This window comes from Salvelinus fontinalis, chromosome 3, assembly GCF_029448725.1.
Source record: "Salvelinus fontinalis isolate EN_2023a chromosome 3, ASM2944872v1, whole genome shotgun sequence".
In the NCBI taxonomy this organism is placed as follows: domain Eukaryota; kingdom Metazoa; phylum Chordata; class Actinopteri; order Salmoniformes; family Salmonidae; genus Salvelinus; species Salvelinus fontinalis.
In genome coordinates this window covers 32,262,405-32,394,119 of record NC_074667.1, presented here as the reverse complement: position 1 = coordinate 32,394,119, position 131,715 = coordinate 32,262,405, and the positions used below count along the sequence as shown (strand labels likewise).

General features: G+C 42.4%; 8 protein-coding genes and 1 long non-coding RNA gene across 36 annotated transcripts in view; 4 read left to right on the top strand and 5 right to left on the bottom strand.

The window, feature by feature from the left end:
• Positions 1–21,828: 21,828 nt before the first annotated feature.
• On the bottom strand, positions 21,829–39,332 carry frs3 (fibroblast growth factor receptor substrate 3). The gene is made up of 7 exons (XM_055912582.1): positions 39,071–39,332; positions 36,167–36,291; positions 35,931–36,019; positions 35,064–35,250; positions 34,576–34,737; positions 32,379–32,503; positions 21,829–32,177 (listed from the first exon to the last, which is right to left on the bottom strand). The coding sequence occupies exons 3-7, from the start codon at positions 35,994–35,996 to the stop codon at positions 30,783–30,785; spliced, it is 1,935 nt and encodes a 644-aa protein (XP_055768557.1). The 5' UTR covers positions 35,997–36,019; positions 36,167–36,291; positions 39,071–39,332; the 3' UTR covers positions 21,829–30,782.
• Positions 39,333–45,914: 6,582 nt separating this feature from the next.
• tspo (translocator protein) lies at positions 45,915–51,152 on the top strand. 5 transcript variants are annotated; one of them, XM_055912637.1, is made up of 4 exons: positions 45,915–46,162; positions 49,693–49,870; positions 50,256–50,394; positions 50,612–51,152. In XM_055912637.1, exons 2-4 carry the CDS (start codon positions 49,695–49,697, stop codon positions 50,789–50,791), a joined length of 495 nt encoding a protein of 164 aa, XP_055768612.1. In that variant the 5' UTR covers positions 45,915–46,162; positions 49,693–49,694; the 3' UTR covers positions 50,792–51,152. The 5 variants fall into 5 exon arrangements, with proteins under 5 accessions (XP_055768612.1, XP_055768611.1, XP_055768613.1 ...); XM_055912636.1 differs by having other exon boundaries at positions 45,915–46,170; XM_055912638.1 differs by lacking the exon at positions 45,915–46,162 and adding an exon at positions 47,145–47,265.
• Positions 51,153–51,217: 65 nt separating this feature from the next.
• LOC129844357 (ubiquinol-cytochrome-c reductase complex assembly factor 2) lies at positions 51,218–53,106 on the bottom strand. The gene is made up of 4 exons (XM_055912677.1): positions 52,885–53,106; positions 52,248–52,322; positions 51,956–52,025; positions 51,218–51,391 (listed from the first exon to the last, which is right to left on the bottom strand). The coding sequence occupies exons 1-4, from the start codon at positions 53,020–53,022 to the stop codon at positions 51,279–51,281; spliced, it is 396 nt and encodes a 131-aa protein (XP_055768652.1). The 5' UTR covers positions 53,023–53,106; the 3' UTR covers positions 51,218–51,278.
• A 26-nt stretch (positions 53,107–53,132) lies between these two features.
• Positions 53,133–54,158, top strand: tomm6 (translocase of outer mitochondrial membrane 6 homolog (yeast)). Its single transcript, XM_055912694.1, has 3 exons — positions 53,133–53,321; positions 53,670–53,792; positions 53,901–54,158. Exons 1-2 carry the CDS (start codon positions 53,218–53,220, stop codon positions 53,764–53,766), a joined length of 201 nt encoding a protein of 66 aa, XP_055768669.1. The 5' UTR covers positions 53,133–53,217; the 3' UTR covers positions 53,767–53,792; positions 53,901–54,158.
• A 4,695-nt stretch (positions 54,159–58,853) lies between these two features.
• sirt4 (sirtuin 4) lies at positions 58,854–70,056 on the bottom strand. The gene is made up of 4 exons (XM_055912631.1): positions 69,414–70,056; positions 63,812–64,302; positions 63,388–63,682; positions 58,854–63,152 (listed from the first exon to the last, which is right to left on the bottom strand). The coding sequence occupies exons 1-4, from the start codon at positions 69,576–69,578 to the stop codon at positions 63,000–63,002; spliced, it is 1,104 nt and encodes a 367-aa protein (XP_055768606.1). The 5' UTR covers positions 69,579–70,056; the 3' UTR covers positions 58,854–62,999.
• A 92-nt stretch (positions 70,057–70,148) lies between these two features.
• On the bottom strand, positions 70,149–95,912 carry sxph (saxiphilin). 19 transcript variants are annotated; one of them, XM_055912537.1, is made up of 34 exons: positions 94,886–95,903; positions 94,216–94,286; positions 93,933–94,022; positions 93,561–93,698; positions 93,229–93,290; positions 92,390–92,980; positions 92,020–92,110; positions 90,581–90,903; positions 89,143–89,231; positions 88,859–88,940; positions 88,572–88,726; positions 88,420–88,475; positions 86,745–86,819; positions 86,189–86,346; positions 86,038–86,101; positions 80,946–81,208; positions 78,014–80,788; positions 76,735–77,766; positions 76,230–76,393; positions 75,981–76,080; positions 75,385–75,561; positions 74,645–74,807; positions 74,501–74,565; positions 74,203–74,360; positions 73,761–73,947; positions 73,494–73,642; positions 73,291–73,381; positions 73,127–73,186; positions 72,865–73,047; positions 71,397–71,544; positions 71,153–71,235; positions 70,779–70,963; positions 70,467–70,653; positions 70,149–70,358 (listed from the first exon to the last, which is right to left on the bottom strand). In XM_055912537.1, exons 18-34 carry the CDS (start codon positions 76,787–76,789, stop codon positions 70,315–70,317), a joined length of 2,199 nt encoding a protein of 732 aa, XP_055768512.1. In that variant the 5' UTR covers positions 76,790–77,766; positions 78,014–80,788; positions 80,946–81,208; positions 86,038–86,101; positions 86,189–86,346; positions 86,745–86,819; positions 88,420–88,475; positions 88,572–88,726; positions 88,859–88,940; positions 89,143–89,231; positions 90,581–90,903; positions 92,020–92,110; positions 92,390–92,980; positions 93,229–93,290; positions 93,561–93,698; positions 93,933–94,022; positions 94,216–94,286; positions 94,886–95,903; the 3' UTR covers positions 70,149–70,314. The 19 variants fall into 19 exon arrangements, with proteins under 19 accessions (XP_055768512.1, XP_055768519.1, XP_055768407.1 ...); XM_055912544.1 differs by having other exon boundaries at positions 78,600–80,788; XM_055912432.1 differs by having other exon boundaries at positions 76,735–78,758; positions 80,659–80,788.
• A 761-nt stretch (positions 95,913–96,673) lies between these two features.
• LOC129844028 (eukaryotic translation initiation factor 4E transporter-like) lies at positions 96,674–111,589 on the top strand. Its single transcript, XM_055912404.1, has 19 exons — positions 96,674–96,983; positions 97,844–98,021; positions 98,100–98,173; positions 98,304–98,431; positions 98,651–98,910; positions 101,252–101,444; positions 102,277–102,476; positions 103,375–103,513; positions 104,308–104,487; positions 104,715–105,040; positions 105,917–105,997; positions 106,198–106,381; positions 107,943–108,040; positions 108,424–108,563; positions 108,790–108,862; positions 109,195–109,309; positions 109,492–109,767; positions 110,013–110,168; positions 110,341–111,589. The coding sequence occupies exons 2-19, from the start codon at positions 97,896–97,898 to the stop codon at positions 110,538–110,540; spliced, it is 2,949 nt and encodes a 982-aa protein (XP_055768379.1). The 5' UTR covers positions 96,674–96,983; positions 97,844–97,895; the 3' UTR covers positions 110,541–111,589.
• A 979-nt stretch (positions 111,590–112,568) lies between these two features.
• patz1 (POZ/BTB and AT hook containing zinc finger 1) lies at positions 112,569–130,274 on the top strand. Of its 3 annotated transcripts, XM_055912416.1 has the most exons (6): positions 112,569–114,113; positions 114,294–114,357; positions 115,461–115,632; positions 117,487–117,639; positions 121,688–121,885; positions 126,634–130,274. In XM_055912416.1, the coding sequence occupies exons 1-6, from the start codon at positions 112,900–112,902 to the stop codon at positions 127,152–127,154; spliced, it is 2,322 nt and encodes a 773-aa protein (XP_055768391.1). In that variant the 5' UTR covers positions 112,569–112,899; the 3' UTR covers positions 127,155–130,274. The 3 variants fall into 3 exon arrangements, with proteins under 3 accessions (XP_055768391.1, XP_055768399.1, XP_055768406.1); XM_055912424.1 differs by lacking the exon at positions 121,688–121,885 and having other exon boundaries at positions 112,572–114,113; XM_055912431.1 differs by lacking the exons at positions 117,487–117,639; positions 121,688–121,885 and having other exon boundaries at positions 112,576–114,113.
• A 1,256-nt stretch (positions 130,275–131,530) lies between these two features.
• The window catches only part of LOC129844396 (uncharacterized), a 6,621-nt gene continuing 6,436 nt past the window's right edge, over positions 131,531–131,715 (bottom strand). For all 4 annotated transcript variants that reach the window (XR_008757948.1, XR_008757947.1, XR_008757950.1 and 1 more), the window contains one exon: positions 131,531–131,715. This exon is cut by the window's right edge and continues 438 nt beyond it. This is a non-coding gene — a long non-coding RNA (uncharacterized LOC129844396).

Sequence of the window (131,715 nt, the reverse complement as noted above, 5' to 3'; positions counted from 1 at the left end):
CCCCCCCCCCACAACGCTTTGTTCCCACTCTCAAAAAATGAATTTCTCAGTTTTACTTACCCTCAAACCTTGGAATCAAAGAGACCAGGTTGTAACGATCTTCTTCGTCTGATGAACAGGAAGGATCAGAGCAAAACGCAGCGTGGTAAGTGTTCATGCTTTATATAAACTGAACACTAAATACAAAATAACAAAGTGAATAAACGAAAATCGAAACAGTCCTTTAAGGTGCTACAACACAAAACAGGAAACAACTACCCACAAACCACAGGTGGGAAAAGGATACCTAAGTATGGTTCTCAATCAGAGACAACGATAGACAGCTGCCTCTGATTGAGAACCACACCAGGCCAAACACACAGAAATAGAAAACAGAACACAAAACACAGAATGCCCACCCCAACTCACGCCCTGACCAAACAAAATAGAGACATAAAAAAGGAACTAAGGTCAGGGCATGACACAGGTTCCACTCATTCAGCATATCTTTACAAAGCTCATTGATTGTCATTAACCTCTGTATTTATGTACAGAATTAAATAAATGTTAGAACCATAGCTAGCTAGCTAAACTAACTTGGCTACATCTCATTTAAGGTCAACTCTAACGTTAACTAGCTAATAGAATTTGCATCCATCCATCCTCAATCCATCCTCCTCCTCGACTAAAGCTGCCACTATCAGAAGTCATGGAAAACCAGTACAGTAGCTCTAGCTAACTCAATCAATCCCCATGCAAGCATGAGATAAGCCTGCCAAATAGCTTGGTTAAATTAACCCAGATGGAGAATTAATTAATTCATCATTTAAAGAATGATTCATCTAACTTTTGATGTGGTTGAACCTTTGATGTCTCACCTGCTTGTCAAGACCAAGCAAGATGAACATGACAAAGAAATATATGTACCACAGCTGAGGTAAAGGCATCATGGCAACCGCATGAGGATAGGCTATGAACTCCAGGCCAGAACCTGTAGCAATGTGGAAACATGCACTTCCTCATTTTCATACATACATAAATAACCATCAATTATGGAAGTATTGTTACATATGTAAGTTAGTGGTGGCCTGGTCCCAGATCTGTTTGTGTTGTCTTGCCAACCCCTATGGTCATTGTCACGGGAAGTTGGCAAGACAGCACAAACTGATCTGGCACCAGACAAGGAAGTTAGTGGTACTCTTACCAGATGCTGTAACTTCAGAAATGAGCAGCCCCTGTTCATATGACATGAAGCCCAACACAGAGAAGATAGCAAACCCAGCAACAAAGAGAGAACCATACAACCATTTGAACGTTCTGAGAACATCACTTAAATCACACAATTTTTGAGAATGTTCCCAGAATGTAGTAAACATATTACATTAAATATAACCACATGGGAATTTGTTTGGAATGTTCTGTGGAAGTACTGAAATTCCCACACAAGAACATTGTTTCTTAATGTTCTCGGAACAATATGCAAACATTACTTTAAATATAACCATGAAAAAACCTGTAGGAAACGTTATGCTGAAGTACTGAAATTCCCACCGTAGAACGTTCTGAGAAACATATGGTTCTCAGAACGTTATGCGCTAGCTGGGTTACATCTGTCTCATCCTGCCAAAGGACATCTGCTGTTTTATCACCACATACCAGACACACCTCATTACCTCTCCTTAGACTTACCGATTGACTCAGCAGGACATGAAGAGAGGAAAATACTTAAATGATCAATTTCACACCTGGGTTGGCCTGGATCAATGTTAACGCTGTCACCCAATATTATGCCTTTTTATTTTTCTTGCCTAGGCATACAAGATAAGCTTGGTTATTATGTATGGCTTAGTGTTGTAATAAAACAGCAATAAATAAGTTAAATAAATGGTCTTTCACAAAAGGTAAAGTTTAAAGTTTAGATAAAAGCATCTGCCAAGAGGCAAATATTATTCTAATGATATAACAATTGGTGTGAGTGAAGATGATCTTCAACACACATTTCTGATTGCTGCTCTGGGTAGACACGCAAAGGATTTGGTTTTATATCTGGCTTCAGTGACATCTCAACAGGACACAGTGACATGGACTTCAGACAGCCGAGACAAACTTTCTCAAGCAAGATACTATGTATCAGAATTGTAACCCTGACCAAGGGATGGGGCGCCAAAACAAATCAATTGGACAAGCATTTGATTTCCATAGGGGGCACGTTTTCTTTTCCATGGGACCTGCTACACATTTTTTTCATGGGTTTTAAAATAAAGACGTAATTTAACTGTAAAAATGTTGTAGAAATTACCACCAGGGACACCTGAGGTCAATACTAAATGAATCATTATTTATTAACAGCAAGCTGGAAAGGTCACAGTCAAACAGATGCATCAAATACCAGTCTGTAGTGAGCTCCACCGGGGCAGTCCTGTTAGTTCTCTTATATACTGCTTACACTGACAAGTTATATTTGCATGATTTAGCTTATTCATTATTCATCATTAATTCATCATTAACGTTTGTTTCATGTATGTGATTGACTAATACCGCACGAGGCTTCTTCTCTCCAAGCTGAGACCTTGAAACTGAGATATTCCCACGGTACTGCTGCCCTTCCATGCACCAGTTCCGGAGGTCTACGTCACCGGCCTCCAGGCATCACTGAACTGTCTCATTACACACACCTGATTCCAATTCCCCTGATTAGTAATTGTATATAGTTGAAGTCGGAAGTTTACGTACACCTTAGCCAAATATATTTAAATTCAGTTTTTCACAATTCCTGACATTTAATCCTAGTAAAAATTCCCTGTCTTAGGTCAGTTAGGATCACCACTTTTTTTTAAGAATGTGAAATGTCAGAATAATAGTAGAGAGTGATTTATTTCAGCTTTTATTTCTTTCATCACATTCCCAGTGGGTCAGAAGTTTACATGCACTCAATTAGTATTTGGTAGCATTGCCTTTAAATTGTTTAACTTGGGTCAAATGTTTCGGGTAGCCTTCCACAAGCTTCCCACAATAAGTTGGGTGAATTCTGGCCCATTCCTCCCGACAGAGCTGGTGTAACTGAGTCAGGTTTCTAAGCCTCCTTGCTCGCACACACTTTTTCAGTTCTGCCCAAAAATGTTCGATGGGATTGAGGTCAGGGATGGCCACTCCAATACCTTGACTTTGTTGTCCTTCAGCCATTTTGCCATGATATTGGAAGTATGCTTAGGGTCATTGTCCATTTTCCTGCCTCACGATGCCATCTATTTTGTGATAGTGATAGACCCTCCTGCAGCAAAGCACCCCACAACATGATGCTGCCACCCCTGTGCTTCAAGGTTGGGATGGTGTACTTTGGCTTGCAAGCCTCTCCCTTTTTCCTCCAAACATAACGATGGTCATTATGGCCAAACAGTTCTATTTTTGTTTCATCAGACCAGTGGACTATGATCTTTGTCCCCATGTGCAGTTGCAAACCGCTTTTTTTATGGCCGTTTTGGAGTGGCTTCTTCCTTGCTGAGCGGCCTTTCAGGTTATGTCGATATAGGACTCGTTTTACTGTGGACATAGATACTTTGTACCTGTTTCCTCCAGCATCTTCACAGGGTCCTTTGCTGTTGTTCTTGGATTGATTTGCACGTTTCACACCAAAGTACGTTCACCTCTAGGAGACAGAACACGTCTCCTTCCTGAGCGGTATGACATCTGCGTTGTCCCATGGTGTTTATACTTGCATACTATTGATTGTAAAGATGAAGGTGGTACCTTCAGGCGTTTGGAAATTGCTCTCAAGGATGAACCAGACTTCTGGAGGTCTTGGCTGATTTACAATTTTCTTCTGAGGTCTTGGCTGATTTATTATGATTTTCCCAGGATGTCAAGCAAAGAGGCACTGAGTTTGAAGGTAGGCCTTGAAATACATCCACAGGTACACCTCCAATTAAGTCAAATTATGTCAATTAGCCTATCAGAAGCTTCTAAAGCCATGACATAATTTTCTGGAATTTTCCAAGCTGTTTAAAGGCACAGTCAACTTACTGTATGTAAACTTCTGACCCACTGGAATTGTGATACAGTGAAATAATCTGTCTGTAAACAATTGTTGGAAAAATGACTTGTGTCATGCACAAAGTAAATGTCCTAACCAACTTGCCAAAACTATAGTTTGTTAACAAGAAATGTATGGAGTGGTTGAAAAACAAGTTTTAATGACTCCAACCTAAGTGTATGTAAACTTCCGACTTCAATTGTATGTGCCCTCTGTTCACCATTGTCTGGTCAGTTATTGTTCCCATGTCCGTTGGTCTTGTGAGTACCTGTGCTTGTGGTTTCGGTTTTCGTGCTGCGTATATTGTGAACTCGTTATTACGGATCTCGTCCCTTGAATTGTTGTGCACTTGTTATTACGGGTCTCGTCCCGTGTATTTATTAGAGGTTGAACCTCGCTCTTTTGTTTGGTCTTCGTCCCCGTGCCTTTCATGGTATGTTGTATTTTTGGGTAGAGTATTAAAAGCCCCTATTACGTATTCCTGCGCCTGTCTCCAATCATTTATACGTGACAGAATAACCAACCCTAAATGGAGACAGCGGGAATGGCCCGTCCGACGCCGCTGCAACTTCGGCAGTTGCAACTGGCACGTCCGACGCCGCAACTGGTCCGTCTGACGCCTCCACTACTTTGGTAGCTGCAACTGGCCCTGACCGACCCGCACCACATCCCTGTGGTCCTCCTCAAGGCCGGTGTCGTCCCGCTGCTAGTGCAGCGCGTCAGGGGGAGGGGGGTACTGTCACAGATTCCCCCGGTACCCCTCCTCAATCCGTGCACCACCTCCAGAGGTCTACGTCACCGGCCTCTAGGCGTCACTGAACTGTCTCATTACGCACACCTGATTCCCTTGCCCCTGATTAGTAATTGTATATATGTGCCCCCTGTGCACCATTGTTTTGTCGCTTATTGTTCCCATGTCCGTTTAGCTCTGTGAGTACCTGTGCTTTGTTATTTCGGCTTTCGTGCTGCATGTATGGTGCACTTGTTATTACAGGTCTCGTCCCGTGTATTGTTGTGCATTTGTTATTAAAGGTCTCGCCCCGTGTAGTGTATTGCGGGTTTCATCCTGTGTATATATTAGAGGTTTTACCTCGCTCTTTTGTTCGGGTTACATCCCTGTGTTTTTGTATATGTGTTTGTTTTGGGCTTCTTCCCGTGCTTTTTCATGGTATGTGGTATATTTTGGGTGGAGTATTAAACCCCCCCATTTACAAATTCCTGCAACTGTCTCCAATCATTTATACAAAGTGACAGATATCCCTTTCCGTTCCCAAAACAATGTTCTGGGCGTACTGCCAAATTGCAGAATCTGATAACGAGGATTCCTCCCAGACACAATCAATCAGTCACTTGCATGAACCCAGTCGAATTGGTTATTAGAAAAGCACAAACATAACATTTTCCTGAAGTTACAGCCAGTAATGATGTTTTCATCTGATTGTCAAGCAAATCACTTTAAAAAGTAGGTTAACTTCAAACAATCGTCCAAAATAATTCCAGCAGTTGAACAGTGCATCGTGTGAACCCACCAACCATGTTTAAAAACCATGTTGTTTTAATTCCGTTTTTTCTGGTGTTGCTGCAGCATCCTGAGCACCCCTACTTCCCGCGGCTATGGCACCAACTCTCCTTCAATTTGGAATGGGCTGAAACTATCTCACCGGAGAGAGCGCCCCCCTCTGTCTTACTATATGTATGACATGCCTTACTCTTTTTGGCCAGACAGCATCAGATACATGGACTACACATACTGAGACAGAGGGGCACTGTTTCACTCGCTCGGATGCTTTATTGTTTTATGTGCGCATCTCAGTTAAATAAATGATCAATGGGCAAGGAGGTACGGTAGGGCATGCCAGGTCTAGGGGTGACCACATGTCCCTGATTGTGTGGGACAGTCCCGCATTTTGTCCCTTTTTTCCCACAACCAAACATTCATGTACCGCACTTTATCAACAAATTCAAACACCAAAACAATATTGATTTGTCCTGTATTTCAGTCAGACATTCCAACCGGTCTCTTGCAGTCAGGTTGCACTTATGAAAATATATATATCATAAGGATGTGGTAGCTAAGCCTACTGGTCATATTAAACACTTCTCCAATTGTTGTTGAGATCTGATATTCTGCGCAGAGCAGAGAAAGACCAATTTCATAGGCAATTGTCAACCAATCCTATTTCTCAAATAATTTAGGGCTAAATTCCAGCTAAACTTGAAAAGGACAGTAGGCCTAACTACTTACAAAAAGCGCGCTTCTGATGAAGAGCTACAAAAGTAAATGGGTGTATTATACTGAAGGAGAGCCTATAAGGTAATTTCATCAAATGTGAGGCTTTCCATGCTCATTAGTGGCTCATTCAACATACAGTATTTGCTGCTACCTCATTCAATCTCATTTTAAAAGTCTCCCTAACTGATTTACATTCCCTGAGACCAACCAGAAATGTTTCATTGGCCAAATATTTTCATAAGGCCACACATGTGGTCTCTCATTTCTACATCCCCAAATTTTGCACAAGGCAAAAGAGTAGGCTATAGGTGCGCTTCAATTGCTTGTTTGTTCAATGTTCAATGGACAACAGCGGTGTATTGCTGCCAGAGCCACCCATTCCTCACAATGGTGCTTGTTTAGTAGGCCTAAAGTTACATCAAAGCTGAATCAATGTCTTGGAAGATCACATAATGATTCATTTGATTTCTACATAACATAATAAAATATAATAGCATAGTATAACTTCACTGTTGTTACACTAAAAACACCACCTAATTTCTCATGAGATGTTAGCTAAATAGTAAAAAAAAAATGAATGGGCCAAAACTTAACAGAGTGTGCCAGTGGTGTGCATGTAAGTGCACAACACAGCTGTGTTCTAGAATATTGGACAGTTGGCTTTCATACATTTTGAATTCTCAACGCAGCTCAAGCAATTTCTCCAAGTGTCAACACATTCAAATGACTAGAGGATGAGTACCAGAGCCGCGTTGGTTGGGAATTTGGGCTGTGTGTCACCTGCAGATTGTGGTCTCAGAGCCGCATAGCTACGTCAACAGCATCCGTGGACTATGGTTTACACTTCAGGCCTGTCCATAACGCTGGCCCTGACCATGACTAATGTATAATTGGCTCCAGAGGCTTTACCTTCAAAATGTGTTGGTATAAGCCAGGGGTGTCAAACTCATTCCACGGAGGGCCTAGTGTCTGCAGGTTTTTGGTTTTTCCTTTCAATAAAGCCCTAGACAACCAGGTGTGGGGAGTCCCTAACTAATTAGTGATGTTAATTCATCAATCAAGTACAAGGGAGGAGCGAAAACCCGCAGACACTCGGCCCTCCGTGGAATGAGTTTGACACCTGTGGTATAAGCCTTAGACCAATTTGTGTCTTGTTCTGGAATAATCGAGCATTCTTATCTCTACTTGATTGATTAAATAAAACATCTTTAATTAAATAAATCCTTTGGATATTGACTTAGCTGTAACTCTCCAAGATGGTCTAAATCAAACACTAATCCCTGAGAACAGCCTTCAGGACTAGGGTTGAGTTGGACAACCTGCCTTCCTCAACACTTTTTTACAGACAGACATATTGAGATGTTTTAGATATCATATTATAAAGAGAGAATACTGTAGTTGTCCAGTTCAGTGATAAAGTGCAGTTCCACGAGGCCCCGCATGGTCCAAGCAAGGGGGCAGAGATAAAAATGTGCGGTTTTATAGATAAACTAATGCTATTTTACCTTTTTTGCCGTGAGGCTAGGTTAAAATGTTGTCAGGACCAGCAAGGGGAGTGGGCCCGATTCTTTCCTTGGGCTGAATACGCCCAGAATTCATTGCGACACTCCTCCACCGGGCTGACTCCTTTCCAGTGTGTTCTGGGTTATCAGCCAGCCCTGGATCCGTGGACTCCGAGACAGACCTAAGCTCCTGCGGTGGACGAGTGGTTCAGGCACGGTATGGAACGATGCCTACGTGAAACTCCAGCGCGCCGTCAGAAAGAGCAGCCGGATCGCCACCTTAGTGAGGCTCCTGTGTTCCATCCTGGTGACCGCGTCTGGTTCTCTACCAGGAACCTCCCGCTCAGCCTGCCCTGTAAGAAGCTGAGTCCCCAGTTTGTGGGGCCATTCAAGGTCTTCCGAAGGGTCAACAAAGTAACTTACAGATTACAACTCCCCACTAACTACCGGATCTCTCATGTTTCCCTCCTCAGGCCGGTGGTTCCTGGTCCTTTGGCTAATGCCGTCCCCCACGACACCCCTCCACCTCTCTTGGACATCAAGGGGAGCCCCGCCTATGCCGTCAGATCACTCCTGGACTCCCGACGTCGTGGGGGTCGGCTCCAAAACCTGGTGGACTGGGAGGGGTACGGTCCAGAGGAGAGGTGCTGAGTTCCGGTAGACGACATTCTAGATCCCACATCATCTGAGAATTTCACCTTTGCCATCCGGACCAGCCCGCTCCTCGCCCTCGGGGCCATCCTCCTGGCCGGCATCATCCTGCGACTGGAGCCACGTGTCTGGTGGGGGGGGGGGGTGTACTGTCACGTCAACTCCTGCTCCGGCGCTTGACGTCGCAGGTCTACTAACCACCGGTCCTTGCAACCCATCATTATGCACACCTGCACCCTATCATGAGACACACCTGAACTCCATCACTACCCTGATTATTCCCCCTTTATCTAGCACTCCCTTGCATCACTCTTTAAGCAGTATTGATTCAGTTTTCATGTCTAGACGCATCTCTTGTTTTGTGAATTTCCATGTTCGTTATTATTAAACTCACCATCTGCACCTACTTCCTGACTCCCGGTGTCTGTCACAATAGAGCAAACATTATCCCTCAGGTCTAGCACAGCAAATACTTAAATTGTTCAAGCATATGTTGCAGAACAGTGAGTTGACAAGCCACTGACAGAGTTGACAACAGATAGTCTACTCAAAACAGACATATTTTGGCCTCTAAAAATCGAATTTCATTAGGCCTACAAATGTTTATAGAATATGGAAAATGATTCATTTGAAAATCCCTAATAGAAACATAATCATTCTATCATCTTTTTCAGCACTCTGACAGAGTTGACGTTAGACAAAAATCTGATGGAGTTGGGGCTTTATAGAGTTGACTTATTTATTTGAATTTTTTAAAGTGGTACACAGTAGCAAAACAAAATCTCAGTTGCTTTATGGCTCTACAACCTAATAAAATCAAAATGTATGGTGATTCCAATATTGTTTGATTAAATCTATGAAAAGTAGAGAACTTTACAGATCATGTGTTATGCTGATGAAGGAGGACCCAAAAGCGACGTAATAGAAACAGAGTCTTTATTCCAGTCTTAAACAAACAATGATGTTCCTGGATATTATCCAAAGGTAATCCAAAACAGGAAACTGAAAACCTCTTGTCAGTAGAGAGGAACGACTGGAGACGCGACCACCGACTGCAGGTCGCTTCAGGAAGGCACAGACCGTAGCTGACATAGACACCTGCTCACACGCAACTTCTGACAAATGCAAAAACACTACAGGGCGGAACAAGGACACAGAGCAGCTAACCTCAAACAAGAATCCGACAAAGACAGAAGCAGAAAACAGAGGGAGAAATAGGGACTCAAATCAGAGGGCAAAATAGGGGACAGGTGTGAAAGAGTAAATAAGGTCGTTAGGAGAATGAGAACCAGCTGGGAGCAAGAACGGAACGATAGAGAGAGAGAGCGGGAGAGGGAAAAAGGGAGGAGGAGAAAGAGGAATAGAAAGAGGGAAAGAACCTAATAAGACCAGCAGAGGGAAGCACAGGGACAAGACATGAAGATCAAAGACAAAACATGACATCATGAGTGGGCTTGTTGCACTACAATGCGACATGAATAATGGGACCTTATGGTATAATTGACGATGCTCATTCCTGAAGAAGTTTGGATTTTAGACAAATCTCCGGACACGTATTTTAGGAATAACAGTTTTGAGAGAGATATTATTTAAAGTCACAGAGGGCTATTGCAAGAAACTACATAAGATAATTGTTCAGTTAATATCCATTATTACTTTTTTGGAGAGTTTGAAATTGGGATCCTTTGCTTTGGACAAGGGCATTTCCAGGCATAGAGTCTATTGGAAATTAATAATATTTAAGTATTTAGAAAATTCCAAAAACAAACAGAAAAAAATGAAAAAAACCTTTTCTCTGCAGGACAAGGATTGTCCCCGACTTTCGAGAAAACCTGAGCTAATTTTCTGCTATTCTACACGTTTTGCCATGAGGCAGAGAGAAAATGTTGCAGTTTTAACACACATTTCCTGGCTTATGACATGCTCATATGCTATCTGGGGTGCCCAACCTCCAGTCTCTGCGTGGGTCCACAACGCCAGTGGTCCAATTCCTAGACCTTTTCTGTCAGACACTAACTGTATGATAACTTCTGCACTCAAGACTCTTATCTTCAATTAGCAGCTGCAAAAACTCCCAAATGAAAGTGAATACAGCTGTTAGGATTGAGTCCTATTGATTTGCCCTGATGATGATGAAGTATTATGTTGAACACATTGACAATAGGTTTAACTGCTATGAGACTTGTGTGCTATTAGGTTGAATTTGTTTAGAAGGATGTGTGTTGACATACTAGTTGGCAAAAGGAGAGCAATAGTCACTGTACAGATGTAGGGTCTTAATTTGATCACCCTGTTGCATGAGAACTTTCCTGCAACGCAGGAAGAATGAATCGCAAGTAGAATGAATGCTACAACTTCTGCAAAGGCCATATCAACGTAAATGCTGCACAGCCAATGCAGACGCCAGATTGACCATGCAGCACCTTTTACTCCCAGAATTCCATCTCAGATGAAGTTGCATTCACAGGGACTATCCAATTAGCTGTCAGATTCCTCTTGTCCATTTCTACAAAATATACCGTGGGAGAAATTGCCTACATTTAATAAAAAATTCTAAAGACAAGTTTAATATTTCAAGACAAGTAATGTGCATAGAAGATGTTTATTGTTCTTGCAAAGACCGGAACCATAGTTTGTTTTGTCAATAGACACCCCACGGTTTTAAACCAGCCATACAAAATGGTCAGACAAAATTACTTCCAAAACTAGTAGTTAAAATCTATCATGTTACATGACAGTTGAATAAGTAAGCTATACCTCTGTGTCAATTCCCAGCAGCTAAACCGGGTACCCCAAGCACCACAGCACTACAGGGGTGCAATCTAAACATAATATAGGCTGGAAATTAAAACCTTAGTTTGGACTTCGGAATTCAAACTTGGCTTGAAAATACATGCCAAAAAAATACTGCGCACTTAGATAAATTGGGAAAATATTTAAGATTAGGTCTACAGTTGAAGTCGGAAGTTTACATACACCTTAGCCAAATACATTTAAACTCACTTTTTCACAATTCCTGACATTTAATCCTAGTAAAAAATTCCTAGTATTTGGTAGCATTGCCTTTAACTTGTTTAACTTGGGTCAAACGTTTCGGGTAGCCTTCCACAAGCTTCCCACAATAAGTTGGGTGAATTTTGGCCCATTCCTCCTGACAAAGCTGGTGTAACTGAGTCAGGTTTGTAGGCCTCCTTGCTCGCACACACTTTTCAGTTCTGCCCACAAATTTTCTACAGAATTGAGGTCAGGGCTTTGTGATGGCCCCTCCAATACATTGACTTTGTTGTCCTTCAGCCATTTTGCCACAACTTTGGAAGTATGCTTGGGGTCATTGTCCATTTTGAAGACCCATTTGTGACCAAGCTTTAACTTCCTGACTGATGTCTTGAGATGCTGCTTCAATATATCAACATAATTTTCCTCCCTCATGATGCCATCTATTTTGTGACGTGCACCAATCCCTCCTGCAGAAAAGCACCCCCACAACATGATGCTGCCACCCCCGTGCTTCACGGTTGGGATGGTGTTCACCGGCTTGCAAGCCTCCCCCTTTTTCCTCCAAACATAACGATGGTCATTATGGCCAAACAGTTCTATTTTTGTTTAATCAGACCAGAGGACATTTATCCAAAAAGTACGATCTTTGTCCCCATGTGCAGTTGCAAACCGTAGTCTGGCATTTTTATGGTGGTTTTGGAGCAGTGGCTTCTTCCTTGCTGAGTGGCCTTTCAGGTTATGTTGAAACAGGACTTTTTTTTACTGTGGATATAGATACTTTTGTACCTGTTTCCTCCAGCATCTTCACAAGGTCATTTGCTGTTGTTCTTGGATTGATTTGCACTTTTCGCACCAAAGTACGTTCATCTCTAGGAGACAGAACGCATCTCCTTCCTGAGCGCTATGATGGCTGCGTGGTCCCATGGTGTTTATACTTGCGTACTATTGTTTGTACATATGAACGTGGTACCTTCAGGCATTTGAAAATTGCTCCCAAGAATGAATCAGATGTGTGGAGTTCTACAATAAGTTTGAAGGTAGGCCTTGAAATACATCCACAGGTACACTTCCAATTGACTCAAATGATGTCAATTAGCCTATCAGAAGCTTCTAAAGCCATGATCATCTTCTGGAATTTTCCTAGCTGTTTAAAGGCACAGTCAACTTAGTGTATGTAAACACTAAGCCGCTAATGTGTTGCGGCCATGGCATAGCCCATACTTTTTACTAAACGATACAATCTAAATAGTATAGTATGCAGCATAGTATGCAGTTTAAGTATGTAGTCCATTAGTATGGGTATTCACACAATACAAAAAATAATTGCAGTTTTGAAACTGCAATCAAAGTGCAGTAACTGCAGTCGACTGTTGTATTTTGGACGCAGTAATTGCAGATAACTGCAGTGTACTGCCGCTATAATGCACTGTAATTGCAGTTACACTGCAAAAGTACTGCAGTAAAAAAAACATTTATTTTGGATGCAGTATTTCTAGCATAGTGCAGTTTTACTGCAGTGTACTGCAGTTATACTGCACTCTGACTGCAATCTTTTTGAATAAGGGAGGATACGGCCACTATCTTGCTTAAACATTGCATACTCTGTTAAAGCTCCCCAAAGCACACACATACATGGGTCGCTCCTCTTTTCAGTTCACTGCAGCTAGCGACTAGAACGAGCTGCAAAAAAACCTCAAACTACATTCTAAGACTCAATCATGGACACTCTTACTGACACTTGTGGCTGCTTTGTGTGATGTATTGTTGTCTCTACCTTTTTTCCCTTTGTGCTGTTGTCTGTGCCCATTAATGTTTGTACCATGTTTGTGCTGCTACCATGTTATGCTGCTGCCATGTTGTGTTGCTACCATGCTGTGTTGTCATGTGTTACTGCCATGCTGTGTTGTTGTCTTAGATCTCTCTTTATGTAGCGTTGTGGTGTCTCTCTTGTCATGATGTATGTTTTCTCCTACATTTTTATTCTTAATCCCAGCCCCTGTCGCCGCAGGAGGCCTTTTGCCTCTTGGCAGGCCATAATTGTGAATAATAATTTGTTCTTGACTGACTTGGCTAGTTAAATAAAGGTTAAATTAAAAAAGAGTTAAATATATAGATACAGTACCAGTCAAAAGTTTGAACACCCCTACACATTCAAGGGCTTTTCTTTATTTTTACTATTTTCTACATTGTATAATAATAGTGAAGACATCAAAACTATGAAATAACACATATGGAATAATATAGTAACCAAAAAAGTGTTTAACAAATCTAAATATATTTTATATTTGAGATTCTTCAAAGTAGTCACCCTTTGCCTTGATGACAGCTTTGCACACTCTTGGCATTCTCTCAACCAGCTTAATGAGGAATGCTTTTCCAACAATCTTGAAGGAGTTCCCACATATGCTGAGCACGTGTGGGCTGCTTTTCCTTGACTTCAACTCATTCTAAACCATCTCAATTGGGTTGAGGTCAGGTGATGGCCAGATCATCTGATGCAGCACTCCATCACTCTCCTTCTTGGTCAAATAGCCCTTACACAGCCTGAAGTTGTGTGCTGGGTTATTGTCCTGTTAAAAAACAAATGATACTCCCACTAAGCGCAAACCAGATGGATTTGTGTTTGCCCCACCAAGATGTACATGCTAAAATCACCATTGCACACCACACATAACAACAATAATTGTGCATCAAATAAAATGTCTGTCCCATGTCGGTGAATGGTTGAATTGCTCCTTATCATTCAGGTATCCAATAGCATTGAGAGAGTGTTTACATACAGACGCTTACAACACGGCTGTTGTACATTTCTGTCTGACTTGTACAGACGTAGCCTATATTATCACACATGTCCTGTAAGACACGTCCTGTAGTGTCATCTAGTGGAGTCAGTGGGTCAGGATAACCAAAAGACATGCTAAATTACAAACCTCCTCCCCCACCCTTTTATTTTACCTGATACTTACTACTTACTTATAAATTAAATGGTAACCTAATAATGATACTAACCTAATAATTACACGATCAAAACATAATGTTTTCTGGGCATCAATTAAAACAAGCACTAGATAATTGCTATTTGTCTATTCGGAAGTAAGTACCGGAAATAATGTATTGTAACCATCTAATACCCTTGTAAACATTAGTTCAACAACTGAAAGAGGACTGTAAAATAAAGAAGTGCAACAACCACATCTCTAGTATATTTTTCATATTCAAATCATATTCAAATTAATTGTTCATGCCCCTGACAAATACACTGAGATTTGAATGGACATTTGCTTACTGTTCATGTAGAATGGCTGTGAGACAAAAAGTTTTTAATTTTATTCAGAAAGTGCGCTCTACCCACAACATCAGGATAAGCCTATTACAAGTAGATAGGCCTACATGCTTGGCAGTAGGTGTTGTTGTCTTTACATCCTGTAGGTATGATATCTGATTGGAGGTTAACTTTACAGTAATGCTATTGGTCAACAACTCAGATGTTATAAAGGGGTCTCACTTTCATTGGCTGTCTCTTCTCTGTTCCAGACCTGCTGTGGTGAGAGACACTGTTTTTCTCTCGCCCTCTCTCATGCGCTATGGGTCATTTCTCTCTCTCCCTCTCTGATCATGCTTAGATACTTCATGTTTTGTGAATGTCAGTATTACCTTGTAACTTAAGCTTCATGCCTTGTATAATGTTTAGTTCATTTTACAATTATATTAAATCTATTTGCCTTTGATATAGACAATTCTCAGACCTTTCTTGCTAAATCAGCTTTATGGAGTCCGATAAACATTTTAATAGACTTTGTCATATTAAATTGCAAAGTATTATTATGGGTCGATTGTGCAATATATATTATATAGTTATTCATCAAATATTACTCCACTACAGTGTTATTAACTATAACTACCTTTTATTACATGTGTTATTAACTTGTATTATCCGTGTTAACTGTTATAACCTGTTATTAACTGTTATTCATATATTATTAACTCTAAAAGTGTCAACTGGGGGTACATTTTTACCCTACGGGCCGGTGCCAAAAATCCTATTTTAGGACTTTGTAATCAAACTACTTACCAACAAAAACAATTTGCTATGATTTCTGTGTTAATATGGAGGAATGTAAAATAATCTCTCTTTTGTATAGTACTATGCTGAAAAATTTACTTTGAGATAAAATAGCCAAATTTAGCATAGAGGTAGATGTACACTGGTACAAAAGTATGTGGACACCTGCACATCGAACATCTCATTCCAAAATCATGGGCATTCATATGGAGTTGGTCCCTCCTTTGCTGCTATAACAGCCTCCACTCTTCTGGGAAAGCTTTCCACTAGATGTTGGAACATTGCTGCAGGGACTTGCTTCCATTCAGCCACAAGAGCATTAGTGAGGTTGGGCACTGATGTTGGGATATTAGGCTTGGCTCTTAGTCGGCGTTCCAATTCATCCCAAAGGTGTTCGATGGGGTTGTGGTTAGAGCTCTGTGCAGGCCAGTCAAGTTCTTCCACACCGATCTCGGCAAACCATTTCTGTATGGACCTCGCTTTGTGCACGAGGGCATTGTCATGCTGAAACAGGAAAGGGCCTTCCCCAAACTGTTGCCACAAAGTTGGAAGCACAGAATCGACTACAATATCATTGTATGCTGTTGCGTTGACTTCCCTTCACTGGAACTAAGTGGCCTAGTCCAAACCATGAAGAACAGCCCGAGACCATTATTCCTCCTCCACCAAAATGTACAGTTAGCACTATGCATTCGAGCAGGTAGCATTCTCCTGGCATCCGCCAAACCAAGATTTGTCAGTCAGACTGCCAGATGGTGATGCGTGATTCATCATTTCAGAGAACGTGTTTCCACTGCTACAGAGTCCAATGGCGGCGAGCTTTACACCACTCCAGCCGATGCTTGGCATTGCGCATGGGGATCTTAGGCTTATGGCAGCTGCTCGGCCATGGAAACCCATTTCATGAAGCTCCCGACGAACAGTCCTTGTGTTGACGTTGCTTCTAGAGGCAGTTTGGAACTCGGTAGTGAGTGTTGCAACTGAGGACAGACCATTTTTACACCCTACGCGCTTCAGCACTCGGCGGTCACGTTCTGTGAGCTTGTGTGGCCTACCACTTCGTGGCTGAGCCATTGTTGCTCCTAGACGTTTCCACTTCACAATAACAGCACTTACAGTTGACCGGGGAAGCTCTAGCAGGGCAGAAATTTTACGAACTGACTTGTTAGAAAGGTGGCATCCTATGACGGTGCCACGTTGAAAGTCACTGAGCTCTTTAGTACGTGCCATTCCACTACCAATGTTTGTCAATGGAGATTGCATGGCTGTGTGCTCGATTTTTACAACTGTAAGCAACGGCTGTGGCTGAAATAGCCGAATCCACTAATTTAAAGGGTTGTCCACATACCCTACATGGCCAAAATAATGTACCCTAAAAAGTAATATATATATATAGATATTTTTTTACGACAGTAACAGTGTTTTACAATTCAGGAAGACTGTTTTGAGATAAACGCTCCATATCTCTCACAGAGCAAGATTTACGGAGAGAAAGAGAGAGTGAAATCTAGCTATACAGTAAATCTGACTATACAGCTCGATTTTGTACACTGTCATAGCCCACTTGTCATTCCATTCAATATCCCTCAGGCACCAACAGTCCTCTTAACACCCCCTTCTGGTGATTTCTATGTACTAGAGGTCCCACTAAATCCCAGGAGGATATACTGTATCTACCATGTAAATGTCTCAAGAGATACCTGGATTCTAATACTTCAATTTGTGCAATATATTGGGCACTTTCTTGGACAAATTGCAATTGTACAGTTACTGTAATTCAAAAAATATAAATACATACAGTATTTAGCCTCCAGTCAATGTCTCCATACCAAGTTGAGAATCTTATCTTTCAGATGAAATTGGAACTGAGTTAATAGACCATAGCATTGTAAAATCAGAGCTGAAAATCTAATATGGAGCCCATATCTCCCATAGTGGTGGCCATCTTGTCAGATTAGTTAAATGGGTCATTCTATGAAAAAGGTGGCTTTTTCAACAGCGATTTCGATTTTTTTAAATCGAAACTTAGTTAGACAATAGTTAACCACTTAACATTATAAATCAACATAAATGACAGCTTAAGATTTTTACATTTTTACTACATTACATTTTAAAAATGCTTGTGCTGCCATTTTGTCACTGGTGTTACCTATATTTTAGATGACAATTCAAGATTTCTAGAATGTAATTTCAGTCTTTAATTTGCACATATAATCAAAGACAGAAAAGGTTCATGGTAATACTAAGAAATTGTTTGGATTAGTAATAATTGACTTTAAACATGCGTGTGTAAAGTTATATTGTCTGCCATTTTTCCATTTATACTATTGTTTTTTTTGTTGTAACCTAAGAAATAATTGAGGTTGAGTCATCAAAAGTGAATGATCGTATCCTGAAAATGTTTACTTATGAATGTAGCAACAGTCAGGTTGATACAAAAACCATATTCAATTAAATTGGCCAACTCTAATGCCAGAACACCAGCATGCCGTACAGTAACACCAGTGACACAATGTGAAACCAATGACAAACATAAGATTATTTCAAACAAATTTGATCAATTTATTAGTAATATTTTTTAATTACAAATCATTTCAGATTTCAAAAAATGGGTTGATTAAATATGAACAATAAAATGAGGGTTATTGGTCGAAGATTAAGACCAAAAGATGAAGCCTTTTGACTAAAATGTGTCTTTCAAAACACAACATTGTCATACAAACATATAAAACATGTCCACTAGAACATTAGAAACACTAACATTGAACATCAACTAAAACTGTTTTCCTAACCACACTGATACAAACATTTTGTATGCAGTAAAACATGTTCATGGAATTTTTCCAGTATTGTTCTTCACTTTTACTTCAGATATGTTTGTCTTTGCCATGTTATTGTGTCACATCCATCTCTTATCATCTCTGAGCCAATCTCCATTGCTTTATAGCTACTGATGGCTTCTTTACTAGTAGCCAGTTCACATCTGCCACTTTCACACAGTCAGGTGCTCCTCCAAGTACTTCCAGATACTGTGGCAAATTTGAACTGATCTTTTGTTCACTGGCAGCGGCTCTGGCATCAGACAAACAATCTGGTCATCCCCATACCAGTTGATATCATCTCTTGGGCTTGGCCAGTAGAACTTGTTGACACCATTCCTGTGCATGCACTTTACTCTGACACGATGTTCTTCAACCTCCAGTTTAATGCCAGGGTATAGTCGTTCATCGTAGTTCACGATACGCTACTGTCCACTGTGGTGACTCGATGACATCCGGGCGAAGTGGAGGTGAGGTATCCAGGTCGATGACATCTGGTTGATGTGGAGGTGAGAGATCACGGCCATTAGCCGGGAGGGTGACTTCTTGGAGTCCATTTTTATTTATTTGACCAGGTAAGTTGACTGAGAACACATTCTCATTTACAGCAATGAACTGGGGAATAGTTACATGGGAGAGGAGGGGGATGAACGAGCCAAATGTAAGCTGGGGATGATTAGGTGACCGTGATGGTATGAGGGACAGCTTGGGAATTTAGCCAGGAATCTGGGGTTAACACCCCTAATTTTACAATAAGTGCCATGGGATCTTTAATGACCTCAGAGACAGAACACCAGTTTAACATCCCATCAGAAAGACGGCACCCTACACAGGGCAGTGTCCCCAATTACTGCCCTGTGAAATTGGGATATTTTTTAGACCAGAGGAAAGAGTGCCTCCTGCTGGCCCTCCAACACCACTTCCAGCAGCATCTGGACTCCCATCCAGAGACTGACCAGGACCAACCCTGCTTAGCTTCAGAAGCAAGCCAGCAGTGGGATGCAAGGTGGTATGCTGCTGGCTGTTCATAACATGAGCAACCCCAAACGCCTTCCGCTGCTTGACAGAGACAACTTACATCTCTAAATTTTAGGGTTCCAGGTGTGGTACTTACAACCTGGTGCATTCGCATGGTTCCTTTCACGGTAACCAGAGATACCTCAGACATCTTCTGTGCCTTTCTTTCCACCTCTTGCTCGCTGACATAATGCAACTGTATTTGACTGCAAGAGTCCCTCAACTCCTGGTAGAAAGACATTGCATCCGTTCTGTCTCTCCCGTGGCGGACCAAGAGGTCGGCTGACCTCTTTAATGAACAACCCACTCCATCTGGAGCACCTTTTACGTGACTTTACGTGACACGTAATCCCCTGGAAGCCCTTCTTGTAAGGTTCTGTGCAAACCATGTAAAAGTTGCCCTTCTATTTATATCGTGTGGCAGGGCCATCATTGAAGAAATGAAGGTGTTGCACGGCAGGGTACTGGTGTTTTATCATGTACAGGATGCGGTCCAGGTGAACCCATATGGCTGCTGGATCATGCCTTCTGCTGGGTGATATGGTGCAAAAGGAGATGGGGGGCTCCTCTGCCACATAGAGGACACCAGTGTGGAGCGTTACTTGCTTGTGTGACCCCCCCAAAGTGAACTGACTGGATCTCTGAAGCATACTTGCAAGTGATGTGTGATTACAATATTGAAACAGTAATAAAATGCTAATAAGTATTTTTTAATATAATTGTTGAGGTTTTTATAAAACATTACGTTGAGAAAAAAGTTTGGGGTGTTATTGATTGTCACTGGCGTTATCGTCATGTCACTGGTGTTATCAGCAAGAACAGTAACACCAGTGACGATAACACCAGTGACAAATCTGCAGACAAGATGGCATATCGAAGATGGTGGCCACTGTAGCTCAAACCGCACTTCTTAAATTGTAAATAAATCACTTAATCATGGAATTTTATCAATAATTTTAATCCATTTTCCTTTCCACTTACCATAAACTGTATAACACCAGTGACACATTTTAAGTCCTCACATGAAATAACCAAGTTAATCATCAAATTGTTAACATATGAAAAGAGAGTGCACACACCATGTGCTTTTCAAAACAGTCCCGTCTCCAATTAACCTTTGACTTAGGAAGAATTTGGCAAGGATGTTGCATTTTTTCAAAGTGGTGGTTTTTATCCATTTTAACACCAGTGACATGAAATTGAGAGACAGCTATTACTTGTAAATTATTTTTAACATTTATTTGATATTTTAGTTTTTTTAAGTAGTTCACTAAATAACTATAATACTTTCCTTTGTATTATGACATTTAAAGAGGGAGATATTTTTTTTTTTAACTCAAAATATGTCACTAAACCATGACTCCTGACCAGAGGGACAAGACAATTTCATGGTACTGACCATGCTCTACAATATATAACAAAACATGTTTGCAATATAACTGTCTTACATCTGTTTTATTAATAATAAAATACTTCAATTAAAACAAAATAAAATATTTGTGTCATTATCTCACATTTTTTGGTGTTTTTCCTGATGAATAAGGCCGGGTTAGAAAGCCACCATTTTCGTAGAATGACCCAAATCAGAAATGTATCTCTTAGTATAAGAGAAAACACTTTGAATGTATAACAGAAACATTTTCATGACAAGTTATGGATGACATTGTTAAAATAACACAGAAACTTCTATTTTAGGGTGACTTTCTGAGATGTGCAGTGTAAAATAAAATATTAAAGTCATTTTAAATAAATAATGACTGCAGTTGAAGTGTCCAGGTGTAATGTTGTCACGCAGTACTTATTTTTTGCCTAAAATCTTCTGAAATGTCATTCATTCAGAGAATGTTATGGTGCAGGTGTAAACTTTTCACTAGGTTACTGGGCCTGGTTACATATCCACCATAGTAGCAGGAACCGTGCAGAAAAGGACACTGTGAAAAGAAAATATACAAGCCAGCATAGTATTGTTCAGGACAGCCCTAGTGTGAATATGTTTACCAGCTTGTGTCATTAACATTTAACCCACTGGTTTGGAAACAAACTGGTTGGGTTTCTAAGATGATATCCTACTCTGGGATTAACAGAGAACCATTAAAGGTAAACATAATTATCATAGATAATGTAGTTCAAAGATACCCATAGAAATGCGATGAGACCTCATTCTAGTTCTGTTAAGGTACCATTATCTACAGGAGTGTTTCTCAACCTGTTTTGTATCAGGGACTGGCAAGCTAGTGTTTGATCTTCTACAATCTTTCCTTCTTCGGGGGACTGATTACTGTACTTTCAAACTAGCACTGTAGAAGTGACCAAACTATTGTCAGGTAACCATTTCAGGTGCCGCTCATTGTCAGGAACCAGAGGTTGAGAAACATTGGCCTATAGGATGTCAATGCTCAAAAGCATAACATTCACAACGTGATCTGTTACACTGCATGGGTTCTGCTGTTAACACTATAAACATTAATTATTGATCTCAAATTAATATTGGTTGGGATCTTTCCTCAAGCGTCTTATATTACCGACACCAAACGGAGTAAAAACAATAAAAGCTCTGCTTTATTTTTGACACAATGGTTCATTAGCCATGAAACAAGACAGACAGCACGACAACTATATAAGTAATATATATTTACAGCTGGATCAAAATCTCTAGTACTTACTACAAAACCATGCTCTCTGTACAGAACATCACAGAACGTGTTACACAGGCAGACACCAAGTGCATGCTCAAAGTAAAGTTGCAAACAATATTTCACTTGCCTAAAGCAGTCTCAAAATGAATATCATGTAGAATTTCAGGCTCTTCGTAAAACAAAGGTAAAACAGGATAATTCAGTAATAACTTATTAAAATGTAAATTCTTCACTCTTACTGAGGGAGTCATTTCATTTCAGCATGCCATGACACCCACCATCTCAGATTGTTCTGGAATGGTTTCTGTAGTTAGAAACAGAGAAGATAAGCATTTCTGCAACATCATTTCTTTTCAAAGACAATTTAAACTGAGAAATTAAGCTAATTGATTTAACCCAAATTGGCAATTTTAAATATATAGGATTCATATAACATTCAATATATATAGTACCTAACATCAGATTTGTACCAAATATATTCTTAACAATGATTAAGACATGAGGGATCCAAATAAATGGTCAAAAGCAACCCACGGACCCACCAAACCCCACATCAAACCCCACACCAAGCCCACCCAATGGCCAGTATACAGTATCAGTTCTCTATGTTTGACAAGTAGTATGAAGCTGCAACATTAAGTAATGTTTATTCATATTATGTAATGTATTCTCAGCGAATTTTGTGTATTTACCACCCTGTTCAGAGAAATTAGCCATTGAAGTAGCTTGCATTTCCCCTCATAAATAAGTGTGAAAGTACCAGCTTTTTCCCACTAGATGCCACTGTTCCTACTTCTGTCACACATATTTATCAATTTTGCTGGTCTCTTGTGTTTATCAAATGGATCACAATATTTTCTTTGCAACTTTTGGTAGAAAACCAATAGATTTTGCTCATGTTGAAAATAAATTGTGTGGTCATCCTCACAAGTCCAGCTAGTCTTCCATGAAATAAATGAAATGTTTACTTCTCTTAGCAACCTAATGCATCAGCCCAACTCTCTTTGAATAGTCCAACAACTGCCAGCTCGCTGAGAGGGCTATCCCTATGGTGCAATTATCATATGAAGCCCAACAATTTGATGGAGAAATGGGCTAATGACTAAAATGTGACAACCCTAATACAATTAAAAAATTATAAACTATTGCATGGTTATGTTTCAATAAAATTATTAGAAAACATCTCTATATGTTTTGTCTGGATCAGTTAGACCCTTAGAGAACATAACATTGAAACTAGATCTGCTGTAGCCTAATGGTTTACTTGTTCACCACTAACTAATCCAGACCTTTTTTGAAGGAAATAAACCACACACACACAGGGGCCATTTCCTTGACACATATCAAGTCTAAGAGAAGTACAAACTGAATTGCTTTCATGGAGGACTAGCTTGAATTTTGAGAAGAAAAAAAATTATCATGAGCAAAAGCTATTGGTTTTCTACCCAAAGCGGCAAAGCACACGTTGTGATCCAATTAATAAATGCAGAACATTTGATAAAAGGGTGTGGCAATAGCAGGAGCAGTGGCCTCTAGTGGGCAAAACCTGGTACTTTTACACTAATTTATGGAGGGGAGAACACAAGCAACATCAATGGCTAATTTCTCTAAACAGGGAAAGAAACCATCACCAAATTTACCATGAATACATTACATAGTATGAATAAACAATACTGCAAGCCACAGCTTCATACTACTTGTCAAACATAGAGAACTGATACTGTATACTGGCTGTTGGGGTGGGCTTGGTGTGAGGTTTGGGGGGTTTGAAATCCTCATGTCTTAATCATTGTTAAAAAGATGTTGGGTACTATATTAACTGAATATTATATTTAATCCAACAAATTAAAATTGCCAATTTGGGTGCAATCAATCAGCTCAAATGATATTTCAACAAAATAATGTTGCAAGACTGCTTATCTAATCTGTTTCTAACTACAGAAACAACATTTCAGACCAATATTTGATGGGGGTGTCGAAATCCTATTTTTTGTGCTTTTTGAGGTGGAATGACTCTGAGGTCAATTTGAACATGTACAGGCAGCTGTTGATAATTTCGTCCAATGGAAAGATTCAGTGTAAAATTGAATTAAAATGGTCATTAAAATAAAATGTTCTTGGGCCACCCGAGTGTCGCAGCGGTCAAAGGCACTGCATCGCAAAGCTAGAGGTGTCACTACAGAACCGGGTTCGTTCCCGGGCTGTGTCAATTCTCCCAGTGTCGTCCAGGTTAGGGGAGGGTTTGGCCGGGGGGGGGGATTTACTTGGCTCATCTTGCTCTAGCGACTCCTTGTGGTGGGCCAGGTGCCTGCAAGCTGACCTTGGTTGTCAGTTGAACAGTGTTTCCTCCGACACATTGGTGCGGCTGGCTTCCAGGTTAAGCGGGCGGGTGTTAAGAAGCGCGGTTTGTCAGGGTCATGTTTCGAAGGACGCATGACTCGACCTTCGCCTACCGAGCACGTTGGGGAGTTGCAGTGATGATACAAGATCAAAAAAGGGGATAAAAATGTAAATACATTTCTTTACAGTAGAATTTTAATGTTGACATTACATTTAGTCACATACATATTTTCATACAAGTCCCGCTCTTCAATGGTTTATATACCACAACTCTCGCCAAATGGCATACATTCACCATTATAGCATTCACCAAATGGCATTCCTGTTTAGTTTTGTATTGGGACATGGGTGGGACAGGGACAGCGAGGGGTGCAGACAACATCCTGTATTATGCTGGACATCTTGTTTCAGCATGGTGGTATATAGAATGTTTTTTATCCCACAAATATAATGAGATGCTATGAGTTTCATCTTTCCACATTTCAATAGATGTAGCAAAAATAGCTTAATTACAGTAACTCCAATGAAGATAAGAGAAGACCTTCACTGCGTCATACTCATATTTATATATTTGGACACATCTACTCATTCAAGAGTTCTTCTTAATTTTTATTATTTTCTACATTGTAGAATAATAGTGAAGACATCAAAACTATGAAATAACACATATGGAATCATGTAGTAACCAAAAAAGTGTTAAACAAATCAATATATATATATATATTTTATATACTTCAAAGTAGCCACCATTTGCCTTGATGATAGCTTTGCACACTCTTGGCATGCTCTCAACCAGTTTCACCTAGAATGCTTTTCCAATAGTCTTAAAGGAGTTCCCACATATGCTGAGCACATGTTGGCTGCTTTTCCTTCACTCTGCGGTCTAACTCATCCCAAAACATCTCAATTGGGTTGAGGTCGGGTGATTGTGGAGGCCAGATCATCTGATGCAGCACTCCATCAATCTCCTTCTTTGTCAAATAGCCATTACACAGCCTGGAGGTGTGTTGGGTCATTGCCCTGTTGAAAAACAAATGATAGTCCCTATAAGCGCAAACCAGATGGAATTGTGTATCGCTGCAGAATGCTGTGGTAGCCATGCTCGTTAAGTGTGCCTTGACTTCTAAATAAATCACTGACAGTGTCACCAGCAAAGCACCCCCACACCATCACACCTCCTCCTCCAAGCTTCACGGTGGGAACGACACATGCGGAGATCATCCATTCACCTACTCTCACAAAGACACAGCGCTTGGAACGAAAAGTCTCAAATTTGTACTTATCAGACAAAAGGACAGTTTTCATTGCTCATGATTCTTGGCCCAAGCAACTCTCTTCTTATTATTGGTTTTCTTTACAGCAATTTGATCGCGCAATATCCTCTGAACAGTCGATGTTGAAATGTGTCTGTTACTTGAACTCTGTGAAGCATTTATTTGGGATGGAATTTCTGAGGCTGGTAATTCTAAAAAACTCATTATCTGAAGCAGAGATAACTCTGGGTCTTCCTTTCCTGTGGCGGTCCATATGAGAGGCAGTTTCATCATAGCGCTTGATGGTTTTTGCAACTGCACTTGAAGAAACTTTAACAGTTCTTGAGATTTTCCAGATTGACTGACCTTCATGTCTTAAAGTAATGATGGACTGTCGTTTCTCTTTGCAATTTGAGCTGTTCTTGCCATAATATGGACTGGGTATTTGACCAAATAGGGCTATATTCTGTATATCACCCTACCTTGTCACAATACAACTGACTGGCTCACATTAAGAAGGAAAGAAATTCCACAAATGAACTTTTAACAAGACACATCTGTTAATTGAAATGAATTCCAGGTGACTACCTCATGAAGCTGGTTGAGAGAATGCCAAGTGTGTGCAAAACTGTCATCAAGACAAAAAGTGTCTACGTTGAAGAATATATTTTGATTTGTTTAACACTTTTTTTTGGATACTATTACATAGTCTTGATGTCTTCACTATTACTCTACAATGTAGAAAACAGAAAAAAAAAGAAAAACCCTTGAATGAGTAGGTGTGTACAAACTTTTTACTGGTACTGTATATATATATATATATATATATATATATATATATATATATATATATATATATATGTACATACAGAGATACATACTTACAAGAAATACAAATATACGAAGAAGAAACTCATATTGCAAATTTTTAAATTTAGACAAAACTTCTGACCACTCACCTTTTTTTCTTTCAGCAAGGATAGAAACATTAAGTATAGTTGCCCTTCATCTATACAGTCTCTCTTTGCTTATTACATTCATACCGCAGGTAAAACCAAGAACAGAGGGTGAGAGAGTCATTGGCGTCTCTCAGGGAGAGTCCTATAGAGTTCCTGGTGAATCTCAGCCAGGTGTGTCCCTGGCCTGTAGTCAAAGTCATAGTACTAAACCACATTTGGCACTCAATTCAAATATTAGTGTACATCACAGTCATTTAGTTTGGCCTACCCAACCTTTATATCAACCAATCAACACATATTATTATCACCATTAACATACAGGTTCAACAGGTTTCAATTGCTCTAGTCTTATTGGACTAGAAGAGCATTTGCTCAGCATGTGATTGAATGAAAATAACGGACCCCTGTCTGCATCATCGTCACCCACCAGTGGATATCACACATGCATTCAATGGTAAATAAATAAACAAATGAACAAACAAAAACATTTTGAAATACAGTACCAAATCACTGTAACATTCCTTAGATTTTGAGCTACTTTGTTTGTACCTTGGTAATATTATGGAACTAAGTGCATTTTGGACCTAGAGTGGCATTTTGAGGGGCGGTGGAAGGAAAATTACTTATTTTCTCATCATCCCAAGCATTGTATCAAGAAACGCCACCTTGTGGTGGTCAGACAGTTGTGATGAAATTACATAAGAGAGCAAAAAACTGTTGTTTGAATTCAATTCTGGTCAAACTTTATTTTAAGGTACACATATTAGCCACTAGTTTGTAGTTTATAAGTGTGTATATACGTAGCTCATAAGGCCTTTATTGTATCTTATTAGCTATACATTAGGCCTCAATTAAGTGGTTTATTATTTAAACATAAGTCATGTGTTACCGGACAATCCTTCATTGTTAATCTTTTCCCGCTTTTCAAGGTAAATCAAAGTGGCAACATTGATATGACAAGATATGATTCCCAAAAAGTCATTTCTGGACAATATTTCTTACACTTTAGTGTAAGGAACACATTTTAATGTACTATTCCTGTGTACCTTTACAATGAAGTGTCACCAAATTGATAACAATGACTGACTAATGAATATACAAACTGTCAAACCGTTAGAAACCGTCCGAACCCCTGTATCAGTGCAAACACAGTACACAGAGATGTCTGCCGTATGCCTTCTGACACCTAACCTGGTCCTTTAAAAGGCTTCGACATTCGAAAGCCACACGTCGTCCAGAAAGCTTGGCAACAGTCACTTATGGCACAATTAAGTCAGGTGTTGAGTAAGCGCAAATCTGCTGTATAAGACAATCAAGAAAACAGAAACATACATTTTTTTCACGTTCTAATCTAAGCATGTATACAATAACAAAGTTATAATATTGTCAACAGGGGGCCTGAGAGAGGTCTTAGTTCCAATGCTGATTCACATAAAAACAGGGGATCAAATACAACAGACCTGTGGAACCATTAACAACGCACCTCGAACACATTGGTCTGAATAAACCTCATCTCCAACAATACATCTCTTTTAAACCATTATTGCGAAATGTAAACACCCTTTAAATGTATCACGAAAATATATATGTGTGCAAACGGATATATCCCTGTCTGAAAAATGTCCACAAACAGTGAGTAGACCCGACGTATATCTTTCCATCAGATGAAATAAGCAGTTATGAGGATTACAGTTGCTAGGCCTGTGCTGCACCTTCAGCCACTTCACTTCAGATTAGACAGCCAGATTGGAATGAAAACAAGGTTTGGCATGTGGATTGATCACACCAATCCAAGAGAAATAAGAAATAGAAATGAGAAATTAAAACTTATTTGAATTAAAAACACCTGTTCATACTGGTAGCCCTGATGCAGTGATCTTGAGTGAATACGAAAATGGTAGTTCCATTTACTAAACAATATGGTAAACAATCCTGCATAGCCACTACCATCCCAACTCCTCTTACTCTCTGAACGTCTACCTTATAGCAGCATAAAACCACTGGAGTTGTGAAGACTAGATCGATATAACGAATCCGTTGTCTCACTCCGATATGGCTGTCAATGTATAGCCTAGCCTATGAGGTGAAATGTGTCTTTCTTGCCCTTTCTTGTCCAGTTGACCTGGATCAGCTAGACAGATTCATGAGGAGGAGTACAAAGGGTTAACAATATATAAACCCAGACCCTGTTCAGTGTGTATCAAGAGTCTCAGAGAGGAATGTATTTGCCTTTTCGATCATAATGAATACGATTACATGGACAGGGGAGACCTGATCCTAGATCAGCACTCCTACTCTTGATACATACGGCCCTAGACCTCCAAAGTCTTTCCTTTGTTTTTGACATGTAGGCTAACTCTTTGCCTCTTAGCCCTCAGGTTTTCTATTACACATCCTAATGGCACATTGATTTGATTCATAATGTTCATACAGGTAACAGTAAAGATTTGGCACTTTAATATATTAATACAGTCTTTCTTCTTCAGAATGTAATGTTATTAATTACAGGCATAACAATGGTATTACAATGGTGTCCCAGACAGTGTGACGATGACTGGTGATACTTTGGTCTCCAAATCACCAACTGGCTAGATTACGAAAAACTGTTTGTCACATTTTTATGCAAAACGATCACCATATAGACATCTCAATGAATGAATAAATAAATAATATCCTCAGCCAAACTCTCATTGATATAAGACTTTCCATAAACAGTTAACATTAAACATACTGATATATTCCCCTTTAAAACAGACCCTCAGTTGATAACCCTCAGTTATCAATCTGATACTTACTAAAATAGTCAACCGGTAATTTTTATATGAGGTTATTATTAATATTTTAAGCCATTATCACAGGTTATCAACTTCTTCCCTAAAAAAATGTAAGTTGCTATAGGTCTCTATAATGTTGCAACAAAAAAAACTACATCCATACAATAGTTGGGTCTGTGTGATGACATCACCATCTCGAAGGAGTTTGTCAGATCACAACCTTTCTGTTGCTCCAGACGAGGGATTCGGAACTGTGGGGACTTCAAAGGTAAAAAGTGCAAAGGTAACCATAGTTTAGGAATTAGATATGGATTCCTATTCAAGTGGAATGATATGGAGTCAGAGATGAATTCAATCGTCTCAGTAGTTATGTCGTGCGCGTGCGTGTGTGTGTGTGCGTGTGTGTGTGTGTGTGCGTGCGTGCGTGCGTGCGTGCGTGCGTGTGTGTGTGTGCGTGCGGATGTTGAAAATCTATCAACACACTGACTGTATCATGCTATCAAGGTTACTATTATTTCCATTTTAGATTCAATTTCAACATGAAAAATGTATGATATTTAATCTTGGATTAAGAGAGAAAATCTTTTCAACATTTCTTTCTGCTTTGGGGTCTTTTTTTTAGACTAAAAATATAATACTGGATAGGATGTAAGATTACAATTCCAAAGGATAATGTGCAAACTGTACTGATCTGTACTAATTCCTGAGGGCAGATAGTTATAAATAAATATCATCAACTGTCCTTTCTATCAGTCACAGGGTCAAAAGAAGTGCTTGTGAGGTGAAGAATGCACATTATTATAATTCAATTGATGGAATAACAAACTGTTTTCATGTCAGAAAATGTTCAGTCAATTTTACAATGTAGACTAGTAATCCTGAACTCGATAGCAGCCCATGTTCGTAAACGGGGACGTCAAATAAATAAAACAACAACACTGAATGAGAACGGAATGAGGAACCTAGCTACTTTATGGTGGGCAATACTCTTACATCTAAAATCAACCATCACTGGTCAAACACAAAGTTGGAGACCTGATTCGTCCATTCCTGCTCCCACCCTGAACCAAACCCGGGGCCTTGGCACTCAACGCAACCACCACAAAGCTAAAAAAAAAAAAAAAGAACATTGCCAAAAGGTATAACCAAAAACAATGGTAGCTTAAGGGTTTAACCATAAACCCAGCCAACCACGACCAAGGTTTCTGCTGCTAACTCAGATAGCATCTCACCACAGTCAGAAGGTGACCAACAATAATATGGCAACTTCAAACCAATCTTGCTCCATAAAGTGGAATATGCACAGATAGGTTTTAGTTCGTTATCTAATTAGGTACCTGTATATGATCCAGCTGGCCAGGACAGGACAGGACAGGACAGGCAGGTGGCTGGATGAGAGTGAGGGGTCCAGTGTGCCGCTGAGTTTCCTATAACCTGTCTGTCAAGCCAAGCGCTCCACCCAAACCTGTTTCTCTCTCTCTCTACTCCCTCCCTTCATCTTTCTCCGTCTCTCCTCCTCCTCACTGCATCTACAGAGGCAGGTCTGTGCTGTTGTGGCGAGTCTTTCTCGATGTCCCATCGTCCCGGGGGAGGGCTTTCTGCAGGTTGGACATGGCTGCTGTCTTCTTCAGGTCAATCACAGCGTAGAACTCACTGCGTCGTGGGGCCTGCTGGGGGCCACATTTGAGGGGTGGCAGGCGCTGGTGCTGTGGCTGTGGCTGAGACTGGGCTCCCCCTCCTCCACCCCCCCCGAGGGCCTGGCACGGCGGCTCCGCATCGAGGTCCACCTGGATGTAGTTGAGCTGCCTCGACGGGGCCATGTGACCGTGCTCGCAGCCCTCCCCCCGACCAAACCCTCCTCCAGGCCGCCTACGGAAATCAAAGCTGAATATTCGGCCGCCCCGGTCCGGCTGGCGGTGGCAGGGCTGGAGGTGCTGGGGTTGAGGGGGGCAGGCATGTCGCAGCCGACTGGGCTGGACCTGAACCTGGACCTGCTCTGTGTTGACATAGTTCTGCAGGGCGTCACGGTGGATCCCCCCCCTCCCCAGCCCTTCCTGGTGGTACCCGTTGGGCGTCCCTGGACCTTCCGAAAACTCGTACTCGTCAAAGTCCTCCTCCTCTTCCTCGTACTCCTCCTCATCCTGCTCCTCGTCATCCTCGTCCTGCTCCTCGTCTCTCTGCAGGGCACGGTACTCCCACACCGGGGGCAGCGACGGCAGGTTCTCGTAGTTGAGCAGAGCTGTCCGCCGGTGACCACCGCCCATCCCCGCGCCCCGCTCACAGGGGTACCCCTGGGGGGGCAGAGAAGATGGGCCATGGGGGTGCGGGTTGAGGGGGTGTGATTGTGGGTGAGAGTGACTGTCTCCGGTGGTGCTACTGCTGCTGCTGGAGCCGACAGACTGGGACATGCTGCTGGGGCTAAGTCTCAGCCGGCGGCCCCCCCTCAGGCCGTTGATATTCTCGTAGGTGAGCTGGCAGCCCTCCTGGTGTTCGTGGCCAGGGTGCCGGTGCATCACGTGGTGGTAGTGAGGGTGGTGATAGGAGTGGGAGTTGTACACGTGCAGAGGAGGCTCGTCCCCCTCTGTCTCTGAACCTGTGGCACCCTCTACAGGCCGCATGGCGTGTGGATTGTGGCCCCCGTGCCTCTCCCTCTCTCTCTCCAGCAGGTGGCGCTGTGCAGGGGTGGGTCCCAGCATGAATTTGACCTCCTGAGAGGAAGGCTGAAGGAATACCTGGGGTTCCTTGCGTTGTTCCTCGAGGGGACAACAGTGCATGCTGGTCTGCCCACCTCCTTGGCCCACGACAGGCATGGCTCCCCGGGTTGACTCGGGGAAGGAAGTGGGCCGCACCTCGGGTAGGGAGTGTACACAGTGTCGACTGGAGAGTTCCCCATCCACAGTAACAGTATTCACATAGGTGTGAGCCTGCAGAAGGAGAGGGAGAAGGAGACAGAGAGAGCGAGAGAGAGAGAGAGAGAGAGAAAAGAGAGATTAGCAAGGACTCAGAGATCACCCTTCCCTAGGATATTACCGACATGTTTGCGAGGTGAAGAGTGGTTACAGTGCGGCTTGGTTCGGCACCATAATCAGAAAATCATACTATAGATGTTTAGGGGTCAGTCTTACCTGGTCCTCCAGGCCCATGTGGCTGTGGCCGTGGGGGTCGTCAGTTAGAGAGGGCTGGGAGGATTCAGCTCTCATGGGATACCCCGGGTACCCGTTGGGAAAACCCTGGACAGGAAATGCTGGAGCTGGAGACAGAGAACAATACACACAGTGGTGAATGGGAGTGAATGAGGTTAGATGTTTTTATGTCTAATGGTGTGTGTGTGTGTTTCAGGGTCGCTGTTAATCGGTAATAGCTGGCTTTTGGCGGGGGGAAAAAGATGTAAAGCCGCTAAATAAAATTGTCGCCGGCCAATTGTTCGGGAGAAGAAGAAAAATCTCATTGCAAAATAAGACTTTTAAGCCTATTCATTGATGGAAATACCAGGCTATGTAAATTCATTTGACTGGTCATGCTTATCGGTCTATATGTTAATTTGCATTATTTTGTGGAATTAAATTGGTGCATATGTATTTTCGTTAGTTCTTAAGTATCTTATTTATCAAATGCGCACAGCATGCAGATATAGAGCCTAGTTTCTGTGGAAAACCTGTCAGACAGCAGGAGAGCTGTTGCTACAGCTCCTCAAATAGATTGTTCGTTGCTGCTGTAGTGAAACGTGCTTTAATAAGCCCAATCATTGCGCAACAATTCTAAATACAATCGCATGTTAAAAACAGTTTTAATGGCCACGATTAAAAAGAGCTACTATTTTTATTTCTCAACTGGTAGCCTAATTGAAGTGCGCTTCCCATTTGCCAATTAAGTGCATCTATAGGCAATGTTACGCAGGCTTCAGTGCGTCACACACCCCTTTGCAACAAGCTGGAGGCAGTAAGCATTTTGAAACCATACACTTATTTGTTTGAAACCTGAATGTTTTTACGTCATATTTTGAGGCATGTCTTACCTTGCTTCAAAGTAGCCTAGCCAAAATCTGACCATTTTGTGGAGGCAATTATTTTATAAAGACTTCCACATTACAACCAGTAACATATTTCTCTCATGTTCTATTGGTTTTCAAATCAACTTTCATTAATTGTCCAGTAGCCAAAGGCACAATCCTAGTCATTTTAGCAACCCATGTTAGTTGTTAAATCTTTAGATCTCCCCTCTATCTAAATTTAAATGTACAGTTTCGCATTCTAAGTTTCACATGAAATCGCTGGCACAGTGTTCTCCTGCGAATTTCTTTCTTTGGCATTATGGGACAAACATTCGCGTGTAGCCTACTGCCTTGTGCGCATTGCTGAGCTTATAATGTGAAGAAATTATAGTTTAGCAACATTTTAAGCTAAACGTTCTAGTCTGTTGCATCAGCCTCAATGCTTTTTAAAGTATATTGTTATGTAGCCTGGTTGTATAAATTTGGGATCTATTGTCCCACAACTGTCCCAGAGTCTGTTTGGAACAGGCTATTTCTTTCTTGCAAAGAACGACAAGCTGACTAATAGAAGAGGTCAACTTTTCTACTAAGGGGGATAGTAGATTGACATAGGCTAGTGATTCTGCTGTTCGTTACTCGTCTTGTTGTCTGAGGAAAAGTAAACGTGGACAGTTATTCTAACATCTTCAAAGTGCGCATCAGAATTAAGTAGGAAGGACACACGTCGTTGCATCCTCGAGTTGCATGTTCTGTTAAGATGAACTACCATAATCTACGGTAAATGTGATTTCTGTCATTCTGAGCACCTAATCAGGTTATGCAGCCAATGCATATGGGCCCGGTGAATTTCGCAAATGTCTGGTCAATTAAAAATGCTGCCGGCCAATTGTCCGGGGTCACATTTTCCTAAAGGAAACCCTGGTGTGTGTCTATGTTTGTGGTGTATTGCATAGAATGATTTGTCATGTAACCTTTGTTTTACCCACAAGTCATTGTATTTTCTACCCTTCCACCTCCCTCCCTGCCTCTGAACAGGTTGGAGCATGGAAACTGGGTTTGACGAAAGGATTTACTGTAAGACATTTCGACACCAGATCCCTGATCTCCCCGGAATTATTACGCAGTTTTTCCCGCCAAACTATTGTCAAAACATCAAACACATATTCTCTGCTTTTGCGTCACATCTGTCCTGCATTGCAGTGAAATTGCTACACAAACACCTTCACCGCATTCAACAAAAGCAAAGAAGCAATCATGTACTGTATAGATGACGTGCACATGTGTGTACTGGATGTTTGTGTGTGTGTGTTTATATTTGTATTTGTGCTTACTGTTGGGTGTCTGTGGGGTGCGAGGCATGTCGATCTCTCGTGCGTGTCCGCTGCCGGTCATGATCATAGGCTCCTCCACCACATTGATACTGTTGCACTGCATCAGCTCCTGGAGGAGGTTGAAGATCTCCTCCGCGCGAGAACATTTAAACGCAAAGATTCCTGCACGACCACAGAGAAAACACACACATACATGTTTAAGTTATCTTAAATTAAATTAAAACTGCTCCTGACCGGAAAGAAAACCCAGAAGCAAATGTAGAAGTTATCGGAAACAATTCACTCATTGACAACAACCAAACTTTAGGCTTCTAATATAACAGCAGCTATCTAAACAGTTAAGTACAATTCTCCCATTACAATTGTGGTTCATTTCCATACAAAAGTAGAACAAGTAGAGCACTGCATATACACACGTACGTACACACATTTCATAGGGCAACATTTTGTCTATGTAGTGTTAGCTATGCCAGGTGGTTCAGACTCACCCTGTCCAGTCTGGCAGCGCCGGCCACTCTCGAACGAGAAGAGGTTGGAGTCGTAGCCGTAGCGCCGCAGACACAGGTAGGGCCACCGGATGGCGTCCCTCTTGCGCGTGTGCAGGATGAGCTCGGTCTCGGTGAGCTCCATGGTCCCAGAGCCCAACTCATTCCCCTCGTCATCCACATTGGTTACCTGGAAAATACCAAAAAGTACGATCAAGTTATCCCAAGTTATCCCAATCAAGTTTGTGTTCCCACTTTACAACTTATAAAGGCTTTATATAGCATACATATAGTCTTTGTAAGCACGACAGATGCAGAGCATAAATATGTGGCTAATTTGTATTTGGAGGTACATTGTCTATAATGCAGACATGAACTGTATACAAAGGTTAACAGAGCATAGTACAGATATTAGGCATCATTAGATACCTGGATAGCTGACTATCCATTGCTCTATGTGAGCCATAATAGCCTGGGGTACAGGATACAAAAACAGGAAAGAACAGTTCCTCATAACAATAATATACCATGGACTACACTCTTAGAAAAAAGGCTGCTATCTAGAACCTAAAAGGTTATTTGGCTGTCCCCATAGGAGAACCCTTTGAAGAACCCTTGTTGGTTCCAGGTATTACTCTTTTGGTTCAAATTAGAACCGTTTCGGGGTCCATGTAGAACCCTTTCCACAGAGGGTCCTACATGGAACCAAATATGGTTCTACCTGCAACCAAAAGTGTTTTTACCTGGAACCAAAAAAGGTTCTCCTCTGGGGACAGCCAAAGAACCCTTTTGGAACACTTTTTTCTAAGAGCGTAGGTAACCGATACACCACACACTAGGTAGCCAACAGATGAGGGTTTAGAGATGAACCTTGAATTTGGTGAGATGGTTGTCTTGGATGGGGTCTCTGTATAGACAGCTCCAACAGCTCCCCATAGCTTCAGCAGGACAGCTGAAACCTACAGTACAGAGGGAAAGAAACAGTAGATAGACATTACCCCATGAACACACACACACACACACACACACACACACACACACACACACACACACACACACACACACACACACACACACGCACGCATATGCACACACAGTATTCCTACCCAGTCCAGGCCATCAGTGGGAGTGATCCCAGCATCAATCCCAGAGTCCTCTGCTGGGTGTCATGGTTGAGAGAGAGCTAATAGGTTTGATGGTAATCTTCAACAGGAGCACTATTTTCTCCCTCCTGCAAGAGAGGAGAGTAACATGGTTAAATAATGCAAAGAAGGTTTACTACTGGGCGTGTATTCATAAAGTGTCTCAGAGTAGGAGTGCTGATCTAGGATCATGCACCCCTCTAATCAATAATGATCTAAAAAGCTAAACTGATCCTAGATTAGAACTCCTACTCTTAGACACTTTATGAATATGGGCCCAGGTTTACAATATACAGTACCAGTCAAAAGTTTGGACACACCTACTCATTCAAGTGTTTTTCTTTATTTTTACTCATTTCTACATTGAAGAAAAATAGTGAAGACATCAAAACTATTAAATAACACATCTGGAATCTTGTAGCAACCAAAAAAAAGTGTTTTATATTCGAGATTCTTCAAAGTAGCCACCTTTTGCCTTGATAGTTTTGCACACTCTTGGCATTCTCTCAACCAGCTTCATGAAGTAGTCACCTGGAATGCATTTCAATTAACAGGTGTGCCTTGTTAAAAGTTCATTTGTGGAATTTATTTCCTTCTTAATGTGTTTGAGCCAATCAGTTGTGTTGTGACAAGGTAGGGGTGGTATACAGAAGTTAGCCCTATTTGGTAAAAGACCAAGTCCATAACATGTCAAGAACTGCTCAAATAAGCAAAGAGAAATGACAGTCCATCATTACTTTAAGACATAAAGGTCAGTCAATCCGGGAGCATTTCAAGAACTTTGAAAGTTTCTACAAGTGCAGTCGCAAAACCCATCAAGCACTATGTTGAAACTGGTTCTCATGAGGACCGCCACAGGAAAGGAAGACCCAGAGTTACCTCTGCTGCAGAGGATAAATGAATTAGAATAACTGCACTTCAACCCAAATAAATGTTTCACAGAGTTCAAGTAACAGACACATGTCAACATCAACTGTTCAGAGGAGACTGCGTGAATCAGGCCTTCATGGTCGAATTGCTGCAAAGAAACCACTGTTAAAGGACAAAAATAAGAAGAGACTTGATTGGGCCAAGAAACACGAGCAATGGACATGAGACCGTTGGAAATTTGTCCTTTGGTCTGATGAGTCCAACATTTGAGACTTTTGGTTCCAACCGCCTTTCTCTTTATGAGATGCGTAGTAGGTGAACAGATGATCTCTGCATGTGTGGTTCCCTCTGTGAAGCATGGAGGAGATGGTGTGATGGTGTGGGGTGCTTTGCTGGTGACACTGTCAGTGATTTATTTAGAATGCAAGGCACCCTTAACCAGCATGGCTACCACAGCATTCTGCAATGATACGCCATCCCATCTGGTTTACGCTTAGTGGACCGGACTATCATTTGTTTTCAAAAGGACAATAACCCAACACACCTCCAGGCTGTGTAAGGGCTATTTGACCAAGAAGGAGAGTGATGGAATGCTGCATCAGATGACCAGGTCTCCACAATTACCTGACCTCAACCCAATTGAAATGGTTTGGGATGAGTTGGACAACAGAGTGAAGGAAAAGCAGCCAACAAGTGCTCAGCATATGTGGGGACTCCTTCAAGACTGTTGTAAAAGCATTCCAGGTGAAGCTGGTTGAGAGAATGCCAAGAGTGTGCAAAGCTGTCATCAAGGCAAAATGTAGCTACTTTGAAGAATCTCAAATATAAAATATATTTCGATTTATTTAACACTTCTTTGATTACTACATGATTCCATTTGTGTTATTTCATCATGTTGATGTCTTCATTATTATTCTACTATGTAGAAAAGAGTAAAATAAAGAAAAACCCTTGAATGAGTAGGTGTGTCCAAGCTTTTGACTGGTACTGTATATATATTTTTTTTTATTACCAAAGGGAAGTTTGAGTAAAACAACAAGTCTATCACCCAAACTCTGAGTATGAAGTTGACTAGGCCTAATTCATCACCTGTATACCAGAAATAAATGAGGACAAAAATATCCAAGATAAAACCAGACATTAGAAGTGTGGGTCATAAATCCAAAGCCTTTAGAGTAGTCTGGTGTCACCCTTGGGACCAGAGATAAATAAATGCATTTCAGCTGGCCCAGATATTGGTATTTCCACTACTATGATGCATCATGTATTTTAATTGATAGTCATGTTGCATTTGCTACATTACCATGTTTATTAGGCCTACCATGTTATAATTTCAGAAACTGACTACTGAGAAAAACAGACTAACATGAGTTTGTGCAATCCCCCCAAATCAAACTGGACTTCCATTAGACGCACCAGCTGTCAATATGTCTTACCTGCCCATAATATGAGACAAATGCTTTGATCATTCACACACGTGTTTTCTGTTAGGGCTTACATACAATATGTACACAAAATATAGACTACTGTAATCATTTGTGGTGTTTATTAATAACATATAAGTAGCCTCTATCACGGTGCTGACATACGCGATCCTGTCATGATGTGATATAGGTACTACTCTGTATTATTAAGCGGGAGGAAAATGTAATTCCTTTTCAAAAGAGATGCTATAGCCATAATCAGAATGTCACTTAATATTATTGATTTCGGCATCCAGACACTAAGAAAACACAACGCATTGGAATATCTAAAAATAAAAAAAACAATGAATCGAGACGTCGCCATACAAACGCACGATGACACCGACTGCATTCATCAATTTGCAGCGCAACAGACGAACAGGTTTGATTGTAACATAACAGTTTTTTGTGTATGAAACACTGCACCGACATTGTTTGTCTGTGAAAATGGGAGGGGACACATTTGAGAAATCCATATCGCAGATATAACAGGTTTACTAGCTAAAGGAAATATATAGCAGCGGTTGCTACTCACATGTTTGGCAAGGATTGTTAGGCTGGCTATACGAATCGGGAACGATCAAGGCTGCAAATTGTTGTCAACGGCGGCTGCGAGAGTTGGTCAGATAGGAGTCGGTTTCTGATGCTATTGGATATGACACTTGCTTAATAAGAAAGGAAAATAAATTACGTGAAAATAAAGCAATAAACTGTTGTTGTTTTTTTTCCCTTTACGCCCCCTGCTGCAGCACGGGCCTCTCTTTGACATTTCCCGACCACCGGGTTGAGAGTTCACAATCAGACAACGAGGTTTTGTGGAGCGACAAGAAGGTATAGAACGCTGGAGGACTGAATGTGATGCTGAAGGTGTAAATATGGTTTTCTATAGGACGACGAGTTACTGTAGGTGGAGCAAATCATCCCAGTATGATCAGAAGAGGGCTTTCCATCCGTAGCCTAATGCTCTTGTGAGCACTGAGTCACGAACAAATCCAATCCATTAGAAGAATAATGAGAAAAAAAACATGCTTTATAGTTTGAAGGTCATCTACTTTTACCTCATTCCTCGCCAGGTGTACACTACTGGACCATGCTGGTTTTTATAGGCCCAAAGGAAAACATTTCACTGCCCTTCAACCTTATATTTTATTATATTCCTATTCTGTGATATTCTATGTGATATCCAAGTACATTAAATGGAATATAATATCTTTATATCTTTTATATATACACTACTGTTCAAAGGTTTGGGGCCACTTAGAAATGTCCATGTTTTTTAAAGAAAAGCAAAAAAATCCATTAAAATAACATCAAATTGATCAGAAACACCGTGTAGACATTGTTAATGTTGTAAATGACTATTGTAGCTGGAAACGGCAGATTTTTTAATGGAATATCTACATACGCGTACAGAGGCCCATTATCAGCAACCATCACTCCTGTGTTCCAATGGAATGTTGTGTTAGCTTATCCAAGTTTAGCATTTTAAAAGGCTAATTGATCATTAGAAATCCCTTTTGCAGTTATGTTAGCACAGCTGAAAACTGTTGTTCTGATTAAAGAAGCAATAAAACTGGCCTTCTTTAGACTAGTTGAGTTTCTGGAGAATCAGCATTTGCGGGTTCGATTACCGGCTCAAAATGGCCAGAAACAAAGAGCTTTCTTCTGAAACCCGTCAGTCTATTCTTGGTCTGAGAAATGATGGCATGGAGAAACTGAAGATCTCTTTCAACGCTGTGTACTACTCCCTTCACAGAACAGCGCAAACTGGCTCTAACCAGAATAGAAAGATGAGTGGGAGGCCCCGGTGCACAACTGAGCAAGAGGACAAGTACATTAGAGTGTCTAGTTTGAGAAACAGATGCCTCACAAGTCCTCAACTGGCACCTTCATTAAATAGTACCCACAAAATACCAGTCTCAACGTCAACAGTGAAGAGGCGACTCCGGGATGCTGGCCTTCTAGGCAGAGTTGTAAAGAAAAGCCATTTCTCAGACTGGCCAATAAAAATAAAATATTAAAATGGGCAAAATAACACAGACACTGCACAGAGGAACTCTGTTATTGCACATATGTAATCATGTAGAAACCAAAAAAGTGTTAAACAAATCAAAATATATTTGAGATTTGAGATTTTTCAAAGTAGCCACCTTTTGCCTTGACAGCTTTGCACACTTTTGGCATTCTCTCAAACAGCTTCATGAGGTAGTTACCTGAAATGCATTTCATTCAACAGCTGTGCCTTGTTAGACGTTAATTTGTAGAATTTCTTTCCTTCTTAATGCGTTTGAGACAATCAGTTGTGTTGTGACATGGTAAGGGTGGTATACAGAAGATAGCCCTATTTGGTAAAATACCAAGTCCATATTATGGCAAGAACAGCTCAAATAATCAAAGAGAAACGACAGTCCATCATTACTTTAAAACGTGAAGGTCAGTCAATCCGGAACATTTCAAGAACTTTGAACATTTCTTCAAGTACAGTCGCAAAAACGATCAAGCCCTTTGATGAAACTGGTTCTCATGAGGACCGCCACAGGAAAGGAGGACCCGGAGTTACCTCTCTATTTCAGAGCATAAGTTCATTAGAATTACCAGCCTCAGAAATTGCAGCCCAAATAAATGCTTCACTGAGATCAAGTAACAGACACATCTCAACATCAACTGTTCAGTGGAGACTGCATGAATCAGGCCTTCATGGTCAAATTGCTGCAAAGAAACCACTACTAACCACTACAACAAGAAGAAGAGACTTACTTGGGCCAAGAAACACGAGCAATGGACATTAGTATGGTGGAAATCTGTCCTTTGGTCTGATCAGTCCAAATTTGAGAGGTGAAAGGATGATCACCGCATGTGTAGTTCCCACCATGAAGCATGGAGGAGGAGGTGTGAAGGTGTGGGCGTCCTTTGCTGCTGACACTGTTGGTGATTTATTGAGAATTCAAAGTACACTTAACCAGCATGGCTACCATAGCATTCTTCAGCGATATGCCATCCCATCTGGTTGGTGCTTAGTGGGACTATAATTTGTTTTTCAACAGGACAATGACCCAACACACCTCCAGGCTGTGTGATGGCTATTTGACAAAGAAGGAGAGTGATGGAGTGCTGCATCAGATGACCTGGCCTCCACAATCACCCGACCTCAACCCAATTGAGATGGTTTGGGATGAGTTGGACCAAAGAGTGAAGGAAAAGCAGCCAACAAGTGCTGAGCACATGTGGGAAATCCTTGAAGACTGTTGGAAAAGCATTCCAGGTGAAGCTGGTTGAGAGAATGCCAAGAGTGTGCAAAGCTGTCATCAAGGCAAAGGGTGGCTACTTTGAAGAATCTCAAATATAAAATATATTTGGATTAGTTTAACACTTTTTTGGTCACTACATGATTCCATATGTGTTATTTCATAATTTTGATGTCTTCACTATTATTCTACAATATTGAAAATAGTAAAAAATTTACAAAAACCCTTGAATGAGTATCTGTGTCCAAACCTTTGACTTGTACATATACGAACCAGAAGCCATGGATTAGAGGCAACATCTGCACTGAGCTGAAGGCTAGAGCTGCCACTTTCAAGGAGCGGGACACTAATTTGGACACTTATAAGAAATCCTGCTACGCCCTCTGATGAACCTTCAAACAGGAAAAGCGTCAATAGAAGACTAAGATCGAATCCTACTACACCGTCTCAGGCGCTCGTCAGATGTGGCAGGGCTTGCAAACTATCATGGATCAGAAAGGGAAACCCAGCCACGAGCTGCCCAGTGACGCAAGCCTACCAGACGAGCTATATGCCTTCAATGCTCGCATTGAGGCAAGCATGAGAACACCAGGAGTTCTGGACGACTGTGTGATCACGTTCTCGGTAGCCGATGTAAGACCTGAAAACAGGTTAACATTCAAAAGGCTGCAGGGCCAGACGGATTACCAGGATGCGTACTCAGAACATGCGCTGACCAGCTGGCATGTATCTTCACTGACGCTTCCAACCTCTCCCTTACCGAGTTTGTAATACCTAAATGTTTCAAGCAGACCACCATAGTCCCTGTGCCCAAGAACGCCAAGGTAACCTGCCTAAATGACTACTGCCCCCTAGCACACACATCTGTTCTACAGCTGCACCATCGAGAGCATCCTGACAGATTGCATCACCTCTTGGTATGGCAACTGCTCGGCATCCGACTGCAAGGTGCTACAGAGGGTAGTGTGTACGGCCCAGCACATCACTGGGGCCGAGTTTACATACACTCAATTAGTATTTGGTATCATTGCCTTTAAATTGTTTAACTTGGGTCAAACGTTTCCGGTAGCCTTCCACAAGCTTCCCACAATAAATTGGGTGAATTTTGGCCCATTCCTCCTGACAAAGCTGATGTAACTGAGTCAAGTTTCTAGGCCTCCTTGCTCGCACACGCTTTTTCAGTTTTGCCCACAAATCCTTTATTGTTTTGAGGTCAGGGCTTTGTGATGGCCACTCCAATACCTTGACTTCGTTGTCCTTAAGCCATTTTGCCACAACTTTGGAAGTATGCTTGGGGTCATTGTCCATTTGGAAGACCCATTTGTGACCAAGCTTTAACTTCCTGAATGATGTCTTGAGATGTTGCTTCAATATATCCACATAATTTTCCTGCCTCATGATGCCATCTATTTTGTGAAGTGCACCAGTCCCTCCTGCAGCAAAGCACCCCCATAACATGATGCTGCCACCCCCGTGCTTCATGGTTGGGATGGTGTTCTTCAGCTTGCAAGCCTACCCCTTTTCCTCCAAACATAACAATGTTCATTATGGCCAAACAGCTCTATTTTTGTTTCATCAGACCAGAGGACATTTCTCCAAAAAGTACAATCTTTGTCCCCATGTGCAGTTGTAAACCGTAGTCTGGAGTTTTTAATGGTGGTTTTGGAGCAGTGGCTTCTTCCTTGCTGAGCGGCCTTTCAGGCTATGTCAATATAGGACTCCTTTACTGTGGATATAGATACTTTTGTACCTGTTTCCTCCAGCATCTTCACAAGGTCCTTTGCTGTTGTTCTGGGATTGATTTTCACTTTTCGCACCAAATTTCGTAAATCTCTAGGAGACAGAACGTGTCTCCTTCCTGAGAGGTATGACGGCTACATGGTCCTATGGTGTTTATACTTGCGCACTATTGTTTGTACAGTTGAACGTGGTACCTTCAGGTGTTTGGAAATTGCTCCCAATGATGAACCAGACTTGTGGAGGCCCACAATTTTCTTCTGAGGTCTTGGCTGATTTATTTTGATTTTCCCATGATGACAAGCAAAGAGGCACTGAGTTTGAAGGTAGGCCTTGAAATACATCCACAGGTACCCCTCCAATTGACTCAAATGTTGTCAATTAGCCGATCAGAAACTTCTAAAGCCATGACATCATTTTCTGGAATTTTCCAAGCTGTTTAAAAGCACAGTCAACTTAGTGTATATAAACTTCGGACCCACTGGAATTGTGATACAGTGAATTATAAGTGAAATAATCTGTCTGTGGACAATTGTTGGAAAAATGACTTGTGTCATGCACAAAGTAGATGTCCTAACCGACTTGCCAAAACTGTTTGTTGTTAACAAGAAATTTGGGGAGTGGTTGAAAAACGAGTTTTCATGACTCCAACCTAAGTGTAGGTAAACTTTCAACTTCAACTGTACCTGGGTGTGATGTATGAAATATAATAGAATATAATTGAATATAAATAGAATAGAATAGAATGACTATCTCCGCTAGATAGACCTTGTGGAATTCGGATTAAATAAAAAAACACAAAACAGCACAATTCACATGTGACAAATAGCTTACATATACGTATTTACTTCATTGTTAGTGTTTTTGTTGATGGCCCTAGGCCCACTCTGTGATGATGGTATGGTATCCACATCTTCCAGAGTATGGCTTTAAAAAAAGTGAAAGCTTGCGCAGCTTCTGCGCAACATTGATTCTACTCAATAGAACGACTGGTAAAGGATATTGAATTACCGTTCTCCTAGCAGCAGGATATTATGCTGCAGCACGATCGTCGATAATGTATTTTCTAAATAAGAGTCCCCCTGCAAATATATCCGGGGCTTTTTAGCACTATAGCGCAGTCCAACTGTTTTTTACAGCACTGCAACCACCTTTGAAAAAAATAAATGGATAATTTGACCTATTTTGAAAGTTTACACAAATACTGGTAGGGTTACGTGGGGTAGCTACCCCCCTAAGAACAATGTCCAATTGCTGACACAAAAAGCAACGTTTTGTATAAAAAAAGAAAAACAAATGTTATGTGGATGATGGATGGACATGAATAGGCAAACAAACTATGAAGGGAAATAAGTGGCTACAGTTTACACTTTTTTGTTATTTAGTGAAATTTTGTTTTTATAAAAGGGGCGTTTTTCCCAAGTACCGGGGTAACAGCTACTCTACAACCCAATATGTATCCCATGTACAGTCAATTTTTTTTATTTAACCTTTATTTAACTAGGCAAGTCAGTTAATAAGAACAAATTCTTATTTACAATGACGGCCTACACTATTACAATGTATTGCAATTGGGGCTATGGAGAGGCGGAGTAAAAAGCCAGCAGCAGGCCATGCGACACAGTCCCCCTCAAAAACGAAACATATTTGGTTAGCAGAGACTCTACTGAGTATTTTCCAGCCCACTTTAGCCCAATGAGTCCCACTGTAATGCTGGTGCATTTTGGACTTCAACCCCTTGTAAACATTGTGTGTTTGAGCTACAGACTTCTGGGTTGCACCATTGGATTCGTAAATTTCTTCTGCATATGTAGATACCAACCATTAGTCTGATTAAAGGGGGGATGAGCTAGAGTAGAGGGCGTGGACAACGAAGTGCTGCTGGATATGTACGACACAGTCCCCCTCCAAAACTTCACATATTTGGTTAGCAGAGACCCTACTGAGTATTTTCCACCCCACTTTAGTTTAGACAGGTAGAAAAATTCTCTCCACAAGCCTAAATCTATCCCACGTACAGTCTAATATTACAGTGTATTGCATTGGGGGCTATGGAGGGGCGGAGTGAAAGCCAGCAGAAGGCTGGGTGAGACAGTCCCCCTCGAAAACCTAACCATATTTGGTTAGTAAAGACCCTAAGGAGAATTTTCCACCCCACTTTAGCGTAGACATGTAGAAAAGCAAGTTATCTCTCCAGCCCAATATTCGCAACATACCAGTGTCAACATTGTACGTTTTCATTATTGGTCATAAAAAAAAAAAATTTATTTTTTTCTTCATAAATTACGTATTGCCTTTTCTTGTTGGCCATTGATGAAATATATTTTGAATGAGTTATCCACATTGCATTTTATTTTTAAATGTGGTCATTACCATACGAACGTAGTTCCTCATTTGTGCTGCTAGCAGAATACTAGTGGTTATAGAAAGGTTTTGTAACACATTGGGAGTGTCCTCCTTAACAAGAACTGCATGATAAGAGAACCCGATCCTTGAGAGAAACATTTTATCTTCGTTTTTCAGAATGTTTTAGAAAGGTGGTGTCAGGCTACCATTTCATTTGTTCATTTCACCCTTCCCGAACCGTAGCCTACCAAGCTCCGTGTAACAACATCCTCGAACTATCGCACTCGTCTATCTAGCAGGTAAGCAGGTAAGAAGACTGCATTGTTACAATAGATTGACACAAGTTTGACAATGTTGCAATTTAACTTGTTAGTTACAAAGTTGCAAATTAACCATAACGTTCAATAATCATAAACGGAACAGAGTGGAGAATGTAGCTAGTATGGTTTGGTATTTGACAAATGTATTTCATTTCCTCTTCTGATTCATGAATGTGATATTTGTAAAGCATTTACGTAATGTGTCATGTGTTTATTTAAAACGAAACGTATATAGCTTAACAATGCCATTTACTTTCAGTGAAAGTGTCCTACTAGGCCTAGCCTTTTGCCTACTATAACTTTGTTGATGTGTTGCCAGGAGAAGTGAATGGGCACGGTCCTTTTGCATCATGTGATTGAATGACAGTTTTGTTTTAGGTCCTAAAAGGGAAATGGATTTGAAATTGACATAGGCCTACTCTAAACTAGTTTCCAGGAAAGTGTTTGTAGTTTATAAATGATACATGCAGGCCTATAGGCTATTAGCAATTATTCAATCTTGTTAATGTATTATACCATTTAGAGTTCAGTGTAATTTTAATTCTGAAGTCGCAATAGGCACATCAAATTATGGGACACACTTGTGCTATAGATATCAGCGCACATACGGGTGCACAGTGTTGAGAACAAGCCTCGCTCATGTCTGGATCTTGGAAACTATTCAACACACTGTGCATGTATAATGAGTCTTTAACCCAGTGTTTAACCCAAAAGGCTCAGACTGTAGTGTTACAATCTACGCGGGAAAGAAAGGGAAACGAATAAATTATTTAGTATTCGAATTTCACATTTTTTAAAGTTGATCATTTACGCAAAGTAATCCTAATGAGACTAGAGCTGTGTTCGCATACTCATACTACCCACACTAACCGTACTATTTGTGAAGTGAATTCAGTATATATGTAACAGTATAACTTTAAACCGTCCCCTCGCCCCGGCACGGGCGCGAACCAGTGACCCTCTGCACACATCAACAACTGTCGCCCACGAAGCATCGTTACCCATCGCTCCACAATGGCTAGCTAGCTAGCGGGTACGCGCTAGTAGCGTTTCAATCAGTTACGTCGGGGCGACTGGACGGGGTAAAGTTATACTGTTACATTGATGCTGTTGACCCGGATTACTGGTTGCTGCGGAAAAGGAGGAGGTTGAAAGGGGGTGAGTGTAACGGATGTGAAATGGCTAGCTAGTTAGCGGGTACGCGCTAGTAGCGTTTCAATCAGTTACGTCACTTGCTCTGAAACCTAGATGTAGTGTTGCCCCTTGCTCTGCAGAGGCCGCGGCTTTTGTTTAGCGATGGGTAACGACGCTTCGTGGGTGTCAGTTGTTGATGTGTGCAGAGGGTCCCTGGTTCGCGCCCGTGTCGGGGCGAGGGGACGACGTAAAGTTATACTGTTGCACCAATTCAGAGCATTGTCAGGTTGTCTTTTCAAATTCAGAGCGTTCAGGGTAGGGTTGGTCCGAGCGTTCTGACCTCACAAAGGCAGTCAAGTAACCAAGCTAACAGGTTAAGGTTGGTTGGTTAGTTTGCTAGCTACTTCCAGACAAAAATGAGAGATCACCTCACTTTGACCATTTTACTCACCCTAGCAGAGCTGGTTAGGCTGTTTTCATATTAGCCAGCGTGTCGGTGACTGTAATTGTGATGTGGTCAATGATTTAATTACGCTTCTTGCCGATGTTTACTGGCACCTGCCATATTCAACGGGTGTTGAGCGTTCGTAAATTCCTCAGTTATCTTACACTCTGGCACTCAGTGGATTTGCGAACGCGCCCTAGGATATGAGACTGGGTGTGTATGCCTCCACTCCAGGATAACATGGTAGTTGGCCTCATGTTAGTCTTTCGAACAAATAAATACAACAAAATGCATCAGATTAACCGGTTTTAATGAAGCCAGCAATGGATCTCAGTGATTGACAGTAGTCCACAGGTATTATTGCATGTTGACTAACACATGGCAGTGAAATTAGATTAAATCTAGTCATGATCAGTTTCATAATTAAATTACATTTAGTAGCTAGATTGGATTGATAGCGGCATATTGACGTTGTTGGTTGGCTAGCAAGCAACACTTGGCGTTAAACATCGTTCACTTCCGGGAAAACTGGCCCAGCCACTAGGTAACTAGCTATCGTTAGTTCAAATAAAGCAAAAAGATTTAACGTCACTAATATGAAAGTGCAAATGTAAACCATAAACCCACCATAGTTTAATTTATGAATGAGCTCTCAGGCAGAGTAGCCTGGTTGCCGTCTCTGTTCAGCTACTTCATTCCACTCCCTGTAGCCTACTTCGTGTCATATGCAGTTGTTGTGCCAACCCCACTCCCCTTCGCGTGAACGCGCACGCACTCAAATCTTCATTGCTGCGACTTGCTTGCTAGTTGAGAATTCTGCTCATCACTCCGTTGTCAGTTTAGCCTATATTTCACTGATCTTAGCAGAAAGCATTTTCTATTTGTGTCCGTCAAGGCAGCTGTCAATGATCACGTTAGACTGCGTTTCGTTAAATTTTTCATGGTGGTAGCTCATATTGACGAGTAGTGTGTGCCACAGAAAGTATTTGACTCTAGCCACAAAATTAAGGAAATTAGAAAGGGGTATTTCGACAGGAAAGAAAATGGCCTTGCCAAAGTACTCCCCCCGTTCTAATTTCTTTAATTTTGTCACTAGTCAAATACTTTCTGTGGCACACAGAGTCAAATACTTTCTATAGAACAAACTTCACGTCAGGATAGACAACCGAAATGAATAATTCATGAATGTGTGTTATATTAAACAGGAGGGAGTAAAAAGTAGGCAAGCAATAAACATTTCAGAACAACTACTAATCGAATAAGACATGGGAGAGATGACGAATTTTGGCAGAGATTTATTTATAGACTAATACACTTGAAACAAATATCCAAACCGAAAACTGCAGACATTACTAGTGCCTTCCCCGCGATCAAAGGACACATAAAAAATGCTTTCTGCTACTAAGATCAATGAAATGTAGGCTAGACAACGGAGTGAAGAGCAGAAATCTCAATTTGCACGCAAGTCGCAGCAATGAAGAATTGAGTGCGTGCGCGTTCACGCGAAAGGGATTCTGTCAGGGAGAGATTTTCGGCACAAGACCTGTTATTGTAAATAAGAATTTGTTCTTAACTGACTTCCCTAGTTAAATAAAGGTTAAAAAAAAAAAAAAATCATGACCATAAATAACTTTGGCAAATGACAGGAGGGGAAAGGACTGGAAAACCTGTGGCGTAAGTAATGTTAGCTAAAACGACTGATACCGAGACCACGGGGAGAGGGTTCTCGTTGGAACGTGGACGCGCATCAGACAGTCCTTGCACTTTGAAACCCACGCCCACTGAGCAAAATGCCTTGAAAGGAGTGTGTCCAATCCCATCAAATTATATCCTACTTTTACAAGTGTAATGAATTCTACAGAATAATAATGAACAGGTTTAACCAATGTAATTAACTAATCATTAACAGGCAGCACCCTCTCTTCTCCAGACATGTCGTGGCTGCCTATGCTTGGTTTGACTGCCCTGCCTCATCTAGGGGGGCTCTATGGAGGCTACGTGACACGCAAGCAGGTGAAAACCTGGTACACCACTCTCAACAAGCCATCATGGCGTCCACCTAATGCTGCGTTCCCAATAGTGTGGACCACCCTCTACACAGGCATGGGGTGAGTGAGAGACAGCATACTCTGCCAGTTTGAAAACAATCCTCTAAACCCCTTCCATTATCAGATTTTAATTGCAACCAATATGGTACTGTACACCTATTTCAAATCAAATCAAGTTTATTTTATATAGCCCTTCGTACATCAGCTAATATCTCAAAGTGCTGTACAGAAACCCAGCCTAAAACCCCAAACCCCAAACAGCAAGCAATGCAGGTGTAGAAGCACGTATCTAGATTCTACATAATGTACGCTGTTTCCCAACTGAATGTGGTGGAAATCAGCTTCATGCACTTCATTCAGAAAAGCATTTTACCACTTGTTTTTTTAAATGAATCATGAAATATGGAACTAACATGCATTTTATTTTTGATGATCACCCTGATAGGTATGGCTCCTACCTGGTGTGGAAGGAGTGTGGGGGTTTTACTGAGGATGCTGTGGTACCTTTGGGATTCTATGGGTTGCAGTTGGCTCTCAACTGGGCCTGGACTCCCATCTTCTTTGGAGCACACAAGTTGAAAATGGTGAGCTCTCAGATAATGCAATGGTTGTGGGCTGGGCAAAAGGACGCATGGCTTCAGGTTGAGATAATGAGGACTAGTACACTCAAAATGAGAATTTCTATGAATATTATTTTGGCCAATAGGTGATCCATAGACACATTCCATTGTAAAAGCCACCTCCATTCTGCTGCCGTGAGTGTGACATGACATGATCAATTTTGTGTCCTCTCTCCCCCAGGCACTCATAGAGATAGTGATGTTGACTGGTGCTGTTGGAGCCACCATGGTATCCTGGTACCCCGTCAATCGCACAGCCAGCCTGCTCCTGACACCCTACCTTGCATGGCTGTGCCTGGCCACCTCCCTTAACTACAGCATATGGAGAGATAACCCGGATGAGGATGAAAAGGAGGAGTAGAAACACAGTATTCTCTGTACTTGATTCCAGCTCCATTGGCCAAACAATTAAACTATTTGTATAATGATGTGCTACTGCATTTTTGTCTTTTTTTTTTTTACATTAAAAAGGTTTCTCCCATAACCTAATCGCCAATGAAGAAATTGGGGCTTGGCTTTTGCAAGATTTAAGAAATCATATTTTTCAATGCCCTTTAATTTATTCCAATATTTCTGTTGAAGAAGCTTACCATGGCTTTGCATTATACCGATATTTCCTTGTCTTATTACAAGGAAAGTACATGCCAGGAAAGCCTTAAGTATATCAGACTTTATTGACATTTGCCTATTATGTTGTTCATATTAAAAAACGTCAAACTTTATATGCCCTATCATTTCTTCTGTATGGTACAATGGCCCTGCTTAAATGACAAGAGATCCAAAGAAATAAGAATAACGTTTTATTTCTAAAGTGGCTGAGGGGAAAGGAAAGATACACAGCACAAGTGCTACTTGTTTTCAGGAACCTTCTCAGGGGTGACATCTTCTGGTTTGGTGGAGAAACGCTCTGTGAGAGTTTTCCACAAGCCCTTCTTCTCTTCATCCATCTGCTGCATGCTACCTGTGATAAGATACAAGAGAGGGGTTAGAGAGACATCAGAACCATTACCATGCATTTTCTAAACACCCTGTGGAGTTCCTTTAGCCTGTGTGCCAGTTTGCTGTTTTGGCTCTCTTGCAGTCTGGGTGCCAGCCTCCTGCTGAAAGAGTGCAGGTGTCTAGTCTGCTAGAGGGCCCCCAGGTTAGTGCTAGTCTGTTTCTCCTCTCTAAGGAAAAAGCTTCTATGAACATGCTGGTATCCTCAAAGTCCACTAGATAGTGCTATTAGGCCAATTAACACTTCAGGTGTTGTTTTTGAGACAACATGACTGATATAGTAGTCTATGCTTTTTCATTGATGTGTCTAAAACTGACAGTAGTAGAAGACATGAACTATTAATAGAACATTTGACATTGAAGAGAAATAGGGAGGTGTGTATGTCCTCAAAATAAATACAGAAGCATTTTCACTTGTGATGACTAATTTATAGCAACATAACTAAACAATGTCATATTCACATAGATGAAAGCATAAATAAAGAAAGTGATATACTTGGGAAAATGGATAGAGACATTGTGTCCATACCTGTTGCTAATAGCATTCTACATTCTTCCACTGTGACACCTGTAAAACTGGTGTCTCTTGTGCGGGGAAACTGTGAACAGATATTACAGGAGATAAAGTGATGATAACCCTGACTGACATCACTTGGCTGATTCCAAGCTCTTTCATAGCTGCCACAAGAAGCAAATGTATCGCGTAATGAACAAATATCGCTCTGAGTTGTCCTGGCTGTGGATTTGGGCCTATTTTATGATATGAAAGTCTCTACATTAAAGCCAATACAATATCAATAGGGATATAAGGGAATACTTACTCGTTCTCTATATATGTTAGTGTTAATCCGGGCCAAGCTTTCATACATTTGATCACACTTCTCTGGATCCGACAGCTGTCAAGAAAGATCAGAACAGTTAATAGGGATACAATATCCACATCTAGCAACTATCCACATACAGATAAGGGCATTTTGTAAGATTTGGGGGCACAATCTGTAAGATTTCATACTGTTCAATGGTCAGTTCAATTTCAAAATGACTGTGAAAATTACTAATTTATAGTTAAGAAATATGTTTATGTTTATGTTCATGTTGATCTTAGGTGAGGCTACATTTCCTCAGCCCCATTCCTCAATTTACCAAACAGTGGCAGAAGGCTTTTCAAATGACAGATAATGCCTTTGCCTTTTGTAAGTAAACCCGCCCCTCCGTGCTACTGCATGATTGTTTGACTGTCGTGTCTCACAACTCAATAAAATATATTGAAAAACATTTGAATATAACTCTATAGGTTGTGATTTTCATTACTAAACATGTTTGTTTAGCCTGTAACTGCAAGGTCGATATGGACGGGTGCCCTATCATCACATCCTACGCTAGCTAAACTTCAGCCTGAAGCTATCTAGCCACATTGGTTAGCGTTCTCGTGCGACATATGAAGCGGAATCGTTTTACCTGTGTGTTTTCACCTTCACGAAAGGCAAGCGCTACTCTCTGTCGTAGAAACGTTCCTAAATCACGGCCTTTCTTTGATTCGTCCCGTGGCCATTCTTCGCAGAGTTTCAAAAACCGACGGTACCGTGTTGCAGACATTTTCTGTTATGGAACGCAAAAAACGAATATGAATATGTTAGATAAAGACATCATTGAACGACCTAAGTTTGGCCGCTTTCGGCGACCGTAGTTTAAACTTCATGGCGTTCCGTATTGGTGTTACATGTAAATCCTTCCCCTCGTTGGGAAATCGTTATTTAGCAGAAAGGCAAGCACTCACACTAAAAAGCTAATATGAGTGGAGCTGGAAAAAAGGCTGTCGGGGCACCGTCTGGTGGTGTCGGGGAATGGATCAGTACCGCATGTCGGTTCGCTACAGATAGGAATGATTTTCGAAGGTAGTTATGATTAAACATTCATAACATTCACATTGTAGCTAGCTAGCTTGCTAAACATGTGCATGCTTTGCCCTTGGATATACCGGTATGAACACCCCTTAGCTAATTGCTCAGCAGTCATTGCAAACAACATCAAATTCGAACGAACATGTTTTTGTGATATTTGGGACACATTTTGTGATACGTTGTGGACCCCCACCAACACACAAACTGTAAGAGTCAACGTGGAACTAACTCAGTATAGTAATGAATATAATGAATTATTTTATTGTCTCCAGGGACTTTATTCATGAAGATCATTTTGTTGTATATAATTATATTAATTCATTGTTTAATGTGTCTATTTAGGAACCTACTGGTCAACCTGGGCCTTTTTGCGGCTGGAGTTTGGGTTGCCAGGAATCTCTCAGATTTTGACCTGATGTCTCCTCAACCAATCACGTAGTGCAATAACTGGATGGATATCGGGAGGTACAGGGCAGGCCTCAACTCAATTCATATTTGATTACTTGGTATATGTGTAATTGGTTGTTGCTAGTTGAATGAACACCAGTATTAATATCTCTATTTTATTTTCAGGTGTCTCGGACCACAATGGCAGTCGAAGGAACAAGATATATGCTTTATATTTACAATTTTGTTGTTTGGTGATGGAATAATGTTAAAGATAGTCTGGAAACTGGTGTGACTGATAATTACTTTATTCAAACTGTATTGCTTTCAGTATCTCAACACACTTTAAGTTATTTTCATTATGTATGTTTTAGATCCAATGCACACAGTGACATAACTTATGGCAATCATTTACCTGCTTAAATAAAGGTCATAATACTTTAACTCGTATCTTAAGTGCTAGAGAGAACTTCAAAACTGAGCTAGGTGTGGAATCAATCATAAAACAGAAATTCTTCAAGAATCTAAGTCTGTGCACACCCACTTAGCCATGGGGGCAAGCGAACCAGTCTACTGCTGTCAGTGTCAACAAAGAAATGTGACGACCAGAAGCAGGCATACTTTGAAGTTACGGTTAGATTGATAAACTTTAGAAACAATGATCTATAGCCTAATTCATTAGTCAAAGTAAATTATATGTGGTAAGAAAGACATGAGCGTTGAACTAGTGTACAATTTATTACTAGACTAGCTGTTTTTTTTGCTAGAAAAAAACAACCCACATAAAGCTATTGATGTAGCTAGCTACAGTTACCCATACTAGCTGGCTAGCTAGTTTTATAGTTTGGTCATTTATTCCAATACATTTCAGAATTCCCAAAAATATGTTTATGAAGCTAGCTAAGTTTTATAGCCTCCTCACACTGAGACTAAGCCAATTTGCCATCTCTAAAATCAATGTCATTGTCGTGGAAATTCTTACACAGGGACACTCAAAATCAATCTTAAATTAATCATTGTTTATTGTCAGCGCGCTGGAAATGTTCCAACCAACTCATTGCACAATAGTACACAAGTCAATCAGGAGCTATGCCTGGGCAGACCCAGCAGTTGTCTAATATACAGCTATGCTTTAGCATAATTAATTGATAATTACCGTTTTGTTTAATTCATGTGACCGACCAATACTGTTTCATAACATGTGACAGACTAACACCTCACAAGGCTTCTCTAAGCTGAGACCTTGAAACTAAGATATCTTTAATTCGTTTTCAAAACACGGTCTGGGCGTCTGCCAAATTGCAGCTACTGATAAGTGAGAATTTGTACAGTCAGCCACTTGCATGAACACATACATTGGTTATTAAAACAGCACATGAATAGAAAACAGAAATTAGTTCAAAGAAAAGCACAAACATTAAAATTCCCCTAAATAACATACAATAGTTCCAGTCGATCGTTGACACACCTACTCATTCAATGGTTTTTCTTTATTTGGACTATTTTCTACATTGTAGAATAATAGTTCAGACTTCAAAAATATGGAATAACACATGAAGTCATGTAGTAACCAAAAAAGTGTTAAACTAATCAAAACATATTTGAGATTCTTCAAAGTAGCCACACTTTGCCATGACAGCTTTGCACACTCTTTGCATTCTCTCAACCTGCTTCACCTGGAATGCTTTTCCAACAGTCTTGAAGGAGTTCCCACACATGCTGAGCACTTGTTGGCTGCATTTCCTTCACTCTGCGGTCCCACTCATCCCAAACCATCTCAATTGGATTGAGGTCGGGTGATTGTGGAGGCCAAGTCATCTGATGCAGCACTCCATCACTCTCCTTCTTGGTCAAATAGCCCTTACACAGCCTGGAGGTTTGTTGGGTCATTGTCCTGTTGAAAAACAAATGAGAGTCCCACTAAGCACAAACCAGATGGGATGGCGTACCACTGCAGAATGCTGTGGTAGCCATGCTGGTTACGTGTGCCTTGAATTCTAAATAAATCACGACAGGTCACCAGCAAAGCACCATCACACCTCCTCCTCCATGCTTCACAGTGGGAGCCACACATGCAGAGATCATCCATTCACCTACTCTGCTTCTCACAAAGTCATGGCGGTTGGAACCAAAATTGGCACATTTGGACTCATCAGACCAAAGGACATTTCCACCCGTCTAATGTCCATTGCTCATGTCTCTTGGCCCAAGCAAGTCTCTCCTTCTGATTGGTGTCCTTTAGTAGTGGGATCTTTGCAGCAATTTGACCATGAAGGCCTGATTCACGTAGTCTCTGAACAGTTGAGGTTGAGATGTGTCTGTTACTTGAACTCAGTGAAGCATTTGTTTGGGCTGCAATTTCTGAGGCTGGTAACTCTAATAAACTTATCCTCTGCAGCAGAGGTAACTGGATCTTCCTTTCCTGTGGTGGTCCTCACGAGAGCCAGTTCCATCATAGCGCTTGATGGTTTTTGCGACTGCACTTCTTGAAATGTTCCGTATTGACTGACCTTCATGTCTTAAAGTAATGATGGACTGTCGTTTCTCTTTGATTATTTGAGCTGTTCTTGAGCTGTTCCCTTTTTCCAAGGGCTATCTTCTGTATACCACCCCTACCTTGTCACAACACAACTGATTGTCTCAAACGCATTAAGAAGGAAAGAAATTCCACAACTTCACTTTTAGCAAGGCACACCTGTTGATTGAAATGCATTCCAGGTGACTACCTCATGAAACTGGTTGAGAGAATGCCAAGAGTGTGCAAAGCTGTCATCAAGGCAAAGGGTGGCTACTTTGAAGAATCTCAAATATAAAATATATTTTGATTTGTTTAACACTTTTTTTGGTTACTACATGATTTCATGTGTCCAAACTTTTGACTGGTATTGTATATATACACTGCTCAAAAAAATAAAGGGAACACTTAAACAACACAATGTAACTCCAAGTCAATTACACTTCTGTGAAATCAAACTGTCCACTTAGGAAGCAACACTGATTGACAATAAATTTCACATGCTGTTGTGCAAATGGAATAGACAAAAGGTGGAAATTATAGGCAATTAGCAAGACACCCCCCAAAACAGGAGTGATTCTGCAGGTGGTGACCACAGACCACTTCTCAGTTCCTATGCTTCCTGGCTGATGTTTTGGTCACTTTTGAATGCACGTCTCCTGATGTACTGGCCTGTCTCCTGGTAGCGCCTGCATGCTCTGGACACTACGCTGACAGACACAGCGAACCTTTTTGCCACAGTTCGCATTGATGTGCCATCCTGGATGAACTGCACTACCTGAGCCACTTGTGTGGGTTGTAGACTCCGTCTCATGCTACCACTAGAGTGAGAGCACCGCCAGCATTCAAAAGTGACCAAAACATCAGCCAGGAAGCATAGGAACTGAGAAGTGGTCTGTGGTCACCACCTGCAGAATCACTCCTGTTTTGGGGGGTGTCTTGCTAATTGCCTATAATTTCCACCTTTTGTCTATTCCATTTGCACAACAGCATGTGAAATTTATTGTCAATCAGTGTTGCTTCCTAAGTGGACAGTTTGATTTCACAGAAGTGTGATTGACTTGGAGTTACATTGTGTTGTTTAAGTGTTCCCTTTATTTTTTTGAGCAGTGTATATGTGTTTGTATATAAATATATATACATTTTTTAGCAAGCTAGCATCATCATTTTGTCTGACATGCCAAAAATGCAGCCATGTTTATTAAATCTTACACTTCGCGGCCACCGGAGAATGACACCTGACTACAGTTTGCATTGTGGGTCCGGCTTCTTCACCTGTGGGATCGTCTGAAATATCCATTCTGATTGGCTGGGTCTGGCTCCCAAGTGAGTGGGTGTCTGCCCTCCCAGGCCCCCCATGGCTGTGCCCCTGCCCAGTCATGTGAAATCCATAGATTAGCTTAATTCATTTAAATTGACTGATTTCCTTATATGAACTGTAACTTAGTAAAATCTTTGAAATTGTATATTGCGTTTATTTTTTTGTTCAGTATAGTTCTTCCGCAAACTCGCTATGCTTGAGTTGGGGCGGTATGCAAACTGAAGTGGGTCTAGGGTGGCAGGTAAGGTGGAGGTGATATGATTCTTGACTAGTCTCTCAAAAGAATACCTATGTAAGAATGCTGTTCATTGACTAAAGCTTAGCATTCAATACCATAGTACCCTCCAAGCTCATCATTAAGCTTAAGGCCCTGGGTCTCAACCCTGCCCTATGCAATTGGGTCCTGGACTTTCTGACGGGCCGCCCCCCAGGTGGTGAAGGTAGGAAACAGCATCTCCACTTCGCTGATCCTCAACATTGGGGCCCCACAAGGGTGTGCTCAGCTCCCTCCTGTACTCCCTTGACTGCGTGGCAATGCACGCCTCCAACTAAATCATCAAGTTTGCAGACGACACAACAGTAGTGGGCTTGATTACCAACAACGATGAGACAGCCTACACGGAGGTGAAGGCACTCAGAGTGTGGTGTCAGGAAACAACCTCTCACTCAACGTCAATAAAACAAAGATGATCGTGGACTTCAGGAAACAGCAGAGGGAGCAGTCCCCTATCCACATCGACGGGACAGTAGTGGAGAAGGTGTAAAGTTTTAAGTTCCTTGGCGTACACATCACTGACAAACTGAAATGGTCCACCCACACAGACAGTGTGGGTTAAACAGCCATACCCAAGAGAGAGAGGCTGCTGCCTACATACAGACTCAAATCATTGGCCACTTTAATAAATGGATCACTAGTCACTTTAAATAATGCCACTTTAATAATGTTTACATATCTTACACTACTCATCTCATATGTATATACTGTATTTTATACCATTTATTGCATCTTACCTATGCGACTTGGCCATCGCTCATCCATATATTTATATGTACATATTCTTATTCCATCCCTTTACATTTGTGTGTATAAGATATTTGTTGTGGAATTGTTAGATTACTTGTTAGATATTACTGCACTGTCAGAACTAGAAGCACAAGCATTTCGCTACATTCGCATTAACATCTGTTAACCATGTGTATGTGACCAATAAAATTTAATTTGCCGTCACTGAGCTACAGTGGGGAGCTATCAGGGACGATTCAGGCTTTACTTGCTCATATCAGACAGTTCGGGCAACAGAGATGGTGAGGAATATCAAATCAAATCAAATTTATTTATATAGCATCAGCTGATATCTCAAAGTGCTGTACAGAAACCCAGCCTAAAACCCCAAACAGCAAGGAATGCAGGTGTAGAAGCACGGTGGCTAGGAAAAACTCCCTAGAAAGGCCAAAACCTAGGAAGAAACCTAGAGAGGAACCAGGCTATGAGGGGTGGCCAGTCCTCTTCTGGCTGTGCCGGGTGGAGATTATAACAGAACATGGCCAAGATGTTCAAATGTTCATAAATTACCAGCATGGTCAAATAATAATAATCACAGTAGTTGTCGAGGGTGCAACAAGTCAGAACCTCAGGAATACATGTCAGTTGGCTTTTCATAGCTGATAATTGAGAGTATCTCTCCCGCTCCTGCTGTCTCTAGAGAGTTGAAAACAGCAGGTCTGGGACAGGTAGCACGTCCGTTGAACAGGCCAGGGTTCCATAGCCGCAGTCCGCTGTATCGAAGAAAGATATTGTGACACATGGAATCTGTGCATTCTCTTTGGGATTCTATTGGGCTACCACTCCACCTACTGGTTTGACCAGAGCAGGAGCTTTGAGAATCACCTAGCTCTGCTACAGGCAGAGACTCAGTCAGTTCTGGATAACTGGACTAAACTTCAGGAAGGCTTTCAGTGCAGACTGACTCAGTGTGACCAGATCAACTGTCACCTTACCTTCTGTGGCTTTGTGATTCCAATAGCACTTTGTTGATGGATATTATAGAACATATTATAAAATGGATTTACATAAGTCGTTTTATTTATTTATTGGAAATGTAAATCCCCCTCATTTGGTAAATGCATTTGTGAGGGGAATTTGTACCCATAACTGATACTGTGGTGTTGACATTACCTAAACCATGTCTGTGCACTGACAAGACTAGATCCCCCACAATATTATTATTAGTAGGCCTACATATCTAAAGCTCATCTTTAAAACTCTAAAATAGTTATTGCACCTATTTTCCATATTGGAGGTTGTCTGTAAAGTATATACTAGTTAGCTAAAGCGATGGATAGGCTAAGTGAAAAGTAGAATAATAACCATTCATTCCTATGGATGACTATTACTTCCAGGGAGGATCAATAAGGCGGGGGCTAACTTCAGAATATTGCCTTGTCAGCCATAGAGTATACAGTGCCTTCCGAAAGTATTCATACCCCTTGACTTATTCCACATTTTGTTGTATTACAGCAGGTGTGCCAAACTCATTCCATGGAAGGCCTAGTGTCTGCTGGTTTTTGTTTTTTCCTTTCAATTAAGACCTAGACAACGAGGTGAGTGGAGTTCCATACTAATTAGTGACCTTAATTCATCAATCAAGTACAAGGGAGGAGTGAAAACCCACAGATCCGCGGCCCTCTGTGGAATGAGTTTGATACGTGTCTTACAGCCTGAAATCAAAATGGATTAAATAGATTTTTTTCTCTCACCCATCTAAACACAATACCTCATAATGGCTACCACACTGTGAAAACATGTTTTTAGAAATGTTTGCAAATGTATTATAATTTCAATGCAGAAATCTCATTTACACAACAAAAATATGAACGCAACATGCAACAATTTCAAATACTTTACTGAGTTACAGATCATATAAGGAAATCAGTCAATTGAAATAAATTAATTCGGCCCTAATCTATGGATTTCACATGACTGGGAATACAGATATGCATATGTTGGTCACAGATACCTTTAAAAAAAGTAGGGGCATGGATCAGAAAAGCTGTCAGTATCTGGTGTGAGCACCATTTGCCTGATGCAGCTGTAACAGTATAGCTTCCGTCCCTCTCCTCGCCCCTACCTGGTCTCGAACCAGGGACCCTCTGCACACATAGACAACAGCCACCCTCGAAGCATCATTACCCATCGCTCCACAAAAGCCGTAGCCCTTGCAGATCAAGGGGAACAACTACTTCAAGGTCTCAGAGCGAGTGACGTCACCGATTGAAACGCTATTAGCGCGCACCCCGCTAACTAGCTAGCCATTTCACATCAGTTACACAGCATGACATATATATTTTGCATAGAGTTGATTAGGCTGTTGATTGTGGCCTGTGGAATGTTGTCCCACTCTTCAAATGACTGTGGAACACACTGTTGTACATGTCAATCCAGAGCATCCCAAACATGCTCAATGGGTGACATGTCTGGTGAGTATGCAGGCCATGGAAGAAATTGAACATTTTCAGCATCCAGGAATTGTGTACAGATCCTTGCGACTTTGGGCTGTGCATTATCATGCTGAAATATGAGGTGATGGCGGCGGATTAATGGCACAATGGGCCTCATGATCTTGTCACGGTATGTCTGTGCATTCAAATTGCCATCGATAAAATGCAATTGTGTTTGTTGTCCGTAGCTAATACCTGCCCATACAATAACCCCACTGCCACCATGGGGCACTCTGTTCACATTAGCATCAGCAAACCGCTCTCCCACACGACGCCATACACACTGTCTGCCATCTGCTCAGTACAGTTGAAACCGGCATTCATCCATGAAGAGCACACTTCTCCAGCGTGCCAGTGGCCATCGAAGGTGAGCATTTGCCCACTGAAGTTGGTTACAACGCCGAACTGCAGTCAGGTCAAGACCCTGGTGAGGATGACGAGCACACAGACGAACATCCTTGAGATAGTTTCGGACAATTTGTGCAGAAATTTTTCAGTTGTGCAAACCCAGTTTCATCAGCTGTCCGGGTGGCTGGTCTTATACGATCCGGATGGTTGGACGTACTGCCAAATTCTCTGAAATGACATTGGGGGTGGCTTATGGTAGCTAAATTAACATTTGAATCCTCCGGCAACAGCTCTGGTGGACATTCCTGCAGTCAGCATGCCAATTTGCACGCTCGCTGAAAACTTAAGAAATCTGTGGCATTGTGTTGTGTGAGAAAACTGCACAGTGTAGTGGCCTTTTATTGTCCCCAGTATAAGGTGCACCTGTGTAATGATCATGCTGTTTAATCAGCTTCTTAGTATGCCACACCTGTCAGGTGGATGGATTATCTTGGCAAAGGAGAAATGATCACTAACAGAGATGTAAACAAATTTGTGCACAACATGTTAAAGAAATAAACTTTTTGTGCTGTAAGCTATTCACACCGCTGAATCAATACATGTTAGACTCATCTTTGGCAGCGATTAGGCCTACAGCTGTGAGTCTTTCTGGGTACATCTCTAAGAGCTTTGCACACCTGGATTGTACAATATTTGCACATTATAATTTTTTAAATAATTTGTCAAGCTCTGTCAAGTTGGTTGTTGATCATTGCTAGACAGCCATTTTAAAGTCTTGCCATAGATTTTCAAGATGATTTAAGTCAAAACTGTAACTAGGCCACTCAGAAATGTAACTAGAACATTCAAAGTCATCTTGGTAAGACACAAGTGTATATCTGGCCTTGTATTCTAGGTTATTGTCCTGTTGAAAGGTGAATTTTTCTCCTAATGTCTGGTGGAAATCAGATTTAACCAGGTTTTGCTCTAGGATTTTGCCTGTGTTTATCTCCATTCAGTGTACCCATAATGCTTGACTTGGGACGAAACTGTGAAGAGTGTGTGATATGAAGAGTGTGTTGTTGGATTTGTTCCAAACATAACGCTTTGTATTCAGGACATAAAGTACATTTCTTTGCCACATTTTTGGGCAGTTTTACTTTGTGTTATTGTAAACAATAACACACTGGGTGTATTGATACACCCTCCAAAGTGTAATTAATAACTTTGCCATGCTCAAAGGGATATTCAACGTCTGCTTTTTATTTTACCCATCTACCAATAGGTGCCCTTTGCAAGGCATTGGAAAACTTCCCTGGTGGTTGAATCTGTGTTTGAAATTCCCAGCTCGACTGAGGGACCTTACAGATAATTGTATCTGTGGGGTACAGAGATTTGAATACTTTCTAAAGGCACTGTACATGTACAAGCCCATAACACATGATTCCTAGTTACTAGTAGTATCCATCACTTCAGCCCAATGTCCTAAAGCTGATTGCATTGCTGCCAGGTTGACCAAGAGGTAGAATAGTAGAGCCCACTGAATAGTTCTCAAAACAATACAACATGGTGTCTGTGGATCAGTGACTGAAGTCCTAGTGAGGCCTTCCGTCTGTCTTTGTGGTCAGTGAGGCTGAATGACAGACAATACCTCCCCACAACGAGCACTGACTCTGAACTCTGCCAGGTGGTCGGCCCTGGTAGACCCAATGTTCAAGATGGCTACTGGGATCTTCTGGTCAGCTGCTGCCAGTAGGAATCTGTATCCAGAATACACCTGGAAAATTAGAAGGGATGTGAAACTTCCACATATTGTAAGGCTGTTGAGTTGTTTCCTTTGTGTTACGGTTCACTCTGTCACAGGGACATGTTTTTATAAATATACCATATCAGTAAGACAAACATAACAGAATAACACCTGCAACAAACAGTTGACTATGTCAACAACATAGCAACACTTTCAATTTAAACATTTATGGTAGGTCGTGAACAATTATATATATCATGCCCACCTGCAAAGAAGATCCAGCGACAAGAACCGCATCGGACTCAGCTAGTCTCTCATGTACAAACTGCACTGTCCTTCGGTTCACTGTGTCCCCAAAGAATGTCACCTCTGGCTTCAATATGCCCCCACAATCCTTACATGAAGGCACTCTGAAGTGGAGGACCTGCTCGTCCTCAATGAAGACATCACCATCGGGAGCCACACCTCCTGCCTGTGCACCCCAGCTAGGGTTCAGTGCTTTGAACCGCTTCTGGAGGTCCTCCCTTGGAGACACGGCCCCACAGCCCAGACACAACACCCTGGGAGGGTCACACACACACAAAGGTAAAAAGCTGAGTGTTGTTCTGAGCCAATGTCCTTGAAGAAGAAGTCAGTCTGTATTGTGTGTGTGTGACAGACAGTACATTTCTACCTACCTACCTACCTACCTGTGTGCGCAGCCGTGCAGTTCAGTCAGTCCTTGATGGCCTGCCTTGGAATGAAGCGCGTCCACATTCTGAGTTACCAGCCAGTGTACCTTTCCCTGCTCCTCCCACTGCTGTAGAGCCAGGTGGGCAGAGTTCGGCTGATGAGAGGAGAACTGTGGCCAGCCCATATAGTTCCTAGCCCAATAGCGCTGACGAGACTTGGCGCTGCGTATATACTCTGCATACTGCATTGGTCGCCTGTCTGTGCGGGCGTAGAGACCCACCCCCTCTGAGCGGTAGTCTGGGATGCCAGACTCTGTGGAGAGACCCGCCCCAGTGATGACGAAGAGGCGCGTGGCACGGGATAAGAAGGCCTGTAGCTGCTCCAGGGCGTGGGCATCGATGGTGCTGCTGGTGGGCACAAAGCTCTGGATGCCCTCGGGAACTGATGATGATGCCCGTCTCCCAGGGGCTGCGCAACACAGTGCCAAGGGTCTCCATGGGAACCGCATCTGCATACAGAGTACAGTGTAAGATTGATGCGTATAGGTCGTTCCACCTCAAAAAGCACAAGAGTATTTCGACGCCCACAATCTCAGATTGTTCTTAAATAGTTTCTGTAGTTCGTAACAGATACGATTAGCATTCCTGAAAATTACACTCCAGTGTTGATTTGGCCTTGTGGTTTAAGTTATTGTCCTGTTGAAAGGTAAATTCATCTCCTAATGTCGGGTGGAAATCAGATTTAGCCAGGTTTTTCTCTAGGATTTTGCCTGTGTTTAGCTCCATTCAGTGTACCCATAGTGCTTGACTTGGGACGAAACTGTCCGGAACGCCGTACCAGCACTTCTAATTTTTGGGGAATTGCGTACCAGCTCCCCTATAAAAACAAAGTAGCCTATCGCTAGCCCAGATTCACACACCAAAGCAAAACAGGTTGATCAAAGCTGAACGAAGTCGGGATCTTCATTGAATGGCAATAGAGAGTCCGCATTCATTTCCTGATTCTGCTTTGTTCAAATGTATTTGCTACTAGTCTGTGTTGACAGTAGGCTGTTCGAGATTGCGCAGATTGAAAATGCGCCAGCCTGAATAGCATGATGTGCTGTTCCAAATTGTCAAATTAGGGTTGGTCAGGTCATGGAAATTAGTTTAATAATTGTTGTTACTGTAATTCATGAAAGCACATTTAAATATGATCAATCAATAACACGACATATCCGCCATTATCGGAATGACCCTTCAGTGCATGACTGTGATGCTGCGTGTATGCCAGTGCCCGAGGAGATAGACGACGACATTTCAGCAGCAGACTAACTAGATCACCATTTAGAAACATAACTTGTAGCATTTCTCACTTGTTAACTATAGCTAACTAAGCATTCATTTCGTTGTCGCCTTTCCACCGGCACGGTAGAGCCTAAAGAAATCTGCACCGTTGGAAAGCTGGGATTTACCTCTATAAAACAGTAGCCATGTAACGTTAATTGCAACAATGTTAAAAAATATTCTAAGAATAGCCTAATTGACATAATGTGCTGTGCATAGATCTCCCCTGAAACATTAATATTTCAGCCTTATATATTAACATGTCTAGTTAGATACAGTACCAGTCAAAAGTTTGGACACACCTACTCATTCCAGGTTTTTATTTTATTTTGACTATTTTCTACATTGTATAATAATAGTGAATACATCAAGACTATGAAATAACATATATGGAATCATGTAGTAACCAAAAAAGTGTTAAACAAATCAAAATATATTTTATATTTGAGATTCTTCAAAGTAGCCACCCTTTGCCTTGCTAAAAGCTTTGCCCACTTTTGGCATTCTCTCAAACAGCTTCATGAGGTAGTCAGCTGAAATGCAATTCAATTAACAGGTGTGCCTTGTTAAAAGTTAATTTGTGGATTTTTTTTTCATTCGTAATGCGTTTGAGACAATCTGTTGTGTTGTGACAACGTTGGAGTGTATACAGAAGATAGCCCTATTTGGTGAAAGACCAAGTCCATATTATGGCAAGAACAGCTCAAATAAGCAAAGAGAAATGACAGTCCATCATTACTTTATGGCATGAAGGTCAGTCAATACGGAACATTTCAAGAACTTTGAAATGCTATGATGAAACTGGCTCTCATGAGGACCGCCACAGGAAAGGAAGACCTAGAGTTACCTCTGATGCAGATGATACGTTTCTTAGAAATAACTGCACCTCAGCCCAAATAAATGATTTACAGAGTTCAAGTAACAGACACATCTCAACATCAACTGTTCAGCGGAGACTGCATGAATCAGGCCTTCGTGGTCGAATTGCTGCAAAGAAACCACTACTAAAGGACACCAATAATAAGAAGAGACTTGCTTGGGCCAAGAAACACGAGCAATGAACATTAGACTGGTGGAAATCTGTCCTTTGGTCTGATGAGTCCAAATGAGATGTTTGGTTCCAACCGCCGTGTCTTTGTGAGACGCAGAGTAGGTGAACGGATGATCTCTGCATGTGTGGTTCTGACCGTGAAGCATGGAGGTGGGGGTGCTTTGCTGGTGACACTGTCTGTGATATATTTAGAATTCAAGGCACACTTAACCAGCATGGCCACCACCGCATTCTGCAGCGATACGCCATCCCATCTGGTTTGCGCTTAGTGGGACAATAATTTATTTTTCAACAGGACAATGACCCCAAAACACACCTCCAGGCTGTATAATGGCTATTTGACCAAGAAGAGTGATGGAGGGCTACATCAGATGACCTGGCCTCCACAATCACCCGACCTCACCCCAATTGAGATGGTTTGGGATGAGTTGGCCCGCAGAGTCAAGGAAAAGCAGCCAACAAGTGCGAAGCATATGTGGGAATTCCTTCAAGACTGTTGGAAAAGCATTCCTCATGAAGCTGCTTGAGAGAATGCCAAGAGTGTGCAGAGCTGTCATCAAGGCAAAGGATGGCTACTTTGAAGAATCTAACATACACTTTTTGGGTTACTACATGATTCCAGGTGTTATTTTATAGTTTTGATGTCTTCACTATTATTCTACAATGTAGAAAATAGTACAAATAATATGCTATGCTTGACAATATGGAGTGGTACTCAGTAATGTAATGGAGTGGATTTGCCCCAAAGATAACACTTTTTATTCAGGACAAAAAGTAAATTGTTTTAACAATTTTTTGTATTAAAGTATTACTTCAGTGCCTTGTTGGGAACAGGATGCATGTTTTCTGTACAAGCTTCCTTTTCACTCTGTCAATTAGGTTAGTATAGTGGAGTAACTAAAATGTTGTTGATCCATCCTCAGTTATCTATCACAGCCATTAAACTCTGTTTTAAAGTCACCATTGGCCTCATGGAGAAATCCCTGAGCAGTTTCCTTCCTCTCCAGCAGGATGAACGCCTGTATCTTTGTAGTGTCTTGGTGTATTGATGCACAATCCATCTACATTTACCCATCTACCAATAGTTGCCCTTCTTTGTGAGGCATTGGAAAACCTCCCTGGTCTTTGTGGTTGAATCTGTTTAAAATTCACTGCTCGACTGAGGGACCTTACAATTATCTGTATGTGTGGTGTACAGAGATGATGTAGTCATTCAAAAAATCATGTTGAAACACTATTGCACAGTGTGAGTCCATGCAACTTATGTGACTTGTTAAGCTCATTTTTACTCCTGAACTTATTTAGGTTTGCCATAACAAAGGGGTTGAATACTTGAGTCAAAACATTTCAGCCTTTAATTTATTAATTTGTTTAAAAAAAAATGAAACATAATTCCACTTTGACATTATGGAGTATTGTGTGTAGGCCAGTGACAAACATCTACATTTAATCCATTTAAAATTCAGACACTAACAACAAAATGTGGAAAAAGTATAGGGGTGTGAATACTTTCTGAAGGCACTGTATATTCTGAAATACCATTTCACATTAATTTAGACATTGTTTGGAACAATATACAATTTCCAGTGGGCTCTCTGCTACTTGAAAAAACAAAAAACGTTATACATAGAAATTAACATGTATAGGTCATTGACCAATCACAGCCCTCCTGTAGGATTGCCCATTCAACAAATCACCAGCTGAGGAAGTTCCCTTTGAAACCATTCCCTGTGTTGGTGGTGTTCATAACATTTATCATAACTTTAAAAGTAGCAGGGAACCCAGTCTTGAAATGTGATGTATTTTGAGATTAATAGCAATAGCTTTAAAATTGAATAAATGCATGTGTAAAATTGTATTCCAGAATGTAGCGATACTCCATATTTTAAACCACACTAAGGAGTACAATGACACCAAGGTATTGTCTGTATCATGTACGGTTCACGGATCATTGGGTCTTACAGGGGGACATGCATAGGTGGGGTGAAGGAAGAAGCTTGGTACTATATTGAATATCTGAATCCTATGTATTAAAATGGCCAATTTGGGTCAAATAAACTAGCTTAATTTCGCATAGATCAAATTAAAATGTCAACAAAATAATAATTACCCGTTTCTAACCACAGAAACTATTTCAGAACAATCTGAGATCGCGAGTGTCATGGCTTGCTGCAATGACATGGAACGACTCATGTTGCATGCTGTTGTTTTCTTATTCACCTTTCAAAAAAGTAACCTGTTGGGATCAAGTGTTTCACTGCGTAATTAACTCCATAGTTGTCACGATCACTTGTGGGGTTGATTTGGCCCACAATGTAATGCAAAACTGTAGTCACGTGTCTTACTCAGAGTGGGTGCGAAGTGTCACATTCAATCAACATGGCGGCACTTTTGGCATGTCAGACAAAATTATGACGCTAGCTCGCTCAACAGATATGACATTGATTTCAGCGTTTGCCAATAGTCTTAGTCTCGTAGTGAGGAGCCTTTAAAAAGTACCTAGCTTCATAAAAATATTTTGGGAGAATTCTGAAATGTATTGGAATAAAATCTCCAAACTATAAAACTAGCTAGCCAGCTATGGGTAACTGTTAGCTTGCTAGGTAAATTAATAGCTTTAGGTTGGTTGTTAATTAGCTCAACTTCAAGATTTCCCTAAAGTTAGATTGCGTATTTGATCATCTCACGCTTGGTACACTAGGATGTGACGATGTAACATTTCATTTAAGGGCTGAGGGTATAGGACGGTCTACTTTGAGTTTGGATTGCAACCAAAATCTCATCTGTTGATGGGAGAATCTCCATTCCTTCTCAAACCCCATTGGAAGAGGTCAGAAAGGCGGGACCTCTGGCTTTCTCATCCAATGGGTTTGAGAAGGAGGTAACGAGAGAGAGAGGACGCGAGTACTAAGTAATTTAGATTTCTCTTATGTAAATTCAAGAAAACATGGACATGCCCTGATGCCTCCTCGCAAGCTTGTCACATTTTATTAAAAATAATATAATTAGGGTCACCAAGCAATAATTACATGTAGCTAGCTTTATCTGACACAGTAATTGTTCATTTAGTCTTTTACGGTATTCGACTTTAAATCAAGGCTGATGTGTATGTTTACAATTTCTGGCTCATCATTGAACTCCTGTCATCAGTAACAAGGTTACGTGGAGGAAATACGATAAGAAGCATAGAACCACAAAAAGGCATGCATTATTAGTAATACAATTCAGTGTCATGTAACGTACCTTACAATGGCACGAGGTACACGTTTGATTGAATAAACAGCCGACAATGTAGCAGGCAGCCAAACTCTTACGAAAAAGCGACAGGAAATACCAGTGTAACAAAGAACGGCAACAGCCGCTATGCACGTTGGGACTTGTAGTCCGGTGGATTGAACCAACGTACATAGCTCAGTGTGTGGTACACCAGGGGGTTCTCAAACTTTGTTTACGTCGGGGACCCATTTCGTGTCAGCAAATGCATCAGTTGCCCTCACCAGAATACAACTCCTACTGTAGACTGCATTAAAAATAGCATACCATCAATTTTACGTTGACTTATACAGTGCATGTCCAGACTTTGGCAATACCATACCGTTTTAAAGCTAATTCCTAGCAAATCTACAGATTTTGCAATATTAAAGTAATGCGCTGTGTTCAAAACCAATTTTTGGGGAATAGAAGAAGAATTATGTTGAACAAGATCATTGATGGAGTATTGTGGATACCAATCTCTGTGAGCCTCACAGGCTCATGTGCATTTAAGGGCTAAGAACATGAATATGACATTGTATTGTAACTTCTAATTTTTCCACAGATCCCTTGTCCAAAATACATTTTATTTGTTGTTGCTAGTAATATTCCAAAAAATATTTGTTTTAATATTTAGAAATTTTGCTACAGACCCTACTTTTGGAACCCCTGCACACATTACCTAAAGTTTGAAAAATGATATTTTGCTGAAAAAACTCCAGAAGCTTTCATTGAAATGTATCTGACAATTATATATATATTTTAACATTCAGTTGGATGTGGACTGAGGAATTACAAGTAGCAAGAAACAATATTACATTTTGGAAAACCATTGGTTAGGGCCTCCACAATAGGTCAATGTGAAACATGTGATTTCTCTTCTCTCTGTTGCTCAAAATATGCTGCACACGTCCTGGTTGCAAAATTCCAAGATGTCTGTCAGAGAGAAAATGAATACATACATTGGCTACTTTATAGTCAATAACATTTCAACAGTACACGGTTTCAGTATAAACATGCACATGATAAAGTATCAATTTCCACCTGAGTGTGTGCAGTTGAAGACACTCTCTGCTAGTCTGTAGAACTCATCTCCAAGTATGGTGCGGTAGTCCAGGTGACTGGTGTGGATGAGGCACTGAGTGGCGTCTTTAAACAGCAGATCACTCTCTCCATACTGCTGGGACTGAAACAGCCTGAATTCTGTGTCTGGGTTGGATGCCAGAGTCTCCTTCAAGGGATGGGAACATTTGGAATGGCTTGTTAGAAGAAAAGAAAATTGTATGAAATTAATACAACGTCGCCAGAATAATTAGGTTGGTTTAGATTCCTGTTTGTCTGACTCCTCAGTCTCACCTGTGACTTCATGAGGAAGTCATAGACGCGAGAAGTGAGCACAGGTCTTGTCATGATGATGTTGGGTGGGATGGCTCCTAGGTTACAGTTCTCCCATTCAGATAAAGGTTCCCGCCGGCCATCCCCACACAAAAGCTCAAAGTCCCATGACAGCCACCCATCCGCCCACCCACTGGGGCTCAGACCTGGAGCACAACACAAACAAACAAAATGTAAAATCAAAAGTATCACAAACCAAATGAGGAAAAACAAGAACATTATGGCAGAACCTGTAACTGTTTGCCTGAACATATACCAATATTACTTCATGGTGTGTGTGAGTGTGGTGGCCATATGTAGCCTAACTATGTATAAGAGTTGTATGAGGTTCTCACTGAGGATGTTGCTCTCTAGATTGTGCTGCTCAACAAAGGCCACATCTCCATAGCTCTTCCCACTGGCATCTCCCACCAGGCACCTGCACAAATAACCATGGGGCAACGTCATAACATCACAACAAATCTTTCACATTGCCAGGTTTCTGTAAAGCACTGTGACAACTTGATGTAAGATTGAATGACTGCATTTTCTATCCATGAACAATGAATACAAACATGCAACAAGAGAGCCACCACTCACCTCAAAGCCCCCATGTTGCCATAGTAACGCTCATTGTGGTTGTCTGCACAGCGTTTGGTGGCAGCCTCCCCAGTGCCCCCCATACACACTTTACAGAGGTTTCCCTGAGAACCAGGGAGACAGCCCTTCCAGAACACCTCGTTATACACTAGGAGAGATGAGCAGAATACACATCCTCACCAAATATCAGGCTATTGTGCTATAAGAATTTTGGGTCATTTCATGTTGTAGTCTACACAAGGCTAAAATTGTGATTTGCGGTATACCAGAGCTAGTTAACTACATACTAGTACACAAAAACACAATATAAAACGCAACAATTTCAACAATTTACAGTTACAGTTCATATAAATTCATTAGGCCCTACACTATGGATCTCACATGATTGAGCAGGGAACCAGCCATGGGTGGGCCTTGGAGGACATAGGTCCACCCACTTGGGAGTCAGGCCCAGATTTGGTACCATTCTCCAGATCGGTGCCGTGACCCAATCCTGTCTCGGAGCTCTACGGACAATTCCTTCGACCTCATGGCTTGGTTTTTGCTCTGACATGCACTGTCAACTGTGGGACCTTATATACACTACTGGTCAAACGTTTTAGAACATCAACTCATTCAAGGGTTTTTCTTTAATTGTACTATTTTCTACATTGTAGAATAATAGTGAAGCCATCAAAACTATGAAATAACACATGGAATCATGTAGTAACCAAACAAAGTGAAACAAATCAAAATATATTTTCTATTTGATTATTCAAATAGCCACCCTTTGCCTTGATGACAGCTTTAAACACTCTTGGCATTCTCTCAACCAGCCTCACCAACAGTCTTGATGGATTTGCCACATATGCTGAGCACTTGCTGGCCGCTTTTCCTTCACTCTGCAGTCCGACTCAATTTGGACTGAGGCGGAGGTAGCGGTCCTGCTGCTGGGTTGTTGCCCTCCTACGGCCTCCTCCACGTCTCCTGATGTACTGGCCTGTCTCCTGGTAGCGCCTCCATGCTCTGGACACTACGCTGACAGACACAGCAAACCTTCTTGCCACAGCTCGCACTGATGTGCCATCCTGAATGAGCTGCACTACCTGAGCCACTTGTGTGGGTTGTAGACTCCGTCTCATGCTACCACTTGAATGCTGGTGGTGCTTTCACTCTAAAGTGACCAAAACATCAGCCAGGAAGCATAGGAACTGAGAAGTGGTCTGTGGTCACCACCTGTAGAACTACTCCTTTATTGGGGGTGTCTTGCTAATTGCCTATAATTTCAACCTGTTGTCTATTCCATTTGCACAACAGCATGTGAAATTTATTGTCAATCAGTGTTGCTTCCTAAGTGGACAGTTATATTTCACAGAAGTGTGATTGACTTGGAGTTACATTGTGTTGTTTAAGTGTTCCCTTTATTTTTTTGAGCAGTAAATATAAACACACAGGAAAGGGAGATGCAACTGCCAGGAAGGAACGGTACCTTGGTTTGGTTCACAGGGAGAGGTGTTGTTGTGTTCCAGGCTGAGGGTGTGTCTAAAGGGCAGAAGCCAGCCTGCAGGGCTGTACATGTGGCCGTGGCAGGAGCGCCTGCCCCCAAAGTTCCCAAAGAACACACCCCTGGTGGAGCGCTTCACGACCGCCACACCAACGACGGACGGCAACACTGTGGGGACACAAGGAGCGGCTTAGAATAAAATCATGTACATTTACAGACGAATGGACTTCCCTTCTGTTCAGCTCACCATCCGTCTCTAAATGGCCTGCTTTTACAGCTCCTCCCTCAGCCGGTACGCACGTCTTCCCTGAGAGACGCGGAGATAGAAAGAGTCGACGACAGAAACTGACTGCAGTGAGCGTCCATGATAAATAACTAGTTCTGTAACCATTACATTATTATCAGCCATACCATAATACTCTGTTACCACGGGGACAAGGCCACATTTCCCAGCGATGAATGCGTGTGTGGCGTCCAGCGAGACAGCATCCACCTCATCTCTCTGTGACAACACAGTAAGTGGAGATCGAGATGTAGGGCGGCATAGAATGACAGTAGGTTATGGATAGGGTTATGATTGTCCACACCCTGTAGTTTTATCTTAGTCTGCTTACCTTAATCTTCTCGACACAATCGCTCATGGAGATGGCTCTAACACACACCAATGGGTCTGACTTAATGCTGAGAGCCCACTGCTCACATTTCTTCTGTTCTGCATTGCTAATGCAGCACCAACGCACAACACTGTCCTCCAATGAGCTTCCTATAGATACACAACAGAATAACAAATATTTAGTTATGATGCATAATGTAGCAGCAAATTAGTTTTCCCAATGAGCAGCCTACATACACCCCCACTGCCCATGTGGGTAGGTAGGCACCTTCATGTCCAAGGCCTTTGAGGAGAGCCACATAGTCCAGCCCCAGCACCTGACTGATGTCCTTGTTATCCTCTAGGATGGACAGCTTCTCTGTGACATCCTTGAAGAGCAGATCAGCGGCGCCGAACGGAGCAGAGTCAAAGAGCTGGAAACGCTGCCTCTCTCTACCCCGCCGGCCAAACACCATCTGATAGGAAATCCATCGGACATTCTCTCAGCAACAAAAATACAAACAAGGGACATACTATGATGACACATGCACGTGGATGGATACAAATGTGATATACACTGATGTTAAATACAGTGGACACGCTTTCCCTTGCAAACGCAACCCTGTTTCACAAGTGGTCATACTGAGTAGAGGGCTGGAGGCCCTGAGCTGTCCCGACAAGTCCCACATCTGCTGCTTCTAGAAGTGGTTGAAGACAGAATGGTGTACTACCTGTGCTGCCGCCAGGAACTTGCGTGCGATCTTACGAACATTGAGTCGAGTGACCATGCCCTGACCTGGTCCCCTTCCCAGGTTGCAGGTCCCATAGTGGCTTAGTGGCGCACGGGTACCATCAGTACACAGCAGCTGGTAATCCTTCCTCTCACTCTCTGGAAGAGAAAAACAACAGGGATAGAGATAGAGCAGAGGGGGATGTTTCAACAGCTATTTGACTAGTCTTGAGAAAGAACTCTGAAGTACTTGAATGGTAGTTGTGTATTGTTCCAGAATATATATATTTTTTGTGTACCTTCAATACCCTCCAGGGCTGTATGGTCCACAAAAGCAACATCCCCTGCCCCAGTCTTGAGACACCTGATAGACAAAGAGAATAATTTTAAAATGACCATATCATAATCATTGTGTCTGTCCTGATATGACCCTCCCATGTGACCTGAGCGCCCCCTGGCTGTTGTAGAATGGTTCGCCATGTGCCGTTTCACAGTGGAAGTTGCGCTTGGCGATGTAGGACTTCTGACCCTGACACAGGGCACACAGGACGGGTGCTATGGCAGCCGCCCCAGGAACACAACTAGCATTGAAGAAGGTACTGACCGCTGCCAAAGAGAAGAGTGGGGTTAGAGACCATTCCTTTGTAGCGGAGGGGATTTGGAATCATGCTCTCGTGATAAGTTAGGCCTGCCTAAGACTTGGAAGCCCTACTGTCGGCCTCTGACTTTGAGCATGTCCTTTTAAGATGTTGGAATAGCGAGCAGGAGTCCCGGTTTCTAATGCCACCAGAAACACCAGCGTTTCCTAAACTCTGTCCCAGGGACTTCAAGGGGTGCACGTTTTGGTTTTTGCCCTAACACTACACAGCTGATTTAAATAATCAACTAGTCATCAAAAGAAAACGTGTGCCCCTTGGGGTCCCCAGGACGGAGTTTTGGAAACGCAGTTTAAAATGTAACAATCTCTAGTGGACAGATTCTCATGGACAGATGAAACGGCGAGAACCTGTCAAGGCTCACTTTGTTTTCTTCCGAAGTGAGCAATCGTTAACGGCATTCCCCCCCAGAAGTAAAACAGAAAATGACAAACTTTTGCGAGATAATTTTACTTCTGGGTAACCGAGATTACACTTAACAAAATTATGATTCAACAGTTGAGGGATATGTCGGTCTATGTTCTTACCCAGACTGAGTGGCTGCTCCTCTGCCCAGGTCAGGTAGTTGCGGGACAGCAGGAAGCCCAGGGGTAGACTCCAGCCTGCCGTCCAGCGGGCCCCAGTATGACAGCTTCTCTGGCCCTGCAGGGAGCGCACGTCCAGGGTGCTGTTCCTCACCACCGCCACCGACAGAATACAGCCTCCTGGGCAAACAGGTGACAGATATACAATAAACTGACACAGGGACACAAAATGTCATAAACAAAAATAGAAACTGGGTGGTTCGAGCCCTGAATGCTGATTGGCTGAAAGCTGTGCTATATCAAACCGTATATCATAGGTATGACAAAACATGTATTTTCACTGCTCTAATTACATTGGTAACCAGTTTATAATAGCAATAAGGGACCTCAGGAGTTTGTGGTGTATGGCTAATATACCACAGCTAAGGGCTGGATATCCAGGTACTCCGCGTTGCATCGTGCTTAAGAACAGCCCTTAGCCATAGTATATTGGCCATATACCACACCTCCTCGTACCTTATTGCTTAAATGTTTCCCGTACACAGATTGTGCCTAGTTCTGGACTAAAAGGATCCAAATCTTAAGTGTCGTTAACCAACCGTCCCTGTAGATCTCCTTGGCAATGGCAGTGAGGCCAAACTGCTTCACTGCAGTGTAGACTTCCCCTGCATCCAATGTTACCATGTCAGCACGGTTAGCCTGGAGGAAAGGCATCAGATACAGTTGGCTATGAAGGAGCATCTGTATGGTAAACCTGCCCTGTCTGAAATCAGTATCAGCATTAACAAGAGTGGTTAGGGCAAATAGTGAGTCTTTCTGGTATCTGGAGAGAGCAGGTATTTCCTGACCCTGATCTTGTTGATGCAGTCGGTGGTGCTGTAGGCTAGGACACAGGAGAGCCTTGCGAATGCTGCCACAGCAGCAGGAGGCAACACTGCCACCAGGGCCTTGGCCAGCTCAGCACACTTCTTCTGCTCCTGCTCAGACACCGTGCACCAGCGCATCTTCTTACCTAAAACAAAAGGGAATTAAAACTGGGTTTAAGGATAGTAATATTAGGACCTAAGAAATAGCGTCAATATTAACCTGCATGCATAACTCACTATTTCCTTTCCAACTGGAAATAAATAAACTGCTGTAGAGGGAGAATACATTGTTACAATACTGTATAAGATTAATTAAAATGTATAGGACCACAACATTTTCAGAACAATCCCTTAAATTAGGTGAAACCACAAAAACACGAATATATTTGAAAAAGGCAACATTATCCAGCAAGGCTAACCAAACGATTAACAATTGGGATTTTGAGTACCACCACCCAAAACTATACTAGATTGGATGAACACTTACCCCAACTATAGTGAAGGCAGATGAAAATTATTAGAATGGCATGCATTGCCCTCATTTTGGTCTCTGAAAAGGACTGAAGAGCCGAACAAACCAAACGCAGTTTACTTCACGCAGCGAGGTTGGCGGACCCCTTCCAATTCGTCCTGAAATCCGTCTTCATAATTCAACATTATTTCTTATTACTACAGGCGACCTAAAGAAATCAAACTATTGTGCAAGCGTAGAACTTTCGAAATAGCCAAAAATAGAGGATTCTGCGCCACTACTCAGCGCGCATCTGGAAAATATTTCCATGTAACGTCACGCGGACGACTCGCATCCAAGCACTTTTACGCGTTTGAGGTCTGTAGAACTTCTGCCAGTATCTCACACCTCCAGTTTGTTTGGCTTATCGTGGTGAATACATTGAATGCATGATTATGTAATAATAAAATTCGAGTGTTATATTTATTTTGGTAATAGTTTTGTGAAAAACAGTCCAGTACTGCAAAGTTTAATGCAGAAAATACCAACATAATTGAGCATGTAGCAAATATTTTATTAAATGTACAAACACCAGAACATTATGCATAACAAAAAGCCATTACAGCATAGTCAAGTCAAACATAAATCAAACACAGCTGCCTTGCCATGCCATTATTTTTCAGTCCAACCGATTATCACCAAGATTAGGGTTTTAAATTCAAAAGCTTCAATAGAACAATTTCCATACACCTTCCTCTATTTTGAATAATTATGTTTTTATACTATAAAAAAACAACCAGTGCAGAATGGCAACATGTCATTCTCTTACACCACTGGGGCGACCATGGTCCGGTCTGTCATCTAGTGTGGTGGACAGAGTAATGATCAGTAGCCCCATGCTCTGGAGGCCTGCTGAGAACGGCCTGTCCCTGTCCCAGTCCCTGTCCCTGTCCCTGTGGCTGTGCTGCTGTGGAGAACACTCTCTATCCTGTGGATCCTGGCAGCATTCAAGATATTTACAGGCTTCTGCTCTGCCAGCTCAGCTGACAGCCTGCCAATACACTCCATCTGTCAATAACAATACAAAGAGCTGGAAATGAATCTGGAATGACCACAACATGGGAAAAATCGTTGCACAATATGGCATGGTTATTATATACTTGACTTGCAATAAATTCTGACTGCTCTGTTTTCATAGCTGAAGATTTATGGCTCACATGAAAATGACACCACCAGAGGAATGCATGCTAAATCAAAGCCATCAGTTTAGTTATTCATTTAGAAGTGGATAGGAAACCAATGAAAAAAGTATTACTTCAATGATTGGTTCTGGTTTTCTTTATGGACTGGTGTAACGGCAGTCTAAGTCGTCCTCCTCGGACGAGGAGAGGCGAGAAGGATCGGAGGACCAATGTACAGCGTGGTAAGTTTCCATGATTTAATAACATGAAAACAATATACAATTACAAAATAACAAAACAAACTAACCATCACAGTCCCGTGTGGCAAACACTGACACAGAAAACAACCACCCACAAATCCCCAACACAAAACAAGCCACCTATATATGATTCTCAATCAGGGACAACGATTGACAGCTGCCTCTGATTGAGAACCATATTAGGCTGAACACAGAAACAGACAAACTAGACACACAACATAGAATGCCCACCCAGCTCACGTCCTGACCAACACTAAAACAAGCAAAAGACATAAGCACTATGGTCAGGACGTGACAACTGGTGAATAGCCGGTATACTTTTTTCCCCTCTCCATTTTTTTCTCTCTTCATAAACACCACCATTGTTTTTGTTAATAAATCCTTAATTACTCTGCCTTAAAAGACATTGTAGCCCTTACATATATACCAATGACCGCAGCATCTTCCCTTCAAGTCTTACCTCATCCAGCCTTTGACTGATTGTGTTTCTCTCCGCAGTCTCTCCCTCACCTCCACTCGTCTTCAGCCAGCTTCTCAAAACCTCTTCAAGTCTTAGCTACAGTGGCTTGCAAAAGTATTCACCCCCCTTGGCATTTTTTCTATTTTGTTGCCTTACAACCTGAAATTAAAATGGATTTTTGGGGGTGGTTTGTATCAATTGATTTACACAACATGCCTACCATTTTACATTTACATTTTAGTCATTTAGCAGACACTCTTATCCAGAGCGACTTACAGTAGAGCGCATACATTTTATTACATTTTACATACTGAGACAAGGATATCCCTACCGGCCAAACCCTCCCTAACCCGGACGACGCTATGACAATTGTGCGTCGCCCCACGGACCTCCCGGTTGCGGCCGGCTGCGACAGAGCCTTGGCGCGAACCCAGAGACTCTGGTGGCGCAGCTAGCACTGCGATGCAGTGCCCTAGACCACTGCGCCACCCGGGAGGCCATAACCACTTTGAAGATGCAAAAAAAAAAAATGTGCATAACTATTCACCCCCCAAAGTCAACACATTGTAGAACCACCTTTTGCAGCAATTACAGCTGCAAGTCTCTTGGGTGACTCTATAAGCTTGGCACATCTAGCCACTGGGATTTTTGCCCATTCTTCAAGACAAAACTGCTCCAGCTCCTTAAAGTTGGATGGGTTCCGCTGGTGTACAGCAATCTTTAAGTCATACCACAGATTCTCAATTGGATTGAGGTCTGGGCTTTGATGAGGCCATTCCAAGACATTTAAATGTTTCCCCTTAAACCACTCAAGTGTTGCTTCAGCAGTATACTTAGGGTCATTGTCCTGCTGGAAGGTGAACCTCTGTCCCAGTCTCAAATCTCTGGAAGACTGAACAGTTTTCCCTCAAGAATTTCCCTGTATTTAGCGCTATCATCAGTCCTTCAATTCTGACCAGTTTCCCAGTCCCTGCCGATGAAAAACATCCCCACAGCATGATGCTGCCACCACCATGCTTCACTATGGGGATGGTGTTCTCGGGGTGATGAGCGGTGTTGGGTTTGCGCCAGACATAGTGTTTTCCTTGATGGCCAAAAAGCTACATTTTAGTCTCATCTGACCAGAGTACCTTCTTCCATATGTTTGGGGAGTATCCCACATGCCTTTTGGCGAACAAAGTGTTTCCTTATTTTCTTCTTTAAGCAATGGCTTTTTCAGGCCACGCTTCTGTAAAGCCCAGCTCTGTGGAGTGTACGGCTTAAAGTGGTCCTATGGACAGATACTCCAATCTCCGCTGTGGAGCTTTGCAGTTTCTTCAGGGTTATCTTTGGTCTCTTTGTTGCCTCTCTGATGAATGCCCTCCTTGCCTGGTCCATGAGTTTTGGTGGGCGGCCCTCTCTTGGCAGATTTGTTGTGGTGCCATATTCTATCCATTTTTTTAATAATGGATTTAATGGTGCTCCGTGGGATGTTCAAAGTTTAAAATGTTTTTTTTATAACCCAACCCTGATCTGTACTTCACCAAAACTTTCCCCTGACCTGTTTGGAGAGCTCCTTGGTCTTCATGGTGCCGCTTGCTTGGGGATGGAAATTTCAGAATTTTTGGTGGCCTTCCTAAGCTTGGTGGTGCCCCTTGCTTAGTGGTATGGCAGACTCTGGGGCCTTTCAGAACAGGTGTAGATATACTGAGATCATGTGACACTTAAAGTCCACCTGTGTGCAATCTAACCAATTATGTGACTTCTGAAAGTAATTGGTTGCGCAAGATCTTATTTAGGGGCTTCATAGCAAAGGGGGTGAACACATATGCACGCACCACTTTGCGTTTTTGTTGTTGTTGTTGAAACAATAAAAATTTCACTTCACCAATTTGGACTATTTTGTGTATGTCCATTACATGAAATCCAAATAAAAATATATTTAAATTACAGGTTGTAATGCAACAAAATATGAAAAAACGCTAAGGGGAATTAATACTTTTGCAAGGCCCTAGAAACACACACACACAAATCCACCAGAATGTATAAACAAGGTCTATCAGAAATGTTAATCACAGACCTGTGGGTCCTTACTGGAGTTGCTTGCAGTCCTGTTGGAAGCGCTGCATGTCCAGGTGGATATTGAGCAGCTCTCTGGTCCAGGTGGGATCCACATCCTCAGTTAACACATCTTCTACATCAGCCTCTGGCTGTTGATGGAGGATGGTGAACTCATTGGGGGGCAGTAGTGAGGAGTCTGACCCATGAGCCACTAGGCTGCCTTAGCTATATATTTTTTTATATTGCAAGAAAGAAAAATCTTATTCAAAACAAACACACATGTTTTTGAAATATAGTAACCGCTACCTTCGTTTGAGTGTGGGTGGTCATGAATGAGGAGTGGGGTAGTCTGGTCTACTGATCCATAATGTGGTGCTGTTGGGAGACTGAAATGGGGGCGCTGGGCGTGCCAGCATGGGACTGATGGGGAGGGAGGCTGCAGCAGGGTGGAGGCTCGCTGTCACTGGGACCTGGGTTGGAGGTGGTAGAGGAGTTGCAGCTCTTTGACCGGGGAGTACAGCAGAACTCTAGGCCGTCGTGGTTGTCATCTGGAAGCACGCACCGCCACCCTGCACACAGAGAGAGTTACTGTAAGACTCCCAAGGATTGGAGACATAGGGCCAGTTTCCCAGACAAACATTAAGCCTTGCCCTGGAGTAAAAAGGGATTTGAATTGAGATTCTCCATGTATTCGGAAAACCCTCCCCGTAAGGTTTAGGGTCTGATGTTGACATAGTGGCCACCAGTACAGGTGGTTGAGTGTGCGGTCTCTCGCTCCCTGCGCCACTGAGTCTATGTCCGGCTGTGGGTGAGGCCCTCTGCACCAGGGCTGGGCAAACAGGTCACACTCTGGACCATTACACTGGATCTTCGCAGCTAGCTAGCTGCTACCGAGTGGCTATCACCCTTGTCCAGAAGCATGCACCAGTTAGCCTCAAGCTAGCCTCGAGCTAGGCCCATCTCCCGACTAGCAAATGAAGTACACCAACTACAATACCTCTCTTGACAATAAGCCTGGACCCTTTGTCGACACGGAGCCCCGCCGATCTATCACAACTGGTCTGCCGATGTGCTCTCAACCGGCCTCTGCGTCGTGGATGTTGGTGATGATCCATCTGCTAGCCCCGGCCCACTAGCTTCCTGAACGCCGTGTCTCCCGCTCGCCTAGTGTAGTAATCGACTACCCAACGGCTCCCTATTTCATCTATTGCTGCTCATTGGACCCTATGATCACTCGGCTACACAGCTGATGCCTGCTGGACTGTTCATTAACACGGTACTTCATCTTGTTTATCTGTCGGCCCCAGCTTCGAACTCAGGCCCTGCATGTAGCTAACTGACCCTCTCTGCCCATTCATCGTCATTTACCCATTGCTGTCGTCTTAGCTGTTTCCCCGTTGTGGTCTTAGCTCTCCCAATCAACACCTGTGATTGCTTTATGCCTCTCTCTACTGTCAATATGCCTTGTATACTGTTGTTTAGGGCAGCTCTCATCGTTTTATTTTACTGCAGAGCCACTAGTCCTGCTCAACATGCATCAGATAGCCCCCTTGTCCCACACATGCAGAGACCACACCTAGCTTAACTGGCGCCTCCAGAGATGCAACCTCTCTCATCGTCACTCAATGCCTAGGTTTACAACCACTGTACTCGCACCCTACCATACCCTTGTCTGTACACTATGCCCTGAATCTATCCTACCACACCCAGAAATCTGCTCCTTTTATTCTCTGTTCCCAAAGCACTAGACGACCAGTTCTTATAGCCTTTAGCCGTACCCTCATCCTACTCCTCCTCTGTTAATGTAGAGGTTAACCCAGGCCCTGCAGCCTCCAGCATCACTCCCGTTCCCCAGGAACTCTCATTTATTGACTTCTGCTACCGTAAAAGCCTTGGGTTTATGCATGTTAACATCAGAAGCCTCCTCCCTAAGTTTGCTTTATTCACTGCTTTAGCACACTCCGCCAACCCTGATGTCCTAGCCGTGTATGAATCCTGGCTTAGGAATGCCACCAAAAATTCTGAAATTTCCATCCCCAATTACAACATTTTCCATCAAGACAGAACTGCTAAAGGGGTCGGAATTGCAACCTACTGTAGAGATAGCCTGCAGAGTTCTCATACTATCCAGGTCTATGCCCAAACAGTTCGAGATTCTACTTTTAAAGATCCATCTCTCCAGAAATAAGTCTCTCACTATTGCCACTTGTTATAGACCCCCCCTCAGCTCCCAGCTATGCCCTGGACACCATATGTGAATTGATTGCCCCCCATCTATCGTCAGAGTTCGTACTGCTAGGTGACCTAAATTGGGATATGCTTAACACCCCAGTCATCCTACAATCTATGCTAGATGCCCTCAATCTCACACAAATTGTCAAGGAACCTACCAGGTACAACCCCAAATCCGTAAACACGGGCACCCTCATAGATATCATCCTGACCGACTTGCCCTCTAAATACACCTCTGCTGTTTTCAACCAAGATCTCAGCGATCACTGCCTCATTGTCTGCGTCCGTCATGGGTCCACGGTCAAACGACCACGCTTCATCACTGTCAAACGCTCCCTAAAACACTTCTGCGAGCAGGCCTTTCTAAATCGACCTGGCCCGGGTATCCTGGAAGGATATTGACCTCATCCCATCAGTAGAGGATGCCTGGTTGTTCTTTAAAAGTGGGAATAGTCCCCGCGATATGAAACTTTTCAGGGAAGTCAGAAACCAATACACAGTCAGTTAGGAAAGCAAAGGCTAGCTTTTTCAAACAGAATTTTGCATCCTGCAGGACTAATTCCAAAAAGTTTGGCCGTCTTTCCTTCCAGTTCCCTGCTGCCAATGACTGGAACGAATAGCAAAAATCACTGAAGCTGGAGACTCATATCTCCCTCACATCTTAAATAAGCATGCCCCATTCAAGAAATTTAGAACTAAGAACAGATTAGCCCTCGGTTCACTCCAGACTTGACTGCCCTTGACCAGCACAAAAACACCCTGTGGCATACTGCACTAGCATCGAATAGTCCCTGTGATATGCAACTTTTCAGGGAAGTCAGGAACCAATACACACAGTCAGATAGGAAAGCAAAGGCTAGCTTTTTGAAACAGAATTGTGCATCCTGCAGCACTAATTCCAAAAAGTTTTGGTACACTGTAAAGTCCATGGAGAATAAGAGTACCTCCTCCCAGCTGCCCACAGCACTGAGACTAGGAAACACTGTCACCACTGATAAAGTGGATTTCAATAAGCATCTCTACAGCTGGCCATGCTTTCCACCTGGCTACCCCAACCTCGGGCCAACAGCTCTACACCCCCCCGCAGCAACTGGCTCAAGCCCCCCCGCTTCTCCTTCACCCAAATCCAGACAACCGATGTTCTGACGGAGCTGCAAAATCTTGATCCCTACAAATCAGCTGGACTAGAAAATCTGGACCCTCTCTACCTAAAATGATCCGCCACCATTGTTGCAACCTCTATTACTAGTCTGTTCAACCTCTCGTATCGTCTGAGATTCCTAAAGACTGGAACGCAGTCACGGTTATCCCCCTCTTCAAAGGGGGAGACACATGAGACCCAAACTGTTACAGACCTATATCCATCCTGCCCTGTCTTTCTGAAGTCTTCGAAAGCTAAGTGAACAAACAGATCACCGACCATTTCGAATCCCACCATACCTTCTCCGCTATGGAATCTAGTTTCCGAGCTGGTCACGTGTGCACCTCAGCCACACTCAAGGTCCTAAACAACTAAATAACCGCCATCGATAAAAGACAGTACTGCGCAGCCATCTTCATCAACCTTGCCAAGGCTTTCGACTCTTGTCAATCACCGTATTCTTATCGGCAGACTCAACAGCCTTGGTTTCTCTAATGACTGCCTCGCCTGGTTCACCAACTACTTCTCAGAGTTCAGTGTGTCAAATCGGAGGGCCTGTTGTCCGGACCTCTGGCAGTCTCTATGGGGATGCCACAGGGTTCAATTCTCGGGCTGACTCTTTTCTCTGTATATATCAATAATGTCGCTCTTGCTGCAGGTGATTCCCTGATCCACCTCTACGCAGACGTCACCATTCTGTAAACATCTGGGCCTTCTTTGGACACTGTTATCAAACCTCCAAACGAGCTTCAACGCCATACAACACTCCTTCCGTGGCCTCCAACTGCTCTTAAATGCTAGTAAAACAAAATGCATGCTCTTCAACCTATCGCTGCCCGCACCCACCCACCCGACTAGCATCACTACTCTGGACGGTTCTGACTTAGAATATGTGGACAACTATAAATACCTAGGTGTCTGGCTAGACTGTAAACTCTCCTTCCAGACTCATATTAAGCATCTCCAATCCAAAATTAAATCTAGAATTGGCTTCCTATTTCGCAACAAAGCCTCCTTCACTCATGCTGCCAAACATACCCTCGTAAAACTGACCATCCTACCGATCGTTGACAGCGATGTCATTTACAAAATAGCCTCAAACACTCTACTTGGCAAATTGGATGCAGTCTATCACAGTGCCATCCGTTTTGTCAAAGCCCCATATACTATCCACCACTGCGACCTGTTTGCTCTTGTTGGCTGGTACTCGCTACATATTCGTCGCCAAACCCACTGGCTCCAGGTCATCTATAAGTCTTTGCTAGGTAAAGCTCCACCTTATCTCAGCTCACTGGTCACCATAGCAACACCCACCCGTAGCACACACTCCAGCAGGTATATTTCACTGGTCATCCCCAAAGCCAACACCCACTTTGGCCGCCTTTCCTTCCAGTCCCCTGCTGCTAATGACTGGAACGAATTTCAAAAATCACTGAAGCTGGAGACATATCTCCCTCACTAACTTTAAGCGTCAGCTGTCAAAGCAGCTTGCCGATCGCTGCAGCTGTACAACTACAGTGGGGAGAACAAGTATTTGATACACTGCCGATTTTGCAGGTTTTCCTACTTACAAAGCATGTAGAGGTCTGTAATTTTTATCATAGGTACACTTCAACTGTGAGAGACGGAATCTAAAACAAAAATCCAGAAAAATCACATTGTATCAAATACTTGCTCTCCCCACTGTACCTACCCCATCCCCAAATTTGTTTCTTTTCTTTTGCACACCAGTATTTCTACTTGCACATCTTCAGATGCACATATCACTCTAGTGTTAATTGCTAAATTGTAATTACTTTGCCACTATTGGCCTATTTATTTCCTAACCTCCTTACTTCATTTTGCACACACTGTATACAGATTTTTCTATTGTGTTATTGACTTAACGTTTGTTTATCCCATGTGTAACTCTGTTGTTTTTGTCGCACTGCTTTGCTTCATCTTGGCCAGGTTGCAGTTGTAAATGAGAACTTGTTCTCAACTGGCCTACCTGGTTAAATAAAGTTTTGTTTTTTTAAACCTCACTGCTATGGTTTCCACTGCTATGGTTTCCACTGCAACACCACCCCTGGAGACACCGCGAAGAACTCTGTAGAGCACAAAAAAGACAGGCTTGATACAGTTCCACACAGACAAGACACACTAGAATAATAAAACACAGCATCTGCTCACACACATCTGCTCCTGGCTGTGCAGTGCTATGTTGGTGCAGAAGCTGCCCATGTGAGCGGCGTGGGCCACCCCTTTCCTCAGAAGCTGGTCTCTATAGAACTGGCAGCCTGCGCCAGCCTCTCCTGCTTCCGGTGCTGCTCCGCGACCCACAGCCTCCAGCACCTGGAACAGAACACACCAGGGGATCTTCCGTCTTATTCAGTGTGTCTGAGGACTATACACTATTCTATACGTTTCCACTCTATTCACCAGGGGATGTCTCATTCATTATGTCTATCGAGTCCCTTTCATATCCTTATTCCAGCTGTGGCCTGGATATCATCAATGAGGAAAATAGGTCTCTGACTTTACACCCATTAGCCTAGTCACAGAGCCGTTTGTGCGGTCTTGCTAACTCCTATGGTCATTGGAAAGATAGCACAAACAGATCTGGACCCAGGCTGTACATTAACAAGGTCAGCAGTTGTAATCATACAGACAAACAGAGACAGGGATAATATTTCATGTGTTTTAGTTAGGCTGAAGGCCAGCTGCCAGTGAAGTATGTGTCCAGGTGTTACCTTGGCCTGCAGACTGAGGGACCAATGCCAGAGGGCCAGTTCTGTCTGCTCAGCCGCTCTCCTTCTGTGCTGCAGCTGTGCAGGCCAGGGAAGAAAAACACAGTTACATAACAGCCAGGAGTTCACCCGACACTCAGCTCACAGATGGATCATAGAAAGAGATCATTAAAGCCAAAAAACATCCGAAAACACTATTTTTCAATTAAATCATTGTATTTTAAAGTAACTTGAACACAATTACTCACATAAGTCTTGGTAAGTTGACCTTTAATATTTGAAATAACTATGTTAAAACAGCAATAACCTCACCTCAATGTTCCAGCGTGCAAAAAAAAAAAAAAGAAAGAGCTGGCATGTATTGTTTCAAATCAAATTTGATTTTATTTGTCACATGCGCCGAATACAACAGGTGTAGACCTTACAGTGAAATGCTTACTTACAAGCCCTTAACCAACGATGCAGTTAAGAAAATACCAAAAAAAATTAAATTAAGAACGTAGTAAGAGATAAGAAAAACAAATAATATGGAGCAGCAGTAAATAACAATAGCGGGGCTATATACAGGGGGTACCGATACAGAGTCAATGTGCGGGGAACTGGTGTCGAGGTAATTAACATAATTATGTACATGCAGGTAGGGTTGTTAAAGTGGCTATGCATAGATAATAAGACAGTAATAGCAGCGCGGGGGGGTGCAAATAGTATAGGGAGCCATTTGATTAGCTGTTCAGGAGTCTTATGGCTTGTGGGTAGAAGCTGTTTAGAAGCCTTTTGGACCTAGACTTGGCGCTTCGGTACCGCTTGCCGTGCGGTAGCAGAGAGAACAGTCTATGACAAGGGCCTTCATCTGACACCGCCTGGTATAGAGGTCCTGGATGGCAAGAAGCTTGGCCCCAGTGATGTACTGGGCCGTACGCACTACCCTCTGTAGTGCCTTGCGGTCGGAGGCCAAGCAGTTGCCATACCAGGCAGTGATGCAACCCGTCAGGATGCTCTCGATGGTGCAGCTGTAGAACCTTTTGAGGATCTGAGGACCCATGGCAAATCTTTTCAGTCTCCTGAGGGGGAATAGGTTTTGTTGTGCCCTCTTCATGACTATCTTGGTGTGCTTAGACCATGTTAGTTTGTTGTTGATGGGGACGCCAAGGAACTTGAAAATCTCAACCTGCTCCACTACAGCCCTGTCGATGAGAATGGGGGCGTGCTCGGTCCTCCTTTTTCTGTAGTCCACAATCATCTCCTTTGTCTTGATCACGTTGAGGGAGAGGTTGTTGTCCTTGTGTAACCGATTTGAAATGCCTAGCTAGTTAGCGGGGTGCGAGCTAATAGCATTTCAATCGGTGACGTCATTCGCTCTGAGGCCTTGAAGTAGTTGTTCCCCTTGCTCCGCAAGGGCCGCGGCTTTTGTGGCGCGATGGGTAACGATGGGTGGGTGTCAGTTGTTAATGTGTGCATAGGGTCCCTGGTTCAAGCCCAATTAGGGGTGAGGAGAGATCATGGTCAGGTCTCTGACCTTCTATAGGCTGTCTCATCATTGTCAGTGATCAGGCTGTTGTCATCGGCAAACTTAATGATGTTGTGTGAGTTGTGCCTGGCCGTGCAGTAATGAGTGAACAGGGAGTACAGGAGGGGCCCCCGTGTTGAGGATCAGCGTGGCGGATGTGTTTTTACCTACCCTTACCACCTGGGGGCGGCCCGTCTCAACATTGAGTGTCCCGTTTCTTGCATCACCTAAATAAGGACCACATGAAAAACACAATATTAAAACACAGACTAACATAGGATCAGAATGTATCAAACACCACACAACAGACTCGAACGCAGTACCTTATAGCTCTGCTGATGCTGCCGGTACATAGTCCACAATCTGAACATACTGCAAAGAAGAGAGTGGTGCCTTTTGGTTTTCTCCATGCCTGTACTCTCCTCCACAACCGCTCTGCTTCGCTCCCGCCATCTCCTGAAAGTCCCCTGCTGCCTCACTGAGACATACAACATGGTGGCAGTAGGCTTCAAATTTCAGTGGAGGCTTCATTCAATGCGCCAGGAGACTGATCTAACAGAAAATAGCATCGAATAATGAACAATTTGTCTTCATCTTAGTATCTCTTTACCTTTATCCATGCGACTCGGAGCCCTGCTCACTGCCGGTGACGGTTTGACACAGGATGTGGCTTTCCTCCATGCCAACAGCACCTATAGGAAAATAAATGACATTTGTTGGTGAGTATTTCACACTGGCTTGAGCAGTAGTTGCAGTCAGAATCAGTCGTGGTGACAGTTCTGATAACATACGAAGCAGTAGAAATAAATTAGAAGCCAAGTCATTGAGCTTCTATAAAACTTTCAATGAAGCCTGAGACTTTATCATAGGTAATAGATAGAGCTGCTCTAACACCTTATCCTGAACAGTGCCGATAGTGGTTCTCTGCCCTCTTCTCACTGCTCCTGGCTGCTGCAGTCTCCTTCCACACATGCAGAACCCTCCTGGGAAGACGTAATACAAGAGTCGGTCAGAAAGATTACCAAAATCAAAATTCCAAGTAAGAGACGGTGGATAAAGAGATTGAGATGGTGGATCCATTTGGGTTGATACTGGAGGAAGTCATGCTGATGCAGGCTGTAGCGCTCCTCTACAAGCTCATCGACCTGCTGTGTCTGGAGGTGATGCCACCACAGGGGATCATAGGCAGAGAAATTACAGCACGTCCCCCCGTACACAAACAAGGCAGGGTGGAGTATATTCTGCGAGGAGCATCAATCAGGTCAGACGACACATGATGACCAAATGAATGAACAATAGAAATGTTAACTAACAACATTCAGAACAGTTAACGTATAAATAAGGATGGGCAACTTTGAGGGGTGCATACACACATCCATACCCACACATGCAGTCAGAGCCGGCCCGAGCCTTTTGGCGGGGCCCCACCTCGTGAGCAAAACATTTTAGTGCCCCCCCCTCTTGACAGCGGAGCAATTTTTGTTGTTGTTTAAGTTTTAAAGTTAATTTCCTGCAATGCTACAGATTTTGACACGGGGCGGAGAGAAATGTTAGCAGTTTTTAATATGATATCTGAGTGAGTGACTCCCAAAATCAAATGGGGGCCCCCTTTGGTAATTCGACCATGATTAATACAAGTTTAGATAGCACGCCGCTAGACTAACTTATCAATCTAATACATTTTAGCTGACATGGGCTAATTGAGTGACTCTCAGTGACATAAGATAAACTGATGATGCAAAACCAAATTTCGAAGCTGCACCTTGTGTATTCTACCATTCTAACTGTCAAACGTTCAGACCCAGAGTTCCTAAAAAAATATATATATTTATAGCCCATCCGTGATGTATATGATGTGAGCTCTGTTGTGCCTTCCAGGCCTGTAAGGTGTGTTTGAGAAGTCTGACTCATGCCATGAAGACAATCTGATCCAGCCTGCTGTTCTTCTCTCCTCTGTGCTGGACACACTGACATCACAAAGAATGTAGGATTACTCTGGAGAAACCAAACAGAGCAAGGCTAATGGTAACTATGCTGTACCTCACTCCAGCCACTCAGGGCGCGTCACACACAACACACATTCCCATGTCGATCTGCCTGCTCCTCTCGGTTTCGCCTTAAGACATACATAAAAACCAAACACACTTGAAGGATTAACCAAAATCTCAAAAGGGTCTAATCAAATCCTGTTAAGAACAAACCCGTCTACATCTTTCTGAACCAGTTGGTCCCCAACAGTCAGCGTGAATAGCAGGTCATTAACATGCATTATAACCACAAGACAAATATCATCCTGATCCTTACTGATATTTTACAGTCAGTCGTACAGTACCTGTCCCGGATCATGGTGACGTTGTCCTTCCACTGGCTCAGTGTGTTGTGGACTACAGTATGGTGGTCCAGTATGTCAGAGACTCTCTGTTTCTCCTTCCTCACCCTCCACTGCCAGTGGTGCCAGGCTCTAGTCAAACACGACCTCTATTCATGCAGCAAGGCCCAAAGCGCAGGACAGCTGGGCTCTGTCTGGGTGTATGGCTGTACCATGATGGTGTGTGTGTGTCGGGACAACTGTTCTACTATCCTCTCAGCCAGCCTCTGCTCCTTTCTCTCCTCTGAATGTCCCCACCAGGTGTAAAAGGCCCAGGTGTACTGGCGCTGCCCACAGACGGTTAGAGTGTGTCACACATTAAGACACATGTCATCATCATCATCACCACCACCACAAGGCTAGCTATATGTATTCATAAATGTAGCCCAGGACCCTTTTTCAAAAAAATGTATAATAGTAGTAGTGCTGATCTAGGATCAGTTTTGCTTTTCAGATCATAATTAATAAGATCACATGGACTGGTTGGACCTGATCCTAGATCAGCACTAGTTCAGAAACAGGATGTGATTATGGGGTTGTGTCGTCTCGCCTCTCCCTGTGCTGTTTCCTCTGGCAGGTAAACTCAACCCAGGAGTTCAGACACTGTGGAAAGATGTGGTTCGCAAACCAGGCCTGAGCACGACGCTCCAGACCCTACAACCACACACAGTAATGTACAGGTAACTGCCAAAATAACAGAACCACTTGAGTAATAAAGTGCATTGAAAGCAGGTGCTTCTACACAGGTGTGGTTATAAGTTGATTAAGCAATTAACATCCCATCATGCTTAGGGTCACGTACAAAAATGCTTGGCAGGCCATTATTTTAGCTACCATAGCTATGCCTCCATAGTATAACAATGCCCCCATTTATAAGGCACAAGCGGTCACTGAATGCTTTGATGATCATGAAAATGATGTCAACCGTATGCCATGGACATCTCAGTCCCCAGATCACAACCCAATTGAACACTTATGAGAGATTCAGAGTGGCGCTTGAGACAGCGTTTTCCCACCATCAACAAAGTACGAAATTATAGAATTTTGCGTGGAAGAGTGCTGTCGTATCCCTCCAATAGAGTTCCAGACACTTGCAGAATCTACACCAACTGAAGGTGCATTGAAGCGGTTCTGGCTTGTGGTGGAGTCAACGCCCTATTGAGACACTTTATGATGGCGGTTCCTTTATTTTGACAGTTACATGTAGGTGTGTGTGTACCTGCATGTGTCAGTGCTCAACAAGCCGCTCTCTCCGTGATTCAAGCAGTAGCTCTGTAGTGACGTGCGGTCCAGAGAAACTACTTTCAGAATTACTCTTCGAATAACACACTAGTTGTCTGGGAAGTCAAAAAAACATGTGCATGGACAGTGTCGCTGAAATTTGCTAAAAGGAGCCTGCCAACCTGTTGTGGGTGTGTGTAATCTGCATCAGTGTCTGAAGTACCCCATCTTCAGCTTCCTCCAGACGTTGCTGCCAGAGTATCCAATACATGCCTGTAAGATACAGAGAAAACACATAACATAGCAGATGTGGTACTAACTCCGGAACAATTCAATTAACTATTATTTCCTGGGAGGGAACTTCATGTGTGATGATGAATGGTACATACAAGACACATAACAACATAGAACACAAAAACATGTAGGATACAGTATAAAGGATTAGAAGCAATCACAGGGTATATACACACATGTATACAAATAAAACTGATACTAATGCAGGGTGAATATACTAACATGGATATTATAGTACTGTAGCAGCATAACTCTTACAGTGTGATGATGACGCTGGACAGCGATGTTCTTGTTGAGTCGATGAGTATCTGAGCGATATTAAAGGGCCAGACTTCTCAGACCAGCGTGCTGCAGACAGAACAAATTAGAGACAGAAAGTTAAGGAATACTCTGTGGTACAGCAACTTGTCTATGGACCGAGTATTGCAGAAATAATTCAGAAGTGCTTTGCTCCATGTCACCAATAGATGGCAGTGTTGGTGTTAACTTGCTGCTGCCTGATCTCTCTGACTCCTGCATGCACAACTCCACATCTGCACATAAGCTCAGGAAATTCACTTAATCTTCTTGCAATATGTTGCGAAGTATGATGTTGAGGTGGATGAGGGCACATGAAGTTTACCATAAGGTGAGGATTCTTAATGTTGTTCTTGCAATAGTGTGTGACTTCACATCGGTCAGTATGTGTGTGGTAGGATAGTGTCTCCAGCGCTCCAGTGGCCTGCGCTGTATGCTGAATTGTGCCAGATGGTCAACACCCTGCTCTCTGTCCACCTCTCTGTAGTCCACATCTCCACACATACCAATACCTCAGGACCAAGCAGAGTTGCCAGGCTCGCACAGCAACAACTGAAACACAGGAGGTAGACCAATACATGAAGATAAACAACAACAGAAAGCAATGGTAATGTGAATGCAAGTTCTAGAGGACAACAGGCAGGATCTGTAGTATGTTTGAGACAACCCAAGTTTGGCTACAATTGTCAATATAAGTTTCTGATAACCTAAATTGGGAGTATATTATCCTGGACCATGAATGCCATCCAGTGATTGTAATAAGAGGTACAGTAGTACACATGATTAACAGAAGATGGCACCTTGTGGTTTCCTCTTAGCTTGGCGGAGGTGAACGTAGCTTATCCAGGCATGAACATAGTGCCTATGACAGAATAACAATGCATCATACCTCCCAGTCTGCCACATAGTCCACACCCAACTGTATTGGGGAAACACACATCAGCAGTAACACAGGCTGCCCCCTCCCCTTTTACTCACAAATTATTATATTGTCAAACACATATATAATCACTCACGCAATGACTGTATGTAGGATGCTCACTAACCTCCCAGAGGCAGTGTATTGTTCCTAATTCAAAGTAATTTCAAATAAAATGTACAAAAATAGCATTTATCAGTCATAATGCCTCACCGTAGAGCTGTGAGTTTCTGGAACTGAAGAGCAGATTATTGCATCCTGTGTTTCATCCTCATGTACACTTCCCAGCTGTCCCAAGCCACACGCAGACACCGCCTCTCAGCTGGCATACAGGAGCAACTCTTGTTCCTGCTGTGACACAACATGCCCTGCCAGCCATTACTGCTGGAGTCCATCATTTTCAGAAGAGAAACATTCATCCTGATTAAAACCAAAACCACAATCATGCCAGTTCATACCAAAACATGTTGCTTTTTTTTGGTAATAATGTAATTTCCACAAACAGACTTTCTCCGTAAGTACTGATGGGCATGTATGGTCACCCCACAGCTGAGCAGCAGGTAGAGGGTAAAGCCGGACCCTGACCTGTAATGGCACTCTGCCCTCACTGTGAGCCTCAACTCCCTCCTAGCTGTCCACCACTCATCCTTCCAGCTCCACCCTGCGATGTGAGACCTACAGATTGGACAAGGTAACATTCTTCCAGTTAGCGAACTCAGGCTACACACAGTGGATATATTAACAGCATAGCATCAATAGCTTAACCAATGTTATTTCCCCACCATTTGGAATTTACATTGTAATGCATTATAAATTCAAGCAGTGATGTAACCTGTCTAATCTATAGGGTATTCCTGAGAAAGTGCACCTGGCTTTGTAAGGATGAACCCATCCAAAGGTCTTCTGCATCCATAGTTTGAGGAACTCCTTGCAAGGTGCCTGGAAGAAAGACCGATTTCAGGGATGGCCAACTCCAGTCACTTAACATACAGTACCTTAAATCAGTGGTTCCCAACGTTTTTCGGTTACTGTACCACCAACTGAAGTTTGCTCTGGTCAGGGGGTACCCCTGAAATACGTCCTCGTGTACATTCTACCCGTAGGCTTATGGTCTCATGAGTTCTCAAGTACCCCCAGGGGTACATGTATTTGTGGTTAGTGCCATTTCGAATCCTTGGGACGTCCTAGCCCTTGATTGTGACTCTCAGTTCCATTACATAACACATAAGAGTAATTGGACTCTAATATTTTTTTATTAGAAGGATTCTTTCTCGCTGATAAAAGATAAGGGCAATATGTTTCGAAATCCGTATCACAAGCGATGATTATTGACGTTTCTAAAACAACCCGTCGGGATTGTAGCTAGTTCAGGTGAGGTAGACTTGGGCGAAGCTAATTAGCCGGAAACTGTAGATCGAAGGCAGAACATCGCCTAGAGTTTGAGAGCTACACCTACCCATTTTAACTTCAAATGGGATAGGGACGTGCCAGGGATTCCAGATAGAAAATGCATTTTATTTGAAGGGGGTACTTCTCACCTTATTCTCGGCTCCTTGTTTTCCACCTTGGTTCCATGTGTATCCGACTTTATAACTGGATATAGCATTGAGTGGAGCTCCTTTTGTACCAGATGTTTGGTTTTTGGGTTCCTCTACCTCTGGAAGTCATTGCCACAACAGTTGCCTAGCTAACTATCTGAGAACACTAACGTTACTCACTAGCTCGAACTACTGGCTGTCATTCAGATTACTAACTTCTTCAACTAGCCGAACAGAAATCACCCTTTCATTATCTTCATATGAATAACGTAGCTACCATTACATTTTCTGAATTCCCTAACTAGTTTCACGTCTATAGCTAGGTTTCCAACCAATTTGGGGCAGATTTTCATGCGAATAACCTCAAATCTGCCCAAAACAATATGCATCTCCCACCAGAGATGTTTTAATCAAACCAAAGATTATGGAAAACTGACAAGACTACATGTCTCTTCGCCCTGACAATGGGAGTCGTTCACAAAGTGGCACGGCTGGCTGTCTAGTTCCCGCCTATTCTTTGGATTGGTTGATACATCTATTTATTGTAATTTGTTTTTAATATTCGATGAGGGTTGTTAACTTCAACCGCCTGTATTCAATGACGAGAGATTATATGCTACAGCCACATTACATGAATACGACGCTAAACCATCTCGAGACAACTCGAATTTAAAGTGTTTTTTTTCTCAAAGTTACTGGGATGTCACGTGTCCAATTTATATCAGTATACGCGTAACAATTTAAGCATTACGAAACTTCTATTCGATCAAATAAACCTCAGGTAGAAAATAAGCCATTACATTTTCGTTGAACGAATTCGACACTCGCGGTTTTATTTTCGCTGACATTTTTTGGGCTGTCGTTTCTCGTTTAGCCTTTTCCTCTGTGATTTGTCGCCACATGGTTTGTTTACGTTTCCTCTGTTGTAGTTAGATGGGGTAGGCCTACATCTCCATCCAGTGGTCGTGTCAGGGAAAACAGCTGTTGACAACCGAAGCATTAGCTAACCCTAACACTTTTTCATAACCTGCTACATTAATTCACATATCCTGCTGCGTTAGTTCTCGTAACCTGCCACGTTAATTATCCTAACCTGCGACGTTAATTATCCTGACTGCTTTGTAAACAAACCATCTGTGCCCAAAATCATCAGTATCACCACACCTGTTAAATTAGCTATCTTTGTGAGATTAATATAATTTATTTTTAACAAATTGTTTGATGCTTCTGTCATACCCAGTGAAATGAATAAACATGCGGATCTTTATGGTGGAACCAATGACGGTGAAGTTACCACCACTCACAGTGACCTCGTGTTGTCTTGCAAACGTTACTGTAGCAACCCTCTGTACAAATACTGAACTGATGAGCGTGATGTAAATCACATCGAATTTTACCCTAAAATGACAGGGTATGGTATCATTTACAAATAAATAAAAAATGTGGATGTTTTGAGTAGCATTTGGTTGGCCTATACGTCAAATTATTAATTAAGGAAAGGGCTAGTTTGTTTAAAAGTACATTGAAAGTATGACAATTATCGATCAGTTTGGGCTTTCATCGATCCGCTATGTAATGTCAACAATTAGCTGGCCATACATAATGCCTGATATAAAATTACTCAATCGTAAAATACAAGCAGTCGTTGATATTTCATCTAAATCCATATATACTCATTTCGTAATCAAAAGAAACTATGTCAAAGACAGTAGTGGTTTAAATTAATGATTTATAATATTTTCATATGTTTGAGTAAGGCACTAGTGATGGGCACTATATAATCCTACGAAGGACCCTCATTCAGAAGCGGTGATCGGAGAAAAATCACTGCTACGACTGAGAAAAGAGACCGAAGAGAAGTATATTTCAACATTCGAATACAATCCCAGGAAGACGCTAGTATAGGTTTGGATTTCGGTTCGTAGATATATCACGGGCGTTGGCCAAAATAACAACCCTAGCTGTTTAGAGAAACGTATCGCACTTATTGGAAGGCTTTATCTCCAGCAAACTAGCTGGCTAACTAGCCATAGAGCTAGCTTAGCTAGCAAACGTAGCTAGCTTCTGAGTCGGCTTCAAACGTTTTCTAAACAGCATTGTAAGTTAATGGATACCTTCTACATATATACGTATCTGCAATTTATCCAGAGTGATATGATGGCGTGTTTGTTTGCTTGGTTAACGTTACATATGTACTCGGCGTTTATCAATTGAATAGCCGAACACAAACGTTAACTAGCTATCAGATTAGCCGACAAGTAGGCTTTCAGGCTAACTAGCTAAACTAAAGTTTTGGCAGCTAACTAGCTAATGTTCGCTAACTAGTTACCAGTAAACCAAACACGACGGTCGTGTAATTTAGTTAATTGTCAGCCGTCCATCGAAGATTTGACGCCGGTCTTGTAAGTTGGCATCAACATATGCATTAATTACATCTACCAACGCAGTTTTGTCAATTAGCTAGTTAACTACGCAAATATGCTAACTTAACTACTTCCATTAGATTGACAGCTTGCTGACTAATTCTGGACAGTTTACTAGCATGCTAATGGTAGCCAATTTAGCTACTTAATTGCTATGACTTAGTTTGCCTGTGCCGCTCAGGTATGGAAGACATATTGCCAGGCCAGCTTCCTTTGGCAAATTGGTTGAGTCGGATTTTATCACCAGTCCACGTCGAAGCCCTTGCGCTAATGTCGTTCATATACCTCGGTGCTTAATGTGTTAAGGTATAACGTTAGATTTTTCGACTAACGTCATTGGTCTTAGCTTGTTGCCTTTAACTATTGTATCGATATTACTACACAAACTACATTTTAAGTGTGCCAATAAGCTGTTTTAATTTCTTTGCACGTACTTTATCAGCAGTCTTCCTGAGCAATATATAATTACTTTTATGTTTATGAATTGTAATTACTTTTGGTAAGCCTGCCATAACAGCATCTCATTTTTCAACAGGTCAACTACTATTCTCAGACGCTATACATTGGTTTAGCCCCCTAAAAGAGTCATGGAAAAGGATGCTTGTGTAGAGGAGGATGCTTGTGTAGAGGAGCAGGAGAATGGTGACACAGTGGTGGTGAAAGACCAAGTGGTCAAGGAATCAACAGGACCATCCCCTTACAGATACACCAAGGTATTTTGAGATGTTGATAGATGTGCAAGTTATTAGATTGCTTCATGGACTTAGGTTCACAATGTGTATTTCTTACAGGAGCAGCTTTTGGAGATTAAAGATTTCCCAATTTCTAATGAAAGGCCAGACTGTCTTTCTGAAAAATATGACAGGTGAGTGTTTTCCTTTGTCACACTTTGGATTAACTTGACACCCTACAAAGCTTAGTCTTAGCCAATCATGCTGGTTCTATGCTAACTGTTGAGTTTGTCCCTCTGGTTTGGTCTCATTTTTGGACCACAGTGATGGTGTTTGGGACCCTGAGAAGTGGCATGCCTCTCTGTACCCCACCTCAGAGTGCAGCTCTCCTGTGGATGGATATAAGAAGGACTTTGTGGATGATAGGGTCCCTCTAAAACGTAGAATTGCAGGTAAATAAATAATGTATTATATTCATAGCTGAAATTCAAATGCCTGTGGCATACATTTAAAATCGTCTATTGCATATTCAATAAGGGTTGAGGGGTTTTGAGCTCAAATTAATTTGGCTACCCTTAGATGTACCACATTGCTTACACTTACTATGCTTTGTAAAATACAACATGAAACATTATAGTGAATGTTATGTTTGTGCCTTGTGACGCTGTCAGATCCCCGCGAGCGACTAAAGGAGGATGACCTGGACGTGGTGCTCAGCCCCCAGCGTCGTAGTTTTGGAGGGGGCTGTGTTGGCAATGCTTTGCCTGCACCCACCCGCCGCCCCATCAGCCCCCTGGAGAATAAGGAGAACGAGAGTCTCCGGTTGGGTGGGGCGCGGCGCATTGGCAGTGGCCGCATCATGGCGGCGCGAGGCTTCGAGAGGGAACCCCGCATGGAGAAGGAACGGGACTTCAAAGATAAGAGGTTCCGGGTTAGTGTCTGTTGATTCCTGATCTGCATTCAATTGAAACTATTTATCCTTTTAGGGATATTCTATCAGTATGTACCGACCCCACAAAATGGCAGTTACTTGTGCCTCAAGGGGAGGCATACGTTCTGCGGTAATCAATCTAAATGACAATCATCCGGAGCTGTGTAGGCTCCATTATTTCCTCTTTAAAGCTGCAATATGTATCCTGACCAAATTTAGGTAGAAATTTGAGTTATCGATCTCATTCTCATTGAAAGCAAGTCTTAAGACTTTCTGATAAAATAAAGGTAAAAAAAGAAAGTGATCTAGTCTGTGCGCTATTTCTGTTTATTTTTTGTGCGTTTTACTTTAGGTTTTGTACACCAGCTGAAAATAAATTATTTTTAGTTATGGATATGTCACAGCAGTTTAGATGGTACAATGGTTCTCAAAACTATACTTTTCTTGTTTTGTCACAAGTGGAAATTAGGGGAATTATTGGATTTTAAGCAAAAAGGAAATGGCTGTGCAATTTCTGCATATTGCACCTTTTAAATGTATCCCATGGTATTTAACAGCGTGTCAGATAAAATGTTTACAAGTGACTCAAGTGTTTTAAAATGTATTTACACTACCGTTCAAAAGTTTGGGGTCACTTAGAAATTCTGTGTTGAAAGAAAAGCATTAAAAAAAATGTCCATTAACATAACATCAAATTGATCAGAAATACTGTGTAGACATTGTTAATGTTGTGACTATTATAGCTGGAAACTGCTTTTTATTTTAATTTATGGAATATCTGCGTTAATCGGAGTGTCTAGTTAGAGAAACAGACGCCTCACAAGTCCTCAACTGGCAGCTTCATTAAATAGTACCTGCAAAACACCAGTCTCAAGGTCAACAGTGAAGAGGCGACTCCGGGATGCTGGCCTTCTAGACAGAGTTGCAAAGAAAAAGCCATATCTCAAACTGGCCAATAAAAAGAAAAGATTAAGATGGGCAAAGGAACACACTGGACAGAGGAAGATTGGGAAAAAGTGTTATGGACAGACGTCTTAAGTTTGAGGTGTTAAGATCACAAAGAAGAACATGGGTGAGACGCTGAAAGGATGCTGGAGGAGTGCTTGACGCCATCTGTCAAGCATGGTGGAGGCAATGTGATGGTCTATGGGTGCTTTGGTGATGGTAAAGTGGAAGATTTGCACAGGATAAAAGGGATCTTGAAGAAGGAAGGCTATCGCTTCATTTTGCAACGCCATACCCTGTGGACGGTGCTTATTGGAGCCAATTTCCTCCTACAACAGGACAATGACCCAAAGCACAGCTCCAAACTATGCAAGAACTATTTGGGGAAGAAGCAGTCAGCTAGTATTCTGTCTATATAATGGAGTGGCCAGCACAGTCACCTGTGGGAGCAACTTGACCAAATGGTACATAGGTTGGATTGCCTTGATGGGCACTTGTGGAAGGTGCTTCAGGAAGCATTTACATTTAAGTCATTTAGCAGACGCTCTTATCCAGAGCGATTTACAAATTGGTGCATTCACCTTATGATATCCAGTGGAACAGCCACTTTACAATAGTGCATCTAAATCTTTTAAGGGGGGGGGGGGGGGTTTAGAAGGATTACTTTATCCTATCCTAGGTATTCCTCAGAGGTGGGGTTTCAGGTGTCTCCGGAAGGTGGTGATTGACTCCGCTGACCTGGCGTCGTGAGGAAGTTTGTTCCACCATTGGGGTGCCAGAGCAGCAAACAGTTTTGACTGGGCTGAGCGGGAACTGTACTTCCTCAGAGGTAGGGAGGCGAGCAGGCCAGAGGTGGATGAACGCAGTGCCCTTGTTTGGGTGTAGGGCCTGATCAGAGCCTGAAGGTACGGAGGTGCCGTTCCCCTCACAGCTCCGTAGGCAAGCACCATGGTCTTGTAGCGGATGCGAGCTTCAACTGGAAGCCAGTGGAGAGAGCGGAGGAGCGGGGTGACGTGAGAGAACTTGGGAAGGTTGAACACCAGACGGGCTGCGGCGTTCTGGATGAGTTGTAGGGGTTTAGTGGCACAGGCAGGGAGCCCAGCCAACAGCGAGTTGCAGTATGGGCATGGGGTGAAATCTCATCAGATTACCTCAACAAATTGACAACTAGAATGCCAAAGGTCTGCAAGGCTGTAATTGCTGCAAATTGAGGATTCTTTGATGAAAGCCAAGTTTGAAGGACATTTTCAATTAATCATTATTTATAACCATGTCAATGTCTTGCAAAACGAATAGGAAATAGTCAACTAATTTTGTAAGTTTTTATAGAAATGCCCTTGTTTTCCAGGTGACCCCAAACTTGTGTGTCATATATATTTATTTTTTCCCCCTGCAGCGAGACTTTGGGGACAAGCGTGTGTTCAGTGAGAGGAGAAGGAACGACGCAGAAGAGGAGCCGGAGTGGTTCTCAGGGGGCCCAACCAGCCAATCAGAGACTATAGAGCTCATTGGCTTTGACGACAAGATCCTGGAGGAGGACAAGCGCCGACCCAAACGATCCAGGAAGAGGACTGACTCTGTGAGAGAAGGCATGTCATGTTGGGTTCTTCATACTTTAACTTTTGGATCGTCCCAAAAAAATGATCCCATTGGCCTTGCGGTGTTATGGATGCCATGTTCTATTTGTTTTATTTTCTTGGGTTCGGATCAGGCTTGATATAAGTAGACAAAATATGGACTTAAATAAACGCTGATTATTTTTTACTGAAGTCTGTTAGACATGCACTGGTACTTGGACTACTTTATTTTTTTGACCTCCCACTTTGAGCTGTCTGTGTGAATGTGTAGTTCATACATGCAAAGTCTGAGCAGGATTAGTCTTGCCTCAATTAGCCATGAAATCCCTAGTTTGAAAGCAACTGTTTTCTGGAAGATGTGCAGCACAATTTCCACTACACCCACGTGAGCCAGTTTGAGTGTCAGCCATTGAATGAACACGTAGTAGAGCGAGGGGAGCATTAACTTGGTGCACATATATGTACATTTTGACGTAGTAGGCAATTTTGGCTCGTGGCTCGACAGTTGGCTCGTGGGCGCTACTTTCAGAACTACTGGCTTAAAAGCATACAAAAGTACCGTAGAATATCAAAATGAACTTATCGCAAGTCTGAATAGGCTCCTTGATGTCTCGTAGTGTATTTCTTTTCTATTTATGACCACACTGATGTGAGGGTCAATGTTTGTGGGCCATGAGCATAGTGTTTCTTCCTTTACAATGTACAGGTATGTCCTAAGGTTTCTTTTTTTGGGGCTCTAGACACCAAATGATCAGTAGTGTTTTCTGTATGTTACTGTATGCCATCGGATTGTTTATGGAAAGAAGCTACCCTTAATGTTTATTTGCACTCCTGTTTATTGCAGTGGAATGTAATGGTGGGCTTGCGGAGGAGCCAGAGCAGGTAGTAAAAGACTCTCACTCTACAGCAGACCAGGAGGTCCCACACCCAGCGGTCCTCCCAGAGCAGACATCTGGAGACTTTGACTTCAATGAGTTCTTCAATCTGGAGAAGACCATGCCAGGACTGGCCTCTGTAAGTCCTGGGGAGCACTGCATGTTTAAGGTGTGTTTTGGGTGCTATAAGTTGTGCTCTCTGGGCTAATGTCCACAGTAATGTGTTCTAAGTCGTATCTAAATGCATCACACACTGGGTTGTAGTTGGCTACACATGGTCCTTTTCTTTTAAGTGTTCAGTGTAGGTTAAAAGGATAGTTAGGAAACAAATGTGTCATTTCAGTTAACAAGTAAGCAGTGTGTGGACCAAGTATTTTGACAGTCCGTGCTTTAGTTTCCCTGGCAATGTTTCCACATGCAATTTTTTTGCATCTGTTAACATGTGAAAACTGTGCCATGGAAATCAAACCAAAGCATAGATTGCTGTCATACCTTGTCCACAAAATGCTTACAGGGTAAGGAAACCAATATTATTTTGTAATTTGGGTGAACTATCCCTTTAACCTACACTGGTTAGTTCCATGGTTTTATCACATGGTACTGTCCTTTGCCTGTTTGGATGGGTGGTGGTAGTGGCAGTATTGTCACCCTGGCCAGGACGATGTTTATTTATTTCTAAGGTTTTCTTGATGTGTTGTCATTTTCCAGTGAAACGTTGTCGTAAGGCAACAGGTTGTACCTCCAGTATTGTGGTTTTGTTAGGTTTCAGTCAATGCAAATTTATGCCCATCTGTTCCAGTTTATTCAGCAATTATTACAATACCTTGCGAAGGAATCTATAAAAAAGGAAATTAGCTATGGGATAGGGAAATAAAGTACAGATTCAATGAAGAAAGAGTACAATACCGTCAAAAAGCACTGACAAAATGTATCCAAAAAAAAGCCCAAAAGTGCAGATGGACAGCGCCGTAAACGTAAGTGCAACCTTTGCTCACACCCACCCTTTAGCAGTCAGCCACTCTGGACCAGGAGCTTGCATCTGACTGGCCTCTGGTTCTGTGTTGCAGATGATAGAGGATGTTCTGGGGGAGGGCCCTGTTTCGGCAAGCCGTTTCAGCCGGTGGTTCTCCAGCAACCTGAGTCCCTCGGGCAGCCACTCCTCCAGCCTGCGCTCCACCCCCCATGAGGAGCTGGAGAGACTGGCTGGTAAGAGGGCTGCTTCGGAAATAATTTGGGGGGATTAATACTAATGTGTTGCCCTTAAGGATCAAACAGTCCCTCCAGGACTTTGCAGGGATGTTTTGTGATAATTACGTACAAAAATGCTTTTTTTTTTTTTTGCAATTCTACGGTTTTGCATGGCAATGTGGAATATTTGTTGGGAAAATGCGCTGACGAGGGAGAGTTTGACATGTGGCTTGATTGAACCATGTAATGCGTTACATGTGTAGTGATTGGTTGAAATTGCGAGCCCTCTTTTGTACTGCCATGAGGGTTTTTTTGAGATCCTTCCATTATTTGACTACTTTCTGTGGAAAAAGAGCAGTCATTGTTGATTTTGCGAGAGAAATTGCACTTGCGGAATCCTGGCGGGCCTGATCAAATACACATTGTATTTTTATATATTTGTTTTTTGTAACCCAGCATGCAATTCAAGTAAGGGAAATGCATATTTAGCAACTTCTGGAACACATCCTCGCAAACATTGGCCCTCTTTTATTTAGTTAAGTATATAAAAAAAATGTAAACATGATTTCATAATGTGAAATTATATACAGTCTTTTGCATATGGAGGACCACCCTGAAACACATTTTTCATATAATCATAAAGCCACGTTTCTGTTTTGATATGACGGTTCATAATTATTTTTATTTTTTTTAATAACCACAATTCCTGAAATTACATACAAAACCCTCTAAGGACTCCATGATGCTTTCTGTTTTGATGACTGCGCACGTTTTCTAATTAGTTTTTTGGCAACTTACTTACCGTCTCTCAGGGCAAGACCCCCGCTGCACGTCCCCCAGCCAGATGGGCCCTGTCCCCTACTTCACCCCCATCCAGTCAGTGGAGCACCGGGACAAGGTGGACATTCTGGAGCTGTTACACAAGGCCAAGATAGACCTGAAGCCTCTTCTCTCCAGCCTCAACGTCAACAAGCAACGGCTACAGCAGAGCAGTAAGTAGCAATTGTTCATGTGATCAGTACTTAATTTCCATTGGTCGTTTCATTAGAGCACGAAAACATTTTGTAATGGGAAAACAATTGTTTCTTATTAAACAGTTCCAGGCAGTTCCATGTTTCAGTCTGCTTTCTTTTGTTTGCTGCCTAATGTCAAATGGTGAATTTGTAGTAAGATATGTATGCTTTTCCAACACCTCTAAAGCCCTCATCTTGTCCCCTAGCTAACTCTGGTGTAGTGCTCTCTCTTGAGGAGGTGGAGGGAGGCCTGAAGGGGCTGAAGGTGGGCTCTGAGCAGAACCACCAGTCTCATCGGAAACTGCACCAGAATCCGCATCGGGGAGGAATCAGAGGCAGCACAAGCAGTGGCACGCCCTTCATGGCTGAGCACTTGGAGCAGGCTCTAACAGGCGGTGTAGGCCCCAGTGCAGGGCCGCCTAGGTCACAGGCCAGAGACCCTGACATGTCAGCCTTCAACAAGCTGGTCAGCAGCATGAAGGCAAGTGGAACTCTGCCTACCCACCCCAAAGCCAACCAAGTGAACAGCAACGTAAGTGTGCCGCTCTCGGATGATGTTTTAAAAGCACCGACTGTCCTGTCGGCAAGCTGCCTCAGGTAATGCTGGATGTGTAAACCTTAGCGGCTTTGAGCTGCATGCCGCTTCAGGTAAACTGACTCTTGCGCGTGTGCTGCTGAAGTTTGGCCTCTTACATCACATGTAAGCGCTACATAAAGGTTCTCAAAACCAAATGATGCATGCAAGCTAGCATCCTAACCATAACTGAACTCCTAGACTAATAGTTGTCAGGTCTGGAAAATGATGGGCATAAATTTGTATAGTTTGAGTTCCTCCCAAGAGTTGTTCTCGATTCACATGAACCCCTATGAACTAACATGTCAATCAAATGATTGCATACAGAATATTTGTATTTATATTAAACCTTAATGTTAACCTTTATCAAATTAGACTGGATTACCCTTATGTCCTGGGACATTTGGGGAGGGGGGGGTTGTGCCCTGGAGAATTTGTCAGGGTCTGTCACTTTGGTCTCTGGGCATGGAGGTATATCTACATTCAGGACCATTTCATTGCCTCTGGCTGAGCCATGATATGCTCTTCTCCATCCCAATGGGCTTTTCATATCTGATGATCAATTAATGTTGCATTTTGGTCATCTGCTACAACGTTAGAGTTTAGTCAAATAGGTTGTTACAGTTAAGTCATTACAATCTCATAATTTTCCATTGGATGATGTCTAAGTAACTTGTATTTGGACATTTGACAACATTGTAGCAATGTCTAACAATGTTAATTGGTCTGATGCATAACATTTATGCAAGTGAAAAATGCCCAGTGGGATTGGTTTTAAAAGCGTGTCCACAACCAAGGCTGCTGTCTGATTGCACGTTCTTCCACCCATTACAGCTCAATCAGCCCACAGACCCTGCTATAGTGCCCCTGCCTGAAGCCACAGTGCCTGCCCCATCGCAGAAGAACGTATTCCAGGTGTGTAGTTTGGGGCTAGCTCGTGTTATCAGGGTGGGTGTGTGGAACTCTGTTAAAATAGTACTTATTTTAAGCTGTTGAGTTTGATAGCCTGTAGCATTCTGGTTGGGGTGCTTTCGAAGGAATAAGGGGCTGGTGTTATGTTATGTGGCTCAGTTGGAGTGTTGGTCCTGTCTGAGCAGTGTGTGTAATTGCTACAGGAGCTTCTAGGTGCCCAGGGCCCTCCCCGTAGCGGCTCCCCTACCCTCCACAGCGTGCTAGGCAGCACTGACGCCCCTCCACCCCCTGGGCCTGGTCTTCAGCACAGGGGGCCATCGCCTCCACTCTTCCTACAGAGGGCTCCTTTGCCTGACTACTTCCATGGGCGCATGCGGCCACCCGCTGGTAAACATTACATCAATATGGAAGCAAAGGGGGGTGTTAATTTAGGGCACACTGTAGCTACGGAAACAACTGGGCCCTACAGTGCGACCACTTTTGAATTTGCGCCTAAAAATAGATGTGAGAACTGAACAAGTCAAGTATGAGGACGTGAAGGTTGTGATTTATAGCAACGAAATTGCTGCCTTAACTATTTTCAAACTAATTCTGCGGTTTTGTTTCATTGCGGGTAGCTAATCACAGAACTATACTGAACAAAAATAGAAACACAATAGTTTCAAAGATTTTACTGAGTTATAGTTCCTAATAAGGAAATTAGTCAATTTAAATAAATGTATTAGGCCTTTATCTATGCTTTTCACATGACTGGGAAGGGGTGCAGCCATGGGTGGGCCTTGAAGGGCATAGGCCCACCCACTGGGGAGCCATGCCCGGCCAATCAGAATTCGTTTTTTCCCACAAAAGGGCTTTATTACAGACAGAAATACTCCTCAGCACCCCCCATTAGATGATCCTGAAGGTGAAGAACAGTGCAAGGTGCACCTGTGTAATGATCATGCTGTTTAATCAGTTTCTTGATATGCTGTGGATGGATTATTTTGGTAAAGTTTAAATCCTCACTAACAGGGATGTAAACACATTTGTGCACAAAATTTGAGAATGAAGCTTTGTGTATGGACAATTTCTGGGATTTCAGCTCATGAAACATGGGACCAACACTACATGTTGCGATTTGTTTTTGGTAAGTCTGTAGTCTCATATCCCACCTCGTGCAGCAACCTGTGCTCCTGAAAGATTCATTTTTAGAAGCTCACAGTCATGAAGTTTGAATTTATCTGAAAGTCTATTAGTGACTAGTAAGCTGCCAAGAAACACATCATTTTCTTCACACGCTAACGTTAAATTGTTTGTCAATCTTTTTTCGACCTTGCTCAACTGCTAGGAAAGAGACGTCGGCGCATCTAATCTCCAATGCTACCAAATGTTTCAGCGAAATCGTCTCCTGGCACCTTGATAAATCGATAGGTGGCGTTTTGCCGTGACGATGTCACAGCACCCATTTGCCTTGCTGCGGTCCCCGACATAGCGTTTTTGCCTTTCCTACCCGTGTTTCCTTCCTGTACGTGCACTGTTGCTGTGACTTCTGCACAGACATCTTCTCCCACTCTCGTTTGCTGTAGAATTGAGTGTGAAAAATCGCTAAATGCTATGTCTAAACTCCCCCAAAGGCAGCCTGAGAAGTAGCTGAATTTGTCGCCTGAATATTTGACCGTTAAGTGGCTGGTGCAGTCTGATAACTCAAGAAATATAGGGACAGTCACTAAGTTTCCAACACTGCTGATCTCAGACGTTTGAGTCCCGCTGTTGCCACAGTAACGGCCCACCCCTTAAAGGGATCGCTGAAAATTTGTCTCACCTAAGTGACTATTTGAGGGTACATTGTACTTGATTGAGCATGGAACACTCCAATGTTTTATTCATTAACTTTTAGTAATTTATCAAACTCACTTCCCTCATTGTACTCCTACATTTTAAGTGATTTGTCTGATTGGTCTTGTTTCAGGGTATCCTGTTGGTGCGGCGCCCATGATGGGGGAGCAGTTCCCAGATATGCATAGATCCCTCAGCCCTGGACATGGACCCACCCTACACCAGCAACAGGTTAGAGATGTTCTTTATCAAATTGGCCAATGTTGGGACAGTAACCCTTATTTGAAGCACGTCTAACATCAAATCTATAATTGTTTATGGTGCAACACCCTTTGTTAGATCTTGCATTGTCTTGGTAACCAAACAATTATGGCATGCAAACTGAAACCTGAGATGGGGTGTCATTCATTTCATTGAGGGCCGAATGTCTGCAGGCTTTGGTTTTCCCTTTCAATTAAGACCTAGACAACCAGGTGAGGAGAGCTCTTTACCAATTAGACCTTAATTCATCAAGTACAAGGGAGGAGTGAAAACTCGCAAACACTCGGCCCTCCGTGGAATGCGTTTGACTCGTGGTGTAAGTAAAAACTGGTGGTTGATGACTTTGCCTCCAGATGAGAGCGCTGTCCATGGCTGTGGACCAGGCTGACCTGGAGGCTCTGATTAACCAGCAGGACCTTGCTCTCCATGCCCACAACGCCTTCCAGACCGGTTACAACAAACTGCCTCCGAACAAGGTCTACCAACACAACAGGTGACTGAGTTCTTGTCGCTTTTGAAGTAGGGTTAGAATTTGACATTGATATTTCAAGTCTTATGGGGGGGCACCTGATTTTTTTGTTGGGAGTTTCACGTCCCTCCTGTAATTCCAACTTTGGTTTAAGTATAAATTGGGATTTTAAAAGTTTGTCAAAGCATGAAAATGTTGGCTTTTTATTTATCGCTTGATTTACATTGACGTGTGTTATCTGGCAACCCAGGATGAACCGATCCCCTGGTCCAGGCACTCATCCTGCAGGCAGACACTCCCCTGGCAACACAGTCACCAGCATGGTACGTCGAAAGGTTGTCTGCATCGTATTCATTAGTCGCCAACCAGAAAACCAAAACGGGGCGGGACTACCTGAACTTGTCCAATAAGAAACACTCATTCCACTTTTCCAGTGATAACATTGTAGCCTTGTTCAATCCCTCCACTGATTCAAACCCATAGTGGTTTCAGGAAACAGTTTGATAAATAAGCACATGTCTGTTACTCTTCCTTTAAAGTGGACATTACCCATCTGCTCAGTATTGATCAACTGTCTGGTTTAAGTTGTATGTTACTTTTAATTTTTTCTATGTAACTAAAATAACTTAACTACTGATGCTTGTGTGTTGTACAGCTGTCACCCTCTTTCGTGCCCACGTCTGTGATCCGTAAGATGTACGAGACGAAAGAGAAGAGTCGAGATGAGCCAGGTAGTCGTCCAGACAGCAAGGAGGGCCATTCCCAAGAGGGTACGTTCATCAACGGCTGTTTTTTATTCTAAATTTTGTTGTCAGAGGTTTGCATGTCAGTAATGACATTGTTTGGGAAATGCATTGAAGGCTACCTCAGGTAAAACCATGTCTCTGCTCCTTACTTGTGCAATGTTGTTTTTGCTGCTGTCTAATGTAGCATTTGTGCGTCTGTGTTATAGACCGGCGCTCTCCCAGCTCTTTTCTGGATGGGATAGGCAGTAGTGGTTCTCAGTTGGGAGGGGTGAAGGCCTCCCAGGCTCGCCAGCACGTCCAGGACCGCCCCAGGCCAGGCTCTGCCGGTCACCCGTGCCCCATCTACCCGATACCACTGCTATCCCACGGACATGTGCCCATGGTGCGCCCCCCTCCGCCCCAGCTCCATCCCAGCCTTGTGCAGAGGATGCTGGCCCAGGGCATCCAGCCACAGCAGCTAGGCCCTGCTCTGATGCAGGCAGGTTAGTACTGGTCTACCTGTTTACAGTACCTAGCTATTCTAAGCCATCACATAAGGCCACTGCGATGGGTTTTATAGTGCCAAGATGAGTTGGTCTATTGAAATTAGCACTCATGCCTATATTACCAGGGTTATGTAGAAAAACTATAGTTGGAGTTTGTTTTCAGGATGAGTTAACCTGCAATGTTTGGTTGAGGTGTGTGGGAACTGCTGAGGAGCTCACTGACATTTAATTTTCCATCCTAGGCATATTTCCACACCATGTTGACCTCGCTCAGCTTCAGGGTTTGCCCCCTGCCCTGCTAGGACAACCCCTCTACCCCCTAGGGGCGACAGGACACCCCCTCTTACCTCCCCGAGCCAGCAATCACATGCAGCTAATGCAGCATCAACCGAGACCAAGTAAGTGACATTTTCTGTTCAGTCTGTCGTTGTTCAACATGAACACCTGTTTTACTAGTGTTTATGCAGAGATGAGTCTTGGCACAGTGGATCCCTTTTTTAAGGACATTAGTTTCCCAATGTTCCGAATGGCCTTTACTGATGAATTTGATTCTCTCTCTCTCTCTCCCAGTGCATCCATCAATCCCAGGCCACCAGAAGCGGGACCTCGGCCCTCACCGGACGAGCCACTCCCAGCAACATGGGGGTAGCCCCACTAGTGTGGGGGGAGCTGGTCTGTCTAAGTGGTTTGGCTCAGATGTGCTGCAGCAGCCCCTTCCTTCCATGCCTGCTAAGGTCATAAGTGTAGATGAACTGGAGTTCGAGCCCTGAGGAGAGTTACATACAACCAGAATGCTGGATAAAGGAAGACTTCATTTTTTCCCCCTCCTTTTTCCACCTCCCCATTAACAAAAAAAAAAAAGGTGGACTTTAATTTAAGACTAAGCACAGATCCTGGAGAACAAAGTCTGTGTCCATGTTTTGTCTTAAACCTTGAAGTCACTGGTAAGAGTATTGAAGAGGCCTCAACTTAAGGGAAAGACAATGAGTTCTATAAGATTTTTTTCTTTTCTGCAGCATATTTTGTTTTGGGATATGTTTTTTGATAAGTCTATCTTTTTTTGCAGTAAAGATGAAGTAAATAATTTATATGCTTAACATTGTACAGACTGTAGGAATGGATCTGATTCTTCTACCTGTACATAAATATGATTTCATTTTCTTGGTAAGGGGAAGGTTGTATCTTGCTGTTTAAGTGCGGACTGCCGCAGTCAGACGGAGTAGAGCCGTGAAGCGAGGGTAGTGGCGCTTCTTTGTCGTGTCCTGGTAGTTTTATTTCTCCCCCCCATGGATTTGAACTGCACTGAGAAAGGGGTGACTGCAAGTTCAATGTTTGATTGTGGAGTTGCCCTGCGTGTACCCCCTCAAAAGATGTCCTCCCTATGGCTTGGTCAGTCAGTGGCACTGCCTGCCCTGTCTGGAAAGGTGACTGGAGTGTTACAGGGGGAACAGCAAGGGCTGGTTGTGCCTTTCTGACTCTCAGTTACTCTTTCCATGATTCTTTGCATCCCATCGGCTCGCCTGCCGCCTTTTCAACAGTATTGGAGGAGAAGGCATGAGGTCCCTCCTGTCGGACCTTCTCCAATGTGTTTTTGAGAAGGTGAAATGATGCAAGGAATTAAGGTAAGATTTGAGAGCCCACAGCTTTTTTTCTTTACTGCGTCCCTCCCCCTCTGCCAGTCACTGGAACAGAGAAGCACTTCTGAATCACGTTATCACGTATTTGGGGGTAGGTGGTAGAGATTCAGTTTGTTTAATGTGCTATTAAGTTATAAAAGCACAGAATAAATAAAATGTTCAATAAAAAAAATGTATCACAATGGCTTTGTTCTCTATTTGTGCGTATTGAACTAAGATTGCTGAAGCGTTAACATGTGAGCCTTGGAAAATGTGTGCATACTGCATATTTGAACAATGAGCTGCTAAGACCGATACAATATCATTTGTGGCATTGCCTGATTTGTTATTGTCACTGTCCAGTGACAAATCTCACTTAAATGTATATTCTTTTAACACATACCCAAATGTTGACTCATCCTACAGTATACTCATTTGTGGGCCAAGCATAAATTGGAGGAAAAACATGTGCCTGTTTAAAAAAAAAAAAAAAAAAAAAGCTTGCCATTTATTCCTAGAACATGTCATTGGCTGAGTTGGCCAATCAGGTTTACTTGGGTGAATATTATCACAGGTACACTCACCATTCTTATGTTATACCCACATTCCAACACAAGCTGCTTTTTAGGTTTTCCTTCCACATTTAAATGATCACTCATTGTAAATAATTATAGGTCATATTTCATTGGAACCACTGGACAGTTTAAAGGGAAGCAGACTTTTTTTGTGGGGGGGGGGGGGTCCCAATCTTATTGAATGTCATGGTTTGTTTACCTTTCTGTTTTTGTGGTGGCAACTGACGATAAACATGGAATTTTACATTTCAAATTGAGTTTCGGTTCTCGCAATTTCTTTGCCTTACTGTCATGAGCTGGCTATTTGCATATGCGAGTAGCGCCTTAAATTGGGCAATTCTCCAAAGGCATCTGCAACGTGTGAATGGCAGCAAGCCATATACATGTTATAGACTAGTGTCAGAATTGGATGGGTCATAAATATTGCCGCATCAACGTTATGGTTGGAGTCGTCTGTATAGTTCAACTTTTTAAATATTTTTCGTTATATTCTAACATGCGCACGGTCGCACCCTTTTTGTTCTGAAAGCTATACGGTCAGCCTTTTCTCAGCGGCGGCTGGGGGAGGGGGCTTGTTGGAGAAAAAAAAGATGAAGGGAGAAACCAGGAAGAGGAATATTATGAATGTATTTGACAACTTCAACCCAACCTCTTGTAGCCTAAATGGCTGTAGTATCAGAAGAATACCGTTGACATGAGACACACACTTTGTCGAGTATCTAAAAGCGACGTGAAAATATAGAACGATAACCCCCCTCAGTTTGAAACGAAAAAGGTTAAAGTTCACAGGAAGCTGGGGGGCTGCCATTTTTCCCTGCTAACATTTTAGATGCTAAACAGAGGGAAGGGTGGTCGTCGTGTTTTTTTATTTAATTTACCCCGACTATTGAGCTTTATACATTATTTGTTTCGCCACCCCTAGTCGCTAACCTAAATTGATGTTGAATGAATTCGGCATGGAGAGAATAGTGGAGCAGTCGTGGAATTCTTCATACACCTATCAGGTGAGCAATCATAGCGCGGAGATGCTACACAACCTCAACATTCAGAGGAAAGATGGAGGCAGGTTTTGCGATGTGATCTTGTGCGTTGGCGAAGAGAGCTTCCCTGCCCACAAGGCGGTACTGGCGGCGTGCAGTGAGTACTTCGAGTCCGTTTTTGGTTGTCAAACGGAGGGCGACGGGGAGGCAAAAGAACTCGAGATGCATACGATAAGCCCCAAAGTTTTTAAAGACATTTTGGACTTTGTCTACACCTCTAGGATTGTGGTACGATTGGAATGTTTCCCCGAGTTGATGACAGCTGCTAAGTTTCTGTTAATGCGTTCTGTCATCGAGATATGCCAAGAAGTAATCAAACAATCCAATGTACAAATCCTTGTACCACCCTCTCGAGGAGGCGACGTCAGTTTGTTCCGTGCCACGGGGGGCTCTGAATTGGGTTTCAAATTAGCCGTAGACATGTCAAATGGGGATGGCTTGTTGGAAAATAGTAACAATGGGCACACAGTGGACGGAAGTCATGCCAATGACACTGTCGTGTCGGATAGCATCCCCCAGTCCACTATTCCAGTCCTGCAGCCCGTGTCTCCATCAGAGAAGACGGGCAACCGGTTCCAAGAAGAGGGATCTCCGGGTTCTAAGAGAGGCAGGGGACGACCAAAGAAAGCGACAGCCATAGAGCATATACATTATAACCACAGCACCTCTGACGTTAAAGACATTGAGCAGCTATTTCCTTGTGGAATATGTGGCAAAGCATTTACAGAGGCTGTGCGGTTGAGAAATCACGAAGCGCAGCATGGAGCGTCCAGCCATGGCGCGAGTAGCGGAGGCGGCCCTACCTTGATAACGCACTCTGGTCAGCCCGGTCTGTTGGAGAATGGCATGCCCTTGCATGGAACAGTAGATATCAGCCGTAAACGAGAGAGGACGAGACGTCACGTTGGCTGTGACATTTGTGGAAAGGTTTTCCGGGATGTCTACCACCTGAACCGACACAAATTGTCTCATTCCGGGGAAAAGCCATATGCTTGTCATGTCTGTGGCCTGCGATTCAAGCGCAAAGATAGGATGTCATACCATGTGCGATCACACGATGGATCTGTGGGCAAACCTTACGTCTGTCAAAGCTGTGGAAAGGGGTTTTCAAGGTGAGCTATGGACAGTTATTATGTTAGACCTACAATACCATCACTACTTCCAGGGGCATTCCCTATTCTATTCTAAGCATTCTGTGTTTGAGGGGAAATATAGACAAATGGTCTTCTTACTCAGAATCATTCATGTACTGTCTGCATCTGTCTCAACATGCCTATGTTTGTTTTATTCAGGCCAGACCATCTTAATGGACACATCAAGCAGGTTCACACAACAGAGAGACCCCATAAGTGTCAGGTGAGACAATAGTAACAACTGGATTCTCTTAGGAGAGTTGATGTGGATGCAATATTTGTCACAATGAATGAACAACACTTCAAATCGGTCAGTGGGGTATTTACTTGTTTTAATGATTGAATTGTCATTGAATACGATTACTCAATGACAATCCAAACGAATATAATAGTCTGTTTAAAACGTTTACGTGCTTTGCAAAATGAACGATTTCTCTAATAATCCAGTTTACACGGACACATCTGAAATCAGGCTACCTGATGGGACTGAAATAGATGGCAGAAATTGTCAATCAAAATAAACATATTATTTTTGCAAAGACTATTTGATTCTGAGTTGAGACATACAATGTTTTTATGTGTGAACTTTTTTTAAGATGCTTACTTTCAGTTTTGTTTTACTCACTTGACTGGGGAAGTCAACTGAAATGGGTCTTCCGCATTTAACCCAACCTCTCTGAATCAGATAGGTGCGGGGGGCTGCCTTAATCTACATCATTTACAAAATAGTCTCCAACACTCTACTCAGAAAATTGGATGTAATCTATCACAGTGCCATCCATTTTGTCACCAAAGCCCCATATACTACCCACCACTTCGACCTGTATGCCCTCGTTAGCTGGCCCTCGCTTCATATTCGTCACCAAGCCCACAGTTCCATAAAAGCTATTTCTTTGTTTCCCGTTCTTAAGTTTTGTTTTTTCCATCTTTTACTTTCGGTTTTCTACACCAGCTTCAAACAGCTGAAAGTACTATATTTTGGTTTATGGAAAATATATTTCACAGTGGTTTAGATACTACCATGACTCTCTACACAATACTTGCATGTTTTGTCACATAAACTAAAAACAAGGACTGAATTTTGGCAACCAGGAAATGGCAGAGCGATTTTTGCATAGTGCATCTTTAAGCAGAGTAAAGTGTTAATGGCTATTGCCATATTCGGCCTACTGCCATAATCAGTTAAATATGGAATTATTTGGTTGCATGTAAACATACTCATTCTTGTTGATTAGAATATGGTTGAAAGGTTGACGGTAAATTAATACTGTTTCTGTAGGTAACGTAAGAGGGCATGCTCTTTACCTGTATTTTCCTCCTCTTCAGATTTGTAATGCCTCCTTTGCTACGAGAGATCGTCTGCGGTCTCACCTGGCTTGCCACGAGGACAAGATCCCGTGCCAGGTATGTGGGAAGTACCTCCGGGCTGCGTACATGACCGACCACCTCAAGAAACACAGTGAAGGACCTCACAACTACTGTAGCATATGCAACAAAGGTAACCTCAGGCCTAGTGTGCAGCATCATCTCCTCATGCCTGTCAGGAGAATCAGGATGGCAGCTTCCGTTCTATGACTGTGTCTTCTTGTTTCTTAGATTTGTATGTTTTTCTTCTTCTTGTTAACCTGCCTCTCTTCCAGAATGCTATTTCCATCTTGCCACAAGGATGATCTACCAATATTTTTACTATTCAAATCTAATAATGTAGTAACTACCACAGCTGGTGCAAAGAACTTGGGTTGCTTTCTACATGTGTGATCTGCAAGGTAGTACATACAGTGGGGTCTGAAATAATTTACACCCTTGATAAAGATAAGCAAAAATTAGTGTATAAAATAAATCATTCAAATACTGAGCTATGTTGTATGCTCCAAAAAAATGGGGATTTATTTTATACTAAAATAATTGCTGAAAAGAATAGATTTTGTTTAACAAGTAATGTTTTTTTTTCTCAAAGGTAGGGGTAAAAATTGACACCCCTGTTTTCAAAACCTCACCTCAGCCTTTTTCTAAAATGTTTTATGAGTTGGAGAACACATTGGGAGGGATCTTAGATCGTTCCTCCATACAGAATCCTTCCAGATCCTTGGTATCCTTCATCTGCACTTATGGACTGCCCTCTTCAATTCAAACCACAGGTTTTCAATGGGTTTCACATCCATAGACTTGAGATGACCATTGTAAAATGCATATTTTGTGGCCAATTAAGAATTTTCTTTGTGGATTTTCATATGATCCACTTGCGGCCAAGTTTCAGCCTCCTGCCAGAAACAACCAGGTTTTTGTTTAAAATGTCCTGGAACTGGGTAAAGTTCATGATGCCGTTGACCTTAACAAGGGCCACAGGACCAGCGGAAGCAAAATATCCCCTTAACATGAAAGATCCACCACCATATTTTACAGTATGTATGGGGTTCTCTTTGAGCAATTGAATGTATAAAATAATCTAATTTCCCAATTTTTTGGGCGCATACAATATAGCTCAGTAATTTAAATTATTTATTTTATGCAGTCATTTTTCCTGGTCTTTATCAAGGGTGTCAATAATCTCAGAACCACTGCACAATGCTAGTGCATCAGTCATGGGTTGTCAGCCACCATGGTAGCTTCTTGTTTGTTGTTGTCCTCTGAACGTTCTCTTGCTGCCATTCCAATTTACTCTCTTGTACCGTCAGTACGTTAATGCAACACAGGTTTCATTAATGTAATAAAGTAATTGATGGTTAATGTTTTGTCAAACGGAGCCGTCAGCTGCTCCTAGCGAACAGTGCCATTGTTTTATTTGAGACAAGTCTGTCTTACCTGATTGTGTGTACTACTATAGATTAGTTCTGCCCCCACCTGTGCAGTTTGTCTTTAGACCTAAGGTCTGAAATTATGCCCCAACATACTGTATTAGGCTTCTTTTGTCTTCATTTACCTTGCTTATTTTGTCTTGAGTTACCTGGCTAGAGATGGTGTCATTCTTGTGGTAAGCCTAATAGCTTAGATAAGAGAGAACAGTGGTTGCATATTTTTTGACTCTTGCTTGAGGTTACCCTTCCTTTTGCAGGTTCACATTCTCCCTTGCCTTTTGAAGTTAGATGCGCTTCATATTTCTTTTTGAGGGGTTATTACATCATCCAAAAAGCTCAGCTCAGTTCAACAAAATCATATTATTATCCCTGGTACCAGCTCTTATGCTTGTCTGCATGAAAATATAAAACAGTTTCACGGAAGGTGAACGTGGGAACAAGTTTATGTTGTCCCACAGTCATCTTTGGGTACATGACAACAGGGAGCATCCATTCTCTCCCAGCTGGATGTGTAGTGCCACTGCCCTTTTGTTCTGTGTTCTTCTCCTGGTCTCCAGGTTTCTCCACTGCATCCTACCTTAAGGTGCACGTAAAAACGCACCAAGGCTCGCCATTGCTCCCCGCTACCGCCCCAGCACACGGTGCCTTCCCCGAGTCGCAGAACCACGGCGGTGCCCCCTACCACACGGGACGCCAATGCGCAGTGGAAGGCAAGCAGCCGCCCACCCTGCTCCGCTCCACCTTGCCCCCCCAGCATATGTCTCTTTATTGCTTTGTATTGATCATAATCTGCTCTGCTGCTGCTTGTGGGGAAAACCTGCTCTATCTGTCTTTTTAAAGCCTGACCAAAAACACAAGCATACACAAACACATAAGCACATAAAATATATAGGCATGCTTGTCTATGCCTGTGCAGTAATGCTAACGCCAAAGGATCTATCCGCTCTCTGCGCCTTCATCAGCTAACGGTAGGGACACTGTCTTCAGAAGAAGCGCCATACTTACAAGCTGGCTGATATTGCTGTCCTGGCTGATATTGTGTATAGGGTCGTTCTGTATTAATGCACTTTCTGACTGCACCCCATTTGATTCGCACGAAACCTTCAAAACGTGTTTGCCCATGGTAGACAACGATGTCTTCATCACTGAAAAAGAGAAACGGTTGAGTTTGATATGATTTGAAAGTGTACAAACAGGGTTGTTAAACTGTTTGTGCCATTTCTTTGTCTTCGTTTTAATGTCAATTATCTCAAAAACGCGTAAACATATGTTGTAACTTAGATTAGAGGTCTTCTTTGTTCTAAAACGTTGGACCCAGACCCGAGAACAATCAGACTCGATCACAAATGGACCTGACAACAGCCAGACCTAGACTCCACCCGTACCCTAACGGGTTTGGATTTAGACTAATCAGCCAAGTTGTTCTTCCGGTTAACTAATAGGTCTTTATATGTTGGCTAGGCCTTCTATAAGTTAATAAATTCATCTTATTAGCATAAAATAAATATGCTATAGAAGGGATGGGCAACTTTAATGGGGGTGGTGGGCACAAAACAAATCTGCAAATATCATTACGGGTCACAGTGGCTGGCAGGTCTGCATAACCACATCCATACCTACACAGAGCCGGCCCTAGCCTTTTGAAAGTGGAGTGAAAATTGACGTTTTAGAGTTAGTTTCCTGAAATTCTACAAAATTTTCTATGGGGCGAAGAGAAAATGTTGCAGTTTTAAACCAAGTTTGCTGTAATTCTACATTTAAGCATGAGGTGGAGAGACGATTTAGCATTTAGTTGATCTAATTTCATTCAATTCTACTTATTTTGCCATGGGACAAAAAATAATAAAACATTTAAGTTTTATAGCTCATTTTCTGCAATTTTACACATTTTGCCATAGGGTAAGATAAATGTTAGCAGTTTTTAATATAATATCTGAGTGAGGGTGACTAACAAAATCAATGGGGGTCCCCCCGGTCGGCAATTCGACCATGATTACTCCACGTTGCACCTTGTGTATTCTACTCTTCTAACTCTCAACAGTAAGATCCCGGCTGAGTTCCTCCCCCCAAAATATATACACATGCATGCATACATACATACATATACAGTACCAGTCAAAAGTTTGGACACAACTTCTCTTCTACATTCTACATTGTAGAATAGTAGTCAAGACACTATGAAATAACACGTAATTTAATCATGTAGTAACCAAAAGTGTTAAACAAATCAAAATATATTTTATATTTGAGATTCTTCAAAGGAGCCACCCTTTGCCTTGATGACAGCTTTGCACATTCTTGGCATTCTCTCAACCAGCTTCATGAGGAATTATTTTCCAACAGTCTTGAAGGAGTTCCCACATTCTGAGCACTTGTTGGCTGCTGTTCCTTCACTCTGCGGTCAAACTAAAATATATTTTGGTATGTTTAGCACTTTTTTGAATACTACATGATTCCGTATGTGTTATTTCATAGTTTTGACGTATTTACTATTATTCTACAATGTAGAAAATAGTAAAAATAAAGAAAAACCCTTGAATGAGTAGACATGTTCACACTTTTGACTTGTACTGTATATATGTACAGTATGTATGTTTTTTTGGTGTATGTGTGTGTGTGTGTATATATATATATATATATATGTGTATGTATCTCTCTTTTTTGGGGGGGGGATTAATCCTCGGGCCTACAAAAGTTGCTCATCCCTGTGTTATAGGCTATGCAGAGCCGTGGTCAGGTCCTCTCTGGTCTATCACCTGTAGTTATATAGACCCAATGACAATGAAACAGGACCCGACCTGGACCCAAGGGAATAGTTCGAATTTTGGACCTGGACCCTCTCGGGTATTCGGTTCAGGTTGATCTGTGAAGACCTCAAGCTTAGACCCTATTTTACATCACCTGAGGTGTTTGTTGTGCCCGGCATCGGTTGAGACAGCGCATACTCTTGAATACAGAGTTGGTGTCATTTCGATCATAGAAATCTAATTCATAGAATGGACCTATCCCTTCAGACCACTGCAATTTAGCTGGTACACCATTTGAAACATTAACTTCCAATTACTACAGAATGATGGTGGCTGGTCCACCCACCGTGAAATACCAATTTGAATGTCTATTCTATTATGCATATTTCTAGTTCAATAGGTTTCCTTTGGAATGTTGACAGTTTAATTTAAAACAGTGTATATTCCCACTCAATACGATATTGTCTGATTTCCATCTTTGCGGTTCCATTTTGAGAAAGTTGAAATTTCAATTGTATTCACATTTTACTAAATTTATCAGCCAAAACATGACACCCAACGATGGTGAGCACAACGCAAACATTTTAAATAGGGTGCTCTTCTGCATGGCTTTATGGCAAAGAGAGGATGAGGAAAGTGATAAGTTGAATGGGGAACTTCACGTTTAGATTTTTACTAAACATAGATCATGTGAATTAATCTTTTAATAAGGATAACTGTGCTCAATAGGTTAGAATTTGTATAGGCCTATTTCTTGAAGTTAAAAGATGACTTAATTAAGGTGAAAGGAACATTTTCGTCTTTTTTAATTGGTCACTGCCCCCCAGTGGTACATTTTTGGACACTGCAGTATCTACAACGAAGAACTGTATGTATGCCACCCCATTTTCCAAATCAAGGCTCAGACATATAGACTGTTAAGCCTAATAGCCTTAGTGCCACACCCATCTCTGTCTGTTCAGCATGGCAATGTGAACTCTGTCTGAAAACGCTGTTTGTCGCTTGCTGTCATCTCAATCGCCTTGTGGCCATTGGTCAAACAATGCACTAATGTTGTTGCATGTCTATTGAGTCATACTGTACTGTGCAATGTTCCCCTGGATTCAATGGAGCTTTTTTCAACTATATTATTGCCATGGCAACCAGCAGCAGCCTATGGATTTGGCTGTGCAGTACGTCCGACTCCGAGAGGGAGCCAAAGCAGTGTGGAGAGAAGTTTAGATGCTGTGCAAAAACCTGTTTTTTGGTTGTAGAAATAGGTGATCACTAGGAAGCCCATCTCCAATCTAAAATCGCTGAAAAAATGTGGCAGAATGCCAGAATTCAAAATCTATTGACCAACTGCTTTTATTTAGAATCAAGAACTGTAGAATGCCACTGTCTTGGATGTGCCATTGTAGTGTGACTCTGATCATGACAGATTTCATAGCATCTTCATTCAGCACCATTGGTCAACTGTTTTGGCCTGATTGGCATGAGATGAGGGGCCTGTGCTGCAGACAGAACCCCGTTCGAGGCTATAGGAGTGAGTAGTAGGGTTAAGGATATAGGTTAAGGCTATAGGAGTGAGTAGTAGGGTTAAGGATATAGGTTAAGGCTATAGGAGTGAGTAGTAGGGTTAAAGCGAGCTGGAGGAGCTGATAAGAGTATGGATTGAAGAATAGAAAAATGCTTCATGAAGATAAAATATATTTTATAAAGGAAATGGAAAGAAATAGCATAAAGAATAGCTGTAAACTTCCTAAAGGAAAAAGTTATTTGACAGAGAATAAATACCATTGCAAACACTCAATTCTCTAGAACAGACTAACAGTCTGCTGGCTTGGCAAGTAATACAGGAAAAAGTTTCATTCACTGGACAAAGTAAAACTACTAAGTGAAAGAATTAGTAAGGTCTGGATAACATTCGGACTACGTTGACTGTATGGTTTCCGCTGGCCTTGTCTGTTGTCTCTGCTGTCCCCACTCTACTTTCTGTTGGTGGCCTGGTGTTTGTCTGTCGGTGGTGTAGACCTGTGCACCAGTCGCCGGCTGCTGGTCACCTTTCAAGAGGCAGAGGGTGACTGCTTTCTCCCCCAGCCCGGCCCTCCCTTCCTGGGCCTGCAGCCCGAGCTGCTACTGGGGAAACCAGGGCCTGGGGGGGCTCCGTATTTCTGGGAATGCTCTGCCGGCCCGCCTGGGTTCCAACCCCTCCACGGGCCTCTGCCAGGTCAGTACGGGCCAGCCGGAGGGTGGGGGCTGGGCCGGACCTGTGCGCTAACAAGGCCCACTGATTGGACATGTAACAAGGGTTCCACTGTAAAGGGTTGGTTGGATGAGGAGATTCCAACCTCTATGGGTGCATGGGTATAAAGAGTCAAGGAAATTTGGTTGACGGGATGCAAGAGTAAAAGGTTTCCTGGAAAAAAGCGCTAGAAGTTAGCGGATGTGGAGACATGAGATGTCACAGGAGTAGTTTCGATGTGGTTTTGGTATCGTGAAAAAAAACTGATACAATAGACTATTTCAGGGATGGGCAACTGGTGCCCCCCCCCTTTGTAGGCCCTTTTTTTAGGAACTCACTCGGGGACTCAACTTACTGTTGAGTTAGAATAATAGAATACACAAGGTGCAATTTCAAAATTTGGTTTTGCATCAGCAGTTTCTCTTATGTTAGTCACTGACAGTCACTCATCTAACCCATGTCAGCAAAAAAAAAATTGGATTGGTAAGTTACTCTAGCCAGCGATCTAAACTTGAAGTAATCATGGTCGAATTACCGACCGGGGATGCCCCATACAGTTTTTTTGTCTCACTCAGATATCATGTAAAAAACTGCAAACATTTAACTCCACCCTATGGCAAAATGTGTAGAACTGCAGGAAATCCACTGTAAAACTGGTAATTTATTTATCTGCCCCATGGCAAAATGAGTAGAATGACATTAAATTTGTTACAAAATTGCAAAATCTTCTCCGCCCCATGGCAAAATGTGTAGAATTACAGCAAATTGCTTTAAAACTGTTGCATTTTCTCTACGCCGCATGGCAAAAATGTGTAGAATTGCAGGAAATGAACTCAAAAACTTAATTTATTTCTCTCCACTGTCAAGAGGGGGGGCTGCTAAAATGTTTTCCTCGCAAGGTGGGGGAGGGAAACAAAATTTTACTTAGGGCCTCAAAAGGCTAGGGCCTCTGCCTGCATGTGTGGGTATGGATGTGGGTACGCAGACCTGAGTGCCACTGCTGCCCCCTCATAATGAGTTCAGTTTTTTTGTGGCTCCCACCCCCATCACAGTTGCCTAAACCTGGCCTTTTTCATATCAGATATTCTGGGCTGATATTGTACAGTGTTCAATCAGAGCTAAAATAATCTGCCATGGCTTGCTACCAATAAACACTTGTTTCCAGGTGAAAATCTTAAGTGTAACGAAATTCCAAAAAAGCAGTTGTGTAGAATTGCATTTTTTTGCCTGAAACTCACAAGGAAGGAACAGAATGTTTCCCCTCAATGGAAAAGCATATTATCTATTGGGTAAAGGAATGAAACTGCGGAATGTCTGCTTACCGCATAATCTGAACAAATGTGCCCTCTGTTCCTATAAGTATATTATTCGCTAACGTTCAGTCCCTGGAAAATAAAGTAAACGAGCTTAGGTCGAGGAGCTCCTTCCAGAGAATAATGGCTCTTTTTCCGAAATAAATTGTTCTTGTCCATTCAGCCAGCGGGGTTCTCCATCCATCGCGTGGACAGGAAGAAAGAACCCCCCGGGAAAAAGAAAGGTTGAGGGGTTTGTTTCATGATTAACAATTCATGATGTGATTGTGGTAACTGGTGTAGTTGGATTTAAAAAAGGACATTTGAGGAAAACACTACTGAAATTCTATCAACACATTTCCTGTGCTAGACGCGCAACACGGACCCTGGATCATTGCTACTCTCCCTTCCGGGACTGCCCTCCCCCACCCTCCCTTCGGCAAATCAGATCACGCCTCCATTCTGCTCCTTCCCACCTATAGGCAGAAACTTAAACAGGAAGCTCCCATGATAAGGACTGTACAACGTTGGTCTGACCAATCGTTATCTATGCTTTAAGATTTTAATCACTCAGACTGGGAAATGTTCTGGGTCGCCTCTGAAAATAGTATCGACGTATACACTGACTCTGTGAATGAGTTCATCATGGAGTGCATAGAGGATGTTGTTCCCACTGTGACAATATAGAACTTATCCAAACCAAAAACTATGGATAGATGGCTGCATTCACACAAAACTGAAAGCCAGAACCACTGCATTTAACCATGGTAAGATGTCTGGGAAGATAAACGTCTACAAACAGACCAGCTACGACCTCGGTAAGCCAATCAAGAGGCAAAACGATAGTACAGGGACAAGGTGGAGTCGCAATTCAACTGCTCAGACACGAGACATATGTGGCAGAGACTCCAGACAATCACGGATTATAAAGGGAAAAACAGCCATGACACCGACACCTCGTTCCCTGATGAGCTAAAGACATTCTTTGCCCGCTTCGATGAAAATAACATTGAGACGCGGGCCCCCAACGCTCACGAGGACTGTGTGCTCTCGTTCTCCATGGTCGACGTAAGTCTTTTAAACGTGTTAAATGCGCAATATGCAGAAATCGATCTGCCTTTTCCTGGTTGCAAAAATTCTAATAGTTCACCTAATTTCAGTTTGTGACAAAACAAGCAATGCATAGTGTAGAGAGTCATTGTACTATCTAAACCACAGCAACATATATTTTCAATAACCAAAAATGTTGTATTTTCAGCCGATTTGAAGCTGGTGTACAAAACCTAAAGTAAAAGACGCAAATACGAAACTTAAGAACGGGAAGCATAGAAATATAGAACATATAACAGATCTACCGCTTTTTAGACTTGCTGTCATTGTGAATGACAGATCTATACCTTAGATTTCTATTTGAATTGCCGCTTTAACCCTCAAGGCTGCCTGTCCAGACGGCATCCCAAGCTGCGTCGTCAGAGCATGGGCAGACCAGCTGGATGGAGTCTTTACGGACATTTTCAATCTCTCCATATTCAAGTCTGTTGTCCCCACTTTCTTTAAGATGTCCATTGTTCCTGTACCCAAGAAAGCGAAGGTAACAGAACTAAATGACTTTCGCCCCATAGCACTCACTTCTGTCATGATGAAGTGCTTTGAGAGGCAAGTTAAGGACCATGTCACCTCCACCTTACCCAGCACCTTAGACCCAGTACAATTTACATATTGCCCCAACAGATCCACGGACAACGCATTCGCCATTGCCTTATCCCACCTGGACAAGAGAAATTCCTATGTAAAAATGCTGTTCATTGGCTACAGCTCAGCTTTCAACACCATAGTGCCCTCCAAGCTCATCACTAAGCTCAGGGCCCTGGGTCTGAACCCTTACCTGTGCAACTGAGTCCTGGACTTCCTGATGAGCCAACCCCAAGTGGTGAAAGTAGGCAATAACACCTCTGCCACGCTGATCATCAACACGGGGCCCCACAGGGGTGCGTGCTCCGCCCCCTCCTGTACTCCCTGTTCACCCATGAGTGCATGGCCATGCAAGTCTCCAACTCAATCAAGTTTGCTGACGACACAACAGTGGTAGGCCTGATTACCAACAATGATAAGACAGCCTAAAGGGAGTAGGTGAGAGCCCTGGCGGAGTGGTGCCAGGAAAATAACCTCTCCCTTAGCGTCAACAAAACGAAGGAGCTGATCGTGGACTACAGGAGACAGCAGAGATAGCACGCCGCCATACACATCGATGGGGCCGCAGTGGAGAGTCAAAAGCTTCAAGTTCTCCGGTGTGCACTTCACTGACAACCTGAAATTGTCTCTTCACACAGACAGCGTGGTGAGCAAGGTGTAACAGCACCTCTTCAACCTCAGGAGGCTGATGAAAGTCGGCTTAGCCCCTAAGACCCTCACAAACTTATACAGGTGCACCATTGAAGCATCCTGTCTGGCTGCATCACCGCCTGGTACGGCAATTGCACCGTCCGCAACCGCAGGGCTCTCTAGACAGTGGTGCAGTCAGCCCAACTTATCACCGGGGGCACCCTGCCTGCCTTCCAGGACATCTAAAGCACCCGGGGGCAAAGGAAGGCCAAGAAAATCATCAATGACCTCAGCCACGCGAGCCACGTCCTGTTCACCCTGCTACTAGGAAGAGGATACCGTACAGGTGTATCAAAGTTGGGACTGAGAGACTGATAGAAGCTGTTTATCTCCAGGCCTTCAGACTGTTGAACAGTCGCCGCTAGCCGGCCTCCGCCCAGTACCCTGTCTTGAACCTTAGTCACTGTTCTAGCCGGCTACCACCCAGTACTGTACCCTGCACCTTAGAGAGTGCTGCCTTGGTCACTTTTTAATAATGTTTACATACTGTTTTACCCATTGTATATGTATATAGTGTATTCTAGTCATGGCTCATCCTATATAACTAGTTTTTTTGTATTTATGTGTATATTTCTTTTATTATTATTGCTTGGTATTACTGCACAGTTGGAGCTAGAAACACAAGCATTTGGCTGCGGTAACATCTACAAATCTATGTATGTGACCAAAAAACTTTGATTTGATATGAATGACGACCATGTCTTCTAAGAATTGCAGTACAATTCTACTTAAAAGCAATACTATAAGAATACTACAGATGGGAGTAGATGGTTAGTACACAAAGCATTAAACTGTCCTGTTCATGTTGCAGACCACCATGTTGCAGTTCATGTTCATGTCCATGGTGGTGAAGAGCAGTGCTGCCTGGAGGTCAAAATAGCCAGATTTTGTGTTGTGCGCATGGCCTAATTTTCATTTTTTTTTCTCTCTACCCTTATCCTTCCTCTCTCCCCAACCCACTCTATACTCTCCCCATCCCCACCCACCATCTCTCCCACCCCACCAACTCTCCCAACTCCCACCTGTCCCTGTCCCTTTCCCCCTTTGTCTTTACCTCAGACGGGCAAGAGAATGCTGGGAAATGCCCCCATCAGGCAGAATCTGAGGGAGACGAGCCGTCTTTCAGGGAGCTGTCCAATGGCGACGAGATGAAATCTCTGCATAAGTCCGAGGGGGAGGAGCTTGGGACTCCGACACCATTTGCCTGCAACGGAGCCTCTGCTGGTACTGGGGCAGTGCAGGGGTCGCCACCAGGTGGCGCTAAAGCCAATACCAGCCAGGACTCTCCAGAGAAAAAGTTCCCCTGCAGCGAGTGCACCCAGACCTTCCGAACAAAATCCTACCTCAACAAGCACGTCAACAGAGTGCATCATCATGGGGTCCAGAAGAGTCTGGTGGTGGGTGCAGGGTCGGGGTCAGGTCTGGGGGAGCTGGGTCCATCGCTGGGCTCGCCCTTCTCTCCACAACAGAACATGTCTCTGCTGGAGTCGTTTGGCTTCCAGATTGTCCAGTCTGCCTTTGCCTCTTCGCTGGTGGAGTCTGAGGCAGGGCATAGTGGGATGGAGCCGGGGGGGAAGTGACCCGTAGGTCTGAGGGAAGGTGGGGGGAACGTGAACCTAGATTTGTGGGGGAAATGAGGGAACGTTGCCCCTAGGTCTGTTCAGCCTATCAGATGGAAGGGAATGACGTTGTCTTTAGACTACTTTGCTGTTCATGGCATCATCTTTCACTGTTGTTGTTTATCACCTTTTGTTACCTTTCTGTGTCATGGACCTCGCTAATACTATCAATCTAAATGTTTTCTTCCATTTCATAGCAATATATAAAATGTACATTAACATTAAGCAACTTCAAAAGCTTTTTTGAATCTGCTGTCTTTGAAGTCTACCGTCAATCATGTTTTTGTTTTTATTGAATTTGTATTGTTTATGACATAACCATCCGCTTATGATCCATTACCAAACACACGCACATATAAGAAACATATATTAGTCAATGCTGTTATTGTTGTTATCATGTCTGGTCCAGGGTTTTTTCTTAATCAAAATGGGGCTTAGGTGGTGGATGTGGGCGTGGCCATGGCACAGTCGCCGACCAAACATTTTAGAGGCCCGATCGGCCACCAAAAGAAGATTTCCTGCAGTTTCACCAAGCTAGTTTCTTGCAGTTCCACACATTTTATCATGGGGCTGAGGGGGGGGGGGGGGGGGATTTCCTGCGATTGTACACACTTTACCATGGCTTATGCGCGGTCTTATGCTAGCTGAGTGACTCAAACATTAAAACAAAATCAATGTGGGGCCCCATGCCATGACAATTATTTTCTTTTTTTTACATTTTAGATTCTCCCTGACTGTCTAGTTTTTTAAATTTAGATCTAAAGAGGATCTGTTTGAAAAATAAATATGCCTAGGTCCATTATCTTTTCAACATACGTTATATCTGTTTTTAGCCGTTTACACTGAAAACATTTTCACTGTTTGGACTTAGGCGGCCCGGACAAGACTTTTCTATGCAGAAAAAACCCTGAGGTCCTAGTCATATTGGTAATCTATGGGTTAGTACATATGTTGACTGGGTCATTTTGAAATGCTTTGTTATCTACATGGTTTTCACAGCTGCAGTGACACCTTCTAACCCAAGGTTCCCCCTTACTTCAGACAGAGTCTCTGATGGGAAGAGGCTGCAGATGGACATCTAGTCCAACTTTGAATATACAGGAAAGGGGGATACCTAGTCAGTTGTACAACTGAATGCATTCAACTGAATATGATCAGTCAAATCTACCAGTTTCTGCAGGGCAAGAGTATAACCTTATGCCTCAGTATGGCTGTTACATTTGAGAATGTTGTATTCTCTTATGACATTTTAAAGAACCAATGTGTTTGTTAGTCACATACTTGTGAAATCAGTTCTGGATATTCAACAGGGACCAAGTTCAGGTTTGACTATTAGAAATCGTGAGAAATGTAGAATATATATTTTATTAACTTATTGATTGCCCTGTCCGCGTTATGCACAATTTTTTTTTTTTTAAATAAATCAACGTTTGAGATGTCAATGTGCTGTGCTGATTTTACTCTTAAGTTATGCTAGATACGGGAGGCCTACTAGGGAGCGACAAAAAGAGTATGTATGCTGAAGTGTGTGTGTGTGTGTGTGTGTTTGGTGCTCTGATATGTGTGCTTTTGTCCTCAGAATGTAATCAACCAGAAGGCTTTTGGTCTATAATTTTGCTCTATTACTTTCAGTACATTCCTGCTTTTATTTATAGTTATATTGTGATTGTAACGAGTGTATATAACATTCATATATATATATATATATATATATATATATATATATATATATATATATATGAAATGCATATATGTGATCAAACCTAATGATTGATTTTAATAGTTTGTCAATTAATGGGGATCCTGTGTATGTGTGTGTGTGTGTGTATATATATATATATATATATAAATATAAATATATATATATATATATATATATAAATATATATATATATATATAAATATATATATATATATATATATATATATATATATATATATATATATAAATATATATATATATATATATATATATATAAATATATATATATATATGTTTTTTCCCTTCCTTGTCAATGATGGAAAGAGGTGTTTTGGTGGTGGTTGTTTGATTTGAAAGGTTTTCCTCACAGTGCATGCCCATGAATCTGCTGTGTACTGTTCTGGATATAAATGTTTTTTGGGGGGTGTGGATGGTGACGGAGGTTTCGCTGTTCACTGTAGACCTGGGTTCAAAAAGTACTCAAAAAGCAATTGCTTGAGTCTGGCTGGAGTGACTGATGGGTGGGTTTGCACTTTTGGGACTCTGCTATTGTGACAGGCAAGCTAAATCAAATAGTATTTGAACCCAGGTCTAGTTCACGGTGCTGTTACCTGGCTCTGGTAGTGTACACACTACCAGTTTAGTGATACGACCCATGGCTTTGATCAATCAGTCTGTTGAGGTCATATTAAGCTCTTTTTATATCCCCACTGAATAGTGATGCTTTTCACACGGCGAATGGAGTAAAAACCGTTTATAAAGGCCTGTTTTGTGTTATTTATTTGATAAGTGAGAGACGATGCTGTTTAGAAATACGCTCTTATATAATTGGTGGTTGTGGCAACACTTAGGATCGCCCGAACATGCTAATCAAATCATCTGGTGGTATTGTTTTATTTATCTCACCTGTTTTGGTACTTCAATTTATAGATGTTTTTATTGATTGATTGCTTGGATACTTACCTTTGCTGTTTTCTTGTCTTATTCGGTTGGTCTGTTGCAAAGTGCCTTCCCAATACTGATTGTGCACAGCAGTGGATTTGAAACGCGAGATAAAAAAAAGGACCTTTCTCTCTAAATGGTAAATCATGCGCAGATTGACTTGCAATGACACTTTTGTACGCATAAAAACATGCACACACAGAAGATGTACATTTGTATATGTATGTTACCTTGGTATTTTATCTCTGTACTCTGCAAGATCGTTGAACTTTAAAAAAACATTTGAGTTACATGTTTTGTCATAAAACCTTTGGACACATTTCAATATAAGCATACTTTTCTATAGATGTCTGTTTTTGTACACTGTTTTTGAGTCTGTCATCGCTGTCTAATTGATGCAGAGATGGGGATTCAATAAAGATGTATCTGAAACTGTTCCTGAGTGTTATCTTTGGTGTGTTTATTATTGTGCTTAAGTTCAGGTTGAGTTCATTTTGATTTCCTCTTGAGCATGACACTATGACTGGATTCAAACTTTTCATAAGGCCATAAGTAGAAAATAAAGATGTCACTGTGCAGAATAGATTATGAAATGTTCTGCCCCTGAACAAGGCAGTTAACCCACTGTTCCTCGGCCGTCATTGTAAATAAGAATTTGTTCTTAACTGACTTGCCTAGTTAAATAAATAAAAAGATTAGTCCTGAATAAAACATGGTAGCATAAAGGCTACATCATTGATGACAAACACAATTTAGTCTAATATATATATATACTGAACAAAAATATAAATGCAACATGTAAAGTGTTGGGCCCATGTTTCATGAGCTGAAATAATAGATCCCAGAAAGTTTCCATAAGCACAAAAAGTGTATTTCTCTCAAATTTGGCACACAAATTTGGTTACATCCCTGTTAGTGAGCATTTATCCTTTGTCAAGATAATCCATCTACCAGACAGGTGTGGTATATCAAGAAGCAGATTAAACAGCATGATCATTACACAGGTGCACCTGGTGGGGGGGTGGGGGCTGGCTGGCTGAGGAGTATTTCTGTCTGTAATAAAGTACTTTTGTGGGGAAAAACTCATTACTGGCTGGGCCTGGCTCCCAAGTGGGTGGGCCTATGCCCTCCCAATCCCATGCATGGCTGCGCCCCTGCCCAGTCATGTGAATTCCATACATTTGTGCCTAGTTAATTTATTTCAATTGACTGATTTCCCTATATGAACTGTAGCTCAGTAAAATCATTGAAATTGTTGAATGTTGCATTTAGATTTTTGTTCAGTATATATTTCTACTCACTTCCAGACAACCAATTTGCACCGACATCGGCTCCTAAGTGGTGACATTTAGGTGTTGAAAAGGAAAGACAGGCATGACATTTCTTTCCCAGCAACATTGTTTTGATGGGCTATTTTGTTTTCAGTGTCATTTCATTGGGGCTCATGTCATGGTATAGATTTAGTCGCTTGACTGTCAAATGAAAATAGAGGGCCAAAATGTAGGGTCTTGTTGGATAATCAATGGTAATATACAATTTTGAATCGGCACTAAGTTATATCAAGTAGTCCTTACTTAAACACATTTAAACACAAACAGTTTCCTGGACACAGATTAAGCAGAGCATGCAACTGGTAGCTGAAGCTGAACTGTCCAATTGACCTGGACAGCAACAAAAAAAAACATTCCAAATTTGATTTGATATGAATATACTTTTTAAAAATGTTCATTACAAAGTAATAAGTCATTGATACAGCTTTAAAAAATCTGTTCAAGATGTATAGGACCCTAGACTAGAATGTAGGAACAGCGCTATGACTGATTTAGCAACATGTTTTGGATTCATACTAGTTGCTGTAAATCCACATTCAAATGAACA

What these genes read in the sequence shown, in the direction of transcription:
- frs3 (XM_055912582.1), bottom strand. Translation starts at nt 35,996, where the DNA reads ATGGGGAGCTGTTGGAGCTGTCTATACAGAGACCCCATCCAAGACAAC. An exon ending in GCGCTGCCAGACTGGACAGG is followed by an intron (nt 34,738 to 35,063) that starts GTGAGTCTGAAC and finishes GTGGTCGTGCAG; the next exon opens with GAATCTTTGCGTTTAAATGT. An exon ending in CACCCCACAGACACCCAACA is followed by an intron (nt 32,504 to 34,575) that starts GTAAGCACAAAT and finishes CTCTGTCTCCAG; the next exon opens with CTCCAGCATTTCCTGTCCAG.
- tspo (XM_055912637.1), top strand. Translation starts at nt 49,695, where the DNA reads ATGTCGTGGCTGCCTATGCTTGGTTTGACTGCCCTGCCTCATCTAGGG. An exon ending in ACCCTCTACACAGGCATGGG is followed by an intron (nt 49,871 to 50,255) that starts GTGAGTGAGAGA and finishes TCACCCTGATAG; the next exon opens with GTATGGCTCCTACCTGGTGT. An exon ending in GAGCACACAAGTTGAAAATG is followed by an intron (nt 50,395 to 50,611) that starts GTGAGCTCTCAG and finishes TCTCTCCCCCAG; the next exon opens with GCACTCATAGAGATAGTGAT.
- LOC129844357 (XM_055912677.1), bottom strand. Translation starts at nt 53,022, where the DNA reads ATGTCTGCAACACGGTACCGTCGGTTTTTGAAACTCTGCGAAGAATGG. An exon ending in GTGAAGGTGAAAACACACAG is followed by an intron (nt 52,323 to 52,884) that starts GTAAAACGATTC and finishes CTTTCTTGACAG; the next exon opens with CTGTCGGATCCAGAGAAGTG. An exon ending in CTAACATATATAGAGAACGA is followed by an intron (nt 52,026 to 52,247) that starts GTAAGTATTCCC and finishes ATCTGTTCACAG; the next exon opens with TTTCCCCGCACAAGAGACAC.
- tomm6 (XM_055912694.1), top strand. Translation starts at nt 53,218, where the DNA reads ATGAGTGGAGCTGGAAAAAAGGCTGTCGGGGCACCGTCTGGTGGTGTC. An exon ending in GATAGGAATGATTTTCGAAG is followed by an intron (nt 53,322 to 53,669) that starts GTAGTTATGATT and finishes GTGTCTATTTAG; the next exon opens with GAACCTACTGGTCAACCTGG.
- sirt4 (XM_055912631.1), bottom strand. Translation starts at nt 69,578, where the DNA reads ATGTACGTTGGTTCAATCCACCGGACTACAAGTCCCAACGTGCATAGC. An exon ending in GTACCTCGTGCCATTGTAAG is followed by an intron (nt 64,303 to 69,413) that starts GTACGTTACATG and finishes CTCTGTATGCAG; the next exon opens with ATGCGGTTCCCATGGAGACC. An exon ending in CTGCACGGCTGCGCACACAG is followed by an intron (nt 63,683 to 63,811) that starts GTAGGTAGGTAG and finishes TGACCCTCCCAG; the next exon opens with GGTGTTGTGTCTGGGCTGTG.
- sxph (XM_055912438.1), bottom strand. Translation starts at nt 76,789, where the DNA reads ATGAGGGCAATGCATGCCATTCTAATAATTTTCATCTGCCTTCACTAT. An exon ending in CAAGGAGATCTACAGGGACG is followed by an intron (nt 75,562 to 75,980) that starts GTTGGTTAACGA and finishes CTGTTTGCCCAG; the next exon opens with GAGGCTGTATTCTGTCGGTG. An exon ending in CGTGGTAACAGAGTATTATG is followed by an intron (nt 73,187 to 73,290) that starts GTATGGCTGATA and finishes CGCGTCTCTCAG; the next exon opens with GGAAGACGTGCGTACCGGCT.
- LOC129844028 (XM_055912404.1), top strand. Translation starts at nt 97,896, where the DNA reads ATGGAAAAGGATGCTTGTGTAGAGGAGGATGCTTGTGTAGAGGAGCAG. An exon ending in GGAGCTGGAGAGACTGGCTG is followed by an intron (nt 103,514 to 104,307) that starts GTAAGAGGGCTG and finishes ACCGTCTCTCAG; the next exon opens with GGCAAGACCCCCGCTGCACG. An exon ending in GGAGGGCCATTCCCAAGAGG is followed by an intron (nt 109,310 to 109,491) that starts GTACGTTCATCA and finishes TCTGTGTTATAG; the next exon opens with ACCGGCGCTCTCCCAGCTCT.
- patz1 (XM_055912416.1), top strand. Translation starts at nt 112,900, where the DNA reads ATGTTGAATGAATTCGGCATGGAGAGAATAGTGGAGCAGTCGTGGAAT. An exon ending in AGAGACCCCATAAGTGTCAG is followed by an intron (nt 114,358 to 115,460) that starts GTGAGACAATAG and finishes CCTCCTCTTCAG; the next exon opens with ATTTGTAATGCCTCCTTTGC. An exon ending in CTGTAGCATATGCAACAAAG is followed by an intron (nt 115,633 to 117,486) that starts GTAACCTCAGGC and finishes CCTGGTCTCCAG; the next exon opens with GTTTCTCCACTGCATCCTAC.